The 121,896-nt window shown below is 31.9% G+C and overlaps 2 protein-coding genes across 5 annotated transcripts; both read right to left on the bottom strand.

Annotated features, from left to right (window-relative positions):
* Positions 1-1,099: 1,099 nt before the first annotated feature.
* On the bottom strand, positions 1,100-56,223 carry LOC127711198 (multimerin-2-like). Of its 4 annotated transcripts, none has more exons than XM_052217169.1 (3): positions 56,061-56,223; positions 54,339-54,452; positions 1,100-1,861 (listed from the first exon to the last, which is right to left on the bottom strand). In XM_052217169.1, the coding sequence occupies exons 1-3, from the start codon at positions 56,185-56,187 to the stop codon at positions 1,443-1,445; spliced, it is 660 nt and encodes a 219-aa protein (XP_052073129.1). In that variant the 5' UTR covers positions 56,188-56,223; the 3' UTR covers positions 1,100-1,442. The 4 variants fall into 4 exon arrangements, with proteins under 4 accessions (XP_052073129.1, XP_052073131.1, XP_052073132.1 ...); XM_052217171.1 differs by lacking the exons at positions 54,339-54,452; positions 56,061-56,223 and adding exons at positions 5,235-5,348; positions 6,699-6,834; XM_052217170.1 differs by lacking the exon at positions 1,100-1,861 and adding an exon at positions 50,755-51,419.
* A 2,045-nt stretch (positions 56,224-58,268) lies between these two features.
* Positions 58,269-74,089, bottom strand: LOC127711196 (acid-sensing ion channel 2-like). The gene is made up of 7 exons (XM_052217167.1): positions 73,931-74,089; positions 73,142-73,219; positions 68,950-69,055; positions 66,479-66,542; positions 63,835-63,945; positions 60,917-60,992; positions 58,269-59,176 (listed from the first exon to the last, which is right to left on the bottom strand). The coding sequence occupies exons 2-7, from the start codon at positions 73,211-73,213 to the stop codon at positions 58,772-58,774; spliced, it is 834 nt and encodes a 277-aa protein (XP_052073127.1). The 5' UTR covers positions 73,214-73,219; positions 73,931-74,089; the 3' UTR covers positions 58,269-58,771.
* Between the last annotated feature and the right edge of the window lie 47,807 nt (positions 74,090-121,896).

The following is a 121,896-nucleotide window of genomic DNA, read 5'->3' as shown; positions in this document are numbered from 1 at the left end:
GATAAGGGATTTTCCGATTTGAGTTTTCCTTGGAGTTCGGTATTTTCATTATTTAACTTTTTCCATTTTAACACTATCGCCATTTTCTTGTGTCTCTTTTTGGCTAGTTTTAGAAAAATCTAAGACTTCGTGTCTACATGAATATATTGTTTTCAGACCGTGTGCAAAAGTGCAAATTTCAATGTAAAAAGTAAGAATATGCCAAATCGAGCAACACGGAACATAATTCGATGAAAGAATGATAAAACCCTGTCCAAAAGAAAGAGACATACAACTGTTCAAGAACACAACACAAAAGATCAGATTGAGCTAAACGAAACCCCATCGTAAAACCAGATATGAACACTGGTGCTCTTAAAGGTTCATATTTCTAGACCCTTCTAGTGACACTGTGCTGCTCATGGCATATAAAAGAAACTATAAATAAGTCGCATTCGATGATAATTATAAACCTGAAAAAAGAACCTGATTGGGGTTTCTACAGATGGAACACATATTTGACAAATGCATTAAACAAATTATGATATCATCTGTGAAACTTTCGAAGAAAGCAATCGCATTTACAATTAAGCACTCTTGGTGCAATAGCTTCTTTGTAAGCAGCAAGACTCTGTACGTTAACAAAATAAATTTAAGACACATTTCTTTAAATTAACAATGTGCATTGCTTGTCTTTCTGTTGATGTATTATTACACAATTTCTTCATTAGGTTTTTAAATGACTACTTTAATTCATTTAAATTTCTTAAACTTACATTTACAAGCAACATATCAAGATTTATGAACCCTTCTGTAGGCCGGTGTATTACGAAATTTTTAATGTGTTTCAATATCAAAACAGCAAAAATACAGAATAAAAGTGACGTGCAATTGTGTACGTATACCAAAGGGAAACGTTGTTAAAAGCAATACTGTTGATTGCTTCAATGCATTTACTACTTGTAGAAAACAGGATTTTGTGGCAAATAAGCAAAGATTTTTGCAGAAAATCCACATACTTTAATACAGAGATTTTCGTTAAAAAAATTTAAACATAGATTACTCACTTGTTTGTTCATGACGTGCTAGCGTTTATTGATTACAAACAGTCCTAAACAGTCTTTACAATAAAAATCGAGCGCACCCTAGAAGGTGTACTTGAATAAGTCCATATTTATACTTGTTTTAACCAATATCCTTATTTATATTCTTGTTTTGGAAAAATCTTTGCTAGCACTGCATACAATGACACTCTGTCCATTAAGAACTAAATCGTCAAATGTAGGAGTACATGGGGAAAGACTGCAGATGGTTTTTTTTTTTTTAAATTCCCATATGTTTAGCATTGAAACAACAAAAGGGTACATAATCCTGAAATGTGTTTTTTTATAATCTATTTCAAGTGGATTTATGTTCAAAAAAACAAAATTACATGAATGATTCAAAGATTAATTATTTTTTTGTTATTCTGTCAACACCAAAAGCCCAAGGAATCCTGACTGTGGATAATCATCATAACTATAAAGATAATGAGCGGTAGAAGACCCGGTTGTCCTTATCCAGGCATGATCTCCCTTCTCCATTTTACATAGTGACGTCATAGCTCCAGATGGATAACCTCCTGAATTGTTTACCTCTCCAGTTCCGGCGATCACGTTATTTTCGACCACTAGTTCAGTTATAATATGATGAGAACTGCTACCAGTTACAGTCCAAGCAAAAATATAAGTTCCCTTCTCCGGTGCTAAGAACACTCCGTCATACTTGTTGTAATGACCACCTTCGTTAACGATTGCTGTCTCAAAGACTATTATTGTGTCGACGTTATAGGTAAATGCCTTGTTTCTAATGACAGCATAAAACATGACAGGAGCTGTTTTCTCTGAAAAAAAACTCAGAATTGCTTATACGTATACATGTATAAAAATAAGGAGATATGGTATGATTGTCAATGAGACAACTATCAACCAAAGTTAAAACGAAGTGTAGTTCATTTCGAATGAACGAAACACTGCTACATTTTAACATGAAATTATATGCGATGCCACTAGATTGTAAACAATTCATGATTATCGTTTTTATGTCAATAGACTGCAACAACACATTTGCTATCCGCTAAAGTCAATTTCTAAAATAATTTCGTGCCGCAAAACGTTTAATGTGCCTGAATTTTGATATACAATAAATATAAATTTTATTTGTATGAGCTTTAGAAACAGGTCGAAAAGCGATGGTCGCCGAGCTTTTGTCGTGTTTCGTAGCGAGTACAAATAAATATCATATTTCCAACAATGTACATATATTATTTTTATCCTGCAATTTACACCCGACGCTTTAAGGTTTAGTTGTTTAGATCTAAATAGTTTTTTTTTATTTCTCAAAGAAATCGAAATAGTTTAAACGCAGAAGTAACAGGACACTTTATTTGTACAAATACAAATAAAGCAAAAAATTATTTGTTTACTTGTTGTTTGTATAGTAAGAAGTAAAATAACAAAAATACCGAACTCCAAGGGAAATTCAAAACGGAAAGTCCTTTATAAAATGGCAAAATCAAAATCTCATACACATCTAACGAATGGAAAACAACTGTCATATTCCTGACTTGTAGTAGTGTACAGTAGTTGGCTGATTGCGGGATAAATCTTGATACCACACAATTACAATCAAAGAAAATGTTAGATTTCCGAATAGAGATTCGAGGTTTGAACTATTTTTGAAGTTCATATACATGTATACTTAAACTTTTTAATCATTTGAACATTTCAAAAGATAATGCATGTACATTTTCTGTCGATGAATAGATAGAAGTAATCGTACAAAAACTTCGGTTGCAATTTCCTTTGTTAAATTTTACTTTAGACAAAAGTTTTATTTATTTGGCATCTAAATATTTTCGTCTAGAACGTTCAAGATGAAAACATGTAGAATTCCTCGACTGTTCTACCTATTGTTTTATGTCGGGGCCTTTTATAGCTTGCTTTTTTGACATTTTTACCTTTTATGTCTCTTTGTTTTGTTCACTTATCAAGTCCGTTTAGAATTTTCATCGGAGTTCAGTATTTTTGTTATTTTACTTTTTGCTATGCGGAATTGGTCATGTTGAACACGGCACGGTGATCTGGAGTTAATAATTTTAATTTACGCCATTTGGAGTCAGGTAGTAAGTTGTGTCATTGCCAATGATACCAGTGATACCACATCGTATTATTTTTCTATTAAATGTACTAAATTAGCTGTAGATAAATTAGGTTATTGTACTTAAAGTAAGATTGCAACTTGTCCAGCCAAGTTAAACTAAATATTTGGCTCGTCTGATCAGGCACCAACTATCATCTTTTGTGTGATGGAGGGAGGGAGGGTTTAATACATTGTTTGATTCTAATTTTTTTGAAGAAAAAAATCGTTTCAGTATGGAAGTGAAAAAACTTTTTTGCTTTCCATCACTAATTAGAAAACAATAAAAACATTGTCTTGTTCTTAAATGTTATTATAAAAAAAAAGTTATGATCGATCTGAAAAGTATATTGTAAACCATAATTTACTACCCACATGAGCATGTTGAGAACAGATTTAGACTTTTACAGATACATGTACTATGACCTTTGTTTTACCCTACTTCAACAAATAATAAACTATTTTTCAATAACCTACAGACACAATAATTATTTCTTAATCATTTGTTTGTAATCTTTTCCAATTTGCTTGTGTATAGAAACTCTTTAAAACAAATAATGCCTTCCAGGGGAATTAACAGTATTCTTGACAAAAAATCATGCCCCCTCACGACTTACCCGAATAATGTTCGAAGTTTTCTTATCTATTCAATGCATACGATACATCTGGATATAAGTATATACCTTAGGTCATTTTGTGATTGAAAAAAACTCTGGCATAAATAGAATAAAAAGGTTGAACATTTTTTTAATTAACTGAAGTTTTTTGAAACATGCGGATGTCACCGATATTTGAAATTGACAATGCTTAACTTTGGTTGCTTCTAGTTAGAAACGTCCAATAGCACAATTCCGTTTGTTTGGAAAGTGACAATATGTTTCAGCGGTTACAATTAACATGATATTGGAATTCCGGATGCAAAGCTTGAGCTTATTCAGCAAGATTCTGAACTTGCAGAACTCTCTAACTTACACGAAGATCAATTATGTCCAAGATATGTTCCATGTGGATCATATATGCGCGCATATAAGACCGAGAAATAGTCGTAATAGCTTCCTTTTGTATGAAGTCGATCACAAAAGGGACAGTTCATAAATATTGGTCTTTCTGCAAAGGGCGGTTGTCGAAACGAGAATCTATGGCTGTGTCCAGGATTTCTCTTTGGTACTGTTGAAATTTACGGTTGCCTACTCTCGTGATGATATCAAAGTAACATATGACATTCATCCTTATACAATGAAAGGATATATCTCTAGTTTGTTCTATTTTGCATATGTATCATTAGATTGTCGCCATACACGGACTGACTCGTCTATCTGTTACGTGAAACAGAAAAAAGGATTTGGTCAATGTTTTTTATCCATATTACCAAGATATAGGGGCAACGCGCTTGGAACCTTGCCAAACGGTTAGCCACGTGACTGTTAGCTAACAACGTTCTCTTTATTTGGTCTTCTGAATCGATATCCAACTTCTTTCTGACGATTTCGCAGCATTCTGCTCGAAATACACAGCGGGACAATAACTGAGTTTTAACAAAGTATTGTTTGAGAACAGGTTTCGTCTTTGTAGCCTCCAACAACAGCATCTTCTCGAGTAGATGTTTTTCTAGGTCTCCAAGCATTTTTGCTTGTCTTTAACAACAGTGAGTTGATACTTTTGTAGAAGTAAAACGATTGATGGCTTTAATTTCATAACTCGAATTGTAAAACTATGACGTTTTAACAAATATTCGATGTGATACAGGTATAAAATTAACAAAGGTAAACATTATTCATATATACATGTATATATAAATCTATAAAAAAATAAAATGAACTTTTACCTGTCATTTTTACAAGAGGTGAGATATTATTTTCCAAGTGTATATATAATAACATTAAACTTATATTGACCTACGTAGCTTTTGAAGTCTCAAACAATCATGTAGAATATAAAGTTATTTTCAAGATGTCTTTGCATTTGTGCTTGCTAATTCTAACAGATACACTAAAACAAAACAAAGGTAGACAGTTAACCATAGCAATTAAAGGAATAACATATCAGCTGCTTACTTTCGTTATTAATATATCACTCACCTTTCTCATACTTATCCTCCAAGGTCTGCAATTCGACTGAAAGATAATTAACAGAACTTCTCAGAACTTCTAATTCACTATTTGCCACCAATAATGAGCTCGGTGTAGAGTTTTCTGTTAAAAAGTAGATATACGAGTACTGTTATAACAAAGTAAACAATGCATATATTATATAAATATACAAATGTACAAATGTACATTTCATCCCTTAAATAAAGAATAGTGAATACAAATGTGCTAAACGTCAAGAAAATATCTTAAGACGATTCTAATGAGAACAAATGGCGATTAACTGCCATAGTCCTGAAACAGACATTTCATATGAAACCAGTGCAATGGCTTTACGCTAGGTCTTTTAAAACAATAAAGTGACAGCTTTTACGATTTTGTTATAATACAGGTAGCTAAAAAGTAACTTTTCACATCATAGACAAAACAATATATACTTTCATTAAGAAGATAACTGTAACTGTTTAAAAACATTGTATCGCTATTTGTTCGTAATTAGTGGACGTTTCAGATTTTCCAGTAATTAGTGACGTCATAAAAAAAAAACGTCTGACGCCACAAAAAAAAAAAATCATTGATGTATGACGTCAACAGTTCAAGTGTTGCAGATGCCCAAATGTCGATATTTTAGATTGATTGATTGGCACATGTGTTAAATCCGAATTGATACCAGAAACGCTTCCAATACAGTACTGTTATCACTTTTTATAATATGAAATACTCGAACCATCTTTTGAAATACCCTAGTCACCTGGACTGCAATTATGCGACGTAATCAAAAGTGGGCTTACATGCCATATTGCATTAGAATTCAAAATAAAAAAACAAAATGTATGAGTTCTAGGAATATAACTTTCATCCACTATGTAATGTGTTCACTATAACGCGACAACTACAATGTAAAAATACTTACTTGCAAAACACGTGCGTCTTTGAAACGAAATTTTAAAACCTTAAAATTTTAGAATGATTTTTGTATGATAAAAGAAAGTATTTTAACTACATGTTTTGTTGACATGGGTCCCAATGATACTGTTGTAAACGTTAGGCTGCTGAATATGTACACATGGTCATATTTATGGTAAATGTTTATTTACAATCAATCAAGCGTTGATATATTTTTCGTTTATTGAAAATCTTTACGATAAATTATTAAGTGTACAAGGTCAATCCTTTATTAAATTTCGCTTCTGGTCATAACTTTGTAAGGCATATGGTGCATTTTTGGATGCAATTAAGATTATGTGATTTTCGAGACTTCAATAGAACCTTTCAGACGCTTGTATCAATATGACTGTTCCCTATAATAAGATAGGTTTAAACTATTCAATCCCCTTTTGTCGGTAGAAACAAGAATGTTGAATTGTTCTTTCGATTTTTACCTCAGTGGCAATCTGTGAAATGAAAATGTTGATGAACCTTTATTTTAATTTAACAAATCAATAAAACACTCACCCGTTATCGGCCATCTTGCACTGATGTCATTCCTGTATTCATTGGTTGTAATGTCGTCGCTTTTCCTCACTGATACAGAATCTATATATTTCAAACAGACAGACAGCAATATAATTGAGAACATTATTTCTTTTGAAAGTTTTAAAAAATCCAAAATAATCTAACTGCCTAATATATATATATATATATATATATTATATATTATTGAGAAGGAAGCACTTCAGTAAAGAGATGACAATATGATATCGACAGATACACTTATTGTATCTCAAGGGTAAGTATATTACATTCGTCATTAAATGATGAAATCTAGCAAATTGGTCAGAGCACTACAAATTAAGTACAACCGATTGACTTCAAGTTCAGCAAAAGCGCAAAAGAAAATGAGGAAGTTACAAGTCCGACGGATTCGAAATTAGAAAAAAAGGAATCTATTGGTTTTATCGACTTATTGGGGAGCGGGTATAGGAGGGGGTAGGTGGGGCCTATGTATTGTCCAATTAATAATATGATCCAGAGAACATAACCCATTATGTTTTAATCACAAATTTATTTAATAGATAAACGCTAAACGATCGAAGGGTTCACTCAAATGAAACAAATTAAAACGATTTAAAGAGGTGCATAATGTGAAAAGCAAATACGTAAACTGTTTACACATTTAAGGAGAAAGGGTGAGAAATATTGATTGTGCAAAATTTGTTATGATCGAGTAAAGATAGCTTCAGAGGTTTGGCACTTGTTACGACAAAAAAACTTTCTAATTGTGGACTTTACATTTTTTGCATAACATCATTCAAGCACTTACTGCAGGTGGAGTATATATATCCATGTTGATACGATATCCACGAGATTGTTTTTCTGTCATGATTTCCTTGCTAGACGGTTGCCGCTTCCAAGTAAGCTATTTAAAGGAGGTTCCTTATGATAAAGTTGATGACATCCCTTCGCAAATTTTACGAACGCCCTCATTGTCGGTTAATATGGAATACCTGTGTTACATATGACCATAGGTGAAATCCACATGTTCCAATTGTCGTAGTAATTATTTCATCATTTTTCCTCGATTGTAACTTCATTAAATGCGACTTACTTTATATGAACAACACGGCGGGTGCTTCGAATGTTGAAAAAGATCTGCTTGCCATTACAGATAAGCTGAAATCACCGCTGGTGTTTGGTGTGATTGTAGTGGTTCAGTTTTGAGTTTTCTGAACAATGTTTTATAGGATGTTGTTTTTTCGTCGTTTGCCATGGTTATGTCTTTTTTCGACTTATGGTTTATGATTGTTCCTTTGGTATCTTCTCTGTCTTTTTCTAATCAACTTATAAAAAATATCGATATAAATATACAACTCATATACATATCAAAAGTGCCAAAAACAGCATACGATCAACGTCAGACACAACTAACCACTTTCACGTAGGAGGATGTTACATGTATTATGGAATCTGATTTATCATTCCCATTTCAAAATACAATTTACATGTCAATGTACTTATTGATTTGACATAAGTCCAGTCAGTCGACATGGTCACGATCAATCTGTACAGTAAAATGTGAAAGACCAGCAAAAAGAACGGTTACTGACATATGCTTCTTGTACTGTTATATAATGAACTGTGGTGTTTTGTTACTATAGTAATAAAGGTTATTTTGAAGGGGTTTAGCCTGTGTAGAAGAGAGGCGAAATATACCAAAAGGATATTCAAACTCATAAGTCGAAAACAAACTGACAGTGCTATGCCAAAAATCTTCAATATATGAAAAGACAAACACTACACAAAACACAACAAAGAAAACTTAAGATTGAGCAACACGAACCCCACAAAGAACCGGTAGTGTAGGAATTTGAATCACAATTCATGAAATAGGTTTTTACAAGAACACCTTTTATGTTTTTCGTTTACATGACACTCACCAAGACTTGAATTATATTCATGTATTGCAAATGTTGCTTTTATAAGCCTTACTGTATTTAACTACGATTGCTGAGTTATATTGTTGTGTATTAATATGTTTTTGTATGATATATTGGTCTCTTTTAAATGGTGTGATATAGTGCAAATGTATTTTTCACATTTCAAAACTAAAAACACATCTTGATGAGATTATAGAATATCTCTTTGAGATAATATAAATAGGAATATTTTTATATGTTATATACAGTTCCTTATTGTCAAACAATACACGTCCAAATTGTCCTACATTATCATATCCCCCCTTTAACATGCAATAATTAAAAGTGGGACAACCAGAATTACACTGAATATTTAACCTATTGTTATGCAAGTGACCGTTTGTGTGCAGAATTCGAGAATTTGTTTTAAGATATCTGATAAATGCATACCAGCATTAAAGATGATTTTTAACGGCAAAACTTAACTTGGTGTTATGCGCTTATAAATGGTCATTGACTGTAAACATACTCTTTCCATTTTGATATCATAACCTTGTCACAAGTTCAAAGACAGTAGTGACAAAACAACAACTGCCGGGAAAGGATGACAATCCGACATTATTTTGTCCTTCAACGGTATCAAAAAAAATATATAAATTTGAGTTATTCCCCATTTGCCGTGCTAACTGTAAATATAAAATTAAGAAGATGTGGTATAATTGCTAATGAGACATCTCTTTGCCAGAAACCAAATGACATAGAAGTTAATAGCTATAGGTGACTTTAAGGCCTTCAACAATGAGCAAAATCCATACCGCATAGGCAACTATAAAAGGCCCCGAAATGACAAATGTAAAACAATTCAAACAAGAAAGCTAACGGCCTGATTAATGTAAAAACAATGAACGAAATACAAATATGATATACAACAACAGACGACAACCACTGAATTACAGACTCCTGACTTTTGACAGGCACATACAAAATGTGGAGGGGTTAAACATGTTAGCGGGCGCCAATCCCTTCCCCTAACATGGGACAGTGCTGTAATAGTACAACATATGAACAAACTATTCCCCTAACATGGGACAGTGCTGTAACAGTACAACATATGAACAAACTATAAAAAACAGTTGAAAAGGCTTTAATTCATGAGATCGATACAAAGCAGAAAAACATGTAACAAAAGCACAGCCCGGACGTGGCAGTGTGTTTATACATCCCTATAGCAAAAAACGTATATAAAATTCATCAATGACCAATTAGACTTAACAAATACATAGGTCTATCCCTTAATTGAATTGTCGTAGTTTATTTAATTAGTATATACAAACCAAAGTGGTACATGGATAATAAAGCTTTTACTTTTGGTACACTTTCTGATTGATACAATCAGAAAATTCAATAGTTCTGAAAATTATATCTATAATTTTTACTTCTATCATTATTAAATATGTCAAAATTTTAAAACGAATTGATCAACGCGGAATTCATGGTTTCATTACTGCTAGCATAAAAGAATCTTTCTACTTATTGATTATTTTATTTGTAATTCCGTAATAAATATTAATTGAAATAATTGACATTTAATGTATAAAAGTCAGCTCAAAATATAAAACAAATTATAGATAAATAAACATTTTATAAATTAGTGAACATGGTTAATGGAAAGAGAAGTTGCAAAGAATTATTTCATGCAAATTAGAAAACTTCTCATATTGGTTGCTTCAACTACATCGTGAGTTGTTCATTGCATAAATGCACAAAATCATCGACGGCTAAAAATTTAAATCTTTCATATACTAGACATTATAGTCTTCTTTGTGTATGTCCGAAGTAAGAAACTATGGGCAGCCATTCGGGCAAAAATCAACAAAATTTAAAAAACAGACGTTAAAATAGAAAACAGACATCAAAACGAAAAAAGACATAAAATTAAAAACAGAGGTCAAAAACGAAAACAGACGTCAAGAACAAAAACAGACATAAAATTAAAAAAAAAAAAACAGACGTTAAAATAAAAAACAGACATAAAATTAAATACAGTGGTCAAAAACGAAATCAGACATCAGGAATGAAAACAGACATAAAATTAAAAACAGACATCAAAAACGCAAATAGACATAAATTTAGAAACAGACGTTAAACAATTAAAACAGACGTCAAAAACTAAAACAGACATACAATTAAAAAACAGACGCTAAAATCAAAAACAGACATCAAAAACGAAAGCAGACATCAAAAACGAAAACAGACATTGAAAAACAGACAAAAGATGTAAAAATTAGAATTGAATCTTTTTGGAAACAAGAAATATTGATTATGGCAGAAGCACAATCTACTCTTTGTTTTTCACATCCAATGTCATTGAAATATGGCACTGTTCATACTATATGGGCCAATACAGGACTTGATTCTACTTCTATTATGAAAGCTAATGTGAAAGCTATATTACTGGCAGGAGTATATACACTGTAATCAAATCGTAGTAGATTTAATAAGTATGAAATGAGTGTAATATGCCCGTTGTGTAGGGCTGAGCTTGGAGATACTAAACATTACCCGTTACAGTGCAGCAGTACAGATACTGTGAGGAGACCGTTTATTACAAAGCTGAGAATTCTGCTATGTGACATTGATCATGAAATAGAAAATCTAGTCTTTTCGAACAAGTCAGTGCTATTGAAAGTGATTTTGGATATGTCAAGTCCAAAAATTCTAATATCAATACAGACTCTCTTATTTATGAAGACAAAAGAGGCCATCTTTGATATAATACCGGTATGATATAGTATCAAAAGTAAATTTATTAGATTAAGATTTAATTTAACAGATAAGACTTTAATTAACAGTCAGTTGTTAAGGACACTAGGCTTTGTTTCCTTTTTTTGCAATACTTATAGTTAAGAACATATAAGTGAAGCTTAAGGTTTATGTATATGATTAAGAGGTTAAAATTTGAGTGAAATTTGTAGATCAGTTAGATAACTCGTTGCAATTGTCTTAAATAAGGTAAAAGTTAAACTTTTTATATTTCTGACCTCAATATACATTTATTTGTATGCAAATAATGCTACGAGCTATGCACAAAGTCTTTGTACGTAAATTAAATGTTTGTCCTTATTCAATTTATTGTATCTCATCATTGAAATAGTTATAAGTTTACTGGGGCAGTGTAAGGCGACTTATGAAAAGTACTTATAGAGGTGTGTTATTGGCTTAGAATGAACAGTAGAAGTAAGAACCAATATTATGCATATCCTTATGATATGTGTATCAAGTAACAGATTGTGACAGTAACTTTAATATGTTAGTGACACAGAACGTGCTTTTAGAGTTTAGTATGTGCCACAGTGCATATACTTTTAAAGTGAAGCACATGGATTATTGCTTTATTAACATTATAACATGTGTGCCTTTAATGGATAGTCTAAATGTATATAGTATGGCGATGGAACAGATCCCTGAACGTAAAATAGTAATTTATATAGTTTTATGCTACTTGTGCTTCGGGTCAAGTTTGAATTGAGCACCTTGCTGTGATAGAATACCTAGCTTATAATTGGATGTTACAATCTGCCATTGCGATTTTAACTTGGTGGTTGGTACGTCGGGCAGTATTGATAACCTTTATACCAGTTTCTGGAATAATTAATTTATAGGCGTAATTATACTGGTTTCTGCTCTCAAATTTTCACTCGAAATTGTTTCCTGCACATGCAAACAGCAATCTAAATAAAAATCATATTTATTTTAACTCGCGTGCTTGTTCATATGAGTATAACGTAATCAGAGAACTATATTCTAATTACATTGATGCACACAGTTGCCTGTTGTAAAGCTGCTGACATAAATGATATTTATTATACTGAATATGCAAATTTTATGGCAACTCAAAGACAGGATTTGTAGTAAATCCAATAATTATATAAATCCGGATATTTTTTTTTAAAACTTCTTATGTTTTGCGTTGAAACAACACAAGGGTACATAATCCATAAACTACACTATATATTAATAAAAAATTTACCGCCCCTTTACTATCAGAATTTTGAATTATCAAAGCATTTAATCTACATTATCAAGTTATATTAAGGAAAAAAGTATATGCTTGAAAAGATACCTGAAGACTTTTTCCTAGCCATGATATTTTGACCCCTCCCCTACCATTGCAAAAATTGCCCTCCCCATATATGTAAGAATTTCAATTTATAATTGCATTCCACGACGGGATTTTGCCCCCCCCCCCCCCCCCCCCCCGCCCTAAACAAAAAACAAAAACAAAAAAAACACGTTAAAAAAAGATTTTATAACCCTATTCGTAACCATGGCATTCTTGACCCAACTTAACCTTGGCACATTCAACTCACCCCTATGATATCGGAATTAAAAATCATCAAAGCATTAATTCAAACTACACCATCTTGTTATAATACTTCAATAAGTATCTGTAATCCAAAACATATGCTTGAAGAAAAGCTTTAACGCGTTTTCTTTGCCATGCTATTTTGACCTAAAAAAAGTTTCAAAAACGAATGGAAAAACATTTCCATATTTAATATGCTATACAAGATACTGTTAAAACACTCTATAAAAACTCACAACCCAATCGAATCTACATTGACACTAAAATGTTATTTTCATCGCAAAAATAGTCGACGAGAAAGAGAAATATAAATAAGCATTTTCAAATGATACAGTTAAGCGGAGTGATTCGATGTGTATGATAAAAGTAAAATAACAAAAATACCGAACTCCAAGGAAAATTCAAAACGGAAAGTTCCTTATCAATGGCAAAGTCAAAAGCTCAAACACATCACACGAATGGAAAACAACTGTCATATTCCTGACTTGGTACAGGCATTTCCTTATAAACCTGGTTTTATTAAAAAATATTAAAAATTGCATATTTTGGCTTTAATATTGATTCACTTATAGGGTCTTTGCATCGGAATTAAACATATTTATTCTAAAACCAGTTGTTGGCATGACACGGGTTATGTTCTTCTCATATATTTTATGACGGTATAATACTAAACCCATAACAGGAGGGATTGTGCCTGATATTCATATGATGAAGAAATAATCTTTCAATCAGTTTAATTGAGATCTGGAGCTAGCATGTCAGTAACTGCTAGTAGTCTATTGTTATTTATGTATTATTGTCATTTTGTTTATTTTCTTTTGTTTCCTATTCTGACATCGGACTCGGACTTCTCTTAAACTGAGTTTTTCTGTGCGTACTGTTGTACGTTTGTTTTTTCTACATTGGCTAGAGGTATAGGGGGAGGGTTGAGATCTCAAAAAACATGTTTTACCCCGCCGCATTTCTGCGCCTGTCCCAAGTCAGGAGCCTCTGGCCTTTGTTAGTCTTGTATCATTTTTAATTTTAGTTTCTTGTGTATAATTTGGAGTTTAGTATGACGTCCATTATCACTGAACTAGTATACATATTTGTTTAGGGGCCATCTGAAGGATGCCTCCGAGTGCGGGAGTTTCTCGCTGCATTGAAGACCCATTGGTGGCCTTCGGCTGTTGTCTGCTCTATGGTCGGGTTGTTGTCTCTTTGACACATTCCCCATTTCCATTCTCAATTTTATTTATAGCTAGCTTAACCTCTCACTTGTATGCCAGTCGCATAGAATTCTCCTTTATATTGACAACAAATAGTGAGCAAAACAAACAAACAAACATAATAAGTAACAATGTCAAAAATTCGGGTACAGCAGTCAACATTGTGTTATAATATTAAAAAACAAACAACTATGTCAACAAAGAAAATCAAAATGGTATATAGACACTCTATGGACAAAGCACATAATCAAAAATGAAAGACAAGAATACAAAAAATTACCATAGCACAATAACACAATGACAACGAAAGTGATTCCTATTGATTGTAACTTCTATGGATAATTTTAAGATATAAATTTCTTCAGCAATAAAATGACATCACATACATTCTTACTAGGCACTTAAATACAAAATATATACACATCCAATATTCTGTATGAAATTGCAGAAAGCATTTAAAAAAAAACTAAGAAAGTTGATGCCTGTCATACTGGATATGCTAATGCTATAACAACCTGTACAATCTAAATTATATTTCTTTCAGTTTGAGCCACATGTTTTCCTGATAAATTTGGCACAATCCTTCATTCAGTATTTAATATATATATATATAAAAATATTAATTTTCGCGAACTATTTAGGTCATGGAAATTCCATTTTTTTGCCATCAGTAAGGAGAGTTGTACAAATAATGTGAATACACAGAACCCCGATCCAATTCATCTTTTGCTAAAAATATTTATCATTTTCTGTTTTATATCTCCTAACATCATTCCATTTTTCTCTAATTTCGATTAAAATATGCCAAAACCTGCAGTAAAAATAGATGTATGCCCCAAATAAACATTCCCCGATTGGTTGAACTACTATGGCGTCGATGTAAAGCAATGCAAGCCTCGATGTAAAGCAACGCAAGCCTCGATGCAAAGCACACGCTTCCCAAGAGTAAGGCGAGTTGTACAAATAATGTGAATTCACAGACCCCCGATCCAATTTATCTTTTGCCAAAAGTGTTCATCATTTTCTGTTTTGTATCTACCAACAACATTCCATTTTTCTATAATCCCGATTTAAACATGTCGAAACCTGCAGTAAAAATAGATGTATGCCCAAAGTAAACATTCCCCGATTGGTTGAATAACTGTGGCCTCGATCTAAAGCAACGCAAGCACACGCAAAAATTTCCGTTGATATGTTGAACTTCGACCCCGGGATTCAGCCAAGGTAACCTTCAGCCGATTCACATAGAGATTTTCTTGCGCTCAAATGTAATTCTAAGTGAAGTATACTGGTAAAGTAAAATTATATTCTTTTACAGAAATATTTACACATTTTATCATTAATGTATTGTCATGCTTCTGCATATTTACGCTGAGCTTTAGTTAAATATAATTCTATACAAATTTTGTTACGTCAAGCATTAAGAGTAAGAATATATTTCGCGCCAAAACAAGAAAATAATCTGTGTCACAAAATAAGTTTATCAGCATCTTTCTGAAATTTTCCAACAGAAAATAGCGTTAATTATAGAGAAACTTTGGTGAGTATTACTTATTAATGTTAAGGTTCTCCAGAGGTGGTTCTCTACACCTTCTTGGCGGTCAATTTATTCCCATTTATCAATTATCCCCGATGGCGATGACACCCAGTCGATTTGTGTCATGAGCGAAAATCTTATCTATTTGATGAAATAACTTCTTCATTAACTGTACATGCAATTTTTTTTGTAGTTTTTGATAACCGTGCACATTCCCTTTGCATGTCCGCAAGATAAATGAGTTATGCATTTGTGAATTGTGTAAGTACAGTAATATTGTGTAATGAATAATGGCGGAGGATAAAAATTTGTGACGGTCAGTGCGTGATCACGTGACATTATTATTTGTAAACAAACGGGCTCCCCATGTAAAACGTGTCGGAACTATCCATACAAGGTGCAATCAATCTTATATTTCACTATTTGATGATATTTCTGTGTCTGTTTGTAGGTTTTGCAGATCAGATGTCATAGTGTAGTTTCATAGACAAAAAAGTACCATGATTGTTCCTGTTCAGTAGTTGTGAATTTTTTTTATAGAATAAGAAGGTAAGTCTACATTAGTCATTATTTAATGAATATAAAAATGACTCAATTCTCTGTGTAATTTTTCCCGACTTTTTGAAACATGCATAATTTAAAGAGCATTTACTTCCCTTGAACCCTCCCCCCCCCCCTACAAATTGCCCAAAACTCATACTCATAGTCCGAGATTGCTCTGATGTCCAACATCTGTTTTTGCGATTCCGGCATTTTAACTCTTTATTTTCAAATTAAACACACTCGGCCATTCAGCTTATTTGCATCATAAATGAATGAGATGTTAGATTATGTTTTCCTATTGAATAAGGGTCATTTTCATAAATCAGCTCTCATAATGCATTGTAAAATACTTTTTCTGTTGGTCATGTCACAATCTTTTAAAGTTAAAAGTATAAATGCCAGTATTGATGTGTCAACTGTCCAAATATGAGAAAATAGCGGGTGGCAGGCAGATTAAACTTACTTAAATGAAGAGAAAAATGAACTAATTGAGGCTCGATAAGGGTCATTTGCATAAATGAGTTCCCATAATGTTGGTCATGTGACATTCTTATAAAGTGAAAGTTAAAATGAGGGTGGTAATGGGGGTACCTTCATGACGAATAACGGTAATGAATTTTGCCAAATGATGTTAACGGTAATTTTTGGTGCATGACGATAAAAAAATCGACAGATTTTGATGGATCACGTTAATTTTTTCCCAAAAATAACAGTAACGATAATTATTTGAGACCTCTGACGAATCACGATAAGAATATGTTGACGAATCACGGTAAAATGTTAACATTTTTGACGCTAACGGTAGCCGTATTGACTGTTTGACGCATGACGGTAAAGGGCATTCATGTATCCTCTAAAATGCCAGTATTGATGGGTCAATGTGAAAACTGTCCAAATATGAGAAGATAACGGTAGGCAGGTTGATCAAACTTACTTAAATGAAGAGAAAAAAATGAATAAATTGAGGCTTGATTTATATGGATCCAGTCGCCTCCAGAATCAACGAAGCAGCACATCCACTTTGGACGGGCAAATATCATCTATCTGATATGGGACCAGCTGAAGTCCCACTGCCCTAGCTGGTGTCGCAAAACAGTCCTTGGAGGTTAGAGTAATCTCCGACTACAAAACTCAATTCCAATGACAAAAATACCCTAATCTTAAATTGAAAGCAATGGAAAAGTAATCTGTAAATTATAGTTTTGACAATGACCACAATTTGTTTTATTTTAATGTACATGTAATAATATGCGGGATAATACATGAACTTAATACTGCTTCAAGGTTATACAGGTTTGTCAATGTAAAAATAAAATAATTTGTTTGCTAACTTAGGGAGCTACCATTTGATTTTTAGGGGGTGGGGGTCTAGGATGAAATTTGAAAAAAAGGCAGGATGAGACAATATGAAAAAAAAGGCAGGATGACAATTTATGTAAAAACAAGTTGGGATAAACTAATAGAAAAAAAGGCAGGACAGATTACATCTCGAACTGAAAAAAAAAATGCAGGACAAAATTTTTCATCCTAGCCCCCCCCCCCCTTTTCCCCCCATAAAAATGGAAAAGAAGCTCCATTATAGTGTTTCCTTCAGAGGGTGTTGGCCCATTAACTCTAAAAATGCTTTGTTCACTAACTCTTCAACGCTTTCACCAATTTGCATGAAACTGTTGTGAATTGATTTTTTATAAATTTTAGGTTTCCCGTTTCAGAGTTATATGGGATTGTATTCATGTATTGATGTGAGCTCCCTTTAGATTGTTTTGGAATTTTTAGAATTTATATTATCCAGTTACAATGTAAGGGGTTTTATTCATTCAAAAAAGGGGATTTCCATGTTTTCGGACATTAACTTGAAAATGCTTTAAGCAGTTGTCATTTGTCATGAAACTTTGGTTAATTGTTTATATATATCTATTGATTCAAGCTCCCTTTCAATTTAATAAATTGTGGAATTTTATTCATAAAAAAGGATAGCTTTCCCAGTTTGCAGATCAAATTCAAAAGTTTGTACATGCACTTCTCTGGCATGTTTCAGTAAATGTGTAAATTATAACTGACATAACTAACTTTGACAATGACCACAAATTTTTAAGTTCAATGTACATGAAATATACAAGGTAATGCATGTAGACTCGATGCTGCTGCAAGGTTATACAGGGTTGTCAATGAAAAAAAAAATTTGTTTGCCAACTTGGTGTTTCTTTCAGAAGGTTTTGGTGTGGTATGACACCCTGTCATTTTTATATGCCCGTTTACAGGACGTACTATGGTATACCGTTTTCCGTCTGTCTGTCCGTCGTCAACGTGTCGGACATTAACTCAAAACCGCTTTAACCAATTTGCATAAAACTTTGGTGAATTGTTTATATCTATTGAAATGAGCTCCCTTTCGTTTTTTTATAAATTTTAGATTTTACGTTTCTGAGTTATGGGGTTTTATTCATTAAAAAAAGGGGGATTTTCCAGTTTTCGGACAATAAAAGCTTTCACCAACTTGCAAGAAATTGTGGTGAATTGTTTATATCTATTGACATGAGTTCCCTTTTGATTTTTATATATTTTAGATTTTACATTTCTGAGTTACAGGGTTTTATTCATGAAAGAAGGGGGAATTTTCCAGTTTCGGACAAAATTCAAAATGCTTTCAGCAGTTTGTATGAAACTTTGGTGAATTGTTTATATCTATATTGATATAAGCTCCGTTTAGAATTTTATAAATTTTACATTTTACATTTCTGAGTGATGGGGTTTTATTCATTAAAAAAGGGGTGATTTTCCAGTTTTAGGACAATAGCTCAAAAATGCTACCACTTCTCATGAAACTTAAGTGAATTGTTTATATCTATTGATGCAAGCTCCCTTTACATTTTTATAAATTTCTAATATGACTGGGAATTAATTGAACTTTATTTGTTTATAGTCTGACGACAGATTTACTAAGTATTGCGCAACAGTACAGTGTATTGCACAACAGCAAGTAATCTTTAATTTCATCACGTTCTAATGAAGTAACAAGCTTATTTTGCCGAAAGAATGATTTGATCTAAGCTTGAGTAACAAGTACCAGAAGTGATAAAAAAAATTTCTTTATGAAAATAACATGCAACCAACTTTAAAATCAATGCTTTAACCTAAAGAAAATAAATCGTTTATGTCTTTGAATTTCTTTACTTTCAAATGAAAAATTGCTGTTTCATCGACTTGGTAAATGTTGAATATTGTCGATGACAAAAGCGACTGAATTTGAGTATTGTAAACAACAGGGCGGCTAGATTTCACTTTTGAAGGTCAGTCAAAGCGAAGTGGCGACCGGGAAAGCAAATTTGATGCCCCAGTAGCATGGTAACGTGAGCCCTGCACAATGCTTATTACTTTAAAACACATTCCTGTAATATTTTTTATTCTACTTTGAATATTGCCGGCTTATTTCAGCAACTATTCTTACAAAACAATCCTCTATTTATCCTAGGTGTTGCACTCAGTATTGTTGATTATATTTATATGTATATGTAGTAAAGTGAATGCAACCCCCTTTTTGAAGGTAAGTAACAGTTAACAAACTTTATCACTTATCAGTAGTTTAGCATGGTTTAAAAAAAGATCTAATAGATGTTACATGCATTATGACTTCCTCTCAAAAAGTTTGCATGTGTTTTAAAGTGGTTATTTAGCAATGTGATTTTTTCCCTCAGTATTAACATTAATTTGGAAGTAAGTTAAAGGATTTCAGTTAACCAAAATTATTTCACGCCTACTTTATATAAACAAATCCAACGTCGATATATAACATGTACAACAATCAAACATCAACCCACGCCAAACTGGATGTAATTGAAAGACATCTAGAGGTCAATATACAGTCTCGAACAAAAGACAAAATAAGGAAACATATAGCGAATTTTTGAGAATTATATTATTGCATGTATATTTGCAATATTTAAAATGCATAGTTTAAAATCTTTTGAGTTTTAGGTTCCACCTACCATTTTAGAAAACTGGGATTTCATTGCAGCTAGTCTATTAGATAACATTTTATAGTTTTGAATGTTTCTTCATCAGTTAACTAAAATTAGGTGGAGGTATGTTCTTATTTCTGACAGAGTGGTACTCAACCTACATCAATTTGTGCATGAAGCGATTGATAGTTGCTAGATACTGAATGATTTTACCACAAATTTGTTAAAGTTTTAACCGGTGTATATACTTAAAATATGTTAATAAAGTTCATGTCTTTTTCAGGACTTCTGATCCAACCATGTAGTATGGCATGTTTTTGAGATATGGTTTTGGCCAGTAGGATGTTCATGAAGGACCTGTAGTACAAAGTATATCACTGGATTGAGCTCATTGTCTAAGTGTATTATTAAAGTGCTTTGCTTTGAGCTCAGTTCATTGTTATGCAATTCGTTCTTTGTGAAATAAAGATTTGACAGACAACTCTCATGTACAATGAATTGTCAAAGTAGTATCCATTCTATGTACAATGTAAGTAATAGGGAGATAAAAGCATTTTATTTAGATTTGAACCAAACATTTTTTGTCCATTAGCCAAACTAAAAAAAAAAGCACAAATTCACCAAACAATGCTACTGGCGCTACTAGCAATATGATGCTAGGTTCTTTTGTTACACTTTATTTTTTATTTACATCTGTACTGCCTACTGGCGACTCAGTCCTGAGTGTAAATGGTCATTCAGTATGTTAAGAAAAAGACCAAAATTTATAAGGCCTATCTGGCCTAATTGATTTCTAAAATATATTTCATTCATTGTACATGTTCAACATTTATCATTCATTTGTTTATTTCTTAATTTGTGTGAATTAACAGTAAATGTTTATTACTGCACTTTCATACCATAACAAAACTGACTTACTGTATTGGTATCACTTATATTTGTATCCATATAACAAAAAAAACTGAAAAGAGAATACTTTTGCAATAGCTTTTTCATATTGAATACTAAAACTTTTTAGATATTTAGACATATTAAGTAGATGTTCAGAATATCCACTTGACATTTTATCATATGACTTCTGTAGTTAGTTATGAGTCTTTGAAGCATGCTCACAAAGCTTCTTTTGTTGATATCATTTTCATACTGGTCAAAACTTCTTTTTGCTTTGACCAGCTTTGGAGGAGATACTTTCAAAGAATTAATAAAAAATAACACAGAAATTCACTTTCTAGCTCATCTAGCCCGAATCATCATGTCAGGCATTGTCATTACTAAAAAACATTAAATGTCTTCTAAACTGAGAAACAATTTCCACATTTAACTGAAATCTTTTACTTATGATACTGACAATCCCTCACAAAGTAATATAAATAGAACCATACAAATAGTAAGCAAATACGTGTTCTCAGATACCATCTCCCATATAAAAAAATCACATTAAAAAAAAATGAACCTATTATGTGTTCCTCTCCTAGCTACAAAATGTATCCAAAATCAAAGATGTGGAACATATATATTCTACCATAATCATTTGGTAATTAATGCAATTAGTATCTCTTCCATGCCCGTGTTGAACATAAAAAAACTAAATATTACATAAACAACACCCCTAATGCTCATGTTGGTTGTCATTGTGCAACACAGTTAATACATAGAAAACAAAACATAGAACTCCTTTTGTCATATAAAACACTGTCAAACATCCAATCATACTATCCACACTGATCTGTGTCCACACTTGTTAGTATGAATAATATTTTTTTTCTGTATCAAATGGAATTTTTAATACATGTATACTCCTTGGCTATTGTAACTGCTGATCACAGTCCAAATGTTGATGTGAACCACCCTGACAATAAAAAAAAAGAGAAAATACCCTAAAGTATAGACCTGTCTCCTGACAGGGACACGTTATCTCCTACTTTGGTAGAAAGAATTCCTGATTTTTCTGCTTTCAGCATTATTTCATAATAGATATCTGATTGTCTTTAAACTTGACAAAATATTGTCAAAACATTTGTTTTTGCATTTGTGTTCAACCTACATAACAAGTTGTTTTAGTTTATGAATTCACTAATGATTGGATGTATTGGAATATTGATTGTAAAAGTACTTTTAACTGTAAATTTTTAATGGCAAAAAGTAAAAAACAATATCATGAAAAACAATGTGAAAAAAAATCTTCAATAATCGATGTCCTTCAAGATGAAGAAAATATTCTCCAGTGGCAAATGATCCCCCTCTTTTAAGGTTTGAAGATTTTCCACCAATGTCGTTGTCAAGCATGTGATCATTATGGTTACTGTGATATGGCTTTTGTTGACTCACAGAAAGAAGGTACAATGAATAGGAATCACTTTCTGAGGCAGCAAAGGTTTATATTAGAGAGGATATACTTTTGAGACCAATGGTGGTTCATTGTGAGAGGAAACAAAGAGGTTATGCATCATTGAATCTAGTCTAGGTAATAAATCTTCAGCCCATTCAGTACCGGAAAAAGAAATAGAAAAAACTAGAATGAGGCGATCTAATAATCACAGATACCCTCGCTTGCAGAAATACTCTTTAATGGTAAATGCCTAAACAACATCTCAAATTGAATGTAACCTGTATTGTTTTGTTTCATAGTATTGTGGGAAATCTAAAAATACTTTTTCAAACAGCACATTCATTATCGCCTGGAAACTGCAAAATTAAAAAAAATATATATAAACTAACTTAACAGGACATTACTCTTGAACGACAAAAGTTCAAATCACCAAACTCAAACTCAAAATTGAATTGTATTTTATTTTGCATGAAGTTACCTTTTAATTCAAAAAGATTTGATCAAGCGGTATTGTCAATATCATCCAGAAACTAAAGAAAATCTATTTTTTCAGGTAACTAAGGGCAGAACTCTTAAACAGTTAATGGTAAAATTATCAAAATCAAACATGACCAATATTTTATTGTTCTGCTGAAAAGTTTCAAAAGATTTGGTCAAGCGGTACATTACTTATCATCCAGGGACCTAACTTATGACAGACGGACGAACGGACGGACTTGAGCATCACTATATACTCTATTTTCGAGTAGGGGTATAATAAACAAAATAAAATAGTTGTGTTTTTATAAAAAAAATATTTTAAACCAAAATAATACACAATTAATAAAAAATGAACGAAATGTGTACTGAGTGATAGAAATACCGCCTGACTAACATACAGTCGCAAATGAAAAACGTTTAGTCCTTCGAAAATAAATCGTCGGAACAGGAAGAGAAAATACTTATGAGTGCATAAAATTTAAAAAAATGACAGCTAAGTGGAGTGATTTGGTGTGTATGAAATTTCATGACATTTTTACATTAAGTCTGTAGTACCTCTTTATATAGCACTTAAATAAACTTGCTTACACACATATATATATATAGATAGTACGTACACGAATAACAGAGCGAGTATTCCAAAATGTCGCCTAACGTAACTTTATTATTGGTATTGTCAGCCGTTTGTTTATTGCAATCCGTTTCTCTTCAGAATGACCAGACTGTTAAAGAATTTACAGAACTCAAAGATGAAATCCGCCATCTCTTACAAAGTCTGCAGATGCTGAATAGTTCAATGCTGAAAGGTGAGAAACTTTTGCTTTTATATTGACAAAATTAAAAAAAGAACAAATTAAAAAACGCGAAGACAATTAATACATAAAACATGATTTTTATGTGTTCTACAAATATACACCTCGAGCAACACGACGGGTGCCTTATTGAAGCAGGATCTGCCTACCTTTCCATAGGACATGAGATCACCCCCGGTTGTTTTTCTCAGTCTTAGGTTTTGTTGATGTTGTTTGTCTTTTGATCATTTTTCGTTTTTTGCCCTGGTGTTCTTGGTTTGACTTCGACTAATGCGTATGAATGTTCCTTTGGTATCTTCCGTCTCTCTTGAAAAGGTTCGAATTGTTTAAAGACAGAATATGCCAGTGGTCTCCTTTTTTGTATTAGAAATAATGGTAAAAAATGAATAGCAGCCATGAAGTTTTAAAAAAGTGAGTTCGTTCAAAATTCTGGTGAGACTTCCCGAGTTTTCACCGTTTTGTGGACTCTATTTATTTTTGATGTGTTTTATTGTTCACAAGTTAACTGAAATAAAACTGTGTTAATTCATGAATTTTGATTTATATATATATATAATATATATAGTGTCTAAAAATAGCAACAATCAACATTCAATCTATCTAGGCGTGGATCAGTTTGTATATAAACTGATGCAGTTACTACATTAAATTATATAAGTGCCTAAGAATGTAACATTAACACACTAATGAGTGTTATAAAATTAGTTGTTATATTTTATGTTATTCACGCAATATTTCACTAAACAAATTAGCTTCATCAGGCGCGTGCAGCCAACCAGGTAAAAGTTAGAGGCTGTAAAGAAATTTTTGCAGCTCAATGTTAAATGTCTAGAAAAATATTTTTGCCATTTATTATATAATTTAAAGGTTCTGGATGCATCAGCTACATACTCTTGCACCTGATGGACTTAATGAGAGAGATGAAAAACAGTTCTGCCCAAAACCAAAGGAATAAACCCTGAACTTCATTCTATTTAACTAAAACAACTATTTGTTTTGATTTAAGAATTGCTATGTACAATAAGCGGCAAAAAATATTTTTCTAGACATTTAACATTGAGCTGCAAAAATTTCTTTACAGCCTCTAACTTTTACCTGGTTGGCTGCACGCGCCTGATGAAGCTAATTTGTTGAGCGAAATATTGCGTGAATAATATAAAATATAACAACTTAATTTATAACACTCATTAGTGTGTTAAAGTTACATTCTTAGGCACTTATATATATATAATATATAAATATATAAATAAATACGTCTAAACAATATTTATATGTGTGTATTTTTAGAGAAAAAAGACCCGGTCATGTTTTATGCAGTTATTAGAGGAAAAACACTCACTTATAACATTGACACAATACTTGTTTTCGAAACCGTGATAATAAATGAAGGAGGGTTTTATAATAAATACGATGGCATATTCATGGCACCTCGGAAAGGGATGTACCTGTTTTCATGGACCGTGTCGGGAAGTGGCTCTAACACCTACACAGTAACAGAATTAGTAGTAGAAAATAAAATCATATCTTCGGCTGGAGAGTATCATGGAGGAGGTGGATATTCGTCTGGATCAATGACGGCACTTTGTGAAATGGAAAAGGGAGATCATGCTTGGATTCGTTCGACTGGAGCATCAACCGCACATAATTTATATAGTCATGATAACTATCCTCAGTCATCGTTTATTGGACTTCTTTTACTGACTTAGTGAAAGCAGTCATTCAAAAAATTAAACCTTATAAAATAGAAAAGAGAAATTCAATTGGAAATACACTCATAGAATAGATACAGTTTCGAACACATTTTGCGATAAGTTATTCATGCTTAACACAGCCAAAGCTTTATGCAACATTGCTCTGATTACTTGGAGTGTGATAAAGAAATATAAATAAAATTGTCATTTCTCAATACTATTATACACATTTTGTTTCCTTTCTGATTCTTCATTTCATAAAATGTACTTAGAAATACTGAATTGTCCTTGGCTGATGACGGAATATATATTGAGTTTAATACTGATTTTCCAGAACTAGACAAAAGTCACAGAATATGAGACATAGAGATGTTTTTCCGATGGCGGTAACGACGTCGATGTAGACGGCGTAAAATATTTGTATAAAGCTTTATATTTTTGACGGTAAAACACCTGGATGCTTTATACCTTATGTTACGACGTATCCGACTTCCATATGTTATTGGCATTGCCCTCATTTTCATTGTTCATCGACTGTTTAAATAATACATATTTTTTTTGTCATGTGAATTTCTCACTTATGAGAAATAAGATAACTATATTTGGTATAGTGGATCCTTGGAATATCTACATGTCCCTCAGACAGGTTTTACATGACCTCGACCTCATTTCAAGGATCAGTGATCCAGGTTGCGTTATTGTGGTTTAGTCAGTTTACCAGATACCATAGATATGTCAACTGTTTCCCAGATACTATAAGCACTAGATTAATTCTATTTGGTGTATGGAATGGTTGTATGGTGTGCATGTTCATCTGTTAGGTTTAATTATACTTTGATCGTTTGCTCGGTTCTTTGACAATATTAAGTTTGTGTGATTTGATCTGTTTCTCAGATACGACAAGCAATAGGTCAATTATATTTGGTGTCTGTCAGGCAAGTTTCATTTGACTTTGATCTCATTAACATGATTCATTTGTCAATGTTAAGTTTTTGTGGTTTGGTCCATTTGGCAGAAAGGTATGATCTGATCTTTACCTCATTTTCATGGTTTATTGGTCAATGTTAAGTTTTAGGATTATGTCTGTTTCTCAGATACTATATGCAATTGGTCAGCTATATTTGGTATATGGAATGATTGCATAGTGTACATGTCCGACTGGCAGGTTTCATCTTGACCTTGACCTTTTTCAGTGTTCTTTGGTTGATATGAAGTTTTTTTTGTGGTTTGGTCTGTTTATCAGATACAAAAAGGAATAAGTCAACTAAATTGTGTGTTTGTATAATATTTCAGCGCGAGCACTCTACAAGTGCATACTATTGACGTTCTCTCTCTCTCTTTTTTTCAGTTTACATTACCCCCAAGTGTCAAGTGACCTATTCTCATCACTAAGACTTGGCGACTGTCGTCGTGGTTTATTAACTTTTACAAAAATCATCTTCTTTGAAACTACTTGTCCGCAATCGTCATCGGGGTATCTAGTATAACATGTGCCCGATGATCACTCCTGTCAAACAACCCATGCTGACATGGCGAAAAATAGAATAAAGGGTTAAAATGCAATTTGTTTTCTATTATCTTGAAAACCGCAATAGAAATACGAAGGAGGCAGACATGGTTAGAATGTTGAGATATACCCACTGTTCGTTTACACCAAGACTGTCAGACGACTTCTTCTAAGAGTCATTGCATTAAGCCGAAGAATTGTTACATATCATATTTGTTTATTATCTTGAAAACTATTATAGATAGAAGGAAACCTTAAACACCAAGACAAGATCGACAAATAAGTCCAATGGTAGAAATCGTCAGTCGATTTCTTATAAGAGTTATTGCCCTTAAGTGATGAATTTAACCAATTGTTAATGTCTTTTATATTTGAAAATGTTTTAGGTTGATAGAAACTTGAAATAGCACAAATGATAAGCATGACAAGATCTAATACTAAATCAAATGTCCGAGATCATTAGTCGACTCCTTATAGGAGTTCTTACCTTTAAATGGCGAATTTTACAATATCTTCTTGCGTTTTTGCCTATTATCTTCAAGTAGAAATTAAAATTGCAAGACAAGATCTCCAAATTTGGCAATAATGCAGAAATTGTCAGGAATTACAGCTCTTAATGACGATATTTCATTTTGGGCAAAAACTATCGAATAAAAAGAGAAAATGTAAGTATAACAAAATAATCCGCAAGACACGATCAACAAATAGGTGAACAAAGCCGAAATTTTCTGTCAATTTCTTATTTGATGATTTTTTTTTTTCATTTTGTTTTTTTGACAAAAAATATAGTAGATAGAGAGAATATTTTAATAGAATATATTTTCAGCCATACAAGATTGACCAAACAATTTTGGGAATGGCCATTGTTAAAGATGCTCATTGATCGAGGTGAGCGACACACGCTCTATAAACTCATAAAAGATTCCAGGCTTGTTAAGTTTGGTACGCCAGACGTGAGATTTGTCTACCTTATACTCATCAGTGACACTCGAATCAAAATAGTTGAAGGGAAAAAGAAAATACAAAGTTTCAGAGCATTAAACATAAACAATCGAAAATGTTGTGTCAAATACGGCTTAGACAATCTTTTCATGAGGGTAGAAAAAAGTGCTTCGATTAATTCAACATGTCTTAAACAGTAAATTTACAGTACAGAAAAAGAACATTTCAATGATATTTCTTGTCAACACAAAAGTACTGACTACTGGGCTGGTGATACTCTCGGAGACGAAACGTTCGTCAGCAGTGGCATCGACCTAGTGGTTTTAAAAACTCATCAAATATACCAGTTCATTTTTGTGTCACTCAGCAGTGACGAGTTACCTTTCCAATCCTTTGGGATTTTAGGCAATTTGAATTATGGCAAGTAAAATGAAAAGATATATAAACTAACCTACACTGTTCAGCAATTGGCATGATCATTCTAACTGTTGTTGGATAATGGTCCTTATGGCTACTGCTTGCATGTTGAAAAAAAAACACCATCGAAACAAAACAAACAAAATCAAACCAATAAAAGTTAAGACATATAGAAAACATTACCGACAAGATGAAAGGTTACAAACATTATTATAGATGTGAGAATTGCAGTTATCAATGGGTAGACAAACCATGCAAAGCGATCAGACGAAAAACACAAACATAACAAAAATCAAATAGTTCGGTGTTCTTTTTGTACCATTTATTAAATATTCTATTTAACATATACATATATACGTCTGTATAAAAAAAAACAAACGTTATTTGATTGTCAATGCAAACACTATCCACCAAAGACCAAAAGACAAGGACATAAACAGCTTATCAATCACCATAAGGCCTTTAACATCAGTAAACTCATACCGTATGGTTATATTGTAAAAAGGTTCCGGTTAAACAAAATTTGAATCAATTTGAAAATGAAAAACAACGACCTGATTCACGATTATAATAATGATCAAAACAATTATCACAGACAACAACCAAAGATAACCTCTATAATCAGGCTCCTGATTTGCGAGAGGTTTATAAAAATTGTGAAGGGTTAAACTTGTTTATGTGTGCTCAACCCTCCAAAAAAAAAAACCTGCTGTCAGCGGATACGGTCGATCTCTTATTTCGCTTATGTGTGATCATTGAGTCTCCTATGGGTTTCCAGGCGTATTGATAGTGAAGTAGTGGTGGGGACCTTAGGTAACTGCTGGTTAAATATAATTTGTAAATATTGTAACATTTTAGTCTTTGTATTCGTCATCGAGTTGTTTCATAAGAGGCAACTGTAGATTATGATAGTCTGAACTCGTATATCCATTGTACCAACCAAGACTATAAAATACAAGAAGAAATTGTATGAACTACATAAGGAAAGGAAGCGGGCATGTCGACAGAATAATCGTCTCCTGCTGCGCTTGGATTTCCCGCCATGCTAAACCAGGTTCATAACACATGTCGTTGCCTTTTTTCTAGGCGAAAGTGATAGTTTTTGTTGTTGCTATTAGTAATAACACCGCCGTCAGCTATTACTGTTGTTTGAAGACGACTAGAAAAATCTAATTCAACTATGTACATCTTCTCTGTCACGTGTTACCTTTGTTCTAATCTAATCTATCGCAGTATATATTCTAATTTTATCATTGTATGACGAAGATACTTCTTTAACTTCTACTTGATTTGGCCTCTTTAACTTAAGAAAGTTTTTTTGTAGAAAACACGCGCGTCTGTTGTATAAAATTTTATGCTTGGTATCTATGATGAGATTATTCCTAGTATAGATCCACCAGTAAGCAGATTGTAGCCTTTAACAGTCATTTTGATATTAACATCATCTGAAAATTCCGACCCTAAAAACATGAACTCTAGTTAAGAGTAAATTAATTATCAGGTATTTTCTTGTTGAAAATTGAGTACCGTTCAGACATATGGCTTAAAGTCAATCCAGTACTGTTCAGTATATGTTTAGACCAGTCAGTATATTGTAGTTTTGTACAAGTAAATAACAACTACTGAACAGTCTGAACATAAACTGCACAGACCTTCATTGACTGCAAGCGAATTATCTGAACTGTACTGAATTTTACTGAATATGACTAAACAGTTTATTGTTCAGTATTTTAAGAGCTGTTCAGATCAAAATGACCGTTTCAGTTCAAAATTGAATACTAGACGAAATTTACTAAAGATTAATTAACCTATTATATTTGTGTCCCTTTTGATCATATACCTTCTCATTTGTGTCTGTACTTATACATCCTTTGCTTTCAAATGTTTGTGTTTGAACATTTCTGATGAAGGTCATTTCAAAAAAGCGTATAGGACAAGTAAAATTAACTAAGTGTTATTTTCATAATTTTGAGATGTGTTATTTGCAATTTGAAAGTTTAAGTCCCAAGTTATTTCATGTCCATTCCGATTTATCATAAATGGATAACGTGCACATGCAATTACAGGAGTTAAAGGTTGCACTTCTGTAAATATAGACAATGCAATTTCCCATAGGAACTCCTTTTACGGCTAAAACTGTACCACTTTTACTATGAAGTTTCGTTAAAAATTATATCCTAGAATGGAAAGCTCATAAGCACTACGATTTTTTTCAAAAGTCATAATATAGGACTGTGCGGCATATTTTCAACATTGATATTCCCCGAACTTCTACTAATTTAAATTTATACTAAAATTCTGTACTACCCCTCCCTTCACTTTGGGTCTTCCTCGGAATTCAATTTGGCCGCTATTCATGTTTATTCATGTTTATACTGGTAACATTCCCAAGTTATGTCTCTATGAGATGAAAAATAGAGATTATAGTTGGGAACCAGTAGGTAAACAAAACAAAATATCTTTGAATATTATATATCTCCCAAAAAGAGGCGTGGTTTGTGAAACAGTTGTATTTATAAAGTGCAACCTAAAGCTTGCAGTCTTCAAAGTTGATATCTTACAAATTGTTACGGTATAATATGTTTATATCTATGTTACATTGAAAGGATGATTTGCACATAATTACATATTACAAAATGTAATTTATATGGTAACCTGTATTTTTCTGTATGGTAGTTTGTTTACATAAATATGAACCACATTCACTCATTAGTCTTTTGAATATATTTGGCATTTCTCCTCTTTGAATGTAGACGTTATGCTTGAGAAGTATTTCTTTTTCTTCTTCCAACTTTTTTTTACATCTCCTGATTCTTTTTCTGGTTATGGTTCTCAAACACCCTTGTCCAGGTCAAAACTTATTCTATCTTTTTAAATCCACATGATATGTGCTAAAAAATATAATACCATGAGATGATGTATCATCATAAACTTCATTTGACCTAGACATTTAACCTCAGGGTCAATATAGTATATTTTTGGGCCATTTTTGTTTTAGAAACATACTACTTTGTATACTCTGACAAAGGACTTTATCAATGGTACGATGATGTGTCGATTACAATGGAAGATAACATCAGACCTGAGTCTTCTATATATATTGAATTTCTTGATTTCCGCGGCACGATACTTTCAGTGCACCTAAGTGTTTGGCATGGGGGAAAGGTCCATGCCTGCCCTCATATGATACATCCTCACCTCTAAACCATATGAATTCTGAATTGGCTTGATCAAACATTACTTGTGCACCATAATTTTGTCCATGCATGTGGATATTCTTCGCCCCTTAATATAGTCAATTTTGAAATATCTTGAAAACTTATCAGATTCCAATCCTTAAACCATATATATTCTTACTTTTCACGACAAAACCTTAACAGTTTGTGTGGGGCGCGACACCAAATACATAATCTGTGGTGCACAGATTTTGTATTTGGGTGTCGCGCCCCTCATTTTACATTTGGTAATTGATTGGTACCTCAGAAACTGTTCAGAATCACACCTATGTTATTCTGAAAGGCCAAAGAAAGACTTATGTAGGGCATTATAGTTTTTGTTATTGGGAGTTATGCTCCATTACCCTATATCGATATATTTTGAATACTGTTCACCCTTAAAATATATATCATGCTTTAAGCTGACACCACAAATTATTGAACCACATATTTTGTCAGTTGTTGGGAATGGTGGTACCCGCAGCTTGATGTAAAACTGTTAATACTTACAGACAATTAAGATTGCCATTATTAACCATAAATTCTCATTACCATGACAATACCTTTTCAGTAATACAAAATCTTTAGTGTGCATTTTCTTTACTGGAGAGAGTTTCATATATAAATGGGAAACATTGGTTTGATATCTAGTCTTATAAACAGTTTTAAGGAAGTTTAGATCAACGTTATAGTATTTTTGAATATTGTCTTTCTTGGACTAACATTTGTTTTGATTTTCAATAGTCTAAAACCTTAACATATATTGCTGCTAGTAACACGTATGGTCCTACATCCTGTTGATAATTATATTAACGTATGGTATAAGGTCATGCTTTTCTCCGACTGCTCATGATGTGTTAACAATGAATCCATCGGAGGTGCACTGATTTAAGTTTGGGTTACAATGGTCTATTAATTAATACAAATTGGGTAATTGCATGTACTTTTAGATCAGTTCTTTATGTCTTTTGTCATTTTATTAGTTGATTTTATTCGATCTGACGAGTCAAGTCTGTTTCAACTTTTTTTTATTTTGAAAAAAAAAGTTATCGTTCATATTAGTTGTGTATAAAAGTCTTAATCAATTACAGAATAATCAGTCAATGTGAAGGTATAACATATGAAAGACCTCAGGATTATAAAAAAAACAGCACGTAAACCTATAATTAACAGAAAAATCCCATTTAATTTTAGAAATGTGTTCTTTTACATAAGGATTCATGCTCCCTACTTTGGTAACACGTAAAAACTTAATAACCCCTGACTAAAAATGTTTATAATAAGGTTACCTTAGAATATCGTATGTCGATTAAATGACTAGAGCATCTCAAGTGTCATTGAAAGTTATTTTCGTGACAAGGCATCGTAAGATAAGTACAGCTCTCTTTCGCACTTTTCAAATATGGTCAAGTTATTAATTTAGAAATATTGTATTAAGTATAACGAATGCTTGAATTTGTAATAAGAACGTACTTAAAAGTTTCCTGATATTACAAACAGTAAATCAGGAACTTCCTTGCGCGACTCTAAAATATATGTCCAATGACACGCAAGAAGGAAGATAGTGAGGATACACACCGAACAGAAATATATAATACAATTTGAGTCTAATTGTCATTATAGGTTACCTTCGCAACATATGTGTGGAGTAGAATAACATGAACGGTACCACTGTTATTGGCGCGGAAAATTGTATAACTGTCAGATTAAAAAAAAAAAGATCCGACATCACCTGTCCGAAAGTATATATCTCTTAGCAAAACTATAACAAAGCAAACTTATGTTATAGCTGAATTTGCACTCTATCATACCTTGCAATGACTGTTTAATTTTATTGTTGGGAGTGAATAAGTATTGTCTCATTGGCACTCATACCACATCTTCTTATTTATATTTGGAAGTCAAATATGGTTATTAAGCTCTAATCAGAATCATAGTTAAAATGTTTTATGTAATTTGGGCAAATTAGACAATTTTAGAAAAAAAAAAAGGAATGAAACATGAAGAATAAAATGCATATGTGTGTCTCATCCACGTTTTCAAATTATGTGCTTTGGGTGAACAATTTTTGTGCTCGTACAGTTAACACTTAATCAAACATAAATCTAAACTGATTTTAGTACAATAACTATTTTCCACGTTTTGCTATGCTTCAGAAACCTTTATCGTTACTGTTCGATACATAATGAAAAATCTGTATTTACTAGTCGTGATGTAATAATGCAGCGTTGATGTGTTATTTTCTTTTAAGACATTACCTGTCTCACGAGTATGTATCAACAAAGAACACCAAAGAACACTGTGGGATTTTGTTATAAATAAAATCATTTCTGCACCGAACCGATACATGTTGTAATTTACAACCTCTCAAGCATCACAATAATAAAATGCAGCACTATGAGAAAACTATTCAAAATATAAGAAGTCTTAGCACGTATTTAAGCACCACGCCCATTTTGGAACGTATTTTGTCTACATGTTAATAGCAAAATGAAGCATGCAGTCTAAACTAAGCAGATGAATATTATGCACAGTGTATATGCCAGTTAATAAACCTCCTTTAGATAGTATAAAAGGTGAGAAATTCACGTAAACATATATATGTTTCAGCTATGTGAAAGTTCACTACTTACATAACATTTCAGTAAATATCATTTAGTAGCTGACTTGCTTCATGTGTTTTACAAAATTGTCTGGTGTAAAAGTATAATCATCGTTCGCATTTCTGGAAAGATTTATGTATGTATAAATGTATACGTTTTCGTATAAACTAGAATAAATTCGTTTTATTTTTTATTAATGTCCATGTTTATTCCCTACGTAACACTATGTTCTTAGATATATTACACAACATCTACTACGTAACACAGCATTTTGTTTTTGTTTTTTTATGGCAATACATTAATTTTCATGTAGATAATACTTGTCACAAGTCAAATTCAGAAGTAATTTAGATATAAGTTAAATTATATAAAACCAGGTTTAATCCACCATTTTTCTACATAAGAAATTGCCTGTACCAAGTCAGGAATATGACAGTTGTTTTCCATTCGTTTGATGTTTTTGAGCTTTTGATTTTGCCATTTAATAAGGAACTTTCCTTTTTGAGTTTTCCTTGGAGTTAGATATTTTTGTTATTTTACTTTTTATGAAACGAACTGTCTCGTATTTTAACTATTAAAAATAAATATACACAAAGAAAAAAATTATGCGCCCCCTGATACAATGAATTATAGCATGTTAATTACTATGAATTTCAATTAAAATGCAAATATTCATTAAAACAAGACCAATGTTCCATTAAAAATATATGAGCATACAGGTGTGACAGGTAATTAAGATATTGCGGTATCAATCACGGAAGTCCGGCGTTTTGAAAAAAATATGCAGTCTCTGTGAACATGGTGCGACGACAAACTTCGGATGCTCAAAGATGGCATGGACGTCAGATGTGCTATCACTATACTGTAGTGAGCGAGCTTGTGGGAAAAACAAACCATCAAAACCAACTCCGTGAAGGACTTGCAAAGATCCGGATCAGACCACCGTTACATCGCAGCGTGAAGATAAATCACTGCATCGCGTGGTTAGACGAATGTTATTTGCAACTAGTCCTGTTGTCAAAATACAATGCTTACCTAAGTGACGTCTATCAATCAGAACAGTCGAATGTCGACATCTTCCCCAACAGGAAATCGGACGAATGACTGGAGGGATAAGACGCAGGTTTGAGGCCGTCATCCAAGCACGGGGTGGTCTCACTCGATATTAAACTTTGAACCTTGGATGTCGTTAAGTGAATTAAAATAGACGTTTTGCAAATGACATGACAATCTTATCTGCTATTATGAACTCAGAACTTAAAATGGACATGTTTTAGTGTAATAACTGGGCTTATCATTCCTCGATGGTCCAGTTGAATTTTAAAATCATCTATCTTTACCAAAACTATCTTGCAGTTCAGCACGATGTCAGGAATATGACAGTTGTTTTCTATTCGTTTTTTATGTGTTTGAGCTTTTGATTTTGCCATTTGTTGAGGGACTTTCCGTTTTGAATTTTTCTCGAAGTTCGGTATTTTTGCTATTCTAATTTTTTTATTGAATTATTATTTTTGCGATTATTTGGTCCGTAATATCATGAAATTTATCGTATCATTTGTCATTTAAAAACAAATTTGAGGGTACTTATCTTTGTTCTTTGTGTATATACGTAATGCATATACAAATTTTGTCAAATATTTGAAATGAATGGTGGCTTTTTTAGATGTTTTAACTCCATGGTCCTATTCTTTTTTGTTCTGAGATAAAAATAATCGAAAAACAAAATCAGAAACTTAAAGATGATGGAAGTTAGCAAGCCACCTGTTCCATAAAGCGGTTAATGTGCTACACACCCTTTGCACCTGGCCTAAGAAATGATTCAGGTCGATATTTAATAGGCAACATTGTAGGAAGTTTTGTTTCACCTTGTCAGTAGGTTTTTTTTTTAAATTCCGGGAGGGTGTCATTTGAATGATATGTAAATATGCTTGCAAAATCAGAAAATTCTGTTTGAGCTCAATTCTTTTTCATTGGTTATGATGAAGTCTAGGTGAGTATTTAGTGTATATCGGTTCTAGAACAAGTGGACTTTTTGTCCCGAAAAAATTATATCCCTGGTTCGAAATTATCTGATGGACAGGAATGAGTTGGTTAGAGTCAATTGCAGGGAGACTAGACCTTCTTGTTCTGAATCATAATCCAACTGAAAATAGATATAAGAAGATGTGGTATGAGTGCCAATGAGACAGCTCTCCATCAAAGTCAAAATTTATAAAAGTAAACCATTATAGGTCAAAGTACGGTCTTCAACACGGAGCCTTGGCTCTCACCGAACAGCAAGCTATAAAGGGCCCCAAAAAATTACTAGTGTAAAACCATTCAAACGGGAAAACCAACAAAAAAAAAAACGAGAAACGAGAAACACTTATGAACCACATCAACAAACGACAACTACTGAACATCAGATTCCTGACTTAGGACAGATGCAAACAATTGCAGCGGGTTTAAACGTTTTAATGGTACCAAACCTTCACCCTTATCTAAAACAATAGTGTAACATCACAACATAGAAAGAACCTGAAAAGTCTGATTTGGTCCTCAATGGTCCAGTTGCATTTCAAAAATCATCTATCTTTACCAGAACTACCTGGCAGTTCAGTACCATGAAGATATCAATCCAAAGATGTCTCAGTTTATTAGTACCAGGAAATATTTAACAGTTACAGCTTTTCAGAGATCGTCATTCAAATAATTTAACCAAGACAAAGAATATCTTTGCGCGTTCGTATTCATAGATACTTGCATTGGGAGTTAATTATGTTAAAGGAGCAAACAAAAACTAACTAAAATCTTATATGGTTTCAATGGTCTAGCTGAATTTAAACAATCATCTATGTATACCATAACAGTCTGGCAGTTCACTACCATGAAGCACATACAAAAATTCATCAACGATATAAGGCTTACAATTTGTTATGCCGGACACTCAATTCGTCTTCATATATAAGACGCATCAGTTGTGCTCGAATCAATACAGTTGGAAGGCCAATATGGTCAAATCAAACACTTAAATAAAAAACAATGAAAAAAAAATAAAAAAAAAAATAGAAAAATTGGGCCAAATACGACTAAAGCCATCTATCCCTTGGGAACGAGAGATCTCAGTGTTTTCATAAGGCAACATTTATGAACAGAAAATTTAAATAAGCACTGATATTCACCGTTTATGAGTTACAAAAGCAGATGTAAGTTTTGTAGCAGAAACTTTTCTATTTTTGTGGAGGAAGTTCACGAGATTTTGTCTTTCTGTCGACGTATTAGATCTGAATAGTCAAAGTAAAAGTTAAATGTGTCATTTTCTATAACCGGAAAAGCATTAAAAACAATGGTACTAGCTAACAGGTAACTGGTCTAATGAAATTAGATAATCAGGGATAACACGAGAAGATGAAAGCACCACAGAATCAACAGCCTTATTAATAGTTTTTACGATTCTGAAGAATTTGCACAAGCTATTGATTGCTCAGGTATACAGAAGAGGCAAATGATAACCTTACCTTGTATTGTAGGGGATTTAATAAAAATGTTAACGTGTCAAAATAGATGGCATAATGACAGGTGGCATGATCGTGGGGCATGTCGACATTTCAGTTCGACCCAAAGTACCAGTACCACATCGGCGAGTAATACGAACAATCACAAAGAAATACACAGATGATGTTCGACAATCAAAATTTTCTTCTAACAGTTTATCAAACAATCTGACAACATACATTCCAGAATAACAGAAGACCAGTATGTTAGCTCGAAATACCTGCAAAACCTTGGATGCGTTTCATTTGGAGGAGGAAATTATATAAATAACACATAGCTGAGAGTGTAATAGAGCAGATTGTTGTTACCCCGAGGAAACATTGTCAACTGAGGCGACGCCGAAGTTGACAATGCTTTTTCGAGGGGTACCAATCTGCTCTACTACCCTCTCAGCTATGTGTTATTTAATTTGTTATACTGAATGTTCTATCATTAGTGTCTTTTACTGTTAAATTCTAAATTGAAACTTCTTAACTATGACGTCACGCACATAACAACGTAACAATTATCAGAAAAACAACAGAATGGAAGCAAGACAATTTTTTTTTATTTTGACAGTCTACGAAAATGTTCTTCTGAGGCCAAAACGAAGACCATGAGCATTGTCTTTAATTTATTGATGTAAATTCAATTAGTTGTCCTTTAAATTATCGATTTTTGATTTGTCTGCACGAGAGGGTGACATAAAAAATTGTCTCCCGCTGAGCCATGGGATAGAGTAAATTATCTCCTTTGTATTATCCAATCAAAATCTGGCATTTTGACGTGAAGTATAATAATATGTTATTCGAGATCTTGACAGGCATCTTCGCTAGCCAAGGGTTACGATCCAGTCCCTTCCTTTCAACCCTTATCGGATTAAGATAGAATTTCGGATCCACGAGGTAATGATTACCATTGGTCGCAGTTGTAACTGACTGCATCCAATCGAAAAGCGCTTTTAAGATGATCACGTGTAAATGTAGAAAATGTAGATAAAAAATTGCCACGTGCTGATTGTGCAACATGTTTTTACCCCCAAAAAAGCGCTCACAAACATTTTATAGACTCCTGTCCTTAGTAAGGAGCCTGTTATTCGATCAGTGGTTGTTGGTTCCTGTCTGTCATGTTATTTTTTTTTTCTTTCATTGTTTTGTTATGAATTATGTCGTTGATTGTTTCTTTTGAATTCTTTTACATTTTGTCATATCGGATTCTTTTATAGCTAGCTATATGGTATGGGTTTTACACATTGTTGAAGTCTGTACGGTGACCAATAGTTGCATAGTTGCATACATCTACGTCATTTAGACTCTTGTGAATAGTTTGACAATCATACCACATATCTAAAATGTACAAGAATACCATGCAACCGACGGATTGTTCACAGGACCACAAAATGGAACATCACTTTCATGGGCAGTATCAGGGAGTATCAAGGAGTGGTTCTAATTATATCATTACTCTATCTTACGAAATAAGTAATAGGAAAAACTTTAATTACTTCTTCAAGAAAAATGAATGGACCTTGAGGTTGGCCAATGACGTAATTATGTATGATATAAAAAGATTACCACACACCGGATATAAACCACATATAAATCTGGCGCAGCCATAATGAATATAAATATTATGTTGTCTGTTTTTGAATTGTGTTCACATATACAAGATTGTATTGTCTCGCATGCGAGCCCCATTTTGTTATATACCTTGAATTTTATCTTCTTAATAGATGGATGAAAATTAAATACATGTATTGGTAAACTAATGTTTCGTCTTAATTACGTATCATATCTTCTTTTGTAAGATAATTGATGAAAATGAACTGTAGTTGTTGTGTGGTTTAATTTTCGCACATTTCTTCTTGAAAGCACAGACATATTACCGACACCACAGTTGTTTTTGTTATATTGGTCAAAAAACCACTAATTACTAGTTTGTTCAGTCTAAAAGAAAAACTTTAGCATAGACAATATATACAAACATATATTTTAATTGGGATGTTAAGGTTACAATATACAAAGGCCAAAAGTTCGAAATGATAGCGTATAACGTTTATCAGTCCGTCTATCCGCTAAACAGGAATTTTGAAAGCAAATAGTGGTTTCCAAATGATGATAGTGATGGTATTTAAAATGAGAAAATATTTTGAACAAGTGTACACTTCTTCAAACTTATGTCGAAGTACTTGATATTTTTTTCTGCTTTTAATAGCAATATGATATGTACTTACATCAGGTTCTATACAGTGACAACTTCCTTATTAGTGCGCTTAACACTAAAAACTCAAATAAAAGTCACAGGGCAAAACATTCATGCATTGACTATGCTCAAATGGACTCTAGAATGATCTTATTAGTTGTTTGTTTCCTTGCTTTCTTTTCAGAATCTTTATCTATTCAACAGGAATCGACAGTAAGACAAATGGAAGGACTAAGAGAAGAAGTTCGCAATATTACACAAAGACTACAGAAACTGAATGCAACTTTCCAGAAAGGTAGGATGTAATGTTAAAATACTTATGAATTGAAAGTAAACATAAACACGAATTATTTTGTGATCATTTTTTCATTTTTTTTAATGTTATGCTGCAACAATTTCTAACATGTGAATAAATTTGTCAGATATATACTAGATAATTGTTGGAACAGAAAATACACCAATTGCACACAGCCGAGTTGAATTAAAAGTATTACTGTCACTCGCAATGGTGTTTCAAATTTATCCATCCTCAGATGTTTCTTAGATATTTAAACATCATTGATTTTCACAAATTAAGAGCTGAGCATTCCTGATTAAAGTAAATCCATAAAAGCGCTTCAGACACACGAAACTGTCTAAATCATATGTATATCAAGATTTTACAATAATCCTGAATACATCCAAGAAATCAAAATGCTATTTAGCGCTATACATTGCTGTTTGACAGCAGTTTTGATACAATGTCACACATCTTTTATATGTTTTGTAACAACCTTGATTATTTTTTCTTCTGAAAGACAAATATATACTAGGAGAACTTCAAATAGAGAGAGTATCCGTTTTGAAAAAGAAAGTGCTTCTTTTACAATTTTGCATTATTTAATAAATATTTGCAAAACTCTACTAAAAGTGCAGTTTTGAGCCATCATAAGCATTTAAAACTTTGGTATATATCCAGAATGCGCCATAGTGTTATATAAACCAAGCGAAGTAATGGAATTGAGAATGGAATAGGGGAATGTGTAAAGGAAACAGCAACCCGACAATAAAGCAGAAAACAGTCCAAGGCCACCGATGGGTCTTCAACGCAGCAAGAAAATACCGCACCCGGAGGCCGGCTTCAGCTGGCCCATAAACAATAATGTATACTAGTTCAGCATACTTTTAAATTTAGAAAAAAACAACGCTGATGTGAAATTAGTTCAAGAGACAATGGTCTTAGCTCTTTTTTTTATAACAATAACACATTATCGAAAAACACAAATACTTTACAACTTAAGGCTAAATATAATTTATATATTCATTTTTAGAAAAGACAGGCCATACCATGTTTTATGCTATCATGAAAGAAAAGACATTGACTTACAACATCGACAGTATATTGGTTTTTGAAACAGTGATCGTGAACGAAGGAGGATTTTATGATAAGTATGATGGAGTGTTCATTGCACCTTGGAAAGGAACGTACATGTTCTCGTGGACAGTTTCAGGAACAAGTTCTAACTGGATCGTAACGGAACTTGTAGTAGAAAGCCAAATTATTTCTACGGCTGGAGTACAGAATGCCGCCGGCGGTAATCCTTCAGGATCAATGACGGCTTTGTGTAGAATGGAAATGGGAGATCATGCGTGGATCCGCTCGACCGGCAGATCAACTAGCCATGTCATATATAGTAATGAAAATTATCCTCAGTCATCATTTCTTGGACTTCTCATACATGCATAGTGAAACAGTATGCGTGAATTTGTCATTTTGTCTTTAAATTTATTAAAAACATGCATCAATAAATGTTTGTTCGATGTTCATTAAATCTGCCCAAAAGGTTACCTCATCAGAGGTTGCCTTCAGTTATTATGTTTTTTTTTTAGTTAATGGGAATGTTTTTCTGATTGTTGTCTTTAATTGTCTCTGTTAGATTTATTCTCATCTTTAATTTTGGATTCACAACCATTGAGAGAATGAATTATTTTTTAGACACTTGAATATTGTTGAAGAACGCTTGTTGACCGTATGTTCATGTGTCTGTCAAAAGTCACGAACATCGTCAGTGTTGGTCTAATGTTGTATCTTAATGTGTTTGCTATTTATTATTTTAACTAGTTTTCATATCACCGGTATTATTACACTCGGGCGATAAGATCCGGACTTATAGATAGCTACTTGTCTATTGTTGAAGACAGTATGTTATCTTTTGAATGTCTTTTGATTATTTGTGTAGTAAGGTTGCCGTACCATGGAGTATTGTAATGACTTGGCCAGGCGAAATTCCTTTAAAAAACATATGTTTGTACTTTCAAGCACCTGCTTTCGGCTACGAGTCGATGTTTGGCTATTTTAAAGTTTGACACCGGTTCTCACCTTTTTAATTCAATTCATTATGCTTTCAGTGTTCTATTCATTGCTTTTTCCAAGTGTTCAACCATTTTTATCTATGTATAATCGAGATAACTTATGTAGCTAACTTTCGCTTTCGTACATCAGCAGCCATTTCCGGCACAGTGATTTTTGTGTATTGATTATGCAAATTAGGTTGACTGTGTGTCACCTCAGGTGAACTTTATGTACCACAACCGCAAAAGAGTGTATGAATACTATAGCGATTGTAGATCGGTTTTTACATGATAATTGTATTAAAACGGTATTAATTACGATTGTTAATTGTACTAAGATGATTTTTATGTTCCGTAAACATATCGTTTACGTTTTATTGTACTTAATTCTAGCAATCGGGGATTCTTTTTCGTACTTGTCAGGCCCGTTTCCAGTTTCCCGTTCGTTTCCCCGTTGCAACCCCGTTTAAACCGTTCGTTGTCCCGTTAAGCCCATCGGAGTATAAAAACCTTGCACCCTTTTGCCGGGGGCTCTTCCTCCTAAGTCAGACCTACAGATACGTTGCCAGATTTTCGGTCAGTTTTTACTGTCGTATATTTCACATTCGCTTAAGTTCTTCATATTTTTATCATGAATTTCATGAGCTTTTAAGCAGTTTCACTGCAGTTTAGAATATTTGGCTTTTTAAATACACATTTGTGTAGTTTTTCAATTGTTTAGTGCAGTTGACTTTTCTAAATTACCAAATATTTGGACATTTTCTGTTCACTATAAGTCTAGTATCTTGGACTTCGATCAGAATCAAAAATGGATTTAATCCAATTGTAAATATAAATAGCGGGTCTATTTATTCAGGGTAGTTTTCATTTGCTAACCTGTTTTCTTTGAGACAAAACGGATTAAAGTTACATGCCTTCCCCATCCCCCATTTTCTCTCCATTTTTGGTTAAGACATATTGTTAAGTATCCTGTTTGCTGAGTTGCTCCAGTAATCAGAGAGAACACAAATAATTTCTGTATACTTTCTAAGATAAGAATAGTAAGAAGCTAGGACGATCAAATTTCACTTTTAAATACTCTCAATCTCAAATGTGATTGAAGTCTGCCTTCCTGTGCTTACTCCAGGAGGCTGAGGTTAATTAAATAATAACAAAGTACTGTTATTTTAAATATATAATTTATTAGATGATATATATATGTAAACAAAGATATGATATATAAATTATTGGGTAGTTGGTTGAACACTGTGGCAAATAACTGGATACATTAATAATTAGAAATATATTTATACTTCCAAAAAGTTGTTAAAACTGTAATTTGGTTCATTGTGATATCTGTATGAAATGCTTTACTAATAATACAAAATTATGCTCTTAAATATCTTATTTATTCATCAGTAAACTTACATAATAGAAGTCCAACTTGGTCTCTGGTTGTTGGTGTCATAACACTGTCTCATGGGAGAATAGACCCTCTTGCTACGCCTAGACAAGAGACTATTTGATTGTCAGACAGAAGATATTCATTTGTGTGATAGTCTGTTGGTACCGTACCTTGCGTTTCCACTTCTTGATTGATAGTTTATATGTTGACAATTTAGAGGTTCATCCTCTACCTTACAGAGACAATCTGTTCTATAAACTACACGACAGGAGTGTGTTCATTTCCACAGACTAGAGCGTATTTGAATATTTCTAACCCTTTTCGTTCCCCCCTAATTGAGTTATTCACTCGTTTTAATATTGAGATTACATATTTCCGAGGTGTTTTGACCCCTTTGACCTAATTAAAACCCTTCCCTATGAGATAATTACGTCTAAATAAATAATAAAGATAAGACACCGTGTTTAACCCATTCTCTGTCTTAGACTAGCTATTTCTAGTCTATTAAGGTCCCCTGTGTACCTGTAAACGCAGGTGGTGGCAGCATAGTTAAAGAAACACCCGGCAGGCCAGTTATTACAGTATATCCTTTTTCCCCTTTTTATTCATATCGATTCAATACAAAAGACGGACATATCTTATCTTTCAGTTTGAAAGTTCCACTAAAATATAAGGGACTTCCCTTGGAGCTCTGTTTTTTCCCTTTTTTACTTTTTCTACCTACGGATGCTAGCAGCATCCTGAATACTATCTATTGCAATTGCGATGAGTATAAGAACTAGATCACCATGCATGTTTTTGCTTATGATCTTTATATGTTTAGTAACTTTAATATTACTGGAATTGTTTTGACTTAAACTTAAATTTTTCTATTTTGAATATGAGTATATGTGTTGAAAGCTTTTCTGTAGTATCATATCTAGGAGAGAAGATCCCAGGGACAATACAAAAACCACAAGTGAAGAAAAACAGACAACCACACCACGACCAAATTATAATTGTCAAATTAGGGTTCTAGTAGGGGTTTACAAAACACTCTATGTTCAACTAAGTGAACTGTTTTACTTAATGTATTTTTGTTGCTGAGAATCCACTAAATTTCCTTTATTTGTAACGCGTATTGGTGATTCTCATCTCTTTATTATTCTGTGAGTTATTTAAAAACAAAGATGTCGACATAGTGATATAAAAATACAAGACAGTGGTCTATTTTATTCTCATTCACACTTGATTTGTTTATAATCTCATATGGGTCAAATGTTAAATTTATACTCTAGAGAACTTTTAACTAAATTGGGCTACAAAAATATGAAACCTTTTTAATTTCATGCATGGATATTCTTATGGGTAGATGTATTTAGGGACAAAATACTCTCCAGCAGTGACATCGATCATTGAAACAAATACTATGGGATATAACATGTATAATGGTGTAACATTTTATGGATTTGATAAATGTCTGTTCAGTTAAATGAAGAAAAAAAATGGGCCAATAAACGTTAACGTTATTACAATAAACTTACACATTCACAGAAACACAAAGACGAACACATATACACACAAACTCATATACAAATATATTCACGAAACAAAGACTCGCACATCAATACTTTTGACAATTCTACATTGGATATCCGAAGCAACAGTTATAATACCTTCTATGATATCAACGGAACATAACATTGAATTTCCAAAATTAATTTTCGTATCTGAACTATATTAAATGTTTGATTTTATAGTGAGATGATCATTCAGCCTTGGAGGAGCTAGGCCATTTATGGTTTAACAAGTGTATTGTGGCACTGTTTTTATGCGTCTACTTCTAAGGGAGGGCATCCAGAAATATTTTCATAAATTGAAGGTTATCGTTGTTGTATATAAATCACATAGTTCTCTTCTGATTTGTTCCTCTTTTATTTAAATTTGATTCACCAGAGAAATGTCACGAAAATGACCAAAATTTTAATTTGAAAGTATAAAGGCGTAAATAAACTCATCGTAGATACCAGGATAAAACAAATAGTAATCTTGGTTCGTTGATGTGCATTTTGTCTATAAAAGACTCACCAATGAATAAAAAAGTTTAGAAAAAGTCAAATAAAGTACGAAGTTGAAGAGCTTTGAGGATCCAATTTCCGAAAGGTTTTGTCAAATACATGTTAAGCTAAGGTCATCTATTCCTGGGTAGAAAATCCTAAAACTCGAAGTTTCGCAAACACTTTATTTATGATTATGACCTTTTCAATGATAATTCATGTCAAGTGCCGACTAATGGGCTGGTGATACCATCGGGGAAAAACCTATAACAGCAGTGACATCGAACCAGTGGTTAAAAATAAACTCATCATAAATACCAGGGTTAAATCTTTTCTACGCCAGACGCACGTTTCGTCTTCAAAAGACTCTCGAATAAAAAGGTTTAAAAAGCCAAATAAAGTACGAAATATAGTTACTTTCTTAAGTTTGATAAATTACCACCAATCTCTCAAATGTCTAATTTAATGTTTATCTACAAGCTATTTGGGAAAGGAAATCAAACTTTAAGTTAAGTCTATTTTAGTTCCCTTAAGTTTGACCTCGTACCATAAGATACTTGGTATTATAAACGAGATTTAACAATGGGTTTTCTTTCAATATCATTCATTCAAAATTTATTAGGATTGGTTTGAACTTTATGAGTTTAAATCGATTAATAAACTCGCCACAAACTAAAGCGCACGTCCACTTAGAGGCATGGGCCCCTGAGTTATTTTTTTCTTTATGTACTTGTGGTTAAGATATTTTAGCAATGTTTTCAAATGTTTAAACTATATTTCCCTTATATTATGTGTCTTTGCTTTTATCCATAATGTACATTATGCCATAAGGAAGATTATACTCTGTAAAGTTCGGATTTCTATCTTACGAGATAAGTATTCATTTTTGTTTTTATAATAAAATGTCTAGGTCTATCTGTCCACAGTCTGGTTATAAATTTTTTTTTTAATTTCTGAATTCTCAGAAACCACTTGGCAAGATTAACTTATTTTCTTGACATTTTAAAACAAATTAGAATGAATGACAAAGGTTTAAAAGATGATTCCTCGGAAAGTTGATCGAATATCGAACGCGAATATTAATATGTAATATTTGAAACTCGGGGTAAGGTGATGAATTATATCAAATATGATATGTTTAAATAAAAAGTACAAGTACAAGACGCTCCCAAGAGCCTGAATCGTTCAGCCGGTAAAAATATGTCATTTCTATATTTATTTTAATTTATTGCAATCAGTTTGTTTTTTTATAAATCATATTTACATACAAATCAAGGTAACAAAGGAAAACTGTGGGAATAAAATTCTGCAGCTTTTCATTGTTCTCTTATAGTATGAGTATCTATGACAAACGAGACTATATTGATATTATGAATGTCCCCCACCTTAGCAGCAATACACCAACTCCACCTGCATATACATTTCCCAACTCATTTAATATTCAAGAGCTTGCAGATGCTACTCAGTCTTTACAAACCATCACCAGTGTCTGATCAGAAAGTTTATGAACCAGGGTTAGGTCAAAGAATGTCTCGTCCTTTTTCTAAAAAAAAGTTCATCGGAAGATACCAAGACCTTGTTGATAAATATTCCGTATCAACTTCACAAATAATACATGACGGTCCTAAAGTAGGTACTGACGTTGTCCATCGTTTTAATTATGTCTTTGTAAATTTTTAACCTTTAATGTTTAGTCCATTTTTGGTGATATCCTTTTGGTGTGGCTCGGTATTTAGACATCCCGCCATTGTGTTATTGCGTTATGGTAATTTTTTGTATTCTTTCATTTTTGCTTATATGCTTTGTCTATAGAGTGTCTATATGCCATTTTGTTTTACTTTGTTGCCATAGTTGTTTGTTTTCTTTAAGGTGATTAACATTTTAACACAATGTTGACTTGTGAACCCCAATTTTTGACATTTTTACCTATTACATGTATGTCTGTTTATTTTGCTCACACATTTTGTCAATATAATGGAATTCTATGTTAATTTTCATACCAGTGAGAGGTTTAGCTAGCTTTAAAACCAGGTTTAATCTACTTTTTTCTACCTAAGGAAATGCCTGTACCAAGTCAGGAATATTACAGTTGTTTTCCATTCGTTTGATGTGTATGAGCTTTTGATTTTGCCATTTGATAAGGGACTTTCCGATTTGAATTTTCCTTGGAGATCGGTATTTTTGTTATTTTACTATTTTTTTTCAATAAGGAGTCAACTGACGATTTCTGTTAGATTGACTTTTTTGTAGATCTTGTCTTCCTAATAATTTTCCCCAATAAAAATTTCTCTGTATCTTTTATAGTTTTTTGAAAAATAGACAAAATTGAAAAAAAAATGATAGAATTTGACATTTATGGGCTATAACTCCTATAAAAAGTTGTCTGACAGCTGGTAGATTACAACATTCTCAACATTTCTGCCCTCTGTCAGATTCTCTCTATTCATAAAGGTTTTCAAGATAATAGACAAAACTTGCATTTTACCCCTACATGTAAGTTCTATGTTTAGCCATGTCGACCATCCTTATTGAAAAGCGGGGTCATCGGACACATTTTTCCAACTAGATACCCTAAAAATTATTGAGGCCAGTTTGATTAACTTTGGCGCAGTAGTTTCAGAGGAGAAGATCTTTGTAAAAGTTAAGGGACGACAACAAACGACGACAAACGACGGACGACGGACGCCAGGTGATGAAAAAATCTCACGTGGCCCTTCGGCCAGGTGAGCTAAAATTGAAAAATTGCACATGTACATGTTTGAGTAAAATATGCTTTAAAGAATTGACTGATTGAAAGTTTTTACTTAACCTCCAGTGGCAAATATTTCATGTTTCAACAGTACGAGCATTAAAGACGTTGTCAATTATAAGTAATGATGTATATATCTAAAATGAAAAAAAAGTAAAATCACAAAAATACTGAACTCCGAGGAAAATTCAATCGGAAAGTCACTTATCACATGGCAAATTCAAATGACAAAACACATCGAACGAATGGACAACATCTGTCATATTCCTGACTTGGTACAGGCATTTTCAAATGTAGAAAATGGTGGAATGAACCTGGTTTTATAGCGCTAAACCTCTCACTTGTACGACAGTCTCATCAAATTCCGTTATATTTTCAACGATGCGTGAACAAAACAGACATAATAAATAAAATAGTCAAAATATGGGTACAGCAGTCATCACTGTGTTACAATATCAAAACAAACAATCATTTACAAAAAAGCACAAAAGCATCTATCAAATTAAAAACCACACTCATTGCTTCGCGTGTCTGACGTCAGAAAATGTAAACGTCAAAACAATTTTATAATTTCACATGGGGAATGTTGGTATACAGGCTTAAAAAATCAAAAGTTATGTTAGAATTAATTTCAGAAATAGACCGAGATTTAAAATTGTCCAGAAGTTCTTTAGAATTTTTAAGAAACCACATATGGTTAGTACCACTACGCGAGTAAAATAAATTTGTCGTTTGTCGTTCAAAGTATTTTCAAATTTATTATAGAACAATAACATAATGACATATAATAGAACAATAACATAATGACGGGATCTTTTAAAGTACAAAACACACCAGCAAAAATGAAAGATAATATAAACACATTGACGGGATGTATAAGTACCGACCCACGTCAAATGGATATCACAGAAAACAAACCAAACAGTAAAAGTAATATTAATCATAGAACAAAGACAAATGAAAGAACAATATAACACGTTGTTAAGATGATGAACAACGTCAGTACGCAGAATCTATACTTCAAGACCATCATGTATTATTTGTGAAGTTGATACGGAATATTTATCAACAAGGTCTTGGTACCTTCCGATGAACTTTTTTAGAAAAAGGACGAGACGTTCTTTGACATACCCCTAGTTCATCAACTTTCTGCTCAGACACTGGTGACGTTTTACAAAGTCTGAGTAGGAGCTGCAAGCTCTTGAATATCGAATATATCTTTGTTTGTCAAATAAGCTAAGCTTAATACATCATAAAGAGTAAATCAAACAACTTGTTGTCGTCCATTCATGTACGAGAATAATTTTAACAATGGGCAGATCTTTCCGTAAAGAAAAATGTCCGGACTTTTTGCATGGACCGCGCGGAAAACTTCATGAACATGCATATGACACAATACAATAACAGTATTATTTTTAATTTTGTAACTGATTTACAAGACAGAGGCGTGGTAATATTCTTGTTGCATGCGTCATAAACAGTAAATCAAACAGCTCTCCCTTGATCATCATAATTGAAGACTATTTTATTTATGCGGAAATCTTTCGATGAAGAAAATCCGAAGGTATTTTTGCACTAGCTTATAAACGTGTCATGCGCGACTGGACTATTTTCCCCGCCCCTGTATTATGGATCAGTAACAAATCCTAAATAGTACAATTCATATAACTTAGTAATCTTGTTTCATTGTCAAATAAACTTCCATCTCCTTGAAGCTGTGTGTCTCATTTTGTTTGCTTGTTTTTACAGAAATGTAACTCTTTATGTCTGCATGAATATAATTTCCTTGCACGAATATTTAGACTGTGTTCAGAAGCGAACATTGCAAAATAAAAAAGTAAGAAGATACTAAAAGGAGGATTAAAGAGCATAAGTTATAAAAAGACAGACAACACCGTGTAGAAAAGAAAATGAAAGACCACAGGGCACAAAATACAATATGAAACAAACGATTTTGAACCCTTCATAAAGGAGTGGTTTTTAATGGGAACATTTGCTTCTCTTCTAGAGACACACGTCGTGTCGATAATTATAAATCAAAAGGAGGACGTTGAAGGGCTATTACAAATAAAACACATATTTGACCCCTATATTCTATGACGGTAGATAGACGAATTGTTATAGCACCTATGCAACCTTCGAAGAGAAGCCTTTAACATAACCGTTAGGGACTTTGAGATCAATAGCATCCTTGCAAGTACTAACACTCTATCAAGCAAGCCCTGGAATATCACGTCAATTGGGAACAATATACCCAATATGTAGGTGCTGCTGGAATATTAAAAATAATAGAAATGTGAACGTAAGTTGACATAATTGTAATTACCCGTTCAATTAAGTTAAAACTCAACACATTTCTTATTAAAACTTCTTGAGATATTTGGATTATCTTTTTATAGAATCAAGCTTAGATTTTGAAATGAGAAAGAAATTAAAAGCTTTTAGATCTTAAGAATTACATTTACAACCAAAATTATAGATATAATTTTTTTTATAATTACATTTTTTTCAAATGTTGTGGATCTATGCTTAAAAGAATCAAATATCACAATTAAAAATTAATTAATTGTTTTTCTGTTATTCTTTAAACACCAAAAGCCCAAGGAATCCTGACTGTGGATAATCATCATAACTATAAAGATGATGACCGGTAGACGACCCGGTTGTTCTAATCCAGGCATGATCTCCCTTCTCCATTTTACATAATGACGTCATAGCTCCGGATGGATATCCCCCTGAACTGTTTACCTCTCCAGTTCCGGCGATTACATTATCTTCTACCACTAGTTCGGTTATAATATAATTAGAACTGATTCCAGTTACAGTCCAAGCAAAAATATAAGTTCCCTTCTCAGGTGCTAAGAACACTCCATCATACTTGTTGTAATGCCCACCTTCGTTAACGATTGCTGTCTCAAAGACTATTATTGTGTCGACATTATAGGTAAATGCCTTGTTTCTAATGACAGCATAAAACATGACAGGAGCAGCTTTCTCTGAAAAAAATAATAACAGAATTCCCTTTACGTGTACATGTACTTTCTTTTCGAACGAACGAAAACACTGCAACATTTTAACATGAAATCATATACGATACCACTAAATGGTTATCAGTTTTGTGTCAATATAGTTTGCAACAACTCATGTTTGTATCCGCTCACATCAAATTCTACAAGAATTTTGTGCCGCTATACGTTAAATGAGCATAGACTTTGATTTAAATACAACACAATTACAACAAAACAATGTAAGATTTTAGAATAAAGATTCGAGGTTCAAATATTTTTTACCTCCAGGCATAATTTGTTTTACAATTTTCGAAGTTCATATATACTTAAACTTTTAAATCATATGAGGAATATTTACAAATAATTTTCAAACGATAATATATGTAAATTTTCTGTTGATGAATAGACAGGAGTAATCGTACTAAAACTTTGGTTGCAATTTCCTTTGTCAAATTTTGACTTTCGACAGTTATGATGCACTTAAAAGTTTTATTTATTTGGCATCTAAATATTTTCATCTATAACGATCAAGATGAAAATATGTCGAATTCCTCGACTGTTCTACCTTTTGTTTTATTTTGGTGCCTTGTGTAGCTTGATATGCAATATGGGTCATTTGAAAGCCGCACGGTGACCTAGAGTTGATAACTTTTACGGCATTTGGTCTCTGGTAGAAAGTATTGTCATTGCCAATAATAACAGTTATACCACATTATTTTTTTTATATTAAGGTGGCTGAGGTGTCTTCCTCCATCTTAGATTTTGAAGTAGCAGATAACAATTGATCTAGATCTTTAATGAAATGTGCAAATTTTGAGAGTAGTATGTAATTCATGTGTAAGACTTTTCATGTTAATATAGAAAATTATGTGTTTTATCATATTTACGGCTGTATTTTCTAAAAAACACAATATATTTGTTTGATTCATTTTTTTTCAACTTTGCCACATAAGGGAAGATAACTCAGATAATAGGGGAGATAACTCAGATAATAGGGGAGATAATTAGTTATCAAAGGTACCAGGCTTATAATTTGATACGCCCGACGCGCGTTTCGTCTACATAAGACTCATCAGTGACGCTCAGATCAGAATAGTGAGAAAGTCAAACAAGTACAAAGTTGAAGAACATTGAGGACCCAAAATTCCAAAAAGTTGTGCCAAATACGGCTAAGGTAATCTATGCCTGAGATAAGAAAATCCTTAGTATTTCGAATAATTTATACTTTTAGCTCAGATAAAGTAATTTTATAATAGAAAGTGTTGTGAATTTACCAATTTTGATATGTAGCAAGAAAACAAGTCCGGTGACCCATTTTTTCTTTTTCTTATCTGAAAGCATCTTATAAGTGCTATCTTCTCACATTTTATCTTAAAATTCTATGGTGTAATTTTCTTTTTATCACATAAAATTGGATTTTCCATGCATAATCCATACAAAATCTGCACAACCTGTAGCGTGAAAAAAAGTCCGGCGACCAATACTTTTTATTATATTTTTGAAAAAAAGCATGATAAAAACTACATTTTGACAATTATTAAAAAATTCTAAGGATTTTAATTAAGACCCCCATCCACCTTAAATATAAATTAGCTATAAATAAATTAGGTAATTGTACTAAAATTAAGATTGTAACTTGACCAGCCAAGTAAAACTAAATATGTGGCTGGTCTGATCAGGCAACAACTATCATCTTTTATGTGAGGGGGAAGGGGTTAAAAACATTGTTTGATTCTAAATTTTCTGAAAAGAAATCGTTTCAGAAGGGAAGTGAAAATTTGTCTGCTTCCATTATTAATTAGAAAACAAATAAAAACAATGTCTTGTTCTTAAATGTTATTGTAAAAATAGTTATGGTCTATCTGAAAAGTATATGGTAAACCATAATTAACTACCCACATGAGCATGTTGAGGACATATTAAGACTTTTTATATACAGATACTTGTACTGTACTATGACCTTTGTTTTACCCTACTTTAATAAATAATTAACTATTTTTTTCAATAACCAACAGAACCAATATTTATTTCTTAATCATTTGCTTGCAATCGTTTCAAATTTGTTTGTGCATAGATACTCTTTAAAACAAATAATGTCTCCCAACAGAATTAAATAATTTCTTTTAAAACATCTCACCCCCTTAGAACTTACCCGAACTATGTTCAAAGTTTTCTTATCTATTCAATGCAAACGGTAAATTTGGATAAAAATATCGTACGTACCACACTGATTACAAAATATATCAACATATAATACTTTTTATGGCTAAAAAGCATATTACTTTTTTTTCATTTTGCTATTTACAAGACCACTGGCATAAATAAAATACAAAAGTTGAAAAACATATTTAATTTACTAAATTTTTGTGTAGCAAGAGGATGTCACCGCTACTAAAAATTGACAATGATTAAATGTTGTTGCTTCCAGTTAGAAAAGTTCAATAGCACAATTCCGTTTGGAAAACAAGAAAATGTGTCAGCGGTTACAATAAGCATGATACTGTTCAATACAGAGTGTAACCACAAATCGCACAAATCACGAATGCTACCCGTCTTTTCAGTCAACGGATTAGACGTTGAATTCATATTGTGGTTGTCCTGGCAATTCCAGGATCTGCTTACCCTTCCGGAGCACCTGAGACCATCCCCATTTTCTGTTCTGTTGCTCAGTCTTTAGTTGCCTATGTTGTGTTTTGTGTACTGTTGTTTGTCTTTTTGTCTTTCCTTTTTTTGCCATGGCGTTGTTAGTTTTTTTTTCGATTTATGAGTTTGTATATCCCTTGTTTTGAACTTATGAGTTTGTATATCCCTTGTTTTGAACTTATGAGTTTGTATATTCCTTTGGTATCATCTTTCGTCTCTTTTTTAAAGGGATTGTTAACTTTTCATTATTGAAATAGCACTCACCTTTCTCATACTTATCCTCCAAGGTCTGCAATACAACTGAAAGATCATTAACAGTATTTTTCAGATTTTCTAATTCTCTATGTGCCGCCATTAATGACTTCGGTGTAGAGTTTTCTGTTAAAACGTATATGTGCGAGTACCGTTATAAAAAGTACACAACACATATATTATATAAATACACAAATGTACCTGTTATCCCTTACATTAAGAATAATAAATACAAACCTCAAGAAAACCTCTGAATAAGAGTCTAACGGTGCGATGGCTTTACGGAGGTCTTAAGAATAAAGTGACAGCTATTACGATTTTGTTATAATGTAGGTAGTTAAAAAGAACTTTTCCCATAATAAACAAACCAAAACAAAATTTATTTAAGGTGATAACTGTTACTTTTTGAATACATTTTATCGCTGTTTGTTTGCAATTAATGACACTTCAGACATCCCAGCAATTATTGACGTCATTACAGGAAGATTTCTGACGCCAAATTGCAAAATGCATCGTTGTATGACCTCAACAGTTAAATTGTCGAAGATGCCCAAATATCGATATTTTAGATTAATTGATCGGCACATGTGTAAAATCCGAATTAATACCGAAAATGCTTCCAATACATTATTGTAATCTCTTTTTAAATATGCAATACTCGTAACATATTTTGAAATATCCCGTGGACTGCAATTGTGCGATTCAATGAACGTGGCGCTATATGTCACATTGCATTACAATGTTTAAAAAAAAATGTATGAGTTCTAGGAATATAACTTTCATCCAATATTTGAAGTGTTCACTATAACGCGACAACTACAATGTAAAAATACATAACGACAAATACGTGCATCTTTGAAATGAAATTTTAAAACCAAAAACTTTTAGAACAGTTTTTATATGACAAAAGAAAGTCTCACCGATACTGTTGTAACAGTAAGGCTGAATATATTTATGCTAAACAGATATAAGAAGATGTGGTATGCATATGAGTGCCAATGAGACAACTATCCATCCAAGTCACAATTTGTAAAAGTAAACCATTATAGGTCAAAGTACGGCCATCAACACGGAGCCTTGGCTCACACCGAACAACAATCTATAAAGGGCCCAAAAATAACTAGTGTAAAGCCATTCAAACAGAAAAACCAACGGTCTAATCTATATAAAAAACGAGAAACGAAAAACACTTATGAACCACATCAACAAACGACAACCACTGAACATAAACTTTCATTTACAAGCAGCAAAGAGTTGATATTTTTTTCGTTTATTGAAAATATATACGTTAAATGATTTAGTGTATAAGGTCTATGCTACATTAGATTTTGCCTAAGGTCACACCTTCGTAAGGCATATGCTGTATTAATGCTACTAAAATGAATATTTAGACGAAATTAAGATTATGTTTTTTTTTCAGATATTAATATAAACTTTAGGCGCTAAATAATGCCAAGTGGGTAAAAATATGACTGTTACCTATTATACAATAGGTTTTAAATAGCCAATTCCTTTTTTTCGGTAGAAACAAGAATATTGAATTGGTTTTTTTTACATTTTAGCTAAGCAAAATCAAAAATATGTTGCAGCCCGCAAATAGATTTCAAATATTTAGTTGTTACACATGCAACATTTAGGTAACTGATGTGTGAACATGTTATGAAATCAAAAATTTGATGAACCAAATATTTTATGTTTAACAATTGATCTGTTACAAAAAATTGTAACTCTCACCCGTTATCGGCCATCTTGCACTGTTGTCATTCCTGAACTCACTGGTTGTAATGTCGTCGCTTTTTCTCACTGATACAGAATCTATATATTTCATACAGTTAGACAGCAATATAATTGAGAACATCATTTCTTTTGAAATTGTTAGAAATAAAAAATAACCTAACTGACAAATATATATATTTATATATTATTGAGAAGGAAGCACTTCAGTAAATAGATGGGAATAGGATATCGAAACATACACTTGTGGTATCTTAAGGGTAAGTGTTTTATTAAAGTATATTACATTCGTCATTAAGTGATGAAGGCTTGCCAACAAATTGGTCTTGGCACTACAAAATAAGAACAATTAATTGACTTTAAGTTCAGGACAAGCGCAAAACAAAATAAGGAAGTAACAAGTTCGATGTATTTATAATAGATAGAAAATAATGCATTGGTTTTTTTTTTGGAACTGGTATACTGAAAAAGATAGGTGGGGCCTATGTATTCAATGAGTAATATAATCCAAAGAACATAACCCATACTGTTTTAACCATAATATTATTTGATAGATAAAAGCTAAAACGATTGTAGGGTACACTCAAAAGACACAAATCAAAATAATTTATAGAGGTACATAATGTGTAAAGGAAATACGTAAACTGTTTTAACATTTTTGGAGAGAGAGAGAGAGAGAGAGAGAGAGAGAGAGAGAGAGAGAGAGAGAGAGAGAGAGACAGACAGACAGACGTGATTTCATCAATAATTCAGTTGAAATAGTTCAATGAGATGGCTTCTATTAATCTTGAATTTGACAGATTTAACAACATATTTATTTCAATGAACTAGCTTTCAGTAACTGCAAGTACTCTTAGAATGGTACTTTTTTTTTTTTTTTGTTATTTTATTTGTTTTTGTTATTCGTGCTAATTTTCAACTGATTTTACACTTTGGTCTTATTTTGTGCTGTTACACAACTGTCCGAGGTTAAGAAGAGAGTTGACCGCTTAACGACATGTTTAACTCGGCTACATTCTATATGTACCTATCCTAAATCAGGAGCCTTTTATGCAGTGATTTTCGTTGCTTGTTGTCTGTTATATTTGTTTTTTAAATATTGTTTTGTCATAAATAAGGCCGTTGGTTTTGAAGTTTGAATTGTTTCATTGTTTGGCATGTCTGAGTCTTTCATATTAGACTATACGGTTTGAATTCTTATAGTTCTTGAATGCCGACGGTGACTTATAGTTGCTTATATCCACATCATTTGGTATCTGTTTGATAGTTGTAAATTTGGAAATCACAGCACATCTCCTTATACTATATTTGAGACGCATCTTTCAAACGTTGATATAATGTAACACACGTAATATCTAAAATGACTCCGGATATATTACAATCATTAAACTCAAACAAACTCTGATTTGATAAAGTTTTGTTTTCAATTTGAACTGAAATATATTAACTTGTTTTTATCGTAACGGAACAGCTTTATTCTAATACCTTATATATCAATTCACTATAGTCAAATACATGTATAGTGAAAAACAACCAAACGTGTCCTTTCGTTACAGTAATATGTCAATTTACTGACAACTTAACAACTTAGATATGGGTCTATAATATATAAACAAACGTATTGAAACTAATTTGCCGCACCTTAATTCCAGACGCAGTGAATACAATCTACAACAAACATGGTAAATGATGCATCTTGTGTAATTTATTTGCTCAAAATTGGGGGATTGTGTTGATAATATTCCGATATATTTATTACTGAAACTGAACATGCTGAACAACAAATACTTTATTCATTTCAAAAGTAAAGCAAAGCGTATTAACAAAGTACCGAACTCTAACGTAAATTCATAAAGGGGGAAGTCAATGAAACATGACAAAATCAAACGTTAGAACATATTAACCAAAGGATCTGACCTGGTACAGCCATTGTCAATTTGATTTTTAAAGCTATCTAAACCTCTCACTTGTACGCCAGTAATTTATAATTCCGTTATATTGAAAAAATTGGGCGAGTAACCCAAACAGACATAACTTGTAAACTTGACAGCTGTATGTACCGTGAAAGGTTAATTATTTTATAATGCCATAGCTGCTAGAAACAATAAGGTTATTTCATCTCAAAATTGACGTGGTTAAGCACCTAAAAACTTTGCTATACCATCATAGTTTAAAGTCTAATATATATAAAACAATAACGAATGAAAATACAATTAATTAGTGTATTCAATATGAATACTAGTACTCACAATATATATTTTGAAAAACTCATGAAAAATAAGTTTACCAGGCTTATAATTTGGTAAGCTAGAAACCATTACTCAATTTAATTTTTAAATCTTTCTATTTTGTCTAAATAATATAAGCGACAAAGTCAGTCATTTTTAATTCGACCGTCCGACTTCACCTATGATTTTAAAATTTTAAAAGAATGAAGTACATATTTATTCACAGTCTATTATAGTTCCTAAACTGCACAATCATAATATACACTGTTATAGATAAGGATTCACACTTTTCACATCGCAGAAAAAAATCTAGACATCAAACCAATCTTCATGTTGACTCATGTCATAACAATAAAATAAACTACATGTATATTTTAAATACAATATCTTAAATATTAGTATATTGTTTATGGTTACTTATCAGTGTTAAATGCATGTTTATATAATTAATATAATTATACGTTTAAAGTATGCATACTTCCATTACAACACATGATCCGGAAATACATTATACTGTTTTGGTAAAACATTTTCAACGATCGAGATTTCACTGTAATTAGCATTCTCATCATTGTCTCGTTTTTGTTGCTCGGCAGATAGCATGTTGATGCTTTTGATGATTTTATTTAAACCATCGTTAAATTCAATCCTCCCTTCTTGTTTCTCTTCATTTATGCCATTAAATCCTTTGATTATCTGATTTAAACCATCATTCAGTTTGACTTCAGCTTCATCTCTATTTTGCTCTGTAGTAAGCAACCGGACACTTCGCTTTCTAATGAATCGTAGAATAAGAATTCCAAGCTCTAGAATTTCACCCAGGCTTATTACTGACATGCCAACCCATAGTCCAAGGGATCCTCCAATATCAGACCAAAAGTTTTCAATCTGTTAAACAACATGAAAAATATGCTTTCAAAATTGTTTAAACATTTTAATTTGTTCATGTTTTACATGTATTAACAGATACATGTTTGCATGTAGGAATGGCTTAAGGAAATTAATTTTTTGACTATGCAATTTTTTACTGATATCAAGAAACTGACAATGCAAATCGTTTAAGAATGCAACTGAAAGACAAGATTGATTACTTTAATGTTTGTATGGTTAACTTCCCAATTTTTTGTGTAGCAGCATCCGACATGACAGCAGATGCATATGACGTTTACATCTCACATTGTAATAAGATTCCAGATAGGCTATTTGCATACCAGGGAGGTATTTGTCGAAGGGTTGTTAATAGTACAATGAAACTCATCTCATTCAGAATGTTATTGACGCTTGAATGTTTTATTGACTATTTGTTGATCATATTGGTTTATTTGTATTATAGATAACAACGAAGGTGTCCAGAAATATCATATCACAAACCTACCCTACTCTCTACTCATGACTTTCCAATGAAAACAACTTACCAACGGATCTCTGAATGCAAGGAACTACACAAGAGATATTTGAAGTGTAACAGGAGCCGCGTAGCCCTATTGTTAATGGATTTTTAGCTGTTCGATCTTTAGTTGTTTTGTGTATTGTAGTTTGTTTTGTCGTTTGTATTATCTGACCGCACTGCTGACTGTCTTATATTGTGATTTTTCCTTAGGTAAAGTCTTACTTCTTTCATACAATGTAGTGACGTTTTTGTCAATAACCATCAACAGATGCAGTTATTTAAAGTCATTTACATGTAAATTTATGAAATAAAAAGGTATTAAATCTAAATTTCAAATCAACGGTGTCGAGGAAGAACTTTTAGTATTAGGAATTTAGAAGAAAAAGTACTTGTAGTTAATACAATTGATCTGATAATTCTTTACTTTCAAATCAAAATGTTTGAAATCCTTGTAAATAACGTTAATCTTTGCCGACCTGTGACATATTCAGAAATCATCACCAGCCATTTTATAGTCCCAAAAGAAGGTTCGCATGCTCTATTCTCAATAAAATGAAATGCGGATAACCGTGTTACTATCTTTGTCCATCGAAGCCTTAAACATTGTAAAGTGTGTCAGTCAAACCTTTTTGGTAAAGAGGTTAAATGACTGTAGATAATAATGTTTTTGTTTTTCGATAAAAGAATTATTTCTAATATTCTGTAGTATCGATATAATAATTCAAATTAAACACACTAGACACGTAAACAGTCACATGGGTTTTGCTCATTGTTGAAGGCCGTACGGTGATCTATAGTTGTTAATTTATATTTGGTCTCTGGTGAATAGTTTTCTCATTGGCAATCATACCACATCTTCTTATTTTTACATTACAAGTTGTATTTTTTTCTTTCAACTTTGGAGAAGCGTACACTGGTAGAACTTACAAAATATGCCATTAAAAGTGTAGCACAATTGAATCGGAACATCGAAAGTTTCGGAATTGCCATTTAGTCTTCACAAATTTCGAAAATAAACTTTTCAATTACCCAGCAGCTACAAATTGGATTGAATGTTATCTATGCATAAATGTATTTACTGTGACGGTCTTTTCTTATAATCTTAATGAAAACAAACGCCATTGAAATCTTAACTGTTGCAATATCATGAATATTACATTTAATTATTTATAAATTTTCACTCTCTAATTTTTTTATTTCACAACAGAACTTTGCCACTTTTATCAAATAAGATATACCGTGTATGCAAGTTCCTCTTCAGTAACTTCCTCCTGAAGGGAGGAAAAGTATATGTTGATAAACAATAAACTTTCCCTGTGTAAAAGAAAGAAAAAGTACATGTACTATGCAGTTAGGAAAGTGCTCTTTTCCGCATTATGAACCATGTTACGTCATCCCTACATTAAAACTCCTAATGGTGACTTGAACAAAAATAGTGATTTGCAATTATAAACTGGCTTTGGTAAAGTCAATATTGCAGATACAAACTTCAGCAACGTTATACAATGAACATTATATAAATAACACATAGCTGAGAGGGTGATAGAGCAGAAGCCAAGGTTGACAATGTCTTTTTGAGGGGTAACAATCTGCTCTATCACCCTCTCAGCTATGTGTTATTTAATTTATTATACTGAATGTTCTGTTATTACTGTCGATTAAATTTCAAATTTAAAGTAATACACTATGACGTCTTGTACATAACAACCATCCGTATTTAATAAAGCGCACACTTGATCAAGCGTCTCCGTGAAGGGTAATAGAGTATTTGCCATAGAATAGAGTCGTATTTGATAAAGCGCACACTTAATCAAGCGTCTCCGTGAAGGGTGATAGAGTATTTACCATAGAATAGAGTAAATTGTCTCCCTCGTATTAACCAATCAAAATCTGGCATTTTGACATGAAGTATAATTATTATAATAATTAATAGTATTTCTGTATGCAAATACTAAATGAAAGATATGAAAAGATCTGGTTATTTCAACACATCTTTATGATCTCTGATACTGCCATTATTTGTTTATGATAAAGACCATAATCAATAATCACACTATCTTTGTTATGCAAATTTTTGGGGATAAAACTGACAATGCCATGAAAGCAGCATACATAGAACCGTTTTATCTGTCTAAGAATGATTCCAATGTGCTTAAAAAATGTCAACGAAATGATACTTCCCGGAGACTCCATTTTCTTACTTTTTATATTGACTTTCTTCATTTTATAAAAGAGAGACGAAATATACAAAGGGAACATTCAAACTCACAAGTCATAAACTAACTGTCTATGCCATGGCAAAAAAGTAAAACAAGGAAAAGACAATTGTACACAAAACACAACATAGAAAACTAAAGACTGTACAAAACGAACCCTTACCAAAAACCGGAGGTGATTTCATGTGCTCCAAAAGGGTAAACAGATCTTGCATCACTAGTGGCACCTGTCATGTTGCTCAAGATAGTACAAACCCGATGATTAGTCTAATTCGGTAGGTCACAATCGAGAAAAAGAGAACATATCCGTCGTCATCTGTGAAACAGATGTTACATAACGGTATACCAACTCGTGTTTGGAACTCTTGGCTCAATAAATTCCTTGTAAGCAGCAAGCCTCTATCAAAGAACTACTGAAGTACAAGCTCTGGAATATGTATCAACGGGGAGATGCATGTTTCATATGCAGGCGCTGCTGTAATGTTGCTACATCAAAATGAAAAGTTCACAATTTGGAGGCTAAAATCATCTTGTTTGTCATAAAGTTTTAATAATGGAACAAACTTAGCACATGCATAGCCAATCTCCAGGTAAGGGTCGAATTAAAGGTCTTATGAATACAGATTCAAATTTGTAAAGTTACAGTCAAAGTACTGCGATTTTTTTTTCAGATCATTTTGACGAAATTAAACCAAACCGACAGCTATTGGCAAAATATTATTTGAAACTTTTCACTTTTACAAATGTTTGAAACAAAAATCTTATTTATTTTTTTAATCTAAATCGTCGCTAATGGCCCTTTAATTTGTCTTGTATTGATGTTGATGTTCCATTGACTCCTTCTTATGGAGTTTAAATATCTCAGTTTGTTCGACATGCGCTTATCTGTAGTCACGAACCATATGTCAATGAACGTTTTATTTTCATTAGTAACTTTAACAGTAGGGATACAGATGACATGAATTGGTCAAATACATTATCAAGTTTCATTGATAGTATAGACATTACATTTATTTTGGAATAATAAATGAAAAATATCACCAACATTGGACAGTAAAACTACTACATGAATCACCAACTATCCTTTCCCCCAAAGATATAATGTTCAAAAAGACTAACAACAAAGACCAACACATAGTACTATTAGCCTGACCTAATGAAGGCACATCAAGAATGATTATGCTCGCAAGTTTTCAATGAAATGGGATATTTCACATCTAGCTTCTTATAGTCATAATGTTTATGAAGTAAATAAGTTTAGAATTTGTCCATCAAATGTTTTTTCATTAGAAAAATAGAGGATAAGCTGTACCCATTAAGGATATAAAATAAGTATATGCACAACAAACATTACACAAAAAGCAAAGGAACAGCATATTTATTGCAGTTCTTCATCTCAAAGTCACAATGAGGCCTTCAATAAAGGCAACAGTAGTATACCGCTGTTCGAAACTCATAAATCGATAGAGATAAAAACAAATCCGGGTCAACACGGAGAAAACAAAAAAACTCTCATCTCACTGCAAGGTTAAGACGCCTCTTAGCACCGTGTTGCAGCGTTTTTAATTTTCGTTTGTTGTATTTAGCATAAACCATCACATTTTTCCAATTTTGAATTTTTTTAATTTTTCCATGCCGGGGCGTTTAATGGGTTACTCTAAGGTATGGTTATGCTTATAGTTGAAGGCATTTTAGCCTCTTAAAATTTATAGCATTTAAATCATTGATTATTAATTGCTAGCATGAGGAAGGAACATTTAACAAAAATAACGTGTTTCCCACTGAGGAGCCATGTATTAGAGTGAAATTTCAGCCTCGTATTGACAAAATAAATCGGCAGTAAAAAGTTATTATTCTCTAGGAGACATTGTCGACAAGTTATGGAGATGTTATTTTCCCCGTATTTTTCCTCAAATAAATCAGTGATAAATAATAGTTACCTTAAGTCCTGGTATGCCACACCTCTTTGTTTCAGGATTGCATCAAGTACTCCTACATAACTTCTTCCTGGCCATGTTGTCATTGAACGGAATGTCTCATATTTTATTTCGCTTTAGAAAACAACAGGATACTCGTATTAGAGATATATATTACTTTCCTAAATGGTACAACCTTCCCAAACAATACGTAATTTTGGTTCACGTACCCCCCTTTATAAATTTGATTTTGATGGCAGATAAAATGTATTCTCTGTTGAAATTCCGAAACATTATGACATCAGATCTATTTAAAGTTTCACATACATATTGTAGATGGTTGTCTATAATTAAAGAAAATATGTCAATATGCATGTTAGACTGTTTAATTAGATAGCTGTCACAGTCACCTGTAATGTTTGTTCATACTGGATTGTTGTCTGAGTGTCAGTTTTCACATGTTTGTTTTTGTTTTCCTTTGTGGCATTAATTATTATGAGATACTTCATAGTTGCAGAGACAAATGTGACGAAAATTTGATTCATGTGTTATTCGTGGAAAGGATTTAAATGAAATTTATAAACAGGAAATCAATGATGGGAGGATATACAAAGGCATTCTACAGTATGAAATATAAAGAAGATCTCTGATTGATTGTTGTCATGACAAGAAAGTAAAACACGGGCATTGCATGTAAAAGAGAGGCGAAAGATACAAAAGGGACATTCAAACTCATAAGTCCAAAAAATAAACTGACAACGCCATGGCTAAAAAAGTAAAACACCAACAGACAAACAAAACACAACATAGAAAACTAAAGACTGAGCAACACGAACCCCACCAAAAACTGCGGGTGATCTCAGGTGCTCTGGAAGGGTAAGCAGATCCTGCTCCACATGTGGCACTCGTCGGTAATAATACTAATTCGGTAGAATGACAAACACAAAGATAACATATCGGAAGAAACTGACCTAAATGCGAGGTAGATCTTTTGGTGCACACCTTAACATATTTAAGACAGCAATGATTTGTAGTCTCTAAGAAAATTAGCGGCGAACTGACAGGTAGGCCTACCATCTACTTGGGAGTAGTATTTATGGCTCCCTCTACCTTAGTTGCCTTTGAGACAACACAGTATTACACGACTTTAACCAATAATGAAGGCTATCAAGGAGTAAACATTTCAGACATTCTATTAGAACATTTTAATTAAAAGCATTGTCTAGTGCACATTATCCTTTATACTTAAAAGTAATAAGGTTTATTCTTTTTTACTCTTTTGGACTATCTTTTTGTTTATGTGAACTTACAACAATGTAGAGCATAGTACGGGATTCCTTACATCAGAGACCCCGAACTCGTCATAGATTGGTAAAACGAAAACCTTTTCGGGAAACGTTTATAAAGAAAAACTACAATCAATTAAATCTCGCAACAGGTTCATTTTCCTCTCCAATGTCAGAAGGTACGTCGCTAGTACTTATATGTACTTATATCTTACTAGATTATTTTCGAGAAAGTTTGTGTTGATGGCATATATTTGATTATCTCAGTTAAAATTACATACAACGTTTTGACATATTGACGTGTGATCTTGTTCATGACATATTGTATAGACACAATTCATTGTTGCAAAAACCTGACGTAAACATTCAAATGGCGTTGGATATCATCTCCTTTTATTTATGTTCCATATACAACCCTATTTTTACTTCATTAGATGGGTGAACTTATCCTTTTAGTAAGACTAAGATACAGTATATTTCCTTAACGTACACGAATTAAGTTACTATATTTTCGACAAAATGTAAGGAACTACCATAAATTTCATCTTTTAGTATTCGTATTGTTTCCATCGGTTGAAATATATAATTGATATTTGGAGTCAAACATGCTTCAATTGTACCTTATGAAGTCCTTAAATATTACAACGCATCATAATGACCGTCTTCGACACCACAAATAGTTATAAGGACAAAGAAAGTATAATCAAGAAAAAAAATTTCCCCGACTTACTATTATATTATGGAATGGGTACATGTATCGCCTAGAAGATTAACAAATTCTACGCTAGGCAATTCAGTTATCCCACTTGATAAAAGCGAGAAAGGCAAGGCTGCATATGTCATTGGCACACATAACACAGCGAATAAGGATTAAAGTAGATTTATAGAGTCGGTTCCTAGCAAAGTTAGCGAATTGAAAACAATGTATGAAAGTTAAATAGAACAAAACAATAAATGAACCTAATCCAAAAGACATACTAAGTTCAAAAATATGATTTCACTCATAAAACCAATTCAAATATCAAATGATCAGTGTAAACGAAATCTACACATTAACATTCTTCTGTGCAACAAATGTGATATCAGTCATTTAATTTTAGTTGGGAACTTAATTGTTGAATAACTTTAAAACCTTATTAATATAATAGAATTATGAAGATAATATATTGCTGGATGAAATAATAAAAGATTTGTCGTCATTTAGTTTTTGGTGGGGTTCGTGTTGCGCAGTCTTCAGTTTTCTAAGTTCTGTTTTGTGTACTGTTGTTTGTCTGTCTTTTTCTTTTTTAAGCCATGGCGTTGTCAGTTTATTTTCGACTTATGAGTTTGAATGTCCCTTTGGTATATTTCGCCTCTCTTTCATAATAGAGATATGATCATACTTGCAAGGCTCTTTGCAACTGCAGTTGTCGCTACCCTTTTCAGCTAGTGCCATACACAGAAGCTCTAAAAATATATATAACATGATTTACTTTCCTGCATAACTGTATGTTTAAACAATTTCTATTTACACATGTTATAATCAAACGTGATATTGGCAATATGCATTCTAGATTTTGATGATTTCTTATACAAATCACATATCAACATTTACTATTAAATAAGAGTTCAAAAGTAAAAAGTCCAATTTGAATATACTAGACAAAAGAAAAGCACTGAGGGAACTAGGGAATCGCATGCCCATAAACGGAGCGAGACTTGTTGCATCATTCTATGCATACATCACCAGACTATGTCAAAATATTACGATAGATAATAGGACAAAATCAGGTAATCAGGTAATCAGGTAATCATGTTTATGTTAGATCAAACAAACTTTTTCCGGTTTGTAGCATCACTGAAGAGGTGTTATTTTTTCTAATCCTGCAATCAGCCAACTATTATAACATGTACACATGTACACAGACAAATTCATGCTTAATTTTTACTTGTACAAATGAAGTCTCCTGTTACTCAATTTCTATGTTGAGCATTAGGTAATTAGGAGATAACTGTATTGTATGTTATGCTTGGCCTTCGTAAAATTGAGTTAACCTAGCGACGCGACAGTAAAATCAACTTTTCGAAGGCCAAGCTTGAAATACAATACAGTTATCTCCATTCTCATGACACATATTAAAATTAATTCCATTTTAGTAAATATATTGGCTTAAAAATGCCATAAATGAAAAAAGTCCACGAAACTGTTACATCCGTCTTTGGCAACTAAACAATGTGACGTCATAGGTATACTCCTGATATCAAACATAAACATTAAGACGTATTTACACTTTTCGTACGCTTCTGAATGGTTTAAATTTTGACAAAAAGAAGATTTTGCGGCACAAAATGTGACTTTTTTGCTTATTTTTTTAAGAAATAACATACAAAAAAAAAAAAAATCGGAATTCAAAATGGTAGAACGTGGAATCTAACCCTTCAAATTATTTGTCAACGTCCAATGAAAATTATCGTTCTAAACGAATTGCATTGGAATGTGAATCATTATTTTTTAGATTACAGTTCATTTTAGGATTCTCTTAGCGGTCCGCTTTTAAACTTTGTCGATTTCTTTCAAAAATCGGAGACAACTATTTGAATTAAACATATTAACCTTAAATTGCCGGGTGTACATTACAAGATAAAAACAATATAATTTATTTGTACTCGCTAGGAAACGAAAAAAGCTTGGAGAATCTCGCTTTTCGTCCTTTTTTTTAAGCTCATACAAAAAAATCTATATTTTCCGACAATGTACATATATTGTATATAAGTGCGTATCTAGTGCAAAAAATAAAGGCATCAGAGGTTTACCGATAGTCAAATCTCATAAATCGATTAGGAAGAGAAACCACGGTAATAAAAAACGAAAACAAAAACAAAAAATTCATGTGAACTCCACAAGCAACAAGACTGAACGCGTAAAATTTCATTAGTAAAATTAATTCCGTTTGAGACTATGCCAACTTGGTTGGTGGTTACAGAAAATTGGTATTAATATTTCAGTTGCATTAAGTTATATAATTATCATCACATGTCTTTTAATTCACAATGTTGTAATTTCTTTTTTGTCTTAAGTAGCTTCCACCTGCAGATCTATCCATACTTTGTAACTCCTTACCGTACATGTACCGTTAGTTGCTCGACAGTTATACAAATCAAACGAAAGAAGTAATCCCTTCTGGGGGTACTATTTCAGTAGGTTTTAATCATTCTGTACTTTAAACTTCCTCTCCTTGTAATATATCGATGACATCAATTTATTTGCTTGTATAGTACATTGTGGTATTTGCTGTTTGAAAATGTTATGGAAGTCGTATCGTTAAATCAGAAGTCATATCGTTAAATCAGAAGTCATATCGTTATATCAAGAAGTATTTTGAGTGTGAATAAAAAACGGGACACATATTAAGTTTTTAACGAAAATTACTAACGGTATGGAAAAAAGATTTAAAACTATTAATGACTTACATATCCGAACAAACGAATGTATTATTGGATTACTCTATGTCATTTATTAAGGTAGTTATTTAACCTGATAAAACCAGTCTTTCAATTAAATAATTCCAGATTATATTACTATTAGATGTAAATACCCCAAAGTGATTAATTATCCATCCAATGCAATAGATGGATGTTCTTAGATTATTACCTTGTCTGTGCAGAAATAGAACAATTCTTTTAATGACACTAAGTTTCTGAAATTGATTGATGTCAATGTTGTCACTTAAACTTACAACTCCTTAGCTGTCGCAAACAAACGCTGCTGTCGAAATTTTGCGACTTATGGATTGAGGTTCAAAATGAAATGTGCATATACAAATACATGCTTTGCGTGACAAAGATTTATGTAAGACATATTTACTAAATGTACCTTCAGGGTCATCACAAATCCACAGTCCTAAGCTAACATCTGACAAAGTAGGTGAACAGTTACAGTTCTTTTCCACAATCTTTTCTATACATAGTTCGAAGCAGGCCTGAAATAATTTTATTTAATATCAATTTATCGAATTAATCTGTGAACATCTAGATTATTAACGACAATAAAATCTGTAGTTCTGCTGTTTAATAAAATCACAAAACAAAAATACTTTTAGAGGCAAAATTGAGATACTTTGTTTGGTCATTTTGTTCATGATTTGACCGTCACTGATGAGTCTTCTGTAGACAATACGCGGGTCTGGCTTACGACATCATTAGTCTGGTATCTTTGATGAGTTTTTTTCCCGCATATAATGGGGTATCTCTGATTTACAAAATAATAAACAAACTGTATCCAATTTTATTTTACGACAGAACATTGATCTGACATTTTTGAAACATCACATGATTTGATTTAAATCAATATCCCATTCTTGAAAAAAGGTCATCTTCCTACGGCCTTTTATTTGCTTACATTGTCCCACACCATTGTACCTTAACCAACAGTAAATATAAACTTACAACTAGCAAACCCGAGGCCCACAAGAGAATACATGTTCAACGAACGTAATCAATAGCAATATTAATATTCTATGAAAGACACGAGTTTATTCACTTCTATAAAACTCTAAATCAATATTTGTACTTTTTCGAAGTATCCTTTTGTAAACAACGCAAATGTTGTAGATACAGCGAATCACTAAAGCTATATAGATAGTGATCACGTAAAAATAAGATTTCTGGTCCTAAGGGATGAATACAAATAATTGAAAAAACAAATGTGACGTGGTTATCGTCTAGACCAATTACTGTTCTTGACATTTAACATTATATCGTTTATTTAATTTCATGACTGTATTACAGTGAACATTGTTTAAAATGAACTTTTTTGAATCCAGGGTTTAAAATATTACAATAAATTTATTTCATTAAACATTCAAAATCTGAATTCTATGAGCTTCTATGTAAAAGATTTATTTAGATTTTTACTAAATTTCCAAATCTTTTGTGTAACCCACTGTTACTGAGCATATGCAAAATTAATCTAGTTGATGTAACATGCTTTCTACGACAAAAAATGACAAATAAGAGTCTCATTACCATTTTTTGTTTGCATGCGTTCGATCTGTAGCTCTTATAGAATATATTTAAAAAGTAAGAAGTTGTTACCTCTTATGGCATAAAATCTGATCTCTGTTTGTCTTTTAAAAGGTTTAGAACATTACTCTTTTACGGTAATATATAAATTTACATAAACATGTTCCCGCCGAAATAGCTATTTGTTTAAAATCTGAATTCACTGATGGACCAATCGAGTGAATTTGTACCAAATCATTATGGACTACTACATTGTTATTAATAGTAATAAAATGTGGGAGTGTGGTTCCAAATTAAACAAACTTAAACAAGCTCTCGGAATTTCGTTTTGACAATATGTTAAAGTACAGCTTAACAGATTCTTAAAAACTGTTTTTTATGCATAGATGTGCAAAAGTTTGCATTACTATAATACACTTCCATATAAATTTATAAGAAGACGGAATGACAGATTGATCTTGATATTGAAGGATTGTATGTACTTTACTCAATATTTAGGTTTAAAATGTAAAATAAGTTTACAAGAATATCATTGAATGCGATTTTGGCTGTTGATAATCACTACGCATTACTTCAAAACATTTAGTAAATACAGTACAAAACAAAGATGATTGTCAGTTCTTTAATTTTTTCTATTTACTTGTATAGAGAATTTAAATTTTTATTAAACTCAAAACTTATCTGAAGTGTACAGGTATGACTGATTTATGTTTTTTAATCAACCATATAACCAGTTAAACTGTATGTACAGCATTTATATTGCTGCATTATCAGTATCCATTAATAGTCTTGTTCAGTTTGCGATGTTAAATCTAACGCACATGGCAGAGGATTGACAAGCTTAACGTGTTTCAGGAACTTTTAAGAATAATTCCAGTAATTTTTTTGAGCTTATATAATTTTTGCGATAAATACCCATATACATGTATATATATATATATATATATATATTTTACCTCCTACACTTTTCTAGGAATATGATTGGTTAAAAGCAACCGCGTGGAGGCCATGTATATTTCATATGGGGTTAGTAGGCGTTGTCTATTTCAATACACGGTTAGTAGTGGTGTTACGTCCCTTTGTAAAAACAACACGGCGTTGAGGAAAAATCTGAAGGTTTCCACAGACGAGGAAATTGATAATGAACGATTGAAATAAATGCAGAAAACACATTAAAAGTTAACAAGCTGTTATTGTTGGCATTTGCTTTTGTATAGGCCAATGGAAGTAGGTTCTTAATATTGAAGACTTGATCAATTTGATAGGCCACTAGTCTAAATGACACATGTTAAGATAGTCGGTAAGATAAATTCGTTACACAGAGTGCTAGTGACCTAATACGATATACATGGGGTCAGTAAATTCCGTATGGGGTTCGAGCTTCGCTCCGCAGATTTTCTATTTATTTGCCACTAGTTCTCTTTTAAAAGTCAGGACCATTTAGAGCTAAATATACGTAAATACACTTGTATATTGCTATATACTGTTTGTTGTCCTTAATATGTCTTATTTTGTTTTATTTACGTTTACCTTGTTTTCTATTACTCGTATCCATATGACGTATCTATTTTCTGCCAGGCTCTGTTTCGAACTTTTTATCACAGATCAACGTAATGTGACTCACGTTGGTCTTTTGGAATTTTGAATTACATGAATGTGTTACATATGAACTGTTTATTCACCCAGGAATGCTCACAAATGCTCTTTATTTCTCTGTAATGCATTCTCTTTTATTTTGAGTAGTAATAAAACGCAACTATAGGCACTCGAGCTTTTTTACATATGCGACATAAGAAAGAGGATACAACGGTGGTAAATTTGTGTGGAAATAATTTAGCAGAGCTTTCTGTGAAAATGAAAGGAATAGCAGAATTTGTGCAGGTAGCCTGGTTTATCATAGTTTTGTTTTACAGAAATAATAAGATATGTACGGATTCTAGTTCAAGGTTTTCATGTTTTTCCTTTTGATGAAAACAAAACTTTACGACAAAAAAAAATTATTTCAGCCTCCCAATTGTGAATTTTCCATTTCTATGTAGCAACATTCCACCAGGGCCTGCATACTTAGTATACTTCTCAAAGTTGATACGATATTCCAGGGCTTGTGTTTCCTATCACGATTTCTTTGATAGAGGGTTGCTGCTCACAAGAAAGCTATTAAATCAAGAGTTCCAAGTGATGAATTGAAATCATCCTTTCGAAAACTTTACGGACGCCATCACGAGTTGGTTGACCATTAAGAATATCTGTTTCACAGATGTCGACGGATATGTTCCAATTGTCGTAACTACAATCGCACCCCCTTTCCCCGAATGTGACCTACCGAATTAGACATATCACTGGGTTTGTACTTACATGAGCAACACAACGGGTGCTACATGTGGAACAGGATCTGCTTATCATTCCGGAGCACCTGAGATCACCCCCAGTTTTTGGTGGGTTCGTGTTGCTCAGTCATTGGTTTACTATGTTGTTTTATAAAATGTTGTTTGTCTGTTTGTCTTTTTGTTTTTAGTCATGGCGTTGTCAGTTTATTTTCGACTTATGAGTTTGAATGTCCCTTTGGTATCCTTCGCCTCTCTTTTGCAATGAAACAGGCTTGTGTTTAGCCCTGGTCTTTTATAAATAATTATCCAGTCCGTGTTCTTCCACTTCATTATTCATTATTTCTCTCCACTGCTTACAATCCCTTCTCCCCCTCCCCCCGCCGCCCCCCCCAAAAAAAAAACAAACAAAAACAAAAAGATATCTTTATAAATCCTTCGTTAATATGGACCTCAAGAATACTTCCTTTTTCTATTTTTTTTGTAAATTGCTGTCAAGGATCTCTTTGTACCGAGTTCTGGTTAGGAGTTCTTTTTTTTCAGTAAGAAATTAATCAAAAGAATTACTATATTGTATATTTTCATCCTGCTTGTACTGACATACCACCCTTACAGACAATATTGGTAACACATCTATAGAAGCAAAAATGAGTATACACCTTTTCGTAAGTATTCTTGGTTGTTGATTTATTTCATCTACAAGTAATAAACGTTTCTTACCTGGATGTTGGTAAATTCACCACTGTCATCACATAAATCTGTATTACCAAATACTTCCCTTTTCCTCAACATTCTCTTCTTTTATACAACAAATTAAAATGGAAAGCCGAGTGGCTGATCAGTGACATTGTTGGCAAATGAATAGAACAGAAATGAAGTTTGCTTGTTAATTCGTTTAAGATTACATCACTTCATTACCGACAAATAAAGTACTTTGAATTAACTTTCAATATTCTAACGCTGTTTTTATGTTGTAATAAGGGTAGTGTCTGTATCTGCGTGGGGTAGGATATGTATTAAATACAATTAACAAAGCCAAATATTCGTGTGTTTGTTCCAATTCATGCGTCTCTTTAATAGTTGGCGCTGTCTTTCCGTGATTATAATGTTTTTAGAATATCTGTTTGGTGTAAAAAAAAAATGCTGTCGTTCATCCACATTCATACTGATGAGTAGCAAAAACCGTCAAAAAAATCACAACTTTTTTTTAATAATGAAGCTAATTACAACGTTGGTGTAACTGATCACTGGTTTTCGAAAAAGTCACACATTTTCTTTAAATTAAGCGGAACCCGAACAGGTTGTTGGATATATGATGTATTATCTAAAACAAACGTTATTCTAAAAATGCTTAGTGCAATAAATTCCACACTTGTCGAGATTTATTCTAACCCGTTATATATAAGTTTAGGGCATATTTTTCTGTAATGCCTTATGCTATTCTATCTGAAGACTAAACCTAAAATTATATCCCCACATATATAATATATCAAATGATTAGCAACATACCTGAAACAATGATATATCTGTTTTAAAGCCAGGTGATACTGAGAACCCATTGCTTTGTAAATATGGTCTGTACCCATTTTCATGTATCGACAGAACGACACCTGGATCATCAGCCACGTATGGTATGTAATCACTCTGGTTCACATTCAGAAATAACTGAAATGCTTTGATGGCAATTGAAAAATAAAAATTTGGAAATGCAACAAAACACATGTTCATACAATACATCCTTTCCTTAATACGAGTGCACGACATGGCGTTACATACCTATGCTTCAGGTTTTATCTTAACTATACTTTTGGCATAAGTGTTTTACCGGGCCAATTGCTCTTGTGTTAAAGCGGATCAAAGATTCTTAGTTGAAAAGTAAAAATTATATTTTTTCACCATGTTATGTTTATATATCTATTTCAAATCCAGAATGTGGTAATGCAAAAATGTGATTGTCTATTTATATCTTTACATTTACATTTAGGTCAGTTGTACCTGCTGGAGTGTTTTGCTAATAAACATTTTCCCTAATTTTGAAATTTGATTAACATGTTTAATTTAAAAAAAAAACAAAACAAACAAACTATCAGTTGTTTTGACAGTTTCAATACATATTTGAAGTTTGGCCAATAAAATACGCCACACATATATCATTATATTATCATTTTTGTTTAAATGTAAAAATACTTGTCTACCTCGTTTGAAATTTGTTTAAATTTGTTTGATCACGTCAAACCATTGTTACTGTAAACATTAGGTTCAGCCTTGACATGCTTTCCATGTTGTTTGATAGTTTAAAGTTGAAATATGTCTTGTTTTTGCCATAACGTTAGTACACCAACGTCATAAATACAGCATTTGATATGTATACCCATTGAAGGTTGATAAATATTTCGTCTGAAAGGCATTATTATAGAATGTCCTGTAAACCAGGATTTTCAATCGTCAAATACCGTAACGTTTGTGCAATGTTTTGTAATAGTGTCGGGAGACGGGTGTAAAATATCTTATATTATGTCTTTCCATACTTACCAAATAATTGTCCAACGTGCTTTGCTACTAAAGGTTTTTTTGGAAACCTATAGCATTGGCCATAATAAGGATCGAAAAATGCTAAAAAGGAGCTACAAAAAGATATAAACATTATTTGTATTCACAAATTGGACTATAATTCCTAATAACTTTAAAAAAAACAGGCGAAAGATACCAAAAGGACATTCAAATACATTAGTCGAAAATAAACTGACAACGCCATGGCTAAAAACGAAAAAAACCAACAAACAACAAACAACAGTACAAAAATACAATATAGAAAACTATAGACTTAACAACACCAACCCCACCAAAAGCTGGGGATGATCTCAGGTTCTCCGGAAGGTAAACAGATCCTGTTCCAGATGTGGCACCCGTTGTGTTGATCATGTAAGTACAAACCCAGTGATAGGTCTAATTCGATAGATCACATTCGGGGAAAAAAACAATTAAGATGAAGTATGTAACAAGATTGCTGATTGAAGTATAAGTATCGTTAATTAATTAGATGTTGATTTTTTTTAAACAGAAAATAAAAACAATCCAACAGTAGATGACAAAATAAAGAATTGACTATAAGAACTCATGTGTACGCATATTCTGACTGATCAGAAATTGATATAAAAATAAACTTATCAAATCTGCAAAATAGTCATAGACATTTTTTGTTAGTATAAGTAACGATATGAAATGAAAAGTCAGGCATTTCGACATACATGTAAGCGACATTTGAAGTTATTAACCAATCATTTATATATAAGACTTACCTTTCATTACACAATTCACCCTCATATTTACAACTTAAAACGAACTCTTTAAAATCCGGGGATAACTTCCTCACGGCTTTTCTCGTGATGTTGATATCAAAATAATTCATTTCTCTTCGAAACTGTTGTTCAATTTCTAAAAATGAAGCAGAATCAGTTACATGTATTTAAAGGGCAACTAACACTTATCATTTATGTTATATGATAAAAAAAAATCATTTATCGTCAGCACAAAAATATTCATTACGAAAGTGAGAATTTTAGAGATTTGTAATGTCTTATATCGAAATTGTTCGTTCTGCATTTCTCTCAAAAATCCTTAATTGTTTGTCCTGTAAGGATCTTTGTTCGTGTACATAATGGATTTCTAAAACGTAACTTCCAGGATCAATACTCAAGTCTCAAAAGGGAAAAAAATATAGAAAGTTGTATGGATTTAGCTATGTTTTATGTCCCTTTTTGTCCTATAGCTCTTCAGCTGTTTCGGTACTTATACATTTTGTGCATCATTGGCTTTCAAATATTCGGCTTTGAGCGTTTATGATGAATGTAAGGATAATCCAGAAAAGAGCTTTCGACGAATGAAATTCATAAAGGTGTTGTTTTCGTTTTTCAAAGAAGCATCGCCGTTTTGCTATCTAAATGCAAATGTGTACACATCTATATCATAAATTTGATGGCTCAAATTGTTCAGATTTCATACACGCATCCAGGTGACAAATCGACATATTATATTTGATACGAAGCAATTAAATGTTATATGATTGTTTCATAATGTATGGAAAACATGAAGAGCATGACAATGTTTTTATTTTTTTCAATATATGATTTTGCTATACATACCTTCACTGTGCAGGTCGTCTTGATTAAATAATGTCTGGGTAAGATGCATAAAGTAAAATACAGATCAAATATATATTTCAAAGAAATGCAAATAATAAAGAAAAAACTTAAAATCTAGCAACTACATGGATGTAATGTATCATTTGTAAAACTTCTTTCAAAAAAAACAAAAAATCAAATGCTAGCACATAACATTAAATATACCAGCCGATAAGATAGCTATTAGAAATATTTGTTTTATACATACACAACTCAACATTAAGTTATTGAATCCTGATGTAAGATCTAAATTGAAACGCATCCTCGGAAACGCACTTTAATTATAAATACAATGGTTAAATTATTAAAAAAACATGTAGAAAAAAGAGGCGGATGATGCTAAGTGGACATTCAAAACTCATAAGGAAAACTGACAACGCTGTGGTATAAAACGGAAAACGACGAAATGACAAACAAAACCACAAAAAAACACTACATAAAAACTATAGATTGAGTAACACTATCTCAACTAAAAACCAGGGTGAACTCAGGTGCTCCGGTAGTATGTGAAGTTGCGTGCTCCACGTGTAGCACCCGTCGTATTTCTCATGCAAGTTTAAATCCGGTGATAAGTGTTATTCGAAGAAAAGAGAACCGTATTGTAGTTACGAGAATTAGAATATATCCGTGGTCATTTGTTTCACAAATATTCCATAACGGTCAACCAACTCGTGATACTGTCCGTAAAATTTTCGCAGGGATGACTTCAACTTCAACGCTTGGAACCCTTGGTTCAAATGCATCTCTTGCCTCTATCGAGGAAATCATGATGGCACACGCAAGCTCTGGAATATTGTATCAACTTGGAGATATATACTCTATATGCAGCCGCTGTAACACACAGTATGATTTGAATCGAATTGACATGTCTGAACCAAATAAATCATGACATTTGAATTTAATCTGAATACTCTAGTCGATTTCACATCCGTATATTCAGAGCTGTAAAATTCTCGCTTGTGTAGTCAATCAATATATTATAAGACCAAAACCCGACTGTTTGACGGGTCAAAGACCAGTATCCATTAAGTTTTACGTAAAAATATTAAATACGAACTTCGTATCAAAATACATTTGTAATTTGTAAAAAAGTTACCAAAAAATTAGGTAAACCGCCATACACTCGAATTATCATTACGTTGATGATGAAAGGAAGTGATAAAAGTGCATTGATATTTGTGTTATATTGTTTGGAAACGAGGACCAGCTATTATCACAATATCCCAGAAAATTAAATTGAGAATAGATAGATAAAGATTGAAAATAAAGAAATAAATAAATAAAATAAGAAAAAGCTAAATATTGGTAAAATTCATCATCAAAGGGCAATACCACCTATAAGGAGTCAACTAATGATTTATTTTTAGTTGCTTTTGTTTGTAGATATTTTCTTTCTGATTAATTTTTCAGTTTAAAGTTTCTCTTTATCTTCATAATTTTCAAAATTATAGCAAAACTTACTAAAAATAGGTCAATATCTACTATCAGGAGTCCACTGACGATTTCAACCATGTTGACTTACTTGTAGACCTTGACAGATTTGCTCAAAATGCAAATAAAAAAAATGTGTCACTTTATTTTTTTTCAAACCAATTATCGAAAAACAGGGATGACACGGATCAACCAACCAACAACAACCACCGAATTGCGTTCGTCAATTATCAGCTTATAAATGAAGAAATTGTAATAACACTGAGGTTCTAACTCCCTCGGGAAGAGTTGACAGATTGATTTGTCTGTTAGTTTTATGTTCTTTATGGTTATATTTGGTCTGCACGTAATTCGGTACTTATACCTCTTTGACTGTCAAATATTTGTCTTTGTGCGTTCTTGATGAAGGTCAATACATAAAAGCACATCGGACAAATGAAGTTTACAGTGCTATATTACTTGTTTTTAAAGCTTAAATCATAGTCTGATAAGTTGCATTGGTCGAATTATTAAAATCAATAAAACAGAATAAATAAAAAATATTTCATGAACGGGCAGAAAAGAATAATGTATATAATCTGTAAATTTTTAAATCTTTGAATTACATTTAATCTTTTGCAAAGTTAAGAACTATACATATCAAAATTTACTTTTCAATAAAAATTGGTTAAATCCTATATATGACTTCAAACTTGTCATGCTTTGTATAGCAGCATCCCATTCCGTCTAGTTTAAAACGTTAGGCTTTTTACTCACAGACAGATATAGCCTTTAACAAAATTGACACAACAATGGATTTTTTTACTTGCAATGCTCTTCAGATTTGTGTTTGTTATGGCTTCCCAACTTTCTCGATTCAACACATCTGATTAGACTTATATCGATGCAAAGCGCCCTTGGTGGAAAAACATTATTAGCCTTGTATCTTTAAACAGTTTAAGAACTAGTCTACAATTGACCAATTAAAACAACTCGTACCTAAAACTGTGTAATATCAGAATTTTCCTACAATTGACAGCATCACAGCTTAAATATGTAAGAACATAAAACACATTGCGTATTTCTGAACAGTTAACCACAAAATAAACGTCTATAGATTACTGGAATTTAATGAATTTTTACAAATGTTAGTATTTAAACAAAAACACAAAAAAGTAAATACAATTTACGTCGAATTTCAAGTTGTTTATTGTATTTTGGAATCAATTAATTTACATCGGTTAGCGATGGCCTTCGATGCAAAGTTTTACAAGGCCATATTTAATTCTCAATATTGTTAAAATAAAGACATTTAACTACAATATTTAGTTTTAGATAAATTTCGTTTTAGGAATGAAGGCAACAAATAAAAATAATTCTTTTAAGTATATATTATTTAGACTCTGTAATATTCTTCCGATATTTATCCATTGCTTGAACATATGCAGGAGAAATAAACCCCCACTCGTTAACACTAACAGTCAAAGATATGCCTTTCACAGTTAAATTCTCTAAATAAGATTAAACATTCTGGCTTATGATACGTGACAACTACTAAAACGGTTCCTGACCTTGGATTTGGATATAATTTGGTTAAAATATTAATGAAATCCAAAGACTATATCCACAATTTGTGGAGTTATTGTCATAGCAAAGGAACAGACAGGTGAAATTCACCATTTTGATATTGATATCATTATTATACCTATTTATCTCGACGATACAATTAAGAAAACAAGGTTTTTATAAATTTTATTGAATATAATTTTTTTCGTTGCAAATTATTTTTGTTTTTAAACTCATGAGGTCTAAGCCAAAATTTGGCCTCCACTTTTAGGACAGGGAAAAGATTTCGATTAGAGGGGCATATAATCGATTTAGAATCTTAATTGAATATGATGTTAAATTGGGAGTTAATTAGATACCGGACGTCGATCTGAGTCCATTATGTATATAAAAAAATTTAAAGGTTGTTTGTTCAAAAGAACACATGGACGCAACCAATTCGTAATTGTTTCGAAGTTGGAAAAAATTACTTCCCGTGTGGCTATAGTTCGTGTTGTATTTGAGCGATATGAACAATCATCGAAACTTTAAAATAATTTGAAAAATTCTACAATATATATCATTAAAGGGTAAACAAATATATTGAAATGTGTTGTTAAAAATCAATTGCATCTCAAATATGTGACTTTGTATGGAGATATTTGAATGAGCCAACAATAAAAAATCCCTCTTAGCTATTTAGAACAATAACAGTTATTTTTCTTTGCACATTTTAATTTTCTCTCATTAATTTCGTGTTTCGTCTACAAAAGACTCATCGGTGACACTCGAATAAAAAAAGTCAAAGGCCAAATAAAGTAGGAAGTTAAACAGCATTAAGGACCATATATCATGTTATGTTTAATCAATTTATCTTTTCTTGTCATTTGGATAACGTCGTCATTTCATTCAGTATACATTTCTGAAATATTTTTAAATACATTTCGACCGTAATTGGTTAACACATATTTTATTCGCCATCGAACTAACATGCTTAATGTGGTACCAAACACCTTGACTAAATTTAATTTGGCTCGTTTAATTTTTGTAAAATTTTGACAAAATATTTACTTTGACCCTTTGACAAAAAATATAAAAATTTCAAAAAACTTGAACCACACACTTTATCGGAAAAATTTCATTGGATATATAGCAGTTTGACAAACACTAATTTTGATCATTAAGAAGCTTAATATTTCCTTAACAATAGAACGTTATTAAAACGTTCAGCTGATATTTAAAGAGTTATCTCCCTGTAGTGTTATGTACCACCTTAACATAAAACATCGTCGAATGAAATAAATCAAAAAGAAATTTAAATTATATAAGAAATCTTGTATTGATTTACTCAAAACTATCTATAAATTAAAAAGAATGAAATTTAATGATCCAATGTAACAAATTACAATCCGACATGGATATCAAATTTACAATTACCTAAACAGGAGATGCTGTGTAATACAATTGCTGCAAATCATTCAGGTATATAATACAATCTACATGTATATGATTAGGTCATCCTTTGATTTTGCCATTTGATAAAGGACTTTACGTTTTGAATTTTTCTTTGAGTTCGGTATTTTTGTTATTTTACTCTTTACAACAATCTGATTAACGATACGTTTCAAAAAATTAAACTTAAGAGAGGCACCTAAAACATTGCCTAATTATTTGTGTATCATTTAATGCTGGATTTAAGTTTAACTTCAGAGTAAAATACTCATAGTATTGTTTTTATTTGTAAATCATCAATTCAGAGTTATAAAGCCTTCAGGAAACTAAAACATACTAATGCGAATACTTTGACCAAAATCACGTGTACGTTAATCAAGGATTAATGAAAAGATAGGGAGTCATATAATTCTATTTAAATAGAAATATTTCTTATGGCAAGCAATCCCATATTACTACCAGCTTCGCTGTGGGTGGAACTCATAAAATTTATAGGTTAAGAATTCATTAAACGACATAGCTACTGATCAGTTCAATATGAATAATTCCCCGGCCACAGAACATTCCCAATATTTATATCCTTTATAAACAATCTTATGTTTTTTTGCATTTATATCATCCATAAGTTGCAAATAATATTACCTAAATTCACTTTGAATAAACAAATCAAGATAAAGATATAGCGTATATTATTATGTAAGCTATGAAATCTAAAACCGTTTATATAAAATTGGTTTTTATATCTAGAGGCGTCAACAATAAAAAAAAACTCAAATAATTAGATTTTTTCTAATAGTTGAATTTATATCAAAAGTAATTAAATACGCGTTATCTTTAATTAAATACATTTGGTTTGCCCTTTTTGAAGGCCGTACAGTAACATTTAAATTCGTACTTCTATTTCATTTGGTGGAGAGTTGTCTCATTGGCAATGATACCACGCTTTCTCATTTTTATATTCATAAGATATTCAATCAAGACATTAAGACCGTTACAACCAATTATTTCTACTGTTCTTTAACAAAAATGTAATATGAAAACGCTTCCACTTCCTCATTTCCATCCTTAATGGAACTTTTAAACGTACCAAGTTTCTCCCCACTAGATGAATTCTGGAAGCTTGTAAGCAGTTATATTAAGTTGAATATGCAGTTTTGTCTGTTAGTAAATTGGATAAAATTGGCATATGTTTTGGTAGCTATAAATATAGTCTCTCTAATTTTTACCATAACTTGTCCAGATCAGTGTCGATTAACAGCTTGACAAATCCTGACAAGACACAGACAACGTGTCTTTTGTTGTTGACAATGATTGTGATATCCTTCATATGACGGTATATATTTATTTCGTTGTTACATGAACTTGTTAGTGTTTCGTTGATTATAGCGCTATTTTTATTTATATTTATGAGAACTGTAATAACTGTGCATTACGTGTTGGTCTTAAACAACGAGAATAAATAACAGAACTTAGATTTCCTCATTAAATAGATTTCTAAAAACAGAAAAATACTGTCATGACAATGCTTTAATTCAATTCAACCTTTTATAAATGTGACCTACAACTATTATAATTTGTTTGACTATTCTAGTTTAATGAGAACATCTGTAAACTAATTGATTTAATGACTGAAAATACTATAACTATTCGTGACAAAATAGAGTTTCGGTCTTGTTCAATTATGATAAATCATACAAATTTCAAATTTTCATTTTCGTCTTAATTCAACACATTCATGGCATGTCCTTTCTTATTAAATTCTAATTGGCATTGACTTTAATTTCAAAAGATACACAACTACAGAAGAAAAAAAACAACAACAAAAACAAATAGAACTACTACTACTACTACTACCACAACAGAAACAACAACAACTACTGCTTCTTCTTCTTCTACTACTACTACTACTACTACTACTTCTACTACTACTACTACTCCACAAAATAGTATTACAAATGATTATAATCATTAAAAAAGGAATATCATTATAGAAAAAGGGAATTATAGAAATAATAATGAAATATATTTCATCCAGTAGTCTTTTATCTGAGGATTTCCAAATTAAAGTTGAGCAATTCTGCAACTTTTTTTTAAATCTCTTTTGTACAAGGAGCACACTATCTTAATTCTAATTGTGTCCGTTTCCAGTGATACTTATGATACTTATAAAAAGAGTTAACTAAACTCCAATACTTGATAACCTTAGGGTCTCTTCAAATAAGCTGCTTGTGCTGCTTCAACTGTATATTACGAATTTATAAAAAATATATTTACTTTTAATTCAAATTTCCTATACTCCCTCGAACCCCCCCCCCCCCCCTCTTTCCAAAATTTAAAAATAAAACCCAAAAAATAAAAAAAAAACATATACAAAATATAAACAAACAACACCACTCTCCAAAGTAAGGGGGAGGGTTGAGCGCTCACACACATATTTAACCCCGTCACATTCTTTTAGTGCCTGTCCCAAGTCAGGAGCCTGTAGTTCAGTGGTTGTCGTTGGTTCATGTCTGTCATATTTGTTTTTCGTAAATTGTTTTGTTACAATTAAGGCCGTTAGTTTTCTCAGTTGAATTGTTTCATATTTTTCATGTCGGGGCCTTTTATAGCCGACTATACGGCATGGGTTATTCTCATTGTTAGAGGCTGTACGGTTGCCTATAATTGTTTACATCCATTTCATTTGAACATTGGTGGATATTTGTCTCAAAGGCAATCTTACCACATCTCCTTACTCTTATAATACAATAGAAGATAAAATACTGTTCTTATATTAATTTGACAATAAATCTCAACAATGATAACAAACATATTAAGTAAATAATTCTGTTGATGCTTTTAGTTACTCAACAACTGTCGGCATATGGAGTTAGCATTACATGGCCTCATAGTTTCATAGCAGGTATTTCTCGAGTATCTGCCCAATTACTTTGAGAATATTCGAGTGATTTATCTATACGAAACTAAAATCCTTTATTTTTTTAATGTAAGCTTCATTACAGAATCAAATTGCATTGAAACTAAAAGATATGATCAATATCGACCAAAGAGCTATACCAAATATTTAAAGAAAAGGTTTAAGATGTTGACAAACGTTATATAAACATAATGGTTTACTTTTATAAATTTTGACTTGGATGGAGAATTGTCTCATTGGCACTCATACCACATCTTCTTATATCTATTTAAATGTTTTCACTGATTATGTTCAACTGTATGCATACCTAGGAAAGGAAACCGACGAGAAAAATATTTCATGTGAGTTATTATAAAAGATGTTGAGCATATGCCAATGAGGTGTAAACAACTAAAACACAACAATAATTAGTTCGATGGACATTTATTCGGTCGTATAAATGGTTTAGGTTTTGATGTATACATTCTAAGGCTTGTGATAGTATCATTGCCGCAAAGGAAATAAATGATCAAATTTACAAAACACTGATGTGCTAATTATTATCAAACGACAGTAACGAATACTACGATCGTTATGCTTAGTGTGCAATTACAATATGTTATGATGTTCATGCTGTATTTGTAACAGCTTTTTGAAGTATCGGTTTTCGTTATAACTGTTTTGATTCAAGACAGTCTTATCTAAACAAAACTCGAATCTCGCATGCCAAGTTATAAGCATAATGACTTTGAGGAGTATTTCATAGATCTGGTTGTCTCCTGTCTGACCAGGCATATGTTTATTAAATAACACACAATATGATGCATCTTAAGTGAACCCTTCTATCCCAATCATAATGATAATTAAAATTATAAAAAATGGAACTAAAAATATTAGATTAAAAGCCTTTCTCCTTGTATCTTTTAATCTATTTGTAGTATTTGTATTCATTGTGTTGTATCGTTTGTTAAATGTTTGTTGGCTGCTTTACGTCCAGTAGCAAATAGTTCATGCATGCTCAGGAAGATGAACATGTATTATATTGTGAATTGATAAATAGTTGTTAAAAACACATACATTACGTATATCGACAGTTCCATTTTTTAATCCTTCAACTGCAGCTTGGTTTCTTTTTATTATTTTTATCAAATGAGTTGCTAGTTCGACCTCGTCTTTGTATTGTTCTATCTTTCTATGGCTCAGTGGATTCAAGTCGCAAAATGATATGGATGGAAAATAAGGATCAGCGTTGAGAGTTGACACCTTTCTATTTATCTTGTAACTGAAACAATATTAGCAAATTTAAAGTTTCTTATATCTACCTATTTTTAAGAATCTTTGAAAAAATTCAATAACTGATGATTTTGACTGTTTTGTTTTTTATTCTCGACCAGAGGGCGATAACATGAGGTAGAGATCATTTGTCAATTAAGGCAACATTAGTTTATATATGTTAAAATAAAACAAAACAATTTAGAACATACAAATCAAGGTAAAACAATACCTGAGAAAATTGCATGATTTCCAAAATGAGCTATTACATTTAAATAGAAATAAACAGATAAATTGTTTATTAAACATTTATATGGCTAATGAATGATTATATTCATCTTTAATAGGTAATGGCATTGTTTGAAATAATTCCTACGTCCCTCCCTATAAGTTTTCTTTACTTCCGCTCAATAAGTATGAATGCATGCTTCACATGCATTAGAGTACGCTCATTGTCATGAAGGTCTTTTTCCGTGGAAGGATCTTTTAATTGTTGTTTTTGATATTTTTTGTTTGTCCGTCGAATAATATTTTTGTTTCACGACTTATCAAATTTTTTTTTGCGCATGCTATCAAACAGTGATTACGGTTTCACTTTGACCCTATGTAACAGAACACATATCCCTACTGGAGTTATCTCCAAGTACAGTGTTATTCTAATTATTGATAAACCTCTGAAATCGTACAAGATCTCGTTTTACTTTTTTTAGATGTCCGTTATAGTCGCAAGACGTTTCAATCAATTTTGACAGAATCGATTCGGGGACATCTTAAGGAATTTATTTCGCATTTGAGTTAGTGAAATGTCATTGCCACTCATTAGCCGCTCGTCATAAAGAAAAAAAGTCTTTTGATCTGAGGTCCATAATTCAACAGCAAGTTGTTGAGGTCAAGGCCAAAGGTCGTGATATTGTTCAAATTTTTTTAACTTTGTCTGTTAACACTATTCCTTGGAAATTGTAATAGTTAATGATAAATGTTTGTTGTCAAATGTGAGTATCGACAAGGCTAAACTTTAATACATCTTAAGATCGAACTTTGGTTGTTATCGCTTTTCCACTGAAATTGTACGAGATAGACAATAAAGGATATAGGGATAGGTGTTTTGAGCACATGCCAAAGACTTGATACCTTGATTCACACATATCAGATGATATTGTAGTTATTTCCACTGTAATGTTTATATTTATTAAGTATTAATTGGTTATACCTTGATGGGGTATTTAGCATTAAGTTAGGATTCATTTGATCATGTTGAAGATTAACTGAAAATCATGCTTGTAACACTGAATTAGCCACTTTTGCAAACAATCAACAGTTGAATTTGAACAGTCAACCAATTTTACATATCTTTATAAGAATCACCTTTCATGTCATGAAATAGAATAGAGAAAGGAAACGGGGAATGTGTCAAAGAGACAACACACGACCAAAAAGCTGTAAAATAGTATTTTTGAGCGACTAACGAGGTTAACGTCATCTGGTGGAGAGTTAGCACCCATGTTTGCAATCGTACTATATCTCATAATTTTCATGTATTTATCGCAATTGTGTATTGAATAACAATGTGATCCTTTAATAATTACAAACTCCAATGAATAATAAAATGCCTCAAGGTATAAGACAAGAAACACAACAATCAATGAATCTTCCACAAACAAAAAATTGTTAAGGCTTTAGAGTTGGTACATGTAATTTGTAAAAGGCTAATAAATTGCAAATGCCAATGATAACTCTGTAAAAATGCGAGAAATGGAGGGTTGTTTCATAATACACTAATTATATATGTGATATATAGAAAAGGACTTTCACTCAGTCAATACGTTATATATGGACCTGTGTTAGATCATATTGAACCTCGGTCAATTTAATCTGAACATGCCCATATATAACGTATTGGCCTCGACAAAAGTCTATAATTAATAAATATGCAGTACGGTTTGTCAATGAATATTCAAGTAAAGCGGTATACCGTCCACCGAATATCAATGGTAAAAATCTGTGTTCAGATACTCACACATGTGTATAATAGCTTATTGAGAAAGATCTACTTGTATTTTTAATAGCTACTTTTTTTTTTATCCGATTGCATTTAATTTATAATTTTCTTTATTTTAGATTCAATCCGATCAACATTATGATCAAACTTGGAATTCAGACGATCGAGTTAGCGGCTTTTTCCTTCTAAGGGAGAAACTATGGTTGAATGTGTACATGTATTAATACCAATCGAACAACAAATTAATATATTCCAAATGGCGAACATTGGAAAACATATATATCGTAATTAACAATTATGGGATCATCTCAAATATCATATATTTGGAAAAATCAGTTTGGTTAACCAATGATATAATGAACAAAAGCAATTATGGTAGTTTGTTCCCCGATTTTGTTTGTACTTTGACCATTCTTTTGGAATAATATTCATCAATAAGCTTACTCTCCTTGTTTATCGTTAAGTTCAAATTGAGAAAAAAATACGTTCTAATTTTCAATGAGAGTTTAAGGAAAATCAAAGGTCTTTAAAGTCATTTATTTAAAAAAAAAAAAAGGAATTGCGGGATGAAAAGGATCGTCACTAATCATGTTCTGTCATATCTTGGGCAAAAAATCTAGTAGATTCCAAAGGGGGTTATCAAAGTTCCTGAGTCAAAAAAGAAAAGTCAACAACGTAGTCAAAAATAACCTAAAAAGACTTTTAACCCCAAGCCATTGTCCATAGAACACTGCACACGATTCTCCAGCAACCAAATTCGAATTAGAGTTGAAATTAGTTGAAATAAGTTGCTCCGGAAGTGTAAGCAATTACTTCTGCACTAGCTTTTGAAGAGTTATTTGTAACAAACAGGACGAAATCAGTGGTATATAGGAAGATAGCATTCAATGATATCACATTATTCGATTGTTTTTCATGTAACCGGTGTTTACTTTTCTTCTGTTATACCAATATTTTCAACTAAATATTTTATACTGTTTTTTGTATGGTCCATATAAGTCTTTGTTAGTGATCATATGTGGTCGGGTTGTGGTTTTCTATTTTAATTGAAAAATAAAAACCCTTTTCAACAGACATGTGTGTGTGTGTGTGTGTTTGAGAGGGGCAATGTATTTATATATTTGTCATTGGACTATATATTGGTATCTACATTTGTAGATTGTTTTACCCAATTCGACCCTTTCAAACTCAGAAAGTTCAGGTAGCTAGCTAGTTCAAATGTGTCGAAGAAGCGTAGAAATTACAATTTCAGGTCAAGGAACAGTAAATGGGCTATGTCACAGATTTTGGTAAAATCTTGCATACAACTTTGGCTTGTTGAACTATATATAAAAATCGAGAAAAAAAAAACAATTCATTTATCCTTTTTATTCCTTGAAATATTACTGATTAAACTCTTTCGACATATGTAAACATGTGTATAAAAAGCACATAAAATCGGGAAAAAACGTTCTTACATTTGTCTTAAAGTCATCAAGTCTCCAATTTCAAATCCATTGATTTTTCTTAAAAATGTATTTTTGTTGATACATAAAATTCCGTTTTAATGAGATCAAATAATCATATGGTCATCGACTTCGTTTTTTTGTCTATTTACCAATCTGTATCCTTGTTAGTAATTAAAAAAAAAAGTAAAAATCGACGTTTCATTGCTTACAACGCGACATCTAACGTTACGCTTATTTCAACGTTTTTGGGGTATTTTTCACTTTGGATGAAGTATGACTTGAAAACGAAGTCGGTGACCCTATAATTATTTTACATCATTAAAACGAAAAGGAGTAGGGGCAGTAAGGCCCTTATTTGGCCCAAATATTACTTCAAATTTAAAAGTTATCATACATATTCTTAAATTTGTCATAACTAGAGTCAGGTACCAGGTATTCAGAAAATGAAACATTATGTGCCAATATGAAATAGTTGTCAAATATTTTATTTTCTTGGGCCAAAACCGGGCCTTAATGCCCCTACTCCTTTGTATATTAACAACATATAGTTTTTTTTTGCAAAAATCTATGGATTTGAAATTGGAGATTTAAAGATATTAAGACAAATTCAAGAACGTTTTTCGCCGAATTTATGTGCTTTCTATACAAAGGTTCACTTATTTTGAAAGAATTCAATCAGTAATATTTCAGAGGATAACAAAGATAAATGCATTTTTTCCAGTGATTGTTTAACGAACCAAAGTTGTATGCACATTTTAACAAAATCTGTGACATAGTTCATTTACTGTAACTTGACCTCAAATGAGTACCATGTTAAGATAATTTATATATACATTTTATATATTCATGATACTTTCCCAATGCTACGGTCTTTCTATTTATAACGTTAATTGGTATTGTTTTAAACATATTGCATGATAATCAAATGGTGAAAAACATGTAATTATCCCTTTGAAAATATATATTTCATATATAAATGTTGCTATATATTCTACGGTGTTAATGTTGCTAACTTTAATTTATTTATTGAATTATATAAATTGCTCGTCATTACAATGGCTATAAAGAGCAATTGACAGCACAGCTAGTTATTTTCATGATTTCTATCATTAACGATGCTTTTAAAAATAAGACATATGAACTTATGATACTCGTGTATATACCTATTTGTTCAAGTTAAATCCATGATCTGATAGAAATTTTAACCGTGAAAAATCAAAGAAGATATTATAAAAATGATTATTACAACTCAAATTTGAATTCTACAAGTCATACATTATGTGATTTATGATCGGGTATTTCTAACTCTAGTTCCCCCAGTAATCTAGAAAAAAGAAATGGTTAATTCCAGACTACACAATGAAATAGATTGAATGTAAAATTTCGTATTCTTTGAAGTGACATTTATGATAATCGTAATATTTGTGGCCATAATGCCACACAGAGATCATTATATTTATGAAAGCGTCTGCATCGCTATGCATATACTTAGTTTTCAATATGAAATACCATAAGAATATCAGGATTAGTTTTCCATATAAAATCCAAGAGAACATCATGGTTGTCGTTTAAAACGCAAATATTATCGATGGAGAGTTCTTGATTGTTTAAACAATGACAATTTAATTGTTGACTGTATATACCACTAAATATGTAATTTTGAATAGTATTTATATGACAACATCTAGTACTCATGCTATTCTCTAAGGACTGATACTATAAGAATCACAAATCTGAACATTGAACGCTATTTATTTTTGTCCTAGAGTCAAATCAATAATAGTATAATTCATTTCTCAATCTTCTTTTCAGTTATAATATAATGGAATGAGTATTTTCTCAAGCAAAGTATTTACCATTATAACGTTCGTCGGACCCAGAGCTTAAGGGTTTTCAAAGTAGTCCTTAAATATTGGGTTTTAAAACTAACGCCTTTCTTCGAAATAGCTCTAATAATTATCTCACATTTATGCATAGTGTTGGCACAATCTGTGCATCCGTACTTAAAAAAGAGCCCTTTTATTTCGACTGCTACAATCTATTACTGAAGCTATCTAATGATATATGTTTAAACACATGTTTCTTTATGGCCGATATATACTGACCATTGAATACAAAACGTCAAATCTAACATTCATTATAAAAGCCCGAATTTTGGTGCCATCTAACAGAATTCAAAATGGCGGTTAAAAGTACATGAGTACTTGTGTTTATAGATATATATATATATATATATGTCGCTTCAATGCAGAAAACATTTCAAATAGGTAGGTGGATAACAACAAGTGGTTTGATGTGTTATTGTTATTGGTGTTAATGCTTTCCTTTTGTTTGGTTGTCTTTGCATAGCATTCTTAATATTGAACTTTTTTTGGAATTAATGGTAAGTAAACAGCAACCAAACAATCAAAATCAATCATGTCAGAATGGAAAAGATATACTAAACTGACATCACATTGTTGGTTAGTAGCCAATGATATCATTTTGAAATAACATATGATAGGAATGACTTTCGAAAATTGGACAGAAGACAGATGATCGTTAACTGACCCCAAAACGCGTAAAACGGCCTTGTCAGACAGATAAGCCTACAAAGAAATTATGTGATCCTTCTTTTGGTTTTACGATTAATCCTTGATATTCACATTTCTGAAGAAAGCGCTTTATATATACAATTCTTGTCAATTCATAGAGACACAACTTTATCATATGTTAATGTAAGCAAAAAAAGTTACATACCTTGAAAATTGAATACTGAGTATATAAATTTGTCTGATGCACATACAAAAACTAATCAATACTATGCACAACCATACAAGTCTCCCTATCATGAGTTTACTGGATATAATCCTGTTTACCCCATGGAAAGTAGTATACTCTGCAAATCTTCTGAAAAGAGTTCTCACATCCGAAGACGACATCCTTCTAGCATATATTGATTACATGACAGGGAGATTCCTAATTTTCGCCCTATAATAGAAATTATCACTTTTAACATCAGTGATTTAACGTTTACGTTTATGAATTATTCTCAAGCTAATACTGCATATAGTAATATATTACACAAAAGACAAAGACATTAATATGTTGAATGATATCATCAGATTTGATATAAATGTCTAAGTAACTGCTGGCTTAACTGTTCAATACGGTTGGGAATCTAAGTGTATGTTATCGCGTGGAATGAAAAATCCTATAATAAGTTTAGAAAAGCAATGATTCAAATGCTGACTCATAAGATAACCTTAAATGATCTGTGACCTCACATCAAAATAAAAGGAAAAAATTTTAAAGTCAATTAGTTTGGTATCTAATCAGTCTAACCTCTTTTTAGAGCACATAATGCAAAGGGCCATTGAGATTCATTGCCATTAATTGTCGTCTGTCATCTGTCGTCCGTCGTTGTTGTCGTGGTATGATAACTCGTTTTTAATTTCACCTCTTAAACTACTATGCCAAGTGGTACCAAACTTTCGAATGCCCACTGTCATTATTGGGGTATCTAGTTTAAGAAATGTGTGTCCGATGATCCTGCTTGCCAACCAACATGGCCCACTTGTCTAAACATAAAACAATAGCTAGCTATAAAACCAGTTTTACCCCACCATTTACTACATAAAAAAATGCCTGTACCAAGTTAGGAATATGACAGTTGTTTTCCATTCGTTTGATGTGTTTGAGTTTTTGTCATTTGATAAGGGACTTTCAGTTTTGAATTTTCCTTGGAGTTCGGTATTTTTGTTATTTTACTTTTTACTTACTTAACACATCATTTGTTATCTGTGATAAAAAAAATCACAATATAAAGGAGAAATAGAACACTTGGTAAACTTACGTTTTCCCTTTAGTTTTCCTTATATAATTAAAGTTCACTTTAAAAGCCTATAGCTGATCATTTTAATTATTTTTACTATTTAATTTGAAATATTGGAACAATTACAGTTATTTATTATTCAGGAACAATGTCCATTTTAATGGCAGAGTATTACGTATCGTGTTTCACGAAAACTCAGGTAAATGAACTTCATATTCATGATATTGCTCACCTTAATTGTTTTCTAAAATTAAATCAAAACTATTCAATCGGTCTTGTATATGAACAAAGAAATTCATATAAACCATTAAATTTAATGTTTAAAATCAACGAGACTAAGTAAAAAATGCATACTATTACTTAAACCTAAGCGATCTCCAATTTGATAAATGTCTGATGAATAATTGATCTTTCAATCATTCATTAAGAATAATGTGTTACGGCACTTACAACACAATGTATACAATCAAATGCCTTCAATTCACAACCTCCCCTCGGGAGATATTGCATTATTAGAATTGAATGCTAGCTTACGTCGTGATGAGATAAAATCATGGCTAAAAATATAAATGTCGTTTACAAATCTAAGAAAACCAAAGGTCACAATCGAAATTTACATTTCATAATATTCAAATATGTACGTGTATATATGTACATAATAAGAGCGGACATTTACAGTCCCTTAATTCCAGTTATAAGTCACTTTCAAAACTTTTCAAAGACTTCAAGAAAAGCGACTAATATGCAATATATACTTAAGGATCGGACGTATAATACATTTATTTCTATTCTGGCATGAAAATTCGGACATTGTTTGATCGACATTTGCTGTTTTTTAAAATTTTGAAATCATTTTAAATTGAAGATTATATCTTCCTCATGCAAAACTCTAGATCTGATTTCTTTTCAAGAGTTGGCTATACTTTAGGTCCTTTCATGTTTGATCAGCTATTCAACGTTTGTAATAGGTTCTGGATTTTGAAATATTTGGCCTCTAGCATCATTGAAGAGAAATGTATTATCGAAATGCACATATGGTGCAGTAACATTAGTACCGGTTGGTACATTGGGTGATAGTACATTGTTACAAGTGGATGATCTCCCGTTTACCTACAAAAATCTAAAATCTCAATAACTTTTCTCTTTTTCGGACTTCTTTAACATTGTAGAAAAATAGTTGACGATGCGGTAAATACTTTTACAAAAAAAAGAAGGTTTCACATTGTAAATACTGTCACAAATGAATTAATGGTTTCACATTCTCTGTTATTTCATGTCAGGTGAAAACTAATTATTTGGGGACGAATTGTATAACTCAAGGTGTGCTGCAGACATAATGTTCTTGTTGCTACTCAAAATAAAGCATAGGATTGTTAGCAAACTATTCAGTTTTTAGAAATCTTCGCGAGATTGGGAAAAAAGATTTTGTCTAGAAAAAGCCCGTTATATTTTTACTTGCTGCTAGGTGTTAAACAGCCTTCAATCAGCAAATTAATCTATCAGAGCAATAGATACCAAACAATGCTAGATAACTTTCACGGCTGGTGTAAAACATCACCCGAAAAGTCTCAACCTAAAAGGGGTAAATCTTGCTAAAGTTTAAGTTAATTTTTTCAGATATTTTCTTGTTATGAATTCAGTTCTGTTCAATACAAGTCGAGAACCAGTAACCGTCAGAAGTTCGCATTTTTTCCGACTTAAATTTTCTTATAAACAAAAATCCGGATTTCTACTATGCCGATTTTTGCGGTACATATCATAGGTACGATGACCAGTTACCGTCACTTTTGTAAAAGGAGTTATCTGCTGAAGCCATCAAAGCAAAGACCATTTAGTCATATATTACGATATTGGATAGACTTTACTAGTCCTGCCATTTGCAACTGATTTTTACGGTTTGTTCTTAGGTCGTGCTATCATACCTCTGTCACAGTTAGGTGGAGAGTTGAACGCTTACTTGTACTTTAACTATGCCACATTTTGATGTTTGCCTCTCTCTCAAGTCTGGAGTCTGGAATTCAGTGGTTGACGTATGTCATAAATTGGTTTGAATTATTTCTCATGTTTCAAATTTTTGTTGGTTTCCTTGACGTCTTTGACGTCTCCTTTAATCCAATTTTATTCACATGGCGGGTGATGCATGAATAGCAATGAAACGCTTCTGCTGTCGACGCTCCCAGTGTTGTTCTATTTGGATACGATTCCCTCGGGTTTTGTTTATTACCATGATTTGCCTTACTAATCTACTTATAAGATTTGAACATCGGTAACATATTGTTGCTTATATTTGTCATGTCGGGGCCTTTTATACCTGAATACACTCTATGGGTTTTACTTCTTGTGAAAGGTCTTATTTTAAGTTAGTGTTACTCATATATATACGCAATTTTGATTTTGATGGATAGTTATCTCATTGACAATCATACAACATATACTCAATTTTTATTAATTAAACAGATATTTACTTTTTATTTAGCGATGTCTTATTAATTGGTCATCCGAGACTATGAATGTGATGGATAACCTTTCAAAGCATTTGATCTCATCTGGGATTTCAATGCAGTCACCCCGAAGTGTGACTTGGGAATAGAAGTATGGTCAACATTGGTCTTTCTCCGACCGTCAGTAAAACCCTCGCCAAAGTGGGGCATCCGTTTGGCTGTGCGGGATGTACAAATTTGCAGCCACGTGCGGTCAGAATGGAGACGTTAAATCCGATGCTTCGTGTAAAGAGAGTGCCACGCTCTTTTCACGTTAAGAACCCTTGCAACAACTCTTTCAGGGGTCTGTAGGTGACTTGTTCCAAGGCCAAATTTCTGTCCCTATCCAATATACCCTCATTTCCCGTGGCAGTCTAAATTTCTCCGACCTTAATCCCGGACGCTTCTAATACAGAACCTACCTATTGCATTTATTGTTAATTTGTTCGGGTCTTGAATATGCGTGAAATATTTGCCACTGGACGTTAAGCAACCAACAATCAATCAATCAATGCAGTCATACACACTGTGTATCATCACCACCGGATATAGGTACCCTTGGCCTGATGCTCTGTTCATTGTCTAAGAAAAACAACATTACTGTACAAATACCAGCGTATAGATACCTGGGTACCTATATGTTGGTATATGTACAGTAATGTAGTTTTTCTTAGACAATGAACAGAGAACTAGGCCAAGGGTACCTATAACCGGTGGTGATGATACACAGTGGTACATTGGTGAATATATTCTACTTTTGAACAGCTCGTCTGAATCACGAACATACAGAACGTTAAGATTGAAATTATTCCGAACCTATTATTATGCTGAAATTTACTTTTCTTTTACAATGTCAATGTGGAATTTATCCCCTGCGTGTAGAAACAGGTAAATTTATTGTTAACCTATACTCGAGAGGCAGCGTAGTTTATGTGACAACAAAAAGATAGAAGATGAGTTATATAGTGATATAAAAATTGAGTTACATCCAAGTAATCTGGAAGTACAGAATATTTATCAAATATGTTATAGTGTAAATAACTGAATAAGCTAGTTTTATATTTTAAAGGGAGCAAAATATCGCCTTTTAGCTTTTATAAAGAGAAGACCATTTATCTGTAGCAATTCATGAATATTTCATTTCTATTTAGTATCTGAATTCTTTTTGAAATACGTTTTTAGTAGTATCATTTGTAAACGTAACGCCAAAAACTTATTTTACAAATAGCAACAATGATCTAAATTATAAATCGGCTGAAGTCGTCTACTCATTTGAATTCAACTTTGACATAAATGAAGTTTGGTTAAAAAAAACTGATTTTGACATAGAAAACTAAATGTAGTATCTTTTTTCACTTATAAAGTATTTCTAGTTTTTCTTAATGAAGACTGGCAGTTTCAACATTTGACGACTCTATGTTGTCTGAAATAGCAAATGTTCTATACCTCCAAATACCATACTCCACAGTTCACCATCCTAAAGACAATCTTCACATATGTACAAATCAGCTACACTTAGATTTTAGTTACTCGGACCATACTTCCTTTATGATATACTGACCATTTTGTACAAAAGACCACATTTGTAGATACAATGAGGGAAAATAAGAATACCTCTTGAAAAACACCATCTTAAGAATCGGGTTCTCATTATTTCGTTCGCATGTATATAAAAAAACAGATCAGATAAACCATCCGTATTTAGTTTGATCGCACCTTTTTTTATCCATATAATCATTTTCGTAACAACAGAGGGGAAAATTTTTACTTTTGAAATGATTTTTCTCGAATGTTAATGACAAATTGACAGAATTATCAATTTGTAAAGCAAAATCGTTGGGCAAAAGAGCATAACAAGCTGGCCAATAATTCGGTGTAATTTAAATTTTACAAACATGGTTTAGAATTTGTCCTTTCATGGCTAACATATATTAGGCAACAGTACTTTACCGATGTTAAAATCTCAAATGTCGGGTGAGAAGACAAATCAAAGTAACAAAACACTGAGGAAATCGCATGAATTTTTGAAGAAAAAATGTGGAATAATTTTTATCATTTGCAGAATGCTTTTGTCGATTTCGCCTTTATTCATTTTCTTTTGTGCAAATTGTGTACACATATCGCAATTATTTATTAAACTGTGAAAAAATTGGTCTTGATAGTTTTCAGTGGTTGTCGTTGGTTCATGTCAGTCATATTTGTTTTTCGTAAATTGTTTGTTATACATTAGGCCATTAGTTTTCACAATTGAAAATTTTCGTATTTTCATATCGGGGCCTTTTATAACCGACTATATGGTATGGGTTTTTCTCATTGTTGAAGGCCGTACGGTTGCTTATAATTGCTAACATATAATTCATTTGAACTTTGGTGGATGGTTATCTCAATGGCAATCATACCACATTTTGATAAAGAAAATTACATGAATTTGATTTACAGTACAATTGTCCAGCTGATTACATTAATGATTTTGAATAAAAGATGGGAGTTCTGACAATATGGATGTACATACCTTTACGGATATATGTCCTCGTATATGCTTAGCATAATTTTGTCCAATATTTCGCACCAGAACATATAAGCATATATATTAATTGTCGGGCCTTTTGTTATTGTCTTATCGATTACTTTAAATATACACATGACAATTTGGAGATTGTCAAGACAATATAATATCTTGTATTACTAATAAACGACGATTATGAATGTTATTGACAAAGTCTGCTTGTTGAGGTCAACTGTTATTGACAACGTGTATCTTGCTATATATGGAATAAATTTCCTGTTAAATTACCATCAATGCAGCCGTTAATAATATACTTTCATATTCTGTGCATAAGATATGTGTTGTACATAGAGAATAAACTTGTGATTTTCTGTGATGTGCTGTGTTATTTGTTATTTTGGTTTCTGTCTCATTATTATTAAGTATTTCCTACAATGACATGAGAATTGTGTCATTATTGTGAAACTATTGACTGAGTCTGGATTTGCACGGCAGGTGATGCATGAATAACGGGGGATGATTAACTGTCGAATCAACTGGTTTCACTCCTTTTGGAAATCATGCAATTTTATCAGCTGTTTTACTTTATTTTCATTTGAATATTCTTCATGGATTTATGGTATTTGATCATCGATACACTATTTTTGCTTCGTATCTATTTATCATAGTTTGTTCATATGTTAATGTGTATAATTAACCAAAAGCAGTCCTCCATTTGTTGTTATTAAGTTCACTTTGATTTCCATTCATAATAAGACTATATAGATGTTATGCAATTGAATATATTGAAACATAAATACATTTTCAGTTTTTATATTTAAAACATTTGAATGTTTGTAACATTCATTACATATCGTTTACTTTTATTTAGATATGTTCATGATTCTAGTACAAATTCGTGACCTGAATATATATTGTGCTGATCTGGTTGCATTCTCTCATTTTCAATGATCGAAATTTCAATAGAATTCTGATCATTTTCGATCTTTTGTTGCTCTGCAGCAAGAATGTTTATGCTGTTGATGATTTTATTTAAACCATCGTTAAATTCAATTCTCCCTCCTTGTTTATCTTTATTTATGTCGTTAAAGCCTTTGATGATCTGATTTAAACCGTCATTCAGTTTTGCTTCAGCGTTTGCTCTTTTCTTTTCTGTTGTAAACAATCGGAAAGTTCGCTTTCTTAGGAACCGTAGAATAAGAATACCAAGCTCTAGGATTTCTGCAAGGCTTATTACTGACATGCCAACCCATAGTCCAAGGGATCCTCCAATATCTGACCAAAAGTTCTCAACCTGCAAAACATCATGACAATATACTTTTAAAAGATTAGTTATACCTTGTCTACGTATATATGCAACAAAGAAATATTTGCAAGAATTAAACTGGTAAAGCCAATTTACTCTTGTGACTATTCTTCATGCCTTGTTTGAAATCTATCTAAATATGGTAATGGTCGATTGCAACCTACACGTAAGTCATAAATAAATAAAAAAAAAGTCTTAATAGTATGATTAGTGAATTTAAACTCTCATCATATATACCAGGATTAAAATGTTGTACGCCAGACGCGCGTTTTGTTGACAAAAGACTCACCAGCATATTTAAATTCTTTAAAATTTGTATTTAAATTTTCAATTGTCTCATTTTTTTTAAATCTTTCTACAGAACCTTGCTTCTAATTAATAAGTAATACAAAAAAATGAAATACCGTGTACGCAAGTTCCTCTTCTGTTATCTCTTCTTGAAGGGAGGTAAAATATATATTGATGAATAGTAAGCTTTCCCTGTGTAAAAAAAAAGTTAGTGCAGTTTTTCACATAAAGACAAAACATAAGTGTGAAATTAAAAACTGGCATTGCTAAAGATATATGTTATGTACCTTTCTTACGATAAATCTTCAAAGCTCTATAGGACCAAATCGCTAAAAGCACAAATATCCAATATTGTAGAAAAGAGTAGTTTAAACTTGTACCAATTAGTGATAGTTGTTGAACGAAAGCAATGTTATTTATTACATATATATGACATTAATTCAAAAAGGTCTGAATTTTTTTTCAGAATGAATTATCAATAAATGCAACGTTATAATGAATGAATCTGATAACATAAATAAAATTTATTCAGTTGTTTTCCCCAAATACACCTGAATATGTTTTTTTCACGTTTTTTTTTAGACTATCCTATTTTCTTGTCAAATTCCAACATACGAAAAGGTTTGATAATTAATAAATAGAAATCTTCTTTTCATAGTTGTCTCTCTTAGCTCAAGTTCGGAATAGATTATTTTGGTAACCTGATGCTCAGTCTTCAGTTTTCTATGTTGTGTTTTGTAAACTGTTGTTTGTATTTTGGTCTTTTTCGTTTTTTGTCATGGCATCGTCAGTTTATTTTTGACTTATGAGTTTAAATGTCCCTTTGGTATGTTTCGCCACTTTTATCTGAATTGGGTAATAGTCTAAACAAGATTGGAAAATCATCTCTTACAAATATCCTGTCTTAAAGTTCCTTTTTTCTTAATAAATTTTCAAATATTTAATAATTTTTCCAATCAATTATTTTATAAAGTGTGTGCCTCATATTTCGATTTCGATCTCTATTATCACAGACATATATCATTCAATATTGTTGTAATGTAATTTTACGATAAAGCCAATAATATTATGTAAATTTAGCGTTATTGTAATAATTTGACTTTAAAGTATTTGTACATATCCCTTTACATAAATTGCTCCAATTATATCATGTTGTTTGTATATATTATAGTTCAATGACACAGGTATTAGTACCCCGCTGGTGTGTGCCCTCATTGTAAAAGGATAATTTCATAATAAATTATATAAGTATATATATATAATGGAGGACAGAATACGGTGTTTAACAATAGACAGGTGTTTATACAATATTTCCAGCTCTATATCACCAAAAACCTAGAAAACAATGTGTAATGTAAGCTAATTGTCATATGTTGCCTGTAGCTATAGGTCATAAAGATGATCTATAACTTTTTTCTTCAATTTTCTCATTGTTTTTTTACAGTTTATCTTATTAAATAATAGCTCTTCCAAAATCAATAACAGAAACGGTACCAATTTTTCTGCACCAGATGCGAATTTCTACAATAAATATCTCTTCAATAATGCTTGAGGCCAAAATATTTTATAATCCAAAACTTATCAAAATATGAAGAGCTTATAACCCAGAAAGAAAAATTAAACTGTCAATGGTATTTAATTCTATCCTGTTTGTTTTCTTTAAGTCCGTGGTTAATAATGATTACCTTAGATCCTGATATGCCAGACCTCTCTCTTTAAGGAGTGCATCTAATACTCCTATATAACTTCTTCCTGGCCATATTGTGAATGAACGGAATGTCTTATATTGTATTTCGCTTAAAGAAAAAAAAGGAATAATGGTGTTAAAGACATAAAAATGTTGTTCTTCATTGTATAATTTACTGTTTAGTCCATTTTTGGTAATATACTTTTGGCGTAGCTCGGAATTTATACATCCCGCCATTGTGTTATTGTGCTATGGTCAATTTTGTATTTTTGTCTTTCAGTTTTGCTTATGTACTTTGTCTATAGAATTTTTATATGCAGTTTTGTTTTTCTTTGTTGAAACAGTTATATGCTTTTTATTGATTAAGATTATAACACAATATTGACTACTGTACCCCAATTTTTTGACATATTTACCTGGTATGTCTCTTTGTTTTTCTCACATATTGTTGTCAATATAATGGAATTTTATGCGACTGACATACCAGTGAGAGGTTTAACTAGCTATAAAACCAGGTTTAATCCACCATTTTGTACATAACGAAAAGCCTGTACCAAGTCAGGAATATGACAGTTGTTTTCCATTCATTTGAGCTTTGGATGTTGCCATTTGATAAAGGACTTTCCGTTTTAAATTTTCCTTAAGGTGAAGTATTTTTCTTATTTTACTTTTTTCTATTACTAAATGAAGATTGCATTATTTTTTCTCAGTCCATTTCATCCGTTTATATATAGATTTTAACTACAGCCAACTTATATATTATTTGGCATTGCGACTAAAAACTGTTTTACGAAGAGCTATATATATTCAAAACTATATGTTGATTGCGAATGTTTGCATTTTGAGTTTTGTTGTGCTGTTTGATTGCTTTCTTGATAGATTGATCGACGTTACAGTGACTCTGGTCCTGTTACTTTTATTTTTACTGGGTAATTTGTATACTTGACACTTATGTAGACAAATGCAAGGTCTACATATTTCTAAATATGCTTTAATAATAGCTAATATCTCTTTATAATCATCTTATATTATAAAGATTATAAAGCGAAGAGGCTTTAATTGATAACGACAGTTCTACCAACACGCTTCTATAGTAAATACAGAATAACACCTGTTCATTGTAGTATTTTTTGTAACTATATTACTTAATATTTTGAAAAAAAATAAATACATTTAAAGCTACATCTACTGTATGAAAATTGCATATTCATTGTGTAAATACGAATCACATAGTCCGACAAGATTGATGGCACTACCGAAGTGTCCACATTTCTAAACTCCATCCAAAAACTAAGCCATGTGAAGCATTACAGGTGTTACATGGATATAACTCCCACACTATCAAATAATGAGAACCCTTCCAGTATATGCAGTGTCACCAAAAAATCTAAAGATAAATTTCAAAAACCAACCTAAAATTATAAATGGAACAAATATGATCCCCCTTCCCTCGCGTCTTTACCAACAAAAATTACAAAAAATTAAACGCTAAAGAGTACAGTAACTCACTTTAAGAAAAGCTTGAAAGTTGATTATACATGTACCATAGACACAAATAAGTTTAAGAATTAACTTAAATCTTTGCTTGAAATTGGTAATCAGTCACGAGCAAAAAATGATATAAAATATAAGAGGCATATATAATTAAACAATAACTTAACCTCTCTTAAATTGTGGACAAATATGCGCAAATTTAAGTAAATATAACATTTTAATCTGCTAATTCATCACAGAACTTTAAATAAGCGGGGGAGATTTGAGTCTTCTTTCCTGTGACATGCAAAGTCTTTTGTGGCTAACCCTAATATTGAAAATGTACTTTAGAAGGTTCTGCCATTTACTTAAAATTATTAATCAGAAATTGTAGCCTCCTATTTTTACTGAAAGAAAACCCATACCGGTAACAACCATTCTCTTCTGAAGCAGTAAGACAAGTTACTTTGGTATGTATTATTATCTGCCATATGTGCAATGTATGCGCGTTAACATATCAATTGCAAAAGGAGGACTTTCAAAGAAATTGAGAGCCATACAAATAAAAACTATAGAAATGGGAAAAATTGCATATAATCGGCTAAAATAATAGTCCATTGTAATTTATTTTAAAATAATTATCATACAATCAAACCTGCTTGAGAGACAACCTGTATTAAACAAAAACCTGTGTTAAAAACCATTAATTTTAGGTCACTCTGTAGTGCATTCAATATAGATTGAATCTGTACTGAAATACCACCTGTCTTATGAGACCACATTTTTGCTCTCCCTTAAGTGGTCTCTTAAACCAAGTTTCACTGTACCTGCAAGATTCTTTGCAACCACAGCTGTCGCTTCTTTTTTCTGCTTCTTCCATACACTGAAGTTCTTAAAATATAATTAAAACGTTTTTACTCTCCAATATACCGCTAAGATATTTGCCCTGTTACTAGAAACGGAGCTACAATGCCTATTTGCACAGTAGCTCTCAGTGAAGAATCCAAAACACACACACCCATTAACATATAGGATCTTTCACATGAACGGTATAAACCTGTGTCACTGATAAGACCACACATATAGTCCCACATTGACCCTTTCCCTCATATAATTGAGGTTAAAACTGACTTTAACATATATAATAGATGTAAAGCAATGAATAAAGATTTAATGTTGATCAATTAAGTATACAATAGCATTACAACTCATTAAACAGACAAAAAAACTATTCAATGATTAGTCTGATATTAACCATGGAATCTGTCTTTACAATTCGAGTTTTTTTTGGATTTAGTGTTGATGATAATTTTCTGTCTACCTATAATAGTTTGCATGATAATAGGAAGAAATGATGTATTAAACGTGTCAAGTAAGGAGAATAACTCGTATAAAAAACCAAATGATAGTTTTCGTCTGTTTTACTTTTTTCAGTCAAATTGGTACCTTTGTAAATCTTGTATTGCTGATCATTTTTTGTCTATCTGTATTAGCGTACAATGATAAAAGGTAGAAAACAGAAACAACTGGTTTTAAATTGCCGTTGATAGAAATTATTCTTTTTAGCCATCTTCATTGTTGAAGGCCGTACGGCTGCCTATAATTGCTTAAGTTATCTTCATTTGAACTTTGGTGGATAGTTGTTTCATTGGCAATCATAACAATCGCCTTATTTTCAGATGATTGTAGATATTGACTTATTAATGCAATTTGCTAGTAAAAGCTTATATGTCTTTCTATTATAGTTTTTCCAATAAAATTCAAAGTTATAAACTTTTTTAAAACTTAATTTTAGAGATATTACTCCACACAAAGAGTAAATTGATTACTTGCGGTATTTGGTATTTGGATAGATATTGTTTCACTGAGTTTGTGGTAAGTGATTTCTGTTTTTCTGTGATAAAAAGGTTAAAAACTCAAACTGGACATAAATCTCCATTTAAGGTTCATAACTGCTGTGTATAATCAATTGATTCGTACAGTGGTATAATCATTTATGTGAATGAAAAGGCATTCTTTTCTGGATATACCTTTACCAGGAACGTTCAAACCTGAAATTTGAAATCCAGGGACGTAAAAGTGTACGCAGCCACATTAGGAATTTCTGATAAAAATGTATCTAAGGTCAACGTTGTCTGAGGGAGTTGACACAATAGTTTCTAAATAATTTCTTAATTCATCAACGGGATTTTTTTTTCAAAATGTAAGTTATAAATCACCACAATACCATAGCCCTGACAACTGAACTGATGATACCATCGTGGACTAAGAGTCCACCAGCAGAGGTATCAACCTAGTGCTAGTAAATGAAAATAAATTTTTTAAATGTACACTCAAACCTTAACATTTGAAAGCAATGATAGAAATAGAAATAACCACGTTATTAGCTATATGACCAATTGGGACCTAAAGGGAACCCCCAAAAAACAAGCAAATTCATCTAAAGTTACATTGTAAAAAAATGATTTGTTGCTTACTTTATCTTCACATTGTTCTATTTCCTTCTATCAAAATCTTCAAATATATAAAGGAAAACGCCTAAAATGGTCAAATCTGTGTAATTTTTAACAATTCCTCCAATAAGGAGTTGTCTGGTCAGTTTTGTAAGAAAGAAAAATTATCTTTATATATTTGCCACCCAATTTATGTGCCTATAATAGTTTTCAGTATATTAGACTTTTACTTTCATGTTACCTATATGTTTTATTTTGAGCCATTGTGTATATGTACAATATCAGTACAGTGTAGGAACATATAAAATCAATTTGACGAGCTTTTCTCCTGTTTCATAGCGAGTACAAATAAAATTGATATTGTCCTACACTGTACGAATATTGTTTTTATCGTGCAATTAAACGTGGAGGTTGAACGTATACTTTTTTTATCAATCCCAATCGTTGAATATGTTTTGAATGAAATCGACATAACTTAAACGCGGACCGCAATGAGGACCCCAAATTGATGTCAACAGTAATTTGAACATAACCGTATGCTTGCAACAGAAGCCGGATACCAGGTGAATATGAACTTCTAGTATACATTTATCGCTTCGTGTTATCTGTACACCTGTGTTTGTATAGTAGAAAGGTCGATTGCAAGAGGAATGTTGATTGATGAAAAGGAATATAATTTACAACCTATACTCTTAATCCGTCAGGAGTAGTTATATCATACCAAGTTGAGTAGTTTTGGAGAAAACCTTTGACAAAATGTACGTACGACTGACGCAAATGTTAACAAAGGTAAATATGGCCTTTAATCAGATAGCGTAAAACGAAATTATCATAACATTCAGCATATCAGACACATAACAGAAATATACCTGTGATATTCTCACAAAGTCCCAGTCCTAGATGAATATCTGACAAAGAAGGCGAACAATTGCAATTCTTTTCAACAATCGTTTCCTTGCATACTTCAAAACATGCCTATAATACAGTTGTAATCAAATATTAACTTATCAAATTAAAATCTGTGAAAATTAATAGTACTGGCTGCAATTAAATATTACAAAGGATATATAGTTCTGCTATGTGACAAAATCGGGATATTTTTAGATGCAAGTGGAGATAACTGGAAAGTTCTGTGAATAAATCAATGTAAATCACCAGAGGTTATCATGAAATGTAATTGCGTTCTTCACTTTGGGATTAAATTCCTTTAACTGATAATTATACATATTTATTATTATGAACTAAATGAAAAGTCATAACATAGGAAAATTGACGGTAGGATGCAAATGACAAATAGATTATTTCCAAAGAAATCATAATAATATGTAACGGTCATATTGGGTCTGTAAAAATACATAAATAGATAATTTGAACTGATGAATCTGAATATTATCTGAACTTTTTTCCTTTGTTAGAAATACAAATGTCTAGATACAATTTCTACAGTAGCGAGTTACATTTGATTTATAAATATTAACCATTATGCAAGTACAGAGCTTAACAAACTGTGTGGATATTTGTTAACTGTTGAAGACCTTAGGTTGACATCTAGATGTCTCTTGGTGCTTTGTGTCTTTGGGTTGCTGTCTTGTTAACATATACCGTGAACCTCCTTTTATATATATATTTTTAAAAGTTTTCTGAATACCTTTAAACTTTAAAGCAAATTTCTCATTCTGGTAAACAAAACCCGTTATGTTCCTAAGGTCATTGATTGATTAGTATTGCAATGTTTTATTCTCATATAACAACACACCAAATTAAACCATCAACCAGAACATCGTTTACAATCGTGCTATTATAAGTTATTATTATTATTATTATTATCATTATTATTATTATTATTATTATTATTATTATTATTATTATTATTATTATCATCTAAGTACATGTATTAAAATTAATTATAATGCTAGTGATAATAATAATAATAATAATAATAATAATAATACAATGTATTAATAATGATAATAATAACAATGGTAATAATATTATATTATATTATTATTATTAACAATATTATTTTGAGACCCGGATTTGTTTTCGCTTAATCGATTTATGACTATTGAACTGCGGTATACCACTGTTGCCTTTATTTATTATATTATTATTGTTAATATCATTTTTATCATTATTATTATTCTTACAGTATTATTTTCTTGAGTTTTGTATCCAAAATGGATTGAAGCGCTTTGAACTTCGGTTCTACAATTATTCTATTTATGAACCACCAAATTCTTTTTCCGAGTGTGTTCGTAGATTATCTATTAGGTTATCCGAATGCTATTATTACAGTTGCAGATTACTATATCTATGTAATCACTAAAACTACATTTTTCTTTCGTCTACTAAACAAATGTTCAAGAGTACTGCTATATGACTGATGTGGTGACATCTTGGTTTTGTCGAAGGTATCGCCAATAACTATCGAAACCAGTGGAAACAAACCTCTTTTTTTCAGGAATGTGACCTACCGAATTAGACAATTTACCGGATTTGAAATAACATAAGCAACACGACGGGTGCCACATGTGGAGCAGGATCTGCTTACCCTTCCGGAACACCTGAGATCACCCCCAGTTTTTTGTGGGGTTCGTGTTGCTTAGTCTTTAGTTTTCTATGTTGTGTCTATTTGGCTTTTTATTTTTGGCCATGGCGTTGTCAGTTTGCTTTCGATTTATGAGTTTGACTGTCCCTCTGGTATCTTTCGTCCCTCTTTTTTAGCAAAAGGATTACACTTATAGTAGTTAGGAATGGATACATATATTAGAATATTGCATCGAAAATTGATACTGTTTCATACCTGGAGGTTTCTAAATTTGCCACTGTCATCACATAAATCATTACTGCCAAAAAAGTCCCTGTTCCTCTCTATTCTCTTCTTTTATTCAACAAAATAAATGCGAAATGATCAGTGGCTATTAAGTGATACTGTTAGTAGATGAGGACATTTCGTATAGGAATTGAGGTAGGTTAGCATCATTTCAATGCAAATTAATCAGTTCTTCGAGTATACTCTCATTTATTTGATAAGCATTTATGTTTTTTAGGGAAGTAGGTGTCATAAGTTAAACAATAAATTATTAAAATCACATGTTTATTTGTTTGTTCAAAGTCATATGTCTCCCGTTAGTGGTTGCCTCTTTCTTTTGATGTTTTTTTTTTAATTTTGTACTGGTGTCTGAATTTGGTCGTGCATAACATTCTTTTTAAATAATGTAAATAAATTCAGTTGATCAAATTAAAAAATTGGATGTTACCAGTTCATTTCTCAAAACATGATTTCCTTTTAGAATTAATTTACAATTCCTTTAGTGATTAAGTTTAATCGCTTTAATCGCTCAAATATGTAGTTATATATTGCTTTTTATAAAATTCTTTAGTGTAATTTGCTAAAAAAAAATGTTTTTTAATTATACCTGTACTAATGATATATCTGTTTTAAAGCCTGGTGATACTGCGAAACCATTACTTCGTAAAAATGGTCTGTATCCATTTGCATATATCGAAAGAACGACACCTGGATCATCAGCCACGTATGGTATGTAATCACTCTGGTTCACATTCAGAAATAACTGAAAAGCTTTTTGAAAAAGTATGTATTAAACATATTGTAAATCAATTAAAAGTTATATTACCAAAATAAAAATAAAATGGTATTACGTAAAACCAAAAAATTGAATTATTGATCTGGACGGTTTAACTTGACTTATGTCACAGCGTCGCCTTTTCTTATTCATTCTGAATAGTTTAAACACTTTATCGTGGGATGGGATTCGTGTTGCTAAGTCTTTAGTTTTTTATGTTGTGTTTTGTGTACTGTTTGTCTTTTTGTCGTTGTTCGTGTTTTGCCATGGCATTGTCCGTTTGTTGAGTTTTGAATATCCCTTTGGTAACTTGTCTCTGTTTTGTCGATTTCTTTCTGATAATTTCTGTTTTATTCAAGTTACAATTAATGTATTTAAAATATCTCTTTAGCCATTCATTATATTTGTTCTTTTGAGGGCAATAGACAAGATTAAGTAATAGAAAATATGACCATCTCCTAATTAATATGTTTGTGAATGATGAAATATAATTTATAAAGTTGTTATTGTCTGTGGGCTTATATTTACAGGATTACAAAATATCAACACAGTACAGTTTTTTTTTATGTTTGCTAGATGCTCTTTAGTTTATATCCCGGGGATGAGGTGACTTTTCTGTCCACGCACCCGTTTTTGCTCCTTTTCCACATCATTAGTTTGTAATCTGGATTTATTTTAAATCGATTTATGGGATTCAAATATCGGCAATCTAGTGTTGCTTACTTTTTTCTTTTTTTTTTAAATGTATGGCTTAAAATCGCATTTAATTTTCTACGTCTTGATTTTTTGTTATTATTACCACATTTTCTTGATTTATTTTATTTTGCTTATGATGATAAAGAAACAATATTTTTTGTAGTGCAATGTAACGCTAAAAATATCAATAAAACAACATTTCTGAACGGGAAATCCGCAATTGATGGTGACAAATTTCCAAATACATCACTGGCATTTACTATTTTTTCGAATTTGTTTTAGTAGTTTAATGATCTATTAATCTATTGCAATATGATTTCAATACTTACCAAATAAGTGTCCAACGTGCTTTGTTACTAACGGTTTTTTCGAAAACCTATAGCATTGCCCATAAAATGGATCATAAAATGGCACAAAGGCGCTTAAATAGAATAAATATCTAAATGTAGTTTTACGTTGGTAAATTTGTCATGAAAGTAAAGATAAGGGTTTATATTCAGATTATTTTATCTTTTTTTTTTATTTTGAAGAATTTAAATTTATAGCATTGGTCCTAATCAATATATAATGACTCGTTTTTTTATCATGATCAAATTAAACAAAATCAAAGCTAAACAAACTTATTATCATTTGAGGCATATTTTAAGTATTTTTTAAAGGATTTTGAAACAACCAGTTTTGATCACTGAGTCTGCAAGACTATGTTGAATGTATGTAGATACACTACGAAGTACGTTCTATTTGTAAACGATTCGTCATTTACTAAAGTTACCAATAAAAAAATTGGTTCTTAAAATTCTAAAGATGTATTCCAATAGCGTTCATGTGTTCAACGCTATACCTGACTTGCCGGGTTTGTTTTTATTATACAATGAGAAGTAGGTAATATATCAAATGAATAATTCATCTGTTTTGCGAACGATCATCATACAATAAGTTGTTGACATAGTATAAACGTATATTAATAATGTAAAAATGTACATTTTTACCTTTCATTGCATGTTTCACCATCATATTTACAGCTAAGAATGAATTCTTTAAAACGCGGTGATAACAACCGCACTTCCTTTTTGGTTATATTAGTATGGAAATGGTTCATTTCTCTACGAAACTCATGTTCGAGGGCTAAAAAATTAAGTTTAATCAGTAATTATGAAGACAAAGAATAATTTATTGGTTTACGCAAGTAAAAAAAAAACATTTATCATTAGTTATAACAAAATAATAACTATCAACGTGATATGTTATGGACATTTTATGTGTACTTAGAAAAAACTGAAGGTTTCAATAAAATTCTATGCGACTGTCATACAAGTGAGAGGTTTAGCTAGCTATAAAAGCAGGGTCTATCCACCATTTTCTACATAAGGAAATGCCTGTACCAACTCAGGAATATGACATTTGTTTTCCATTCGTTTGATGTGTTTGAGCTTTTGATTTTGCCATTTGATAAGGGACTTTCCGACTTGAATTTTCCTTGGAGGTCGGTATTTTTGTTATTTTACTTTATAAAACAAAACAGTCATACTGTGTCCTGCATGTGGTTATTTTTTTATTGATGGCCGCTATTTTGGAACATTTCAAATCAGGCCTTCGAGTTAATGAATCTTCCAAGGTTTATTATATCAAATAAATGGTTTATTCTAATCTTTTATCATTCTGTATTTACTTTTATGCAGTTTTAAAATTGATTTATGAGATGCAATAAGATGATGCAGACGTTATGCATGCATAATATCATAATTATAATCATGTTTATCGTAAACTATTTTTTATGCGTTTCGGTATTTTTGTTTACTTTTTAGTTACGACCATAGCATTTAACATGAAACGCATAAGACATGAAAAACAAATACAACAAATGTTTCACTTGTTTATACGTGTTGTAGTTAAAACCATCAGGATACAAACATATAATTTAACATTTAAGCACAAGACAAGAGGAAAAAATGTTACCGTAACATAAACGGTACAAATGCTACTGCACCAGATGCGCATTTCGCATTTCATATATTTGAAAATCCAAAACTTCTTAAAACAGGAAGAGCTTATAAACCAAAAAGGACAAAAGTATAGCCAAAGACGAACAAGGAATCAGAGCTTTGCACGATGGAGATATATTCCTAATAGGATTTTCTATACTTACCTTCACTTTGCAGATCGTCTGTATGAAATGATGTCTGATTAAGATGCATGCAAGTAAAATACACAACAAACATTTATTTATAAACAACAACAAAAGGCCAACAAACATGACTATATAGAATCTAAATTATTTTGGTTAATTGTTAGGTGTCTATAATTTTTGTTTTTTTTTTTTTTTTTTTTTTTTTTTTTAAACTTTTCTCAACAATGAAATAAAATCTACGCACCAGCCAACAAAGCCGTTAGTAATGTTATATGTTAAAATTTCTACTCCGATGCACTCAAATTTTAATAAAAAAAATCCGTAATCTCTTACAGAAGGAAAGATCTAAGATGAACACAGTCATACATAGGAACCAATTAAATTAATGATAAATGAAAATTTTAATGTGAAGGAAACTGTAATGTCTGATCCTAAATTGCGCGAGCTTAGAACTACAGATTTTATTCGGATAACTACTGCCTTTTTATTTTCATATACTTTTACAAATAAAAATGTATCTCACTATGCTTAACAACCATATTTCCAACAGAACCATATCCTACATCCATCCTTTCCGCCAAACAAAAGGAAAAAAGGAACCTACTTAATTTTATTATAATCCTGCTTTGCCCGGTTTCATTATTTATTATGCTTAATTGTCCATTACATCTTCATTTTAGCATATTAGACTAATTGGTAAACCAAATACTATACTGTTTAATCATTGTGATTTGTGTTTTAGGGGGATTAATGTCAGCTCGCTAGTAAATGGTTTGAAACCAGGACTTAACGCTTCTTTGCTTTCAGCTTTATAAACTCCGTATACAGATGATTATAAGACTGCTTTAAAAAATTACTCTAGGCATTGCACAAGCTAGTTCTTCTCTATAACATATTTAAATTTTCGTCATTGTTCACTCACAAATCTATTTTATATTGTTTTACATACAAAGATTTTAACAGTTCCATCTGTATAGCTGTACATTATCATCAAACATTAAAAGTTCAGAGAAGTACAACGAACATATGTTATATGGATACAAACAATAGGTTTGCGGTATGCGTCAAGTACCGATTAACAACACAAGGTACCTATATATATATATTAGCTATTTGTTATTTGTAATAAGTTGGAATTTTTTTCAGCAGTTTAATGGTCATAAGCATATTTAGACGTATAAGATCTAAGGCTAGATATACCACTATGTAACATTAAGATGAAGTGATCTACGCATATACAAAGCGTAAAAAGATTTAACAGCTTTCTCTCATATTTTACTGACTAAAACGAAACAGTCATTATATCATATTTTTATTTATTTTTATTGTTTGTTACTGAAAATATCAACAAATATATACACCCGTCATCTAAATATGTGAAAATAGTCTTATTTTTACTGTGTGCCATTAGACTAATTTTACATCATATAACTGGTTGTCTCCAGTTGGGAGCGGCATACAGTTCTAAAATGACACAGAGTTTAGCAAACATATCAAGCTTACACCCACATTGCAAACAAAACCAGCCTTTAATTACTCATACGCCCGTATGTGTTAGCATGCTTTCGCAAAATAAACATGAATAGATAATACTCATAGGGGCCTAAATGGGGGGTCCTTCATTTGTGTCATCATTAATTTTTTGAACCATTTTTCTCTATTCTTTCTTTTTTGGGCCCATTATTCTCTATTGTTTATATTTCAGCTCTCCATTATTCTCTTTTCTTTATGTTGTGGCCTATTTTTCTCTATTCTTTATATTTTTTGCCCTTATTCTGCACCTTTTGCATATTATCTCTATTTTGTAAAACCCATCCAGACCCTCATTATTGCATTGGTGTACACATCGGAAACATAAATACTGCAATAAAATGTCTAAAGATACACGGTACCACTAAAACACAACTGTACATAAAAACTTTAAAAAAAACATAAATGTACTGAGTGACACTAACAAAATCATAAAGACCTGTTCGATGTGGCTGAAGTAGGGCTAGCCATTTCAATTCCAATTTGTGTAATAAGTGAAAAAGGTATATTTAGACAAGAAGCACATACCAGCAATTGTCTTGGACATGGAAATGTGGTAGTTGTCAAAATTTCGTAAATATTTTCGTACAATTTTCATAACATTAACGGTACCAATTTTACTGCACCAGATGCGCATTTCGACAAAAATGTATCTTCAGTGTATATAAAAATCCAAAACTTATTAAATTAATTGAGCTGATAAAGCCAAACAGAACACAAACTAAAGCCAAAGCTTTATGTTATGATTACGAGGGGAACAATTGTTTATAAACCCCGCTTTAGTGACGCATCATTTTATCTGATAAGATGCACAAACTCCGTATGCAGATGTCTATGGAACTTTTCTATAACTGTTTTCCTAACAACATCTGTTTAACGACATATATTCTGATCATATGTCAAATGGACGACTTTTTAAAATTGCACGCTATACACACGAAAACAATTTGATAGTATGGTTGTTGAAAACGATTATTTATAGAAAATTAACATGCATCTAACATATAACTGAATCTCGGGTGCAAAGGGTGATACATTTTGTAAATAAGAAATATACATCCCTGATGTAAAACAGGCATTGGACCTTCAGTGAAATCAGGTTATGATGGTGGTGATTTCTATAAAGCTTGGTTTTTGCGCTCTGACGTAAAGCCAATATCATAGAACTGAATGTTTTACCCTTTTTGGCTTTATTATCCAATTTGTACGTATTGTTTGCGACTTGGCAACATAATTTGATTATACAACGGGCTAGCTGGATAGTAGCTTTGGGTATGTTTATTCATATTTGAAGAAAGTTAAGTTATTTATAGATGTCTCGGTTTCTGTTGGTGATCTTATATAGTTGGATTTAGAATATTCTAATTTAGCACTAAAAAACGGAAATTGAACCTCATCAGAGCACAAAACAAAATTTAGGAGACTACATGTGTTTGACAATAAGACAATTATACATCTTAGTTCAAATGACGTGGGTATAAGCAATTATAAGTCACCGTAGGGCATTCAACTATGATAAAAACCTATACCGCATAGTCAGCTATAAAAGGCTCCGACATGAAAATATGAAACAATTCAAACGAGAAAAAAAAAACGGCTTAATTTATGACAAAACAATAAATGATACACAAGTATGACAGACATCGACGATCGACAACCACTTATTTACAGGCTCCTGACTTAGGACAGGAACATACAGAATTTGGCGAAACGTCACCAGTGTCTGAGCAGAAAGTTGATTTACCAGGGTTATGTCAAAGAACGTTTCGTCCTTTTTCTAAAAACTTCATCAGAAGATACCAAGACCTTGTTGATAAATATTCCGTATCAACTTCACAAATAATACATGATGGTCTTGAAGTATAGATTGTAGGTACTGGCGTTATTTATCATCTTAATTACGTGTTATACGTTTTTATAGTGTTCTTTTTATTTGTCTTTGTATATTTTTAACCTTTACTGTTTAGTCCAATTTTGGTAATATACTTTTGGCGATGCTCGGTATTTAAACATCCCGCCATTGTATTATTGTGCTATGGTCATTTTTGTACTCTTGTCTTTCATGTTTGCTTATGTACTTTGTCTATAGAGTGTCTATATGTCATTTTGTTTTTCTTTGTTGAAATATAGTTATTTGTTTTTATAATGATTAAGATTATAACACAATGTTGACTGCTGTACCCCAAATTTTTGACATCTTTCCCAAAAATGTCTGTTTGTTTTGCTCACACATTGTTGTCAATATAATGGAATTCTATGCGACTGATATAAAAGTGAAAGGTTTACCTGGCTATAAAACCAGGTTTAATCCACATTTTCTACATAACGAAATGCCTGTTCCAAGTCAGGAATATAACATTTGTTTTTAATTCGTTTGATGTGTTTGAACTTTTGATTTTGGCGTTTTATGGGGGACTTTCCGTTTTGGGTTTTCCTTGGAGTTCGGTATATTTGATAATCTAATGTTTTTCTTTGCAGGGTTAACCATGTTTGTTAGCGCTCAAACTTACTTAAGCTGGGACAATGGTGTAACAGAATAACCGAATTACTACATAACAAACTATACAAATCAGTTCGAAAGGGATTGGCCTATCAAATCGGCACGAAGCACAAAAACAAACAAACGAAAATACCAAAGACACCAGATAACTATATGATAGTACGCTCAGTTACTGAAGGTGATATTTTGAATGGAGGGCCATGTAAACTTAAGGTATTCTCAATTGTATAGATTCATTTCCAAAAATTGTCGTTTATATCCGACTGAACAATGAATCGAAATTGAAGAAAAATTAATGATACGAGTGTTAAATGATAATTATATCTTAATTTTGATAATCATGACCATTGTTTAGCGACAAAGATAAACATATTAATGCAAGATTTTGCTTCGCTATCATGACAGCTATTTAACTATCGGAATACCATTGGAATATCGAGATTATCTTTAAAAACAAATAAAAATCTGTAGAATTATCATAGTTGTTAAACCATACCTTCGCAGAATTTATACAGGCTGATATCCAGTTTTTACATTAAACAAAATAAATGGAACTCTTTATTAGGGAAGGTTAAAAAGGCCAAGTTGGTATTTTTGAATTGTTAACATCTGTTTCTATGGGCTTTAAAAGTTTAATGTAGGTGCATGATTTATGATTTTATGCATCTTATATACGTGTTTTACTTAAATTATAGTATGGAGCTTTGAGATATTTGTAAACTCTTAGAATAAAGACAAATTTCAACAAAACAGTCGATGGTGGTAGTCGTAAATACATGTGTATCCTTTGTGTGCATAAGCATAAATTCCGCCTAAAAAAATTCCACAGAAAGATAAAAGATTTATCTTTTAAAAGCATTATTTTGCATTTTTGCCCCCAGCGACAGTTTTGGGGGAAAACATCCTAAAAATGGGCAATAATTTCATTAAAAAGAGAAAGTCGAGTACACTTTTTTATGTTCAGGTGTGTTTGAGCCGACTATTTTGTCTTGAAAACATATAAAGCAATAATATTTGATGCATCTTAACGCTTCATATTGTATTATTTTTTATATATATTTAGGCTGCAGGTTGATATAATAACATTAAAAACTCAAAGCACTAAAAAATGAAATATATGGGTTAAGTGAAACACCATTCTAATTAGTCATAACAACAGAGTGCGTGTGTTTGAATTACAAATTTGAACTAAAAGTACTTGACGGCAGACTTTACAAGTCGATCTTAAAAATGCATAACTTCAAAAAAATGTATTTTTGTGTGTGTGTATTCTAGGGTAATTAATCTCCAACCTCTGAAAAATCTGCCCTTCCACGAAATATTTAATTAGATTTTTGGTTTAGTGTTTTGGAAATTCCCCCTGACAACCGATCAGACATTAGTTTTAAGTTGACTACAGGCCTTAAAGTACATTAAATTATTTTTAATAGCTAGTATATTCATTTGTCTTTTAAAATACAATTGTAATATAAGAATCGAAATGATGCCTTGTGGATAAAGTTATCAGGTTTTCAAAAGGTAAATTGACAGCGCGTCATCCCTACAATGGCTTCCATTTTTACGATTGAAAAAAATTAGGTGGCGTAATGGGGAGATGATTTTGACGCAGTAGAATCCTGACTGCATACACTTTCTGCTATAGCAATAATAAATTTAATCTGTTATTATTATTGGTATTGCATCATCAGGTCTTACTATAAAGATTGAAATAATCATGATAATAGAAATCAGAGAAATAATTTCTATAACCAATTTCGTTTTTCTCCTAAAATCAAATCAATGGTCAATAATTCATTCCTTAATCTTTCTGTCGATCATGATCCTTAACAGTGCATGTAGTTATCTCTTTTAGACATACTTTTAGAAAATAACTTGATTCTTGTATCACTAATTAGCTTTTTCAAAGTAGTCCTCCAAAGAAAAAAGTTCCAGAGAGTATAGCTCTCATCTCATATTTATGCATAATAGTGACTCAGTAATTCAAAGCATATACCTTGGTGTTTTCAGGGATGATATCTTTAATTAAACCATCTCATGTGATATTTTAAAAGACATTGTCAGCTCTCGCTTGGGTATAAAACTTATTAAAGATTTTCATAAAAAATGCCATATTGACTGGAATCCTGTTGAAATTAGTCATAATTCTAACAGGAGATTAAAGAAGTGAATTAAATACTCTGTTAGCCACATCTCTTGATTTATTGTGGTGTTCGGTTACTTAATACTTCTCGTTCCCTCTATCTCTTTTTATTCGTTTCTTCTATCATAATAGGATTCTAAATTATATACAATTAAGTTAAGTTCTGAGTATCGTCCTTAATTTTTATGAAATAGGTGTGCCTGCACTTAAAGCAAACAAACCCTTGTCCATTCTGTTTTTAGTATATAGGATGGGGTAAACGTTGATGAGACAACACTCCAACGACTAGAATCACGAAAAGACATACAGATTGCAGCATACAGTCTTAAACACTAGACTGCAGATGTCTATAAAATATGTGAAATTCTAAATCATCCAAATCTAAATGAATTTAAAATAGATTAAACAGAAACAATCAAATTTATCCCGTCAAACCAAATTATCCAAATAATCAAGCAAAACCATTAAGATGTGACATAAGTAGACCACTGACAAGGGTCCTGACATAGGACAGGTATATTTATAGAAAACACTTACAACCAAGTTGATAAGTTGGTTGGATTATCATATATTAGTTTGAATTTAAATATCGTAGTGGTGATTTCAATTAAACTTTTCAAATTGGCAGACTATTTTACGATCAACTGATGCCAACTGTTTGCAACAGCTCAGATTGATTCTTTTATCTAGGTAAACTAAAAAACCAGAAATGAAATTCAGGGTTTGAATCCATTTATAACAATGAGATCCTACCTTTGATATTAAAACAAAACAATAACAATATACATCGACATAGCAATATACATTGAAAGAAAGCATTTAACCTGAATATTTCAGGGAGTTGCATAACTTGATCATATTGTGACATAAATTAATTCTACATACCTGGAAAATTGAACACTGAGTATATACATTTGTCTAATACACATACAAAAGCTAGTCAATACTATACACAACCATATAACCTTTCCTGTCATAAGTTTACTAGATATTATCCGGTTGAGTCCATGGAAAGTGGTGTACTCAGCAAATCTTCTAAAAAGAGTTCTCACATCCGAAGACATAATAGACGACATCATAGAATCAAAACTTGTGTAATGATAGGATTCCTAATGACTGCTTTCACACTATAAAAAATGATCAATTTCAATATCTGTTATATAACTACGATGCTATATTGAACTCTCATGCTAATACTGTTATACATTACACAACAAGCACAGAAAGCTTTATGTGGATAAGAGATGTTATCAATATAAATACAAATATAAGAACATTGCCAATGAGACAATCCTCCACCAGAGACCAAATGACGTAGAAGTTTGATGACTGACTGGATAATTTACTATTCTCTACCTTTCGGATAGTACGTTTACGTTATCGCTTTTTCTGAAATCTTATCAGAAATTTTTAAAAGATTTGTTTACCCGTAAGATGACCTGACAGAAACTAACAGACTCAGAATAATATAAAAGTATCTTCGCTAACGAATGTGGTAACAAAATACAATATTTTGGTAAATTTAATAACCAAAGTGATAAATCAAAAGTCATATAACTTTTTTAGAAGTTATCATTTATAATCCATAGTTTTAGATTAGAAATATTTTACAAAATTAATGGGTTTTGTCCTATGTGGTAATGCGAAATCAACAAACTCTAAGTGATTTGAAAATGGCAAAAAGCCCATAACATTTAACGGCACAACATTGAGATTTTTTTAAAACGACAAAACAGACGGAGAAAATCAAAACCAACATGTGTGAGAGTCAGTAATGTGCTCAATTTTAGACCTCGTTTTAATTTTAAAACGATTTTTCGTTGTTTATGTATACTTAGCATTAACATCAATAAATTACCTTAACTGACTTTGATTTTCGTTGATTAATAAAGTATGCAGTATAAAAACCAATATATAACATGTATAATACCTGGTTTTTTTTTCTTCAGCTCCCTGAGTGAATAAACTTTAAAACAGCCAATCCAATATTCGTATTCGTATTATCAATAGATTAGTGCTTCGGTACTGGCATGATTCATAACATGCATTTCTTAAGTTCGACGTTGATAAATTAAGATATTAATCATGTTAATCCGACGCTAAGGTTCCAACTCCATTAGACAAAGTTATCTTTAGATTAAATTGACTCTTCTTTTATGTCCATATCGTTCATGTAGCTCCTTAGGTATGCATGTATTTATACATATTTGGCCTTGAAATGAAGGGTTTCAGCTTTCCTGATGAAGGTAATTCCAGGAAAGCACTTTGGATGGTACGAATTATTATAATGTTATTTTTGTGTTTTATCATGTCAAAGCCTTTTATACCTCTATGTGTGCAGTTGTACGAGTATTATTTGATTAAAGATATTTATACCTCTGTTAGTGCAGATGTATGTACAAGTTGTATTTGATTAAAGATTCCTCTGTTAGTGCAGATGTACAAGTAGTATTTGATTAAATATTTTTATACTTCTGTTTCCTGGTAAATCGACTTGGATACGTAGACTCCAAACGATGTATGTTACTTCTAAACACAACAATCGAAAACCAATATTTTCAAGGATTTTTTATGCCACAACTTTTGCAAAATCGCTCAATCTTGAAATGAACATTACGTTTGCATTCGTTTCGCCAGTTCATAAGTCCATTATGTTTCCTTACGTTTTCACATAATGCTAGAATTTATTGCTTATCATATTTGAAATAAAGACATTTCATAAGAAGTAACGATATTAAGATTGAACAATGTTGCGAAAGTTGCGGCCATTGGGCATACAAAAAATCCGGAAAAATATCCGTATTTCTTTTTTGTGTTTTAACGTCGGGATCAATTGATCAATATTTGAATACATTCATAAAGGAAAAACCTGTTTTGTGTGATGCTAACATTTAATTAACAGTTAATCTACTTAGACTTCTGACCTGGTGATACCTTCGGGAAAGAGACGTTCACTTGTAGTGTCATGGATCAAGTGTTTCTTTTAAACAATTGTCAATATCATTCGTAAACTAAATGCGCGTTTCATCTTCTTAAGACTAATATAAAAAATAAGTAGTTTATTTAATTACAGAGTAAAAGAGCATGGAAAACAGAGTCAAATTAAAAGTTGTGCTATAGTCATAAATTAAGAATTTCAGGTCAAGTTTAATTTTCGTTCAGATTGAGCGGAATTTATGACTCTTGGACACAGAACATTGCTTGAAATTATCAGTTTCCGGAATTAGTTCTGTATTACATGAATAAGTATATAAATTATTTTGATATTAAGTATATGGTGATCTCATTCACTGTTATAAGTTAAGTTTGGGTATCCTTCATGCTTTATTCGTGGCAGTTAGTGCAACTTAGGAAATTGGTTAAATATTACTTTTCAGAGGAATCAAAACCTTGATATCCATACAGTTGGGATTGATGGCAGTTGCTGATCTTTAAATACATATTCTTATCCCATTCATTATAAGAATAAATTTCTCAACTTCATAAGAAAAACTCTTTCCCAATATGAACAAAGACCTTCTTCTCAATCAATTGGTTGTCCTGCATATGTCCCCAATGATACTGCCAGTTGGGGGTATTGTATGGCATATGCAATACCGTTAGAATACTTGTTTAATATCAACTTTAAAACTTAATCGTAACATTTGTTTTACCAAGGACTTCTTATAGCTTACATTATGGGTGTTTACTTGTTCTCATATTGACCATGTGGTAACTAGTTGATGTGTAGACACTCTCTTTTTTGGTATATTTTGAGAGTTTTCACTTCAAGTTTATTTGGTCATTTTGCAATACGCATATCATTTGCAGTCGTGTCATATCCTTTATGATTTACGAAGGGGTGAAAACTCTCTGCTAAAGATCGTGTACGAAATCTCAGTTATGTACCTAAAAATGATTTATATTTCTAGTGTCATGAGAACCACTTTTTTATTCCTTTTATATAAATGCGTACTATTCATGTTGTAAATTTGTGTGGTTTGATTTACATGTTTTGTAGAAAAAAAGATATAAATTACTTCTGTTTCTTTTTCTTTTCTATTTGGAAAATCCTTTTCTCTTTCATGTAAGTGTTTTAAAGAAGTTTTTTTATTAAAAATACTTTTCATTCTTGCTTAAACACTCACATAATAAGTCCTAGTTTTTAGTTGGATGTCTTAAGTGAAATGTATCGAAAAATGTTCCGAGATTTTTCCAAGAGCTGTAAAGATATTTTCTAGCGAATTAATACGTTTTCATTACTTACTCTGTCATTGCATATATAACATTTAGAAGTACACGCATTTGTTTCTGCTCTGTAATATCGGTTTACATTGTTCGTAATATATTTTACAGCATTTTAAATCTTAATAGGTTCAATCTTTTATAATAGTATTTTGATAAAAAGATAAAAAGATTTTCACTTCACTTCACTATGTAAAAGTCTTTTTTCACTTTGCAAAACCTACGGTTTTTCTATATTAAATAGGATAATCATTTGATATATTTTTTGTTGTGAGAAAGTTGGTAAATGTAATTAGCAGTTTTGTTATACATTGTATTATGATCTATAAAAATATTGATGAACGATAACGAAAAGTTTATATTTGGAACTATTAAAGGCCTCATAAGTATCCTTTGCTTTACATATTGAGTTTTCTCTTAGACTGATTTTTGATACCTTGTCGTTTTTTTTAAATTTTGC

The sequence above is a fragment of the Mytilus californianus genome, unplaced genomic scaffold (genome assembly GCF_021869535.1).
Source record: "Mytilus californianus isolate M0D057914Y unplaced genomic scaffold, xbMytCali1.0.p SCAF_8, whole genome shotgun sequence".
Classification (NCBI taxonomy): domain Eukaryota; kingdom Metazoa; phylum Mollusca; class Bivalvia; order Mytilida; family Mytilidae; genus Mytilus; species Mytilus californianus.
Note: the sequence above shows the minus strand (reverse complement) of the source record. Positions and strands in the feature narration are given on the sequence as shown.

Coding starts and splice junctions, on each gene's coding strand:
- LOC127711198 (XM_052217169.1), bottom strand. CDS start 56,187: ATGATGTTCTCAATTATATTGCTGTCTAACTGTATGAAATATATAGAT. Junction 54,453..56,060: donor TGCAAGATGGCCGATAACGG/GTGAGAGTTACA, acceptor ACGTTTTAACAG/AAAACTCTACACCGAAGTCA. Junction 1,862..54,338: donor GGAGGATAAGTATGAGAAAG/GTGAGTGCTATT, acceptor GTTTTTTTTCAG/AGAAAACAGCTCCTGTCATG.
- LOC127711196 (XM_052217167.1), bottom strand. CDS start 73,213: ATGTTGAGGAAAAGGGAAGTATTTGGTAATACAGATTTATGTGATGAC. Junction 69,056..73,141: donor GTGAATTTACCAACATCCAG/GTAAGAAACGTT, acceptor AAATTATTTCAG/GCCTGCTTCGAACTATGTAT. Junction 66,543..68,949: donor GATTTGTGATGACCCTGAAG/GTACATTTAGTA, acceptor ATATATTTTTAG/AGCTTCTGTGTATGGCACTA.